Source organism: Cupressus sempervirens, chromosome 7, assembly GCF_028749045.1.
Source record: "Cupressus sempervirens isolate cs-2001-9-10 chromosome 7, ASM2874904v1, whole genome shotgun sequence".
Classification (NCBI taxonomy): Eukaryota; Viridiplantae; Streptophyta; class Pinopsida; order Cupressales; family Cupressaceae; genus Cupressus; species Cupressus sempervirens.
In genome coordinates, this window is record NC_143124.1 from 434921673 (window position 1) to 435065851 (window position 144179).

At 33.3% G+C, this 144179-nt stretch overlaps 1 pseudogene; it reads right to left on the bottom strand.

Annotated features, from left to right (window-relative positions):
• Positions 1-18779: 18779 nt before the first annotated feature.
• Positions 18780-83446, bottom strand: LOC149547421 (polyadenylate-binding protein 2-like; annotated as a pseudogene).
• Positions 83447-144179: the final 60733 nt, after the last annotated feature.

The window sequence follows — 144179 nt, forward strand, 5'->3', positions numbered from 1 at the left end:
ATTGTTAACCCTGAGACCCAGTAAAAAAAGGTATTCACTATATCATGGCCCTAACTGTGATTAACTATTAATCCATTGAGACTTTGTGATCCAAAGGATAATTGAAACATCTTCACTTTCATATTAGCATGATAAAGATCCAACATTTCACATTGGTGATAGATTTAGATTTTCAAACTTGGTGAATAGAAGCCATGTAGTTTCCAGGAACCCCATCAAGAGTCATGGATCATGCACTCAATGCTGGTCTAAAGATTTGAAATGTAGATATGACGGTGCCAAGATTATTATATGGGTGAGATAGATCAGTTGATAATATGAGAAGTATATGACCGAGTTGGAACCCGCATAGTAACGGAGTATGATCTTAGCCCAATAAAGACTCGAAAGGTATGGAAACTTAATGAATGTAAATAATTGTTGGTGATTATGTTTATAAGATAAAGAAAATGTGGTCAACATTTGAAATGATATATGGAAATGTTTAATGATCACAAGCCATGGGTTGGCAAAGGTGATACCAAAGTTGGTATTGTTATTATCAGGCAACGAGTATGTTTTCAAAATTATAGTCAAGTGGTGAACATCTATTTTAGATGGTATTGAGATTAATCAAGATTAAATTGTGCTAGATAATAGTCAATATTACAATGTAAGGGCGTGTATTATTATTAGGCTGATGGTGGGTATGACAACCCGAGAGAAATGCCAATTAGATTGAAGAATCAGTTGTGAAACTTATTTAAGTTTGAATATTGAAGCACCAAATAGACATTTAGGCAGTCTGTTCAATCAACATGGGGTAGAAGCATTTTTCTATTTACATCAGATTGGTATCAGAGCTAGCGAATGGTCTAGTGAAATTGCAGTGGGAAGAAGCATAAATGGTTGCATTAATCCATCAAGCTGTAGGAAGAATAAAGAGAGTTCTTAGGAAGGTCTCAGGTGAAGATCTCGGTATTGTCTCCATGAGGATGAAGCTGGGTAGAAGGTGCAAGAAGCAACCACTAAGGGAGAGTGGGAAGAATCTTCTAGAATCTTCGATGGGTACGATGACCGTATAGTAGTAGTATGAAGAATGGTGGATAGCAATGACAATGCAAAGACATCATCAGAGTGACATAGAAAAAGCTAAGGAGCAACAAACCATGACAAAGAAGCTAGTGCATTTCCTTGGGACAAGGAAATTTTTCAGTCTGGGAGTTTGATGGGAGACCCCTTGAACATGGCCAATCATGGCAAGAGTTCACAATATTAGAGAAATTTCAAATCTAGGAACCATGGGGTAGGCATGGTTTAGAAAATTGAAGTATATGTTTTAATGGTTATGTATATCATTAAGATTTATTTTAAAAGCATTTCCATTAGAATAGGAAAGCGATCTCCATGAGGAGACAATGTGGGAAACATAGGGCTTAAAAAGTGGAAATATGGTTTTAATAACCAACCTTGTATAACCACCGGCAACTCTTTAAAAAAGAAAGAGTGGGAACCAAATGGGACAGTTGGAGCTAAGAGAGGGAGAGCATTATGAGATTGAGAGGAAGAAAAGAATTGTGAGAAAGAGAGGAGAAAGATTGACAAAGAGCCGGCTCTCTGGCCTTTAGCCAGAGAGCCATATATGTTATATAGCAATAACTACTTTTATCTTATATCTTAGTTGTGATTGTATTTGCAGTCTAGTATCATCTTTTCTTCCTTGCATTCGGCCTTGTATGTTGCTATGTTTTCAGTTTTCATGTTTAAATACATTTTAAAGATTGTATTAAAAGAGTATAGTTGTGGAGGTAGCCATATATGTAGGCGATGACATTGAAATGGGGTACATGAAGTGTAAATAAAGTTCACTTTATCATTTTGGTGAAAAGTTGGTGGCTTTCATGAATCATCTCAATGAGAGAAGGGTGTCACTGCAAGTGGAAAATGAAGAAGCCGATACTTAGAAAGAAAGGAGATCCGCATGCAGCATGATTAGCATGATAAAGATCTAGCATTTCACATTGGTGATAGATTTAGATTTTCAAACTTGGTGAATAGAAGCCATGTAGTTTCCAAGAACCCCATCAAGAGTCACGGATCATGCACTCAGTGCTGGTCTAAAGATTTGAAATGTAGATATGAAGGTGCCAAGATTATTATATGGGTGAGATAGCTCAGCTGATAATATGAGAAGTATATGACCGAGTTGGAACCCACATAGTAATGGAGTATGATCTCAGCCCAATAAAGACTCGAAAGGTATGGAAACTTAATGAATCTAAATCATTGTTGTTGATTACGTTTATAAGATAAAGAAAATGTGGTCAACATTTGAAATGAGATATGGAAATGTTTAATGATCACAAGTCGTGGGTTGGAAAAGGTGATACCAAAATTGGTATTGTTATTATCAGGCAACGAGTACGTTTTCAAAATTATAGTCAAGTGGTGAACATCTATTTTAGACGGTATTGAGATGAATCAAGATTAAATTGTGCTAGATAATAGTCAATATTACAATGTAAGGGTGTGCATTATTATTAGGCTGATGGTGGGTATGACAACCCGAGAGCAATGCCAATTAGATTGAAGAATCAGTTATGAAACTGATTTAAGTCTAAAGATTGAAGCACCGAACAAACATTTAGGCGGTCTGTTCAATCAACACAAGGTAGAAGAATTTTTCTATTTACATCAAACTATAAGGATAAAGGTAAGAAATCTTATTACATTGCTAAAAATTTGTATAGTGGTGAAGAAGATGAAATGATTTACATTGTTGTAAAAGATTAGTCAAATGATGAGAATGATAAGATGGCCCTCATATCTCATGTTAGTAAGAATTATACATGGATTATTGATAGGGGTTGTTCTCACCACATGACTGGTGATAAAAATAAATTTGAGCACTTGGAACACTATGATGGTGGGAGTGTCAGATTTGGAAATGATGAACCTTGTTATGTGAAAGGAAAAGATTATATTGCACTAACCAATGATCTAAGATGTGACAATGCTTATTGGGCTAAAAGATTGAAACATGATCTTCTTAGTGTGGCATAATTGAATAACATTGGAATCAAGGTAGAATTCATGAGTAGGAAGACCAAGTTGTTGGATGGAAAATAAAATCTAGTTGGGACTAACAATCAAATAAGAGGTAATCTATTCTACCTAGATCTAACTAAAAATTCATGTTTCATAGCTCAAGTAGAAGAAAGTTGGTTATGGCATAAAAGGTTGTGTCATGTGAATTTTGATAACTTGTTCAACATAAGAAAGAATAAAAGGGTTAGTGACATTCAAAGCCTAAAGAAACCTAATATGGGCATGTGCAAGAATTGTTAAATTGGAAAGATGGGAAAGGCAAGTTTTAAAAGAAAGAATTGCCATTCTGAAGAAGTCTTGGAGCTAGTTCATACAGACCTTTGTGGACCTATTGGGATAAAAATATGCTCTAGAGATAAGTATTTTATTTTGTTTTTGATGATCATTCTAGGATGATGACAATTATGTATTTAAAGGATAGACCAAAAAAATTTCAAAAGTTCAAATAGTATCTAGCTAGAGTTGATAAAGAAACAAGAAAGAAACTATAGTGTCTAAGATCAGAAGTAGGGGGTGAATTCATCTCAAATGAATTCAGTGAATTCTACAATGAAAGAGGAATCAAAAGGAATGTATCTATGCCTAGTACACATCATTAGAATGAGATAGCAGAGATAAGAAATAGATCAATCGTGGATTGTGCAAGGAAATAGATGATAGAAAAGAATGTTTCTATCAAATACTAGGAGGAAGCGATCAACACTGTAGTTCATACCTTGAACTAAGTTTAGTTGAAGGACTCAGATCAAACTCCTTATGAACTATGGTATGGCTATAAACATAGTGTTTATTATTTCAAACTATTTGGAAGAAAATGTTATATCTTGAAGGGTTCAAGAAAAAGAAACTTTGATGTGAAAAGTGATCAAGACATATTCTTGGGATACTCCAATAAAATAAAAGCATATAAATGTTTGAATTTAACTATTCACAAAATTATAGAAAGTACACATGTAAAGATTGATGAATTTTTAGAAGAGTGCAAAGAACAAAGCAAGAAAGAACCTGAAAAGAACAAAAAAATTGTTGACTATGAGCCTGATACTGTACCTAAATTTCAAGAAACTTAGCAGTCTTCACCACTTGAGTCCCCAAAATCCCTAGTTCAGCCTGAATTGCAGCTAGTGCAACCTGAGTCATGGTCTAAAGCACTCGATTCATAGTTAGAAGGACCTACATTTCAACCAATACAAACCAAGTCATCTGATGCACCCAAGTTACAAATAGTAAGACTTAAGCATGATTCAAAAGAACATGGTGAACCAAGTGAATTTAGAAAGAAGGAGCCTAGACTTGTTGGATATGTTAGAAGGCATCATGCACCCAATAAAATCATTGGAGATCAATTAGAAGGTACACTAAAAAGGAAAAAATTAAAAGGTACATGTTTTCTTATTGAGTTTGAACCTAGATATGTTAAAGATGCATTACAAAAAGAATGTTGGATTAAGGGAAGGAATGAAGAGATTGATCAAATTGAAAGGAAAAAAACTTGGACTCTTGTTCCTAGACCCAAGGAAAAGAATGTATTTGGCACAAAATGGGTATTCAAAAATTAGATGAATGAGAATGGAGAAGTTTCAAGAAACAAAGCAAGGTTAGTTTGCAAGGGTTATTCTCAAGAAGAAAGTATTGATTATGGAGAGACTTTTGCTCCTGCTCCTAGATTAGAAGGTGCTAGAATACTAGCATATGCAACACACAAAGAATTCAAAGTATATCAAATGGATGTGAAATTAGAATTCTTGAATGGAATCTTAGAAGAGGAAGTTTAGATTGAGCAACTAGAAGGTTTCATCGATCCTAGAAAAAGGGGCATGGTTTGTAGATTACACAAAGCCTCGTATGGCCTCAAACAAGCCCCTAGAGCCTGGTATGAAATATTACATAATTATCTCATAAAATTTTCTTTTCAAAGAACTAATGATAACAACAACCTATACATCAAAGGACTAGATAAGGAGATTGTATTGGAAGAAATCTTTGTGGATGATACATTATTTACTAGAAATGATGACTTGTGTAAATATTTTTCTTTGGGGATGAGTAAGGAATTTGAAATGTCAATGTTTGGAGAGATTAAATTCTTTGTTGGCTTGTAAATTCAACAGATGAAAGATGGTATCTACATTACTCAATCAAAGTACATCAAGGAGATATTGAAAAAATTTGGAATGGAGGATTCTAGACCAGTTGGAACACCTATGTCTACTACACATAAGCTTTCCAAAAATGATGATTCCAAGGAGGTAGACCAGACTACATACAAATCACTAATTGGAAAACTTAAGTATGTAGTGCACAGAAGACCTAGAATTTCATTAGTAGTAGGTATGGTGGCTACATTCTCTACTAATCCTAATGAAAAGCATTTGATGAAAATAAAAATAATCATGAGATATGTGAAAGGTACTAAAGATTATGGTTTGTGGGGTATAAGAGAGGAGACAACTTTGAATTGAAAGAATTCACTTATGCTAATTGGGCAGGAAGTATTGATGATAGGAAGAACACTAGTGGTGGAGAATTCTTTCTTGGAAAGAGGCTAGTATCTTGGAAAAGAAAGAAGTAGAATTGTATCTCTCAGTCTATAGCACAAGCATAATATATTGCAGCACCATCCAATTATTCCAACATTGTGTGGTTCAAACAATTTTTGTTAGGTATGAAGGAGGAAATCAAGGACCTAGTTGTTATCTTCTTTGATAATACCAATGTAATCAACACACCCAAGATTATAGTGATGCATAGAAAGACCAAGCATGTTGCAATAAAATATCATTTCTTAAGAGAATTAGTGCAAGGCGAGGAGGTGATATTGGAATATGTGAATACAAAAGAACAAATTGTAGACATACTCACCAAGCTATTACCTAAGGATGCATTTTTGTATGTAATAGGTGAGCTAGGGGCCATTCCCCTATCTGAAGCTCACTAATCAAATTTTAGTGATGCATCAACCAAACATGTTGAAGATCAGTCAAATTGATGCTACAATGTTAGAGCATATTGCATATGAATCTATACATCAAGTACATGGAAACTACATTGATTATTGTCTTTGGCATAAAATGTCAAAGAGGGAGAGTCTTTTGTCATATATTAGAGAAATTTTTTTGTGAATTTTTGAGATGTCAAAGTGGGAAAATTTGTAGTCAAAAAGGAGACATTACAGTCATTGCAATCAAATATTGTTGATAGAGGGAGTTCACACTGATAGAGAGAGTTCTCATGGATGAGAATTAGAATGAAGCTAAGGATATTATCCTTACTTATACATTTCTCGAACATTTATATGTATCATGACATGCTGTGTTTCCATAAATGCCAAAGCGGGAGATTGTTGAATATAATTATTCAATTGTATGTTGTCTTTGATGTTACAAAAATTTCAAGTATATACTAAGCAATCAGTGTATGACAAGCTCACTTGGGAGTCAAAGGAAGTTCCAGTTTATGATGAGAATTTAAATGATAACCAAGTTTAGAGTCAATGTCTACTGAGCTCACTTAGTCACCTAAGGAAAGTCTTTATGGAACTAGTGTTAACCAAGCTCACTCGGTTACCAAAGAAAGTTTGCAAGAAGACAGTGTCAACCAAGTTCACTTGGTTACCAAAGAAAAGTTCACAAGGAATGAGTATTAACCAAGCTCATTTGGTTACCAAAGGAATTATGAAGGAAATTATTTTTTTAGTGTTGACTAAGTTGGGTTGGCTAACAAAGGATTTTCCTGTATCAATATATTTGATCTGATAGTTTTATTGGTTAGTCCTAGCGAACACATGTGATGAATTTCATTTGATTGAAAGTATATGTAATTCAACTTGATAATGTAAATCATATAAGGTCAAGTTGAGGATTGAATCACAAGAAGAAGCATGGTATTGAAAATATAAATCAAGGAAGTGAATTGGAAGGATATCAAAGTATTCTTAGTTGACTGAGCTGCAAAGAATATTATGACCAAGGAGGATCAATTATTCAAGCCAAAAAAGAGTTCTAAAATAAGAAAAGACAGTTGCATCAAAAATCAAGTCAAGTCATTGTTACTCTCTAATATTTGTATTAGTGAATAAAAATTTCCTAACACAGTTAGCCTATCAACTATTTGCTAAATCCTCTAACGAGGTGGAATTTCTAGATTGAAGTGTCTAAAAACCTCTAATAAGGCCACTCCTAATAGGGTGAACTAAATCCATTAATAGGGTCATACCTAATAGTGTAATTTGTAATCTCTAATAGGGTTGGCTCCTAATAGGGCTCACTTCAAAAGAGTGAAAAACAATAACTAGTTGCAATTGGTTGTTCTCACAAATTGGGTTTACATATTAAATCTTGGTTTCCCTTGTGTTCATGTTATTTGTTTTATGATTTTGAAACTAAGTTAATTAAGGTTAAACACACTTAACATCTTAAAATGTGATTATTTCAGTGTTTTTTGAGTAACTTTAATTCTTAGTGTTAACCGAGTGTTCCTATGCTAATTGAGTTACAACAACATTTTAGTTTCAGCAGAGTATTGGTTTTTTATTATATTGACATCTTAAGGGATCTTGGATTTATTTTTACGGTAACTAATTCATGCCTCCCCTCTCAGTTACTCCTCTTATATTTCTAACACAATCAACTACATTTCTAATAATAACAACCACTAAACATGATGTTTGCAATTTAAAGAATTATGACCAGATTTCACTCTTCCATAAATGCATTAGGGCATTCCACACATGTGTCATGTTATAGACACCTCACATTCTTATCACTCTTTGATTTAATATTCGGCATCATCTTTTGATAAACTAACAATTGATTTGAAAACCATATGATTAATTTGTAGTTGTTGATTCACTGAGTAATCAAGTCATTTTCTAGCACATTCACCAATGCATTATATATGATTTTTAACTAGATGGGAAAAATTACCTAATCCAATATCTATATATATATATATATAATAAATAAGAAAAATCACCTTATACAATATATATATAGATATATATATTCTATCCCAAGGGACAAAATCACCTCAATTTCAAGAAAATTTTAAATGCTTTGAGAAAAATCACATCTAAAATTAAAATTTTCCTAATGTAAAAAAAATCGTCAATAGAAATTAATTTTTTTGCCTGAAACTAATGTTAAATTTGCCAAAAAAATTTTTTTTTTTGGGGGAAGGGATGTCATAAAGTTATCTCTATCCTAGGACTCTTAGGGATAAATTTTGTTATGACATGTGTCAAAAGGGGCCATAGGTTATCTTATAACCCATATGATCAATTATAATATGTTCATAGGGGTCCCAAGGCCCCTAGGGACACATGTTGTCATGAAATGTATTGAAAGGGGTCTTAGGTTATCATATGACCCCTTTTGACCCATATGATCAATTATAAAATGTCCCTAGGGGTCCCAAGACCCCTAGGGACATATGTTGTTAGGAAATGTGTCGAAAGGGGTCATTCATTATTCTATGACACCTTTCAACCAATATGATCAATTATAATATTTCCCAAAGGGTTTGAGGATAATAGGAACATATATTGTCATGAAATATGTTGAAAGAGGTCATACGATAACCTATGACCCCTTTTGACCCATATGATGAATTATAATATGTTCCAATGGATCTCAAGACCCCTAGGCACATATGTTGTCATGAAATATGTTGAAAGAGGTCGTAGTCTAATCTATGAGCCCTTTTGACCCATATTATCAATTATAATATGTCCCTAGGAGTCCTAAGACCCCTACAAACATATTTTGTCATGAAATGTATTGAAAAGGGTTATAGGTTATCCTATGACCCCTTCTGACCCATATGATCAATTATAATATGTCTATAGGGGTTTGAGGACCCCTAGGGACATATGTTGTTATGAAATGTGTTGAAAGGGGTCATAGGTTATCTTATGACCCCTAGGGACATACATTGTCATGAAATGTGTTGATACCCTATGACCCCTTTCGACCCATATGATCAATTGTAATATGTCCCTAGGGGTTCAAGGATCCCTAGAAACATATGTTCTAATGCAATGTGTCAAAAGGGGTCATAAGTTATTCTATGACCCCTTTTGGCTTATATGATCAATTATAATATGTCTCTAGGGATACAAGGACCCTTAAGGACATATGTTGTCATGAAATGTGTCACAAGAGGTCAAAGGTTATTCAGTGACCCCTTTTAACCCATATGATCAACTATACTATTTTTGTAGGGGTCTCTAGACCCCTAGGGACACATGATGTTATGAAATGTGTCAAAAGTGGTCATAGGTTTCCCAATGACCCCTTTGAACCCACATGATTAATTATAATATGTCCCTAGAGGTCCCAGGACCCCTAGGGACATATGTTGTCATGAAATGTGTCAAAAGGGGTCATAGGTTATTCTATGACCACTTTCAACCCATATGATCAATTATAATAATTCCCTATGGGAGTGATAACTTTAAGAAACCCCTCCCTAAAAAATATATAAATTTATGATGAATCCAACATTAGTTTCAAGGGGGGAAAATAATTTTTATTAGCAAATATGTTTTTCGACATCAAGAAAAGTTTAATTTTGAATGTGATTTTTCTTCAATCATTAAACATTTCATAAAATCAAGGTGATTTTTTTTGTTTATTGGAAAAATATATATTGTTTAAGGAAATTTTTTTTTTTTAATTAAAAAATATTTATATATTGTATAAGGCAATTTTTCCTGTTTATTGGACAAAGATATATATTGTATTAGGTGATTATTCTCATCTATTGAAAAAAACATATATAATGTGTTTGTGAATGTGCTAGAAAATGACATGATTACTCAATGAATCATTAACTATAAATTAATCCTATGTTTTTCAAATCAGTTATCAAATTATCAAAAGATTACTCTCCATATAAAATCAAAGAGTGATAAGAAAGTGAGGTATCTATAGGATAACACGTATGTGGAATATCCTATTGCATTTATGGTAGAGTGAAATTTGGTTAAATAAATATTCTTGAAATTGCAAACATCTTGGTTAGTGGTTTCCATTATCAAAAATGTAATTGATTACCAAAAATGACACTGCTTGTGGAAAAGGGATCGTTGAATGAAAATCTAAGCCTTGTTATCAACCCGGATTTGACTATGGAGGATGTTGAGGAACAAAGTCATCTTACTACTAGGCTTATTTTAGCTTCATAGGTTCTCTTTAGTAATCCCAAGGACACCATCAAAGAGCTGGAAAAGGAGCATAAAAATGTAGACCTTTGAGAAATGTTTATTGAAATGGGTCTCAACCCTACTAATTTTGAAGAACAAACTACAATTGTGGTGGAACAAAAAATTGGAACTTCAACAGTTTTGTGATTTTTTTGAAAGATAAAAGAAGTGTTACATGAAGAGTCATTAGTTTAGTTAGGGTATGTTTTGCAAAATATATTATCAAAAAGTGTATGAATTTGAAATTTAATAGTTTGAAACTTGTTGCTCCTCTTTTTGAGGGAAACCACAACCACTTTTGGTACTATATATGTGTGTGTGTGTGTGTGTGTGTGTGTGTGTGTGTGTGTATGTATGTATATACACATATACATATATATACATACATGCATACATATATATATGTATATACACACACACACACACATATATATCTCTATATATGTATATATATTATATATATCTATATAAATAGATATATTTATATGAATGAAATGTAAAAGCAGATAAAGAGAATATAATGCAAAGTATACCACTTTTTGTTGATATTTGATATTTTTGTGGCATGGTGTTTTCTTTTGGGCTCTAGTTATTGTATATCAATCAGTTGACATATTTAATTATTACTGTCCAAATTTGGGTGAGTTATTATTTCATTTTCTATGAAGTATTTATTGATTACTAGTAGTACACAGTACACATGTAAGTGAGATTTATGTCTAAAGTGATGGATTTTTGGGAAATGTTTAAAATAATATGTTATATCTCTAATTTACGTGCATAACCACTAACATCTATCTATAGTCTACCATCTACTAATAATATATCAATATTTGAAGGTTTAATTTTGGCCACATATCTCAAATAAAGTGTCAACCTTGTTCAAGTCTCTGGAATGGTAACACATCTTCTTCCACACTATACCTCTTGTAGTGGACATTAAATAGTCTTGTCACTATCAGTGACATTCCCTCTTCCATCATCTATGTATGCATTACAACTTTTTTGGCACAAACTTGCATTTAAAACATGCATCTAATATGTTGTCAATTATTATATGTAATTGTATCATCTTAAAATAAAAGAACTTTGGTGTTAAGAGTGTTTAGCTCTCTAAGTAAGTGGTCTAGGGTCATGTCAAGTGCCTTGAATAGGTCTTTACATGGATCTATCTATTTTCCCCCTATTTCTAACAAATTTCTTTGTGAAAATAAGGATTTTGACTTTCTAGGTCAAGGATGACCTTTTAGGTCAAGGTCAACCTTGAACCTAACCTAGGTCAAGGATTACCTTAACCTTGACCTAGGGCAAGGTCAGACTTGTCCCTAACCTCTGGTCCAATTTTCAATTTCTAGGAGTTTCATGATATTGAGCTTCAGAAAGTTTATTTTTCCCTCTTTTGGGCTAGTTGTCTCAGGTTTCAAAATGGTAGAATCTTAAATTTAATTTAATCTAGGTTCATTTCTAAGGGTTAAGGTTAATTTGGATTTAACGCTTCCATGTCAGACTTCTCTAGAAGTTTGTGCCCCAGATCTCTATATAAGGAAGCTTCCTCCTCTCATTTTTCTCTAAGATGCATGGTGAAATCGAAGAAACTATTACCTTTCTACATCCATTATTCTATTAAGTGAAGATCTATTAAGAATTTGAGTGTTCAATCATTCAAGATCCAATTCATCAAGGAGGACCATTGTTAGCTATTGAAGGAGTTAATATCTATAGACCCTCTTGTTAAAGATTTCTCCATCTACATTCATTCAAGACTTTTCTTATGCAAAAATCCATTCAAAATTGGTGTTGAAGATCCAATACCATTGATTTGAGACATCCTACACACATTTCTATATTCATTTGGAGCATTTTTACTTGAAGATTTAAGGATTCACATCCTCCACAAGGATTTTTATATAAGCAAGGTGAATAGTTACATTTACTTTGTTTATTTATATCACAATTTCAATTACATTTCAAGGTTGATTCCAAACTGAGGTTTGACCAAGGAATACCCCCATTAAAAAAAAAATGTACATTTTTCTTCCAGATATAGATGTGGAACAATGAATTGAAGAGAATATTTGGATACCCTTTTTGTCAAACTTGCAAGATCTATGAACGAAAATTTTGTTAGAGTTTTGCAAGTCAAGGTCAACTTTTTATGGTATAATTGTGCCTTGGGGTAAGATTGTGCCCCTCTATCTGGGTCAAGGTTGGCCTCCCTTCAAAAGGACACAAATTTTCTAGGTTTTCTCCATCTCGACATTTTCAGCCTAGAACAGGTTACAGAATTCTCTAGAATTGTACATAGACATCAAAAATCAGCATTTTCTAGATTTATCCTACTTAAAGGTTAGTGTTTATCTTTTATTCATTTCAATATTTAAGCACATACATCCCAAATAGAAAGACCATAGGATCTCCTTTCTCCCTATTCTCTATTGCATGATCCATTTGTGCATTGATCACTTCTTTGTGGTTAATCAATTTAGATCATTCCTTTTGGGAATTTAGATTAAGGATAGGTCCTATTTTCTTCCTATTTAGTAACCTAGCACAAAAAAAACATAGTAGCCTTACAAAGGGAAAATTCAAGAAAAGTATTATAAAGTTTTTGTTATGAAACTCTAAATAGTTCTCCTAAAAATATTACCTTATTCAACCATAATCCACTACTTCCAAAACCTAAAAGATTTGTTACACAAATGAAGGAAATAGGTGTGCACCATTAACTATTAATATAGGAATGTATTGAAAAGATAATGCTACCACCTAACTACTAGCTCATTAAAATAGGAGATTTATTTCCTTTTCTTTTTTCTCACATGAGATGATGAAACCATCAAGTTTCTAGTGAAACCTAAGTGTGGTATATCATAGACACTAAAAAATCAGTAGATAACACTTATTTAAATTAGGATGGAGTGCATGTAAATCAAAACTATGAAGAAAAGCCATTTACAAAGATACTATAATTTATGAATTGTCATTACAATGCTAACAATTAAAATTGAAAGAAAATTTAACCATATACATGTTTCTAACGATGAACTATTGCAATAACTAAGTTCAAGGACTAACAAAATTATCAGTTAAGTACGTATTAGTATAAAACATTATCCAAATATTTCAGGATACACAATAAAATCTACCAAAAAATGAGTGTTTGATCTGAACATGTTATTGCATACTTAAAAATACCATCATATAAGATGAAAAAAAAAAACCTTTTCTACCCAAGGATTGATGTACTCTACAATGTAAGGATGCTTGACTTTGGAGATAAGATCCATTTGAAGAGCCAATCATGCAGACCATAAATTAGAATGGAAAAAAACCAAGTGCAAATCAATTCAAGCCTTGAATTGCCAAATTCACACCATTTAAAGATCACAAAAACACCACAAAATTTCATAAAGTGTCATTATTGAAGGCTACTATCACATCCCTTCATAATCAATAATATTTTTGCTTCACTTGTAGCCCTGTTTACTTTCAAAGAACATACTATGGCATAAAACTAGATATGATCAAAGCCCACAAGCACCCACACAAGATAAAATTGTCTTATTTAATTTTAAAAGGATGTAGTAGGCTTGGAAAGAGTATGTCCAACATGAAACTTATAAGAACCTAATATGTTGATTTTTCATCTTTTAGAGTATAAACATAAGAACAAAAAACGTTATATCATTAGTGTCTTGACCACCTACATCCATGTATTTGGTGAGAAAGAGGAATTTTATTCAATAAGGAGCCCACAACAACTAAAAAAAAATCCCTTTGTAGCCATACATGTCATAAACAGTGTATCATCCTTTATATTTCCTTGAAACAATAAAATACATGACAATGTTCTTCCAAATTCAAACTAATTTCCTTGGTTTATAGGAGAATCTTTTTCTTACAAAACTATTTTCCCTAACTTACACATATCTTTTCAAATTTGTGTAGTTTTAAATTAATAAAGAAATGACTAATTGAATCATCTATGTACTAGGGATGTTATTCTTCTCACATCTACTTAATATTTGATTATTAATCCATCAGAGTATGCACATGCAAAACAAAGAAACTAAGTTAGTCTAAACACTTGCAAATGATTTGAATATAATGTTGGTCTGTGAGAAATTATTTGGCACATATAGCACCCTATGGGATATTTTAAAAAGAATTCAAGGTCACATAAAATATTAAGAAGATATACTAAAAATAAATGTGATGCAATAATGTACATTTTATTTTCTCTTAAAATGGGCAAACTTGTCTTTGAAGACCTTTTAACATTGTTTCCATATTGTTTTTCTCAGACCATGGATGTACCTAGGTTCGATGTCATCTTTTCTTATCTTGTTCCATTTTCTCCCATATTTATTCTGGTAACTGCATGTTCTTTCTCTAGCACTTTTGACTTGATCTTTGGGACTAGGTTGACTTAAATTGACCTATTATGGACTAGGTCAACTTAAGTCAACCTATTATGGACTAGATCAAGCCCAAGTCAACCTAGTCCCTAGTGAGTTCAAGGCTCCAGACCCAAAAAGCCAAGGGGCCTCAATAAGTTTTATTGCACTCTCAAGTAGGCTTATGTTATTTTCCTATCTAAAAAATCATATGCAAGGAGGATCAAAGACTTCATTTTTATAATCAAGATATCTAAATATCAATTTCATGCTCTCAAGTGAAGATTTTGGTCTTTTTCCTTCAAGGAGTTCAAGCATTTTCAAATATTCAAGCTCATTGTTGGCCATCAATTAAGGAGATATAGCTTATTGTCAGTCATCCATAAAGGAGATCTAAATTGTAGTACTCATTATCTTAGAGGGTTTGGATTTTCATTTCCTCTCCAAGATCTATCTTGTTGTTCACCATCAATGAAGGAGATCTAAATTGTAGCATTCACTATCTTCTATATTTATGGACATTTACATCCATGGCACCATGATGGGATTAAGGTAGATATCTTACAAATTGTGGAGATGCCCTACATGCCTAATTAAAGGTCTATAACACAATTTAAAAAAAGTACTTATTGACAAGGGTTATAAGCAAGGTGAATACTAACATTTATCTAGTTTTTATGTCATTTACATTGACATTCCTCATTTACAATTAATTCCTTAATGTAGGGCTTGACCAAGGCAAGCCCTCATCTAGTCCAACAATACAAACCCTTCATTTTTGTGCAAATGGGAAGGATAGAAATATTTTCCATGTGAATCTTGAAATAACTTTACGAAATCTTTCTAGAGAAATTCATTATAGTATCATTAGACTATGTCAACTTCATCGAAGTATGTCAACTTCATGGAAAGACGTCCTTCCTCTAGGTTGATCGAGTACGTTCTTCCTTCTTGCTGAATGATTTCTAGGTTTTGTTCATTTCATTTAGGAATGCATATTGAATATTTAGAAATAGACTTAGATTCACAACTTTCAAATAAAAAATATATCTTCCTTTGCATATCTCAAGGTGAGCCTTTTATGTTTTATTTCCTTTCATATCTTTATCTTAGATCTATATCTTAACTGGGCTGATTTTATACACATAGAATTTAGATCTAAATTATTTAAGAAATTGGTTCAATTTTATATACATATTATCCTATAAGGGCTAAAGAATTTATTTCCTTGCATTTCATTCCCCTTTTATAATTCAAATTTGGTATTGGTACCCTTCTTCCTTTGGGTCCTAGCTAATTTAAATTGGATTTTAAGAAGATTCATATTTAGAGATTTCCTTCTTTCCCTTAAGCACATATTTGAATGAATTAGTGGCTTGGATAAGTGGAGACCTACAACCTTATTAAAATTTATCTCTTTTCCCCATAAACATTTTGGTGAACCCAACTTGTGCCTCTTTTATTTTTGTAGTTAGATTGTTTGTTCTAGGTATTTACCTTTCTTTTGGTAAACCCAACCTTCTTACAATTTCTCTCCAAGTCATGTTTCCAATTATTGTAGACACTTAATCATTTCTAATACATATTTGATCAATCATCACTATCACTGAGCCATCCTACTATGTCTAAGAAATGGTTTTGACTTGTGTAAATATCATGTATGGAATGAGTAGTAGTTACTGCCAAGTAACTTAGTGGAGGCTAAGTAATATAAAGTATACTAAGATAAGTATGATAGATGAGTGATATGTATATGCCAAGGATAATGTATGTCAAGAAGTTAGCTTAGGCCGAGTAGAGTTAGTGTCGAGTGACAACACATGGACAATATTTACAACTGAGCATTAGAGTGTTTAAGTGTTGAGCAAGCCAAAAATTTTATGTGTGTTTTGAATGACACAAAAACTTAGGTAAACCATTTGAGACAACTTATATGTGTGATCTAATGATCCTAGAGATATTTAATGAGATGATTACATATTTTGTTTTTAATCATTAATCACTATGCAAGCTATGCAACCAATCAGAAAAAGGGAATTTATTAAAAAAAAAGAGAGATGAACCTAGATGATTGATCTTGATCCAGAAGCTTCATTAGTTGTCTATTTAAGGAGGATCTAAAATCTAAGTCAGATGTGTGAGAGAGAGGGACAGAGTGAGAGAAGAGAGTGTGAGAGAGAGGTTATGTTTGGATGTTAGAAGCAAAGACTAGGCATAGTGGCCGAGAAGAGTAGTGGAAGGTATAAAAGAGTTATATCATATTTGAGATTAGATCACAATTGGAAAGAGGATATATGTTATCAATATTTGAAGTAAAAACCAAACGATTATGTACTAATACATTCTCACGGGTGAATCACTAGTACAAAAACAATAATATATGACTAAAAAAACCACTAAATTTTGTACACATGTGACTAATAGTAATTAATATCTAGTCATTTATAATGCTACTAAATTTACTACTAAACAATTTTAATCACTAATTTGATCACTAATTTTGATCCTCAATTTAGTCAAATATTTAGTGGTATATTTAGTAGTATAGTTAATCACATATTTAGTCATATATTTGATAGTTTATTTAGTCAAATATTTAATGGTATATTTAGTAGCATATTTAATCACATATTTAGTATATTTACTCACATATTTTGTAGTTTATTTAGTAACATATTTAATAGTATATTTGGTCACATATTTAGTAACATATTCAATAGCATATTTAGTCACATATTTAGGAGCATATTCAATAGCATATTTAGTCACATATTTGGTAGTGTACTTGGTCATAATAGGGCACGATGGAATTGAACAACCATCATCCTAGTTGTAAAGCAAGTGCTCTCCCATTGAGCTAATACCCTTTAAAGAATACATAATAAGTTATTATTTTTTTCATTTCATTCTCAATATAGCATCCAAAAAGGTTATGGAAATGTATTTATATAAATCTAATTAACAAGGAAACATCCAATCAAGCTGATAGTTTAAAGGCTCCTTTTATTTCAAAAAAAAATCCTAGTTTGTCAAACTTAAATAAGCCAGAGGAAAAAGGAACTGTGGTAATGGATTTTAAATTTAAAAATGGTGTCCAACTTGTTACTAACAATGTGAAAGTGCATGTAGTGACTAGAAGATTGCTTCAAGTGTGTCATCCAAAAATAGACAATCTGTACTAGATATAGTGTCATTGCCTTAATGATACTTTGTACTAGCCATTGGCATGATGCTCCACTAATAGATGAAAAGCCACTAGTCATAAATAGATAAGCTAGAAAAAAGACATTAAAATCTTCATAATCTATATCATCCATGTACCTATCAATACAAGAATTTTTGCTTGTGCCTCATTTTTGCGGTTACACACCTCTAACAATTTGTACAAACTTGGATGTTAACACTACTAATAAAATGAGAATATTTACACCATAGTAAATAATCCAATTGAATAATATTCTCAGTGCACTCAAATAAAGATTTCTAAAAACTTAAATGTAACACTAAAATACAGTGAGAGTATTTCTACAACACTAAATAATGCAAAACAATGATGTTCTCAATGCACCAGCTTCTTCAAAATTAGCTAAGATCATTCACAAAATAAAGTACCAAGCTCTATAAAGTGTGCAAAAACAAATAATCTTGAGCTGAACAAGGATAAAAATCTCAAACTATGTCATTTAATCCCAAAAGTAGAGTTCTTGTAAAATATCATCCAAAAATTTGAGTTGATGAGTGTTTACTAAAAAATATGCAAATAAATCCCAATAAAACATAAAATAAGAATTAAAATCACAAATCCAGCCAAGAAATGATTTAGAAGTGTCACGAAGAAATTTCCATGTTGATGATGGGCTCAAGATCTATTGGCCTTGCTTTAGAAGATGGTGAATCTACAATAGTGTAGGCTACACTAGTAAAGTTTGGATGGCAGTGAGTTTTGACAAAGTTTGGTTTCTCAGGTAAAGCTTCTAAGTCTTGAGAGTATTCTAAGTTGTCCATGTTTCATTGCTCACATGATTAGAAAACAAAGTAGGATGAATTATTAATAGTTGATCAAGTCTGGGAAACACAAATGTACCAAGTACCTATTGCTGACTTTTTTGTGCACCACCCCTTCTTCCATGCATTCTTTTTCCTTGTTGGTTCTACCTCTATAATTGAAATAGTAGCATATAAATTTTCATCTATGTTAGTCCAAGTTGAATGCCAGGTAGAAACTATTGTTGATAACCAAAATCTATAGGCTGCAAGGAATTACAAGAATCAGGGAATTTTAGCCAAAGTAACTCCCCATGAATCAAAATTAAATTACTACCCATTCCATTTACTAAGTTGTGGAGGAGTTAGACCATGATGACCTTGACTATAGAATAGTTGTGGCATGAGCCTTGCAGCACCAGGATGATATAGTGATAAACTAATTAGTATTGTAAAAGTAACCCCAATAGGAGCTCTCCTTAGAAAACAAGAACTCGACATACCTACATTCTCACCCTTCCCTCTAGTTTTCATTGAGCCAATGCAACATAAAAAGGTTTTCTTCCAGCCATCTTTTCACTCATCTCAAAAACCTACAATTCATGACAAATACATCACATTCAAAACTATGCCATTTTCCAATGGATAGAAAACAAGAAAATTTGGTTAGATACTATGAATTCAAACAAAATATCTAACATGATAATAAATAAAATATTATAGTACGCATGGCTTCTTCTAGAGAAGGAAAAGCCACAAACTTGAATCCCCTACTCTGACCTTGGGGGTCCCTTATAACCTAAAAATAGTGGCATGATGTTAAGAAATTAAATACACAAATAAGTAGAATGTTTTGCCATGAGAAGCTATAGGAGTTGAATTTGACCACAATATAATCCATAAGAAAATAATAAAATGAGTAGAACCTTAACAACATCATGTTCATGAGAAGACATATCTTGCAAGATGTTACAGTACCAAATTTTGAAAATGGTTCTCTTAGATTTTTATCATCAATGGAATCATCTAGATTTTTCAGATACTAGTTAGCACCCTAAAAAATTTCCATTCTTGCCTTCCTTCTTGTTCAAACTTGGTTTTCAATTTTGCCTCCCTTTTAACCTTTTTTTGTGCCCTTCAAACATACCATTCCTTATCATCATTAAAAAAATTCCATTTAAACCATTAATAGCAGTAGCTGCATCATTTGTGTTTTCAAAATTAACAAATAAAAGCCTCTAGATTTTCCATCCACATTCCTCATAACAACTGCACTAGTGATGGGGCCAAATTTACCAAAAATAGTTTGCAAGTTGTGTTAGAAAATTTTTCACAAAAGACATTGCTAAACGTGGAAGTACCCATTAATCGCTCTCTTTCTTGTTGTCTCACAAACAAGCCAACATAGACCTTCTTTCCATTAAGAAAAAACCCATTCAATTTTTCAATGGCACTATGTGCTACCTCTTCTTGCTCATACCAGACAAAACCATAAAATTTAGATTGGACATTCTTGTCTATAGCCACTTTTCAAGAAATAATGGTCCCAAAAGTAATGAATGTATTATAGAATCTTCTATTATCTATAATTTCATCAACATTTTGCAAACAAATAACTTTAAGATTAACACACAAATCTTCAACTATTATGTCATAGCAAGAAAAATAAACAAGAATTTGTAGTCTAGGTTAAAATTTTGATGTAACATATTCACCTTGATGAAGATGTTTATAGAGCTACTCTTTTGAATTGTTGGATCATGATGGGAAAAAAATATTCTCATTGGCCTACCATTACCACAAGTATGATTCAGAATCTCTAGAGCACAACTAGCTACAAATGCAAAAATACCCAATTTTATTTAACATATCATAAATCACAATTGAACTACAAATATTAGTGCATTTAAGTGTTCTCAAGAAAAGGAACTTGATTACCAATTTTGGGAAATCAATAACATGAAAAAACAAGTGACTAAAAATGCTATGGAAATTGTGTTGTCAATTACATTAATAAACATTTGGTAATAGATACATAAATAAGCTTTGGTTAAGGATCTATAAAATAGAATTTGGGCCCTTCATAGAAAAGATGACAATTTAAACCTTAAGAGACATGTCATATATTCAAATTAGGTAAATTACCACATTCATTCCTATGATGCAACACACCTTGATGGAGGATATCAAGATGCAACTCTTAGGAAATTTAATACATATGATACATTTGGGCTTGGTATTATGCCTCAAAGTAACTCTTGAAAGGTACCAAATCCTATAGATATTTTATGACTATTGAATACAAACTCAAATTTTCAATGATGGGCACATGTCAACAAAACCCTTTGTTGAAGTTTTAGGTAATTTCCATTTCTAAATGATGGAAAAGTTAAAACAAGTATTAAAACTCTCCTAGTAATCTAATTGTGAAGTCACTTTGTTAAGGTTGACGTGAGTAAAGAATAACCTTCTAAGATCAAAGAGAAAATTTGCAGATGTCCCTGAGAGTGCTTTGAATAGTATTATAATATAATAATGAAATAGAATTGGACTATGTGAATATGTTGCAAAACTAAGTCTATGCTTTGTCACATATAAATTAGAGTAAAACTATCACATATGGATAGAAGCAGAGTCTGTGCTCTTTATATAATTCAAGCTAATCTTATTTTTAGGGATTAGAATTAGAGTGCATGAGTATATATCAATGATATTTTTTAGCATGAGACCTGTTCACCAATGCCCTATTTAGGATGTCGATGTTGTATGTAATTGATATCCTTCCAAGCTGATTTATGGCTTCAAGATAGAAGCACTAGCCAAAAGAGCACTTGGTTTAATGGTCAAGTCCATGCAGTAGGGCATCTAGAAGGTTCTGAGGTCTTTTTTCTTCACTACAAAAAATATAGAAGCATGGGTTTTCTTTTCCTAAGAGCTAGTCAAAGATAATACTTTGGATTTTCAAGCCTGTAGATAATTGGTAGTTTGTAACATGTGACAGAATTTGTGAATTTGTGAATTTTTTAATTTTTGAGCCTCCAAATATCAACACTATCAGCTATGCATCTAGTCTAATTGAAATGAAGTAGGTGATTATCATACTGCACAAATAACAATATTCATTATTAACCTATATACAACTTCCAATTTATTCAACTTAAAAGAAACAATCTTCATCAATAACAGATTGCATACAATGCTTCTTTGACCAGGCACAAGTTCTTCCTACTCCCTTTGATAACCCATTCATCTTAACCCCTTAACTCATACCTAATTAATAAAATCAATGCTATTCTCAATACATGGAAAAATCCTAAATAACTCCTTGAACATGAAAAATGACTTTCAAACTCTATTGTTGGATTGATTGGTTCAAACTGTCCAAAATTCAGTCCTTCTCAGATAGTTTTTGGAAATCATATTTTTTGAACCCTTAAAATTTTTGTTTTTGGAAAGAACAATATTTTTAGGTAACATTAAGACCTACCATGCTACAAAATTACAAGTTCATATGAGTTTGTTTGATCCCTCAACTAGCCATTGTTTTAGACTGTTAATTTTGGAAACATTCATTATCCTACTATGATAGCCAACCATGTCTTATAAGACAGTCACTAAAAACATGTAAAGCCCCTATTACCTTGCCACCAATACACTTGGAGCCCATCAATGCACATTTATATACATTTATAATCTATTAATTCCCTTACAAACATTCCTAAGTTCAGATATGCAATCTAAACTAACATATCTCTGTCTGGTCTAAGACAACATTTCATACCTTCCCTTCATTAGAAACACATGAAATCCAATGCATGGAGACCTTAAACCCTTATAGGATGAGATATGTGTTATTACTCACCATATATCTAGGCCCAAAAATAGGTTTAATAGTGAGGAATAACACATATCTCATCCTATAAGGCTTGAAGGTCTCCATGCATTGGATTTCATGTGTTTCTAATGAAGGGAAGGTATGAAATGTTGTCTTAGACCAGACAGAGATATGTTAGTTTAGATTGCAGATCTAAACTTAGGAATGTTTGTAATGGAATTAATAGATTATAAATGTATATAAATGTATATTAGTGACTGTCTTATAAGACATGGTTGGCTGTCACAGTAGGATAATGAATGTTTCCAGAATTAATAGTCTAAAACAATGGCTAGTTGAGGGATCAAACAAACTCATATGACCTTGTAATTTTGTAGGATGGTAGGTCTTGATGTTACCTAAAAAAAAATTTCTTTCTAGAAAAATTTTTTTTGCTGAACTCTCAACTTTCTAGAAAAGATATTACATTTATCAACTCTCAAGTTTCCTTATGAGGGTTTTTATAGCCCTTCGCCAAAATTGGGATATCTTGCTCAATACTTCATGGAATCAAGTGATTCAAAATTCAAATTAAAGTAGACTCACACCTTCATCAAATAAAATAGGTTTTAGAACCACGGAACAAGTATATGATACAAAAGAATGTCTATAATCAAAATACTATTATGTAGAAAAAAACAAACATAATTATGCAGAACCCACTTTTATTAATCTCCACTTCTTACAACCACTAATGCTGCTCATTTTTGGTCATTAAAAACATTTTATAGACCCTTTATTTCCAAGGAAACTTAAGAAACAACCTTTGGAACTACCGTCCCAACCACCCTTTGGCTGGTTAGTCACTTAGACATATTACAAATCATGATTGCCAACAATAATTAGTACATAAACTCATGTATTTCTCAAATAAAATTGGTTAATTACTACAATGAATATATATTTTAGATCATACTACATGATTCATCATCAACATGGAGGGGAACAAAGGAAAAAAAAATCCATTCATGTTACGGCTTCTATAAAATATCTATAGCCTATACTTGCTTGGTGATTTTCAAATGAGATCTCCCATGTATAGAAAAAAATGTAATAGTTCTGCTAATGCATTTATATTATTTGAAATAAGATTAGTGTGCAAGTGGAAAACAATATTAGCAATTTAGCTGAGACTCTATTACTATAAAACCCATATGAAGATATAAAAATATGAGAAATTGATTTAAAACAAAGAAAATTGTTGCTAGTTTAGAGATTGATACACCTTGAATGCATATGTACTTTTAGATTTTTCCATTTGTGATCTTTTGAACTAAACTCAAGCCAACCTATAAAATAGCAATTGTGTACATTATTAGCACAAAATATAAAAAATATGCTTCTAAATCATTTGAGTTTTGCACTCAAAGCTTCTAAACTTTCCTATTTGTGATAAGCCATGACAAGGAAAGATAAACCATGAGATGAGATGACTTCTACAGTGTTCTAGCATAGATTTTGTTGTGTATCTTCTAAATTATTTTAAAATTCTCTCTATGGGTTTGCCATTTTAAACTGAGAACCCCTATTTAATTAATTGATTGAAATACCACAATTATATATTATATATATTCCACATAATACACTTTATTGTGTTATAAATTTAATACTAGTTTGTTTGAAGTAGGCTCCATTAAAAACTAGTCGAAACCATGTACCTAATAAATATCACAAAACAATTTTCTAACTCACAAAGGTAACATTGAGAAAGCACTAAAATTTGGTTCATTTTTTGTAAAAATAATCTTAGTGAGAAACCTATTAGCTAGAATAATTAGATCAGACATAGTTGGTGCAAATTTTGCTTCTGATACTTGGTAATTGGAATCCATAAAGTTACCAAAGTGAAACAATACCCATGTTATTGATTGAGCTCTGATTAGGATTACAAGAGTTCAAAAACAACTTGGCTTGGATCTGGGTGTAGAAATATGGCCTATGTTGAAAGATAACCTCCAAAAAAATTGAAGAGGGAAGATAAGCACATCAAAGTGCAGCTCACTAGTTCAAGATATCTATCTTAGCCTCTATAATTTGGCATGGTAGTGTTGTTTTAAATTTTTAATCTTTGTGCCAATAGGTAAAGTGGGGTAGCCTAATAGAAAGCAACCTAGATTTGTAACTCATCATGTAGGATTTCTTGCCATAAAATTAAGGTCAAATATAAATATTTTGTCAACCAAACATTTTTTGATAGTACATTCCAAATTTTTTTTTGAAATCTGTCAAATTAAATAGGCATGTCAAAATGCATCATTAAAAAATTCCCTCATATTCATGAGAAATGCCAACAGTTGAAAGCTTGTAAGACAAATCCTTTTGTAACCATGTTTAAGTAGCACTTAATAAGAATACAATCTACATATGTACATCGTGCAAAGTAAAACATCAAATAAAACTCCTAGATACAACCTCAATTTTGCACTATTCATGAAAGTATCTAACACAAAGGATGGACAAATGTGCCAATACATCTTCCATAGTGAATGGATGAACACCAAAAAATGATAAGCTAGTATTGGCTAACCAACAGGAAAATTGTTCTTCATACTAACATTCAAGTTCATTCTCATCATTCTACCAATACCTTCACTGGTCTTTCACATTATAGCAATAAATTTATTATAATCTATGTGCCCATCCTTTATAAAACATGGTGGTGTGAGTATACTAAAATAATCCCAGAACTCCATAGGAATAGATTGTTAAATCAAGCTTATATACTTGGCTCAATCATAAATATAAACTTATTTTAGCTCAATCATATACTTTTCTTATAGTAGAGTTTCTTAATTAAATATTTATCATGAAATTTATATTAATGTATGTTTAAAAGATTATGAATTATTTAATTAACACAATGAATCACAAATACTTCCAATTTAGGCATAGTGCCATGGTAAAGTCATTTCATTGGAAAATAACCACCAAAGTTCAAACACATGCTAGTTTGTTGAGCTCATAGGCCTTGTGCCTTTGTTGGATTGATAAGATCATGGGATTAAACAAGTTAAATATGTGGTTAATTAAACAAGAGCTGTAGGGCAACCAAGTTCCTGCCAAAGATGGTAGAAGTTTCAGATTTCAATGTAAAGCTTCTAGTTCCAGATTTAGAAGGATCGAAATGATTGCTAGAAGCTTCCAGGTTTAGAAGGATGGAAATGAATGCTAGAGATCTTTCCAAAGGTTCAAGCATCTAACATTTCCATTGATCACAATTTCATTTCAAGTAGAATGGTCAATCAGGTACAATTAATGGAACATACACCAAATCAAATGTGAATATACCCATTTTCCAAGAGAAGCATTTCCATTGATCAAAATTTTGTCCCAAAAACAATGTTTAGTTCAAATGAATCAATGCATAGGCATAAGCTTTTATTTTACATATCACTTTTCTATAGCTCCTTGTTCCAATTCTACACTCTCGAACAAATTCATTGTTCTAATTCTACACTCCCAAACATATTCATTGATCATTTTGTTTCCATTTGAGTCCTGCAAATAATAGTCATTTCAAAATAGAAACGCATACACCTAAATGCAATTTTTATTCTCTTTACAATCTAGAAGATCTAAAAACTTAAGAAATGGAAGATAAAACTGAGATACATGGCTACTACTACCAAGTTCACTTTAACCAAAAAGTATGTAAAATGTGACTACTTTATTTAAGTCAGACTCAATCTACTCACTAGGCACTAGTGTAGTATAATAGGGCAAGAATGCATAATATCATAAAATCTTTTAAATACCAATGGCTTAACTTTTTTGGCAAGCAGCATAAGAAATTGAAAGACTATGGCAGCCAATTTTCAAAGCTTTTTACATTTTTGCATGGGCTAGAATGTGTATAAGAGTCACATCCAAATAGGGGAGAGGAAAAAATTAAAGATTGGGATAATTTTCATTGAAATAGTTCAAAATAGGAGGTTGGAGACTCTCTGAAGTCCTCTTTATATCACTTCTTCTTTACTTAATAAGAGGGGATTTCATAAGAACTTTTTATTAGACAATTTGAGTTAGTTGTTCCAACCATAGTTCTCAAAGTCATACAATATTCCCTTGGCCAAGTAAATCAACCACAAAGTGGAAACTCACCATTTTTGAGCTTCCACATGTCCAAGGTACATTGTACTTCACCTTTCATTCCAACCATACTATAGAAAACTCTAACCTTTGTTAGGCATGTCTTAGCAACAATTGTTTAAGCTCTCTAGTCAAAGAGACTATATGAGAAATAAATCAATAGTTCATATCATAGTCATTAATATTGTAGACAAATTATAATAAATGAAACCCATAATTATCATGTGTCCATATATTCAATGATGCAGTAAAATTTTTTGTTTTGGTTTTTTTACATATTAAAACTAATAGAGATTTGATGAAAAATCAATTAAGGCATTTGTAGAGATAGGTTTTATTGAATACCTCCTAAACACATCTAGTTTTTTCCAAGAATGACAAAAATCCTTCAAAATTGCTTCAAAGTTTACATCAGTACAGTCAATTCAACAATTGAGGAAGGTCCATACTCTACATGCAAGGGCTTTAACATATAAATTTTGATAGATAGAAACATTTTGCAAGAGTTTAACCCCGAAAAGTCTCTGGCCCATCTAAACCTCCATTTTTATTTTTTACCAATAAAATGAGATATGATTTATGCTATTAAATCCTTGTTGTATTTCAATTTTGAACCTGCATTTCATGGTAAAAGAGAACAAGTGATTGGAAATGATCAAATTGCTAGAGTTCATTCCAATACTTGAAAACGCATAAAATATGACATATGGGAAAAAACATAGGTTTCATTATCTAGCCCATCAATAGCTCAAACCTTTTGATCTATAGGATTCACTCACATTTTTCAATAGGGAATGACAATAACTTTTGACTATTCCCTTATAATTATTGTTAAAATACAAACAACAAATTAAAAAGTAGATATTCAAAAATAATCCACACAAATTCTATAATCCACTCTTCAAACAAAGCAATAATCTTATTAATCCTTAATCAAAAGACATAACTCTCCACACTATTACAATGCACTAGTAAAATCCTTTAATAAATGAACATTAATTAGAATATGAACAACCAAGAGGTTTGGAGGGAAAACTTTGACTCTTGGGTTTCATATTTTTACATTATTGAGCCAATTAGTTTCTCTAATTTAGAATTTAGATAAATGAGAGAAGTAACAAAAAATTCTTGGCTCGAATATTCCAAATAGATTTATTATTAAGATTAAAAAAAAAAGAAATTAACCATTGCAAAACCTTCAATATTTGTTCTTTCTATGCATATAATAGATAGTAAAATAAAGGATATTTATTTATTCATGCTTCTACAGGTATGGTACCATGGTTTGAAAAGTACAGAATAATTTATAATTGGTCGGCATTTCAGCAATTGGTAAAATGGTATCTCCTAAAGCAAGAAATTTCCCCAACAAAACACAATAGATAACAAATGCTTCACGGATATTGACTCATAATAGTTGAAATAACATCAAAATTGCACTATTTTGATCAGTTTGAACTCAGATCACACAAAAATTGAAATGCAGCTAGAGCTTATCATGCAAGGCATGATAACAAATAGAATGGGCTTTAATATGAACATACTCTCAGTATTATAACAAATAGATGAAATTAGTAGTGGTAGAAACCAAGGAGAGCCTCACAAGTGCAGTCAAAGGTTTGCCATGAAAGTCCATTCCATGCACCAAGGCAGCTCCCTAAGACTACATATGCTAGTTGACCTAACATCACTATCCACCAAGACAAATCTTGAGTGTTTGCTGGCCCAACTAAACCCCATCCTCATTTCAAGAAAAAAAACCAGATTAGGAAAATGTTGAAGACTAGGGCTAATGTATAAATCCAAAGGCCATTGTCATGACCTTGCTCATTTTGTTGAGAAATCTATGTCTATAATCTTGTCGATAGTATGTCTAGATTAGCAAGAAAATCATGAATATATTATATATAAATTTATTAGAAAATTTTCATAATTTTTCCTTTATCAGATGAGAAGAGTGAGAAATCCATCAAACCATTGGAAATAAAATTTATTGAAATATATGTTTGTAATCTCACCATGAATTAGATAAAGCTAAAAAACAAAGAATCCATAGATCCAGAAGAACAAGATAGCCACATGTCTTGAAAATTATATTTCTATAATCATAGTGTTATCAAACCACCTATGAAATCTAAGAGATTTTATTTGCAGTGCTATGGAAAATCTCCTCTCTTTCAACTTATAGAACCTTCCATGACTTCTATAGAAATCTAAAAAAATAGTTGCAACAAATTTGAAAAATGAATTGATTCCATCAATTTTGGGCTAAAAGACTAAATAGAGAGAGATTGGGGCAACAAAAGTGAGAAATATAGATGGAATCCATACAGCATATTGGGTTTTTGATAATGGTTTGATTTAATTGTATTATAGAAACCTAGATCAACATGCAAGTAACACGGAAATCTTAAGAACCAAGTGTGATATGCATGTTGCAGCCTCCCAAATTCATACTATGAGATTTGTGTTGTCTACACCAGACTTTGTTGGAAACCATGTAGACTTTTGCAAGCCACCAAATCCTCTAAAAAATTTCTAGATTTTTATGCCTTCTCTAGCTTAGGGAAAGCTGAAATCTCCTGCAAACTTATGTAGCTGTTAATTTGAAGCAATTATCAGCTGCCACACATTCCATTTCTTAACAATTGAGCACATTAATATTTGTTAGATAGAGTATAAAATAAATTCTCAAAAACTTGAATGTTGATTCATCATTGTAAAGAAGTTTAATCACGTTTTAATAAAGGCGCTCAACAATAGTTCTTTCCATGCAATGGTAAGAACTAATAAGGATAGAGGCCCCTTAAAATGGCATCATAAATTAAAATTGGAAGAGATCCTTTGTAAGTGGTCTCTCTGGGCTCAAACCTAGTTACATCTCCAAATTTCCACATTAAAAAATGTGCCAAGTGTCCAACAGAAAGAACTTCATCATATTCTATCTAGAGTTATTGAATTTTCTAAGAGATGAGAGGGATAATGAAAAGAATATTTTTCAATGTGGCTTAGTACATAGATATAGCCAATAGAGTACTGCAGCTAAGAAGTCATGATACAGAAATATAAAACTCTCACAATATGACTCTACTACTCATACACAAATCCTAGAAAGAGAAAACTATAGCTTCTCATACACATCATAGAATAGGCATGATAGAATAGCTTCTCATAAGCCAAATCCACAAATACTATTATGTGATAAAGTTGGTTAGCATATTGCAAATCTAGTTACAATGTGCATCAATTCAAATCTTACCAATTGGAAACACTCATAAAGATTTTAGGAACAAGAACTATATGATGATTATGCATTGGAGTAATCTCAAATTGAAAATATTTTACAAAACAATGACTTGCCTATTCTCACTCAAGGTCATCTTCAATTTGGGTGACTAAAGAAGCAATGAATGCCCCTGCAGAAGAGATAGTAGAGGCAATGGAACTTGTGTTTCCAGAGATAGTCTTGAGGTAGCTGAAAATAACACAAAATGAAGTAGGGAAGAAGCTTCTCTTCCTATTGGTCTTGCTTCTAACCCAAACTTCATTCCACATTCCCTCCAATTCTCATTCAATTAACACATATATTTGTAGCTATAGCCTAATACATAGAATTTCACATTCAATTGCATGTATGTTTGCTTTCATCATCTATTCTATGAAACTTTTTATTCAAAAATGCATATTTGCATCTACTTGCACACATAAACTAATATATAAAAATTTGAAGCCACACAAATATATTCATAACCTAATATTTTAATTTTTTAATTCAATTAAACACATATACAATCATGGCCAAGACATTTATATTGAATTGCACATACATTTGTACTACTCACTTTGTAAATAGAGTCTTTAGACTTTAATTCAATTATAGATAGAATTTCAGTCACAAAATACTATACAAAATTTCTAGGTTGGTAATTAGTTTCATAAGATGGAGATAGGTCTAAAAAGGCTTGAGAAGCTCATCATGGGAAGAGAGTTTGTTGTACTAAGTTCAATATCAATAGAAGTTTTATATTTCTTGCATTTCATATGTGTTTTGATAGTTAATACCATTATTTTCACCATTTAATTCATGAGTTCTATGTTGTTATTTTTAACATCTATTTATTATAGACAATAAGGAATTGAATCTAGAGAATTTTGTCTTTTGTAATAGTTGGTTTCATCAAATATTCAAGAAGATATTCTAATTTGTGTAAATGTGATTGAAACCCTCACTGGTATACAATAGTATAAAATGTAGCTCTTGCAATATACTAACATGAAAATAGACCCCAAGGTTAGTGAGAAAATGGGGTGTAACATGGAATTGCACATAAGTGTCTATATTAAGGTCGTTAAGTGCCATGTTGGTAGTCTTATTTGGGAGATTATTAGCCTTAGTAAGTGAAAGGACATCATTTCTAGAATAATTAAGAATGAAGCATGAATCTTAGAGGAGAATTTTCTTTTTTTTAACTCCATACATTGATAGAGTTTTAGCCATAGATTTTGCATCTCCCACAAATCTATTAATCCTGCTAGGGTCTATAATGCATTTACTATTTAGAATTTAAATTCAAACATTTGTGAAAGAGTTGTCCATAGCCATTTGCCAATAAGCATGGTAAATTCACTGAATTAGTATATTTGTGCAAATTTAAGCATATCAATGGCACTGAAATCATGAATCCACCTAAACTGAGTTATCTGATTTGCTGACATATTGAAATATTGTATGATATTCATAAGGTCTCACCTAATCTATACTGTTACACAACTACCTCAATTTTATGAGTCTTTGACATAATAATTTTGAGTGTGCTAATATTTTGTGTAGAACATTTGATAAAAGATGGTTTCATATTTTTTTTATAGGATAACTAAGTGCGACAGCACATTAGTTTTATAGTTTGGCAAATTTTAAGTATGTTTCCTTTGTACAAGATTTGTTTCTACATATTGTTGGAATTATGATATATTTTTCATTAGTGCAAACACTTATTCTATCCTGAATTCTTATCTTGATTATCAGTTAGTCTCAAGTATATACCGAGCATTCAGTGGTTACCTTATGAGTTCAACAGGCAAACAGTTCTCACCGAGCATTCCAGAAGATACTGACTGAATGAGAAGTTCAATAGGTAAACAGTTCTCACCGAGCATTCTAGAAGATACCGAGTGAAAAAGGTAAAGGAAGTTTAGCAGTGTTTATCGAGTGACAAAGTTAATCAAAGATCAGTAGTTTTTATCGAGTGAAAAAAGTAATAAAAGATCAGCAGAGTTTACTAAGTGAAAAAGGTAAACAACGGATTCAGTGTTTACTAAGCTAAGCAAGGTAAACGAAGAAGATTGTTTCTACCGAGTAACACTACATCTACTAAGTCACCAATGGCTACCGAGTTCCAAGAAACATTCTGTGACTAGTATGAACTGAGTCACTACTTCTACTGAGTGCATGATGATGCTGAGTAACGTAGTGGATGCTGAGTATCAGAAGGTCACTAAGTCAGTTCAATGAACCCGAGTTTACTAATGGGCTGACTCAATAATGTTTTGTTCACTTGTGTTTTGGCTGACCTCGTAACTATAAAATATTGGAATGGTATATATGTAATGTATGATATCATTTTTGATATATGAATAGGAATATGAACATATTGGCATGAAATAAGAAAGTATTGTTCGCATGTAAAGAAGGTATTGCTATCAGCAACAGAGCAAAAGGAATATAACAAGGTCAGCATAAGGAGCAAAAAAGTTATATCTATCACATCAGGTGATCAATGCAAAAGGATCTTATCAAAAAACAAGTTGTAAGTAGATCCACTATTTCATCCTAACAGGTGAATTGGTTTTTAAATCCTTTAACAAGGTAGACTTAACAGTCTTTTGTAAATCTCCTAACAGATTGCATACTTCACTGTATATTTGTAAATCCTCTAACAAGGTGGATCTAGCAATCCTACTTGCTCCTAATAAGGTAGATCACCAGAAGTGATCATTGTAATCCTTAACCAACCAACTTCATACTACAGTAATGAAGTTTTTTGGGCATCATCCCCACCCCAATTTTACTTTCTAATTGGAAGGTTTCTAGGTCACCAAATCATTGTGTTCATGTGTTATGAATGATTGATCTTTCATTTATGCAATAGATTAGATGAATAAATGATGAATGGTTAAAATGCATAAAATTTTATATGTTACTGATTCACCCCTCCCCTCTCAATAACACTTTTCATCCTAAATATTTCCAACACATGTTTATGCTAATGTTTACACCTTATAGAAATTCATCTAGCACTGAAAAAATTGATTGGTCAAACATTTGTTTCCTCCTACAATAAAATTGAGCATTTCAATCCTAATAAAAAGATGATTATTAAAAAATTACTCATTTATGGAGATGATTATAGAAATGAGGTTCTTTCAACAATTGGTTTGTTTAAACTGAAAAAATGGCAATGACCACCAAAATAACATAGTATTTTTTTTTTGGGATATCTTGCAGCATTACTTGGTTTTTAAAAATAGAAATACATAGCAACCAAGCTCAAAAACAAGTTATTCATGGATCATTTTGTTTATCTTTTTGGTTTTTAGCTCAAATAAAGCTTTCTCACTACAAACTGCAAGCTGCAAGCCAAGCCTATGATATATCAACATTACCATTTTGGCATTCTTTATTAGAGGACCAAATATTTCAAGTTGATATTTTATACAAACTTTCATTATGCTAGATTAGATGAAGCACAAAGATCAACCTCAAGCTATAAAATTTAAATTTTTTCTTTGCCTCAAGAGTTGTTTTGTGTAAATCCAAGATTTGGTCTACTATAGCTTTATCTTCCACTACATAAGATAATGTAACTGTCAATGCTAGTTTTGAAGAAGTATGGCTATTCCGAGTTTTGAGTGATTTTTAACCTTTTTAGATTATAGTGACTCCTCTCTTTGTTCACAATCAAGTAGTTGAACTTAGTGAAGATCCTATTTTATCATGCTCACACCAATAATATGGAGGATTATCATCTCCATCATCACTACATTGAGGGATTGGCTCCTAATCTAATGATTAAACCTCTTTGTGCTATCGACTTTATCATTTTTAGGACAAAATTGGAGTTGGCCCTAGTTTAGTCATAAAGGGGAGTATTAGATATGATGTAGTGTTGCACACAATAATAGAATATACTTGTGCATATAGGTATTTATTTGTTATCTTAATTTACCTCTTCAATAGCAATAAGAACCCATATATACATTGAAGTGTGCATCATTCCATTTTGTCAATCTCCATACATCCATTCTTCCAACAAGATACAAAATATACACTAGTCATTCTTGTTTTTTAATTTCTAGTGGTTAGAGAAGAAATTTGTTTAATTGGTCTTGGTTTTGTTCTTGCTTTTGGGGCATTAACCAATTTAGTCTGTAACACTTCCATTGCATATAAATAAGCTAAAATATATGTTTAAAGAATTTTTTTTCTTAAACCTCTACAAGGTTTTTCCTTCCAAAAATTTAGACTCTTTTGTTGCATTGCAGGACTTTTGCATCAAGATTTTACAGAACACCATTCTAGGTACTCACGAATTCTCACTTGTTCTACTTATTGTTTCTCACCTTAATATAATACCTTATTCTATCAATAAACAATTCCTAAGTTACCAATTTGCCCTCCTGGAGGCTGGATGTAGAAGACAATATAGATAAATGCCACTCACAGGCACCCAAATGTGGACAAATGTCTATTTTAGGCATCCAGATGCATCTAGGTGCCTGTGAGTGGTATCTAGATGGCACCCACAGGGCACCCAAGAGCATCTATAGGCTTCCTCGCCTAGATAAGAAAGACACATTTTTAAATATATTTTTAACATGTGGTGTGGTTCCATTAGGCTCAAATCATGAGTAAAATGAGTGAAATAATTAAACAAATATAATGAAAGATAAGAGTGATATGATAGATTTGAACAACAATGAGACATTGATGCCTTGGAAAAACTCTTTGTGGGGTTAAAATTCAACCAAGTAATACTATATGTTGAATATGTTAGGAATGATAAGTTGTTGTAATAGAGTACATTGGAATGAATATGAATTCAAAGACATCGAATCTTGTAGAGGGAAACAATGATGGTGAAAGATGTAACCAAATTAAGTCTGGTCAATATTTAGAATGTGGTAAGAGATTTGATTTGTTAAGAGTGAAGGGTTGGAGTTGTGTGTGAAGGATAGCAAGGTCAAGATACTTGAGGCCTTACCTTGGAAGCTAGGTCATTTGTGTAAGAGATCAAATTGCAATTTGATTGTAAAGGACTCAATGATTATGGGAATTAATCAAAGAACTTGCATCTCCTTGAAAGAATTGAAGATTTCTCCTTAATGAACAATACTTGTGATTAGGCTTATTATGCTCTTCATCAAGTAGCTCTTTGACTATGCATTTTTAAGGGAACTTGTAAAAATAAACCAACAAAAACTAATAAATTTGGTTGTGTATTAAATGTATCTTACTATTGCTTATGGTAGCAAAGGATTGGTTGTAGACACAATTGCTCCTACATCAGTGTTGTTCAAGGGGGCTCAAAACTAGCATATTTTGTTTGTGTAGAAGCTCTAGATTATGTAAATGCCCTCAATGGAGATGCAAAAAAACACGAAAAGAGTAACTAAAGAAGTAATTTATTAATAAAGAGGAAATTTCACCTCCTATTTAAAACCTTTAGAAACATAGGAAGGCTACTAACTGGGCTAAACAATAGATGAGAAAAACTATAGAAGCATAGAGAGGAAATTTTAGAGCCATTTTAATTAGATCAAAACATAGGTAGGCAGATAGTCAACCTAAAATATAGGTGAGTGAAGAAAAACAAATAGAATTTGACTAACAACGAACTACATACCTTTATTTTTTCTTTGGCCTATGCTGGTATCTTATCCCTAATGAGAAACCAATGCAAAAAATGTAAATCTAGTGGGGAAATTCCAACTCAAATGAATCCAAATGGATTTAAAAACATAAATAAAAGTTTTAAGATTTGAGAGTAATTAAAGAAGAAATTTTTTTATATAGTGATATTTCTATTAGGGTTTAACTGTGTAGTTTTTAAATATATTTTTTCTTTACTTTTTAGGCTTGAAATGTCTAAGGATATTTATGGGATAAAATTGATTGTCTATAGAAGTAGACTAATGATAATTTTTCTTCTGTAGTGAGTCAGAGGTAATGAATTATTGATGAAATAGGAATGACATGAGATAAAATTCTTGAACACAAAATAAAGACTCTAACATGTTCATAATGAACAATTAAGGATTTGTTTCATAATATCCTTATTTCTATTACCAACATGATTTAACAGGAAGCTTGATCTATTCCTGACATTGGCATCATGATTTATCTTCTCTTTCATTCCCAAATTACCTCAAAAGGAGTCACCACTCTATTATCATCCCACTTAACATATTGAAATTTCTAAAAAAGGCAAGTAATTTAACAAATCAACTGAGTTTGGGGAAAGCAAGATGGTTAAAATATAAGAATTCGTTTATATGCTCATATTTGAGAGATTATGAAGACAAGATCATAGGTACATTCAATGATTCTTTTGACTTAAAAAGCTTGAAGATTGTTCTATTTCAACTTATGAATTTTCTTCTTTGTAGACAATTTATGTCTTGATAAATCCCTATAGTGGGATAATGAAAATGAGTAGGATAAAGAACCATGACCCTATAATGAATAATCTACTAGATTAGCTATTATGGTAGCTATTACAGAAGTCATAATCTCAAAAACTTTGGCTAGATAACTATAAAGGAAATAGATAAAAGAGGTCATAATCTAGATACATAATTATCAATTTGAGCTCTAAGATTTTCTAGGAACCTTTTCATTATCTTCTTTGGTCACTTTCTTTCCAATGGTTTTAATTTCTAACATCTACTTCCTTTTGAATCTGGGTCCTTCTTGCTACCATAACGTCAACATTACCATTTTGGGTATCACTCTAAAACATGATGTTGGTCCTTAGTCTATTATATGTAGGTAACCTATCAAAAAATAGTATACTTCTAGAAGAAAATGATCTTAAAGAGGTAGAGATGCTAAAGTTATGGGATTATATGAAAAATTATACTACATTTAATGAGAAGTGTTCTATTATATGGAAGCTTTCAGATGCGAAAGAGAAATGTAAGAATCCAATGATTTCATATTGATCTAACCCTTAATATTCATATAGAAATGTTCATTGTGATGGAAGCTAGAATCTTTTGGTAAACATATGTTCATTGTGAGTAAAGATTCATTTAAGCACATGGAGGTTTGAGTTGCTAGACAAGGAGATTTTGAGGAGCATGGAATGTGATATTAAAATTTCATTGTTATCAGATTTTTATCATGAGAAACATAACAATGGTTGCTCATTTATTGAAATAGGTTCTATCTTGCATGGTTTCCTCTAGTATTAAGAGCGTTGACCTCCACAAGAAAGATTTGAGCCTGATTTTCTATTGGAACTATCTTGTTACTAATAATACATTGTATTTGGTGCTTTGAATGTTGATTTCTCCCTAAAAGGGTTTTCCTAGGGTATGTTGGTTTATTTATTTTAATCTTACTTAATTTGATTTTTTATTTAATTCTTTTATTTACTATCTATTCAAATTGCTGCTCAAATTTGCATAGGTTAGATGATTATTGAGTTTGCATATCTTTTGGTGTAGGACTAATTGTGGACATCATTTCATATTTCACGTAATTTGTTACTCAGAGCTTAATTTTGAGTTTTGACATTAGTCAAGGTAGAGGAACTTCCTTTTCCATCATCCTTTATAGGAAATATATTATTTTGAAGCTCATCAGGTTAGTGAATTCTAGCATCTGCCAAAAGATTTCTAACCACTTCATCAAGCTTATTCAGCTATTCTTAATGCACTGGGCAAAATATAAGAGTTAAATATGAAAAATAAATTTAAAATTCATGTATATGAATTAGAACATTGTGCAGCAAGAAACATATCATGTTATGCACATATGGAGATTAATGTGTATGGTAATGTGTTTCATGATTTTTTAATACTAATATTAGGATTTCTTTAGTTTCACTATTGGATAATAATTACCATATATGATGTCCTTTATTTTTGGTTCTATTTGAGATCCATGACATTGGTTTTAAGAAAAAGATGTAGATGACTAATTTTTCTGGCATCTCAGAGTTGTTTGGTAAGGTCTATAATGGAGTTCTTTTTATAGAAGTTATGTCTCGATAATAGATAAAAGTGTCATTTAGCTATTGGCTAATTTTAAGATATTGTTCAACTTATATAATATTTTCTTTGAAAATTTGTAGATTATTTTCCATAAGAGAGCTCATGGTACATCAAAAGAGATAACACAAGCACTTCAGATGTAGATGACAGCAAAGGAGATGATGTTATTTTCTGATGAACAACATAGCGATCCCTTTCACTTGGATTACTAAAATTAGATAAGAAGAATCTCCTATGAATTGAAAGATGGACAAATATGTACTACTATAGACATGGGAAAGAAAGGGAGATAACATCAATATGTAATTTTGATTAGTAAAATCTGCTTGTGGGAATCTTTCAACTTAGATGCCACAACTAAGGTGTGTATATTTGATCAAATTAATATAAAATTTACACCTGGGATTCTTCATTGGGAATATGCAAAAACAAAGTTGGATGTAGTGATTAACCTAATAGAAGATCAGAAATTATCCCATTTGAACGTGGATCACATCTCCTATATTTGTTTTTGTTACTCTGATGGCAATAGAGGGCTTCCCATTTAAGGTTCCCTGTGATCTTCTCAACCATAAATATATAATAATGAAAAAAAGAGGTAAAATCCAAACTTTAACTATGCAACAAGAAAACCATGGAAACAATTAAAAAAGAGACATATCTATAAAATTCTAAGAAAATAATGAAGCTAAAGAACTTGATATGATTTGGGTCCTTGCAAGGGTTTAACCCCATTTTCCCTCTTCACTATATGTGATCTTCATCCTCCCTATGTGTGCTATTCCTTTTTCCTCCTCCTCCTTCTTTGACCTCCTTATTTGACCCATTTCTCATTCTATAATGACTATGTTTGATTCTCTTTAGAAAAATTTAGAATAATATGTTTGGTTTTCAAACCCCACTCTCCCAAATGTCAAAAATACTGCCATGGCTAATGCATAGAAGTTTTTATTTTCCCATTAATTCTATCCTTTTACATAGGAAGTTAAAATATTGATTTTTTTAATTGCCAAACCATGCAAAATGTGCCTTTCACAATTTATTATTGGTGATCATAATTTGTATTGATACTGTTATTATTTTATTAAATTGTTATTGAGATTTATTTTATTTTAACTTTGACTAATTAATTAATTAATTAGTAATTACATTATATTTATTTATTTATTTTAATTACAAAAATAATTAAAATAGTTTGGTTGTAAGTTGGATTCAAAGTTGAATATTTGGTTTGCCAACATTATAAGGATAGAATTAATTTAAGGGTACTCATAAGATTGATAATATTCATTTATTTATTATTAATCTATCTAGTTATTGATAGATACCTCTTAGAGAAAAACTCAATCAGTTTATAATATTAATCGAATTGAGCCTAAAATGGTGAATAAAATCTCTCAAGTCAATTAACAAAGTGTTGTATATTCACGAAGATGAAAAGTAAAACCACAATTATTATGCAATAGAGAAGCTCCATGGGCCATAAATGAGTTATGAAAAATAAAATTAACCTAATACATTAATGAATAAACCTTAGAGAAAGTACAAATCACTAATTATTAGTGACTAATTATCTAGTCACTTATTCCTAGTCATTTATTTGATAGCTTATTTAGTTACTCATATTTAGGTGACTAATTATCCAATCACTTGTATAGTCATTTCTATTTGGTTGATCTTGTGATTATAATTGGTCACTAAATTAGTCACTTATTTAGTCACATGTACTTATAAATTGCAAAGAAATAGTGAAATGTGACTAGTTTTAGTCAGGTGACTAAAAGTTTTAGTGGTGTGACTAAAAGTTTTAATCACATAGTCACATATTTGCCAAAATGTACTAGTGAATCAAGGTAAATCTCTTAATAGAGTGGTCCTAACAGACCTTTGTAAATATCCTAACAAAGTACTTACTTTATTGTAAGTTTAAATCCTTTAATGAAGGTATACTAAATAAGTTTATAAGCTCTTCACAAGGCAGACCCTTCATAGAGTAGATTATCATACTTGATCAAACTAGTAGCCCTAACAAGTAAATTTTATTGCTATAGAAGTGAATATTTGTGGGTGTCATCCCCACCCTAGTTTTTCCTTCACCATGGAGGGTTTTTAGGTAATCAAATCTTTTGTGCTATGTGTTGATCATTTTACTTTCATGTTTATGGCTATGGTTGGTAGATTATATGTGATATATCATTGTAGTACATATTAATGTGATTCATGATATTGATGTGAGATGGATTAGTGGTGATTACATTCAATTTGATATTTGTTTTAAGGGATTAAAAAAAATTATAGATCCTAATTTACTCTCCCCTCTCAGTATCTTTCTTTCACAATAGACTTCCAATAATTGGTATTAGAGATTTGTACTCTTAGTAGGAGTCTAATCACTTGAGAGTTAAGATCTTGGAGATGGAGGCTTGTAAGTTGGGAAAGATCATTGAAAATTAGAATCTTGATATGAAACTTGCACTATAGTAGCTTGAAGAAACAAGAGAGGAATTGGAAAAATCCTTAAAGAGAATGAAATAATTGGCAATTTAGTAAAATGATACACAATATTAGGAAGACACTAAAGGTCTACTTAATGATGGAAATTCTAATGAAAGGGATTAAATAATAGAAGATATGTTGGAGAAGAAAAATACATTGAATCAAGAGATAAGAGGACTAATGAGAGAGCATGAAATCCAATCAACAAGACTATGTGAAGTGACTAAACAAAAAAAAGAAAACTTAGGAAGCTAAGACAATGGATAATGAAGATAAGAGGCAAATGACCACAAGACTTGATGAAAGGAACACTAATGCAAAGAATCTCACAAACAATATATTGGATATGGTCAATCAACTACTACTTGTAAATCAAGAACTGAATAGGAAAGACATGGAAATCACAAATCTAGGGTCATAGAATGATTAGATGGAGAATGATATAAGATCACATTGAAAGGTTAAAAAAGACTAAAGAAATTGTGAGATACTATGAAGAGTTGATGAGATCACATAAAAGCCCCCATGACACATTTGGACTAGGCTATGCAAAGAACCTATCATCTATCAAGGAAGGATGATCATCAAAGATTGAAGAATAGAAGAATGAAAATTCAAAGGAAAATAAACATACATGTTATCATTGTGGGGAAGTAGGTCACACAGTAAATGTTTGTAGAAGCAAGACTAGTAAGCAAAAACCTAAGCCCAAATTTAATGGATAATTTTTTAACTATAAGAATTAGGGACATCAAGAAAATGAGTGTGGATCAAAAGATAGCAATAAATTAGTTGCACTATTGTCAGAAGTATGGATATAGAGCACAAGATTGCATATCCAATGCAAATCTAATTGGACATCCAAGAAGAAAGGAAATGCACCTAAGAAAGATAACACAATAAATTGGGATTATAATACATGGTATCATTTTCATTTTTGTGGTGAATATGGTCATGTTGAAGAAAATTGTATAAGGACACACTTTAGAGGTGAATCCAAGATTTGGATGAATGGAAGTATAGTTTGTTATAGTTGTCACAAGATCAGAGATGTAAGCAAAAATTGCAAGACTTGAGCACTAGAACCAAGAAATGAACAAAACAAAGAAAAAGGCATAGTTGATATGGAACATACAAGAAATGAGATGAATCAAACATAGAATAAGAATAAAAAAATAGTATAAATAGTGAAGGTGAGATCACCCAATCTAATGGATTAGCTGATCAAACTACCTCAAACTAAGCAATGAAGGTATGTAAGGAACTATATACTTAAAATGCTATATCTAACATGAGTTCTAAACATATGATGTTTTAAAGTCCATATCTACATAATATAAGATGCATTAGGAAATATCTAAAGTGTGATTTGAGAAAATAAATGCTAAATTGAGATGTTGACTACTTGGTGCCAAGCATCGATAGCACTATTGAGAAATGACCAAATGGTAGTATAGATTGGGCTGATATAATGACTAAATCAAGTATGAAGTGTTAGTAATGATCAAGTTGTGGCTTTGATTGAGTGATTAAATGAAGTGAATGTGTTAACCAAGCTATTATGTAATGATAGAGTCAATTGTATTACACTCACTAGTGTATGAAGCATTTATTGAAGACCTGATTTGACTATTTGAACCTATATAGAGAATTGTATCACTTATTTTCATTTCACCCAATGATTAGATAATTTATAGAGCAATTTTAAGGCAATTGAATGAGTGATTTGTGCAAAATTTGCAAAGATTCAATTGCATGTTGTTAGCAAGTATTGTGAAGTATTGAAAAAGGTTTCTAGTTATCGAGTTACATAGAATACTTTTTTTTTCAAGCCCTAACTTGAAGAAATGGTGGCAAGTTCAACTGTATAAGTGAAGATGCAAGACAAGGAGGTAAGAAACATTCAATTAGTTAAAAATGATACTCTTTCATCTCCAAATTTTTGAGTCATGCCAAAGATTGTAATGAAGGGAGATCCCTTGGGTTCCCTGACATCAATCTTTCCAAGGGTTTAAATGATTCATGATGTTAGGTTGTGTTATATGTACAAAGTGAGTGAGATTGGAGATTATGAGATGAGGGAGGCATATAAAAATTGTGTGAGGATGGAGCATTGAAGAACAAGAGTAAACATATTGCTAACAAAGGGTTAATGTGTACCCTAGACTTCCCTCATAACTTTAAGATTGAATATATAAAGGTGGTTTTAAGAAAAATGCATGACATACACATGTGGCTGAGAATGGGTTGGTAAAGATAACAAAGTAGATCATTCATTGAGTCACTAGATACCCCACTTTCAATAAATAGAGGACTATGTGATGTTAGGGTAAGGGAGTGATAGAGGCTAATATAATGGCCATGTGGAATAAAAGAGGTATGATAACTTCTACCATCAAACACCCTAAAATAAAGATTGGAGTGAGAGTGATATAACATATATTTAATTAGTCAAGAAGGTTGGATAATGTCCCCTATATTGTAGTTGATCATGCATGGAAGATTTTTAATTAGGATCATACATATGATCTTATCGAGCTACAATTGACACAATTGGCAAATAATCTATCATGAACTAGGAAGGCCAAAAACACAATGTGTAAGTTTGGATCCCTAATTGTTTGCATATTTTCCTATGTTCAAAATACTTTTCCTATAATTGGAGATTTTTTTGAAGTCAAGGTTGACTAGTTACACAAAAAATGAATGATTTTATTAATAAATTGGGAGAGAATTTTAATAAAATAATAGATAGTTACTTTGATGAATTTAAGAAAAAAATGAGGAAGATGAGTAGAATTATTGTATCTTTAGTTGAAAGGTTTTATGGTGATGTTTTTGTCCTTGTTGTTACTGATTTTACCTATGTTCAACTTTTCATTCCAAGGGTAGCATGGTTGAGGTCATTACCCTATGAGGTAAATATTAATAAAATATCTGTAGAAATTATGGTATTATTGGCTAAGCAAGTTGAAAAAAATGTGATGACATTTGGGAAGTATGAGGAAGCTAAAACCAAAATAGCTATTGGTTTGATGACTAATATCCTAGACAGGAAAACAAAGAAGATGGTGAAAAATCTTGAAAAAACATTGATCCAAGGGGGAGATTAGAATGTGCCACTAAAAATAATACAAGGTCAGGGTCAGGACTTGTAATGCCCTGGCTGGAGATCCTTGGAACAAGGATTCAATACAAGCCAAATTTTTTTTCCTAGTATGAATGCACGTGACAACATCATACAGGGATCACAAATATCACAACGAAAGACTTCACCACAATCTCAGCAACCAATGAATCTCTTAATGCCACTACCAAATTGACACACACAAACAAAGCACACAACGACCATGCACATGATGAGGGCTCAAAGAAATAACCACTCATCAACAAAACACCAAACTAGGGTAAAATGCAAAATCCTAAAATTTGGTGAAGTTTGAAATCCTAAAGCCCTGAAATTTGGCTAAGTCTAAATTTCTAAAGCCCTAAAATTTCCTAGAATCTTTATCTTATCTTGGAGAGGTTTGAAACCTATCTCAAAATATTTCAAATCTCAAATCCACTAAGGTGTCCAAAACCAACTTTCAAACCTTCCTCGGCCAAGCCTAACTGCCCCCTATTTCTTGCATGATAAAATGCACTGGTCTTAAGTTTCATGCAAGACCTTGTATCACTACACATGAGAAAGTGCATGGCTTCACATGACGATTTGTTGCATACCGTGCAAGGGTTTGCATCTGCACAAGGAAATAAATTTGTGTACAATGAAGTACATTCTTGCATGAGGAAGTACATTCTCACATGAGGAACTACCTTTCCACATGAGAAAACATATCAAAGCAACAAAAGAACATAAATAAAAAGTATCAAAACATGAAAACCTCCACACCGAGGAGTACCAGATCCATGTAAATTGAGGAATGAACACTCAAGTTCATAAACAACAACAAAAGAGGAACATCCATCCATATAGACCATAATAGTAAAGAACATACTGAATGTAACATCATAGTGAATAGAAGTAACATCGCAATGTATAGAAATAACCTCACAATAACTAAACAACCAAAGTACCTAGTTCCTCCCAACCATCTATAGCATCATAAGACCATCATGAATCCTAGCCATCCCCCATGCATAACATTCCAAGTCACCGATCAGATCATCGGTACTATTGTAATAGGGATGTCACTACTAAAACATGCTACAATATAAGCATGAGGAAATATAACATGCCAATAGTAAAGCATAAGATAATCCTACAAGTAGATAACATCACCTATCACATGTTGATCATCATAATAAGGAAATCTAACATGCTAAAGCAATAAACAATAGTTAATCCAATACACCAATTCACATAATCTAGTCATATGCTAAACATCATAATACATGAATGTATCAAATAAACTAACATCATCTAAACATGATATCCAAGCATTCTAATGAAAACATAAATCACAAGAAAGCATACTCTAAAAATTGAAGTATCAAGTGAAAACATCCAGCAATGGTCACACTAGGATAAAAGATCATTTTTGTACAATGATCCCTAGTAGTGGTGAAGGTAGCTATGCCTCCCAACCACATGGCACCTATAGGTCCACACCCATCATGCTGATGGAGATAATGATCTAACCACAAACACACAAAAACAACATCCATGGCTAACACTCACACTAGATAATATGATGGCTGAAACCAAGAACCTAAGATAATGTAAGAAGTATAGATCCTGGTTAGACACTCAATAGGCCACTAAGTAGGGGCTCAAATTATGGAGAGTCACTTGGCATTGACAATCCCAAGCTTGGATCATGTGTCCTCAAAAATAAATGAGTGCTCACACATTGTGTCCTTGAACTTAATCAAGTGCTCACACATTTTATTATCTCAAGTTGTATTACCATTCACACATTTTATTTAGTTATCACTTATATAAAGCTTCCTCTGCCAACCCATGGTGCCATGATCACTGGGCTACAAGATAGGATCCCCCTCCATATGCTACCCTACCCTACCCAACTCATCCTACAACAACTACCCATGGGCATGCATACTCTCATCCCAATCCCAATGATCATAACCTCCAACCAGTCTATAGAAGGGAAAGCCTCGTAGGTCACCCGATAGATATGTACGTGTACATACTCATGTGTGGTGCACCACCCTCATGAAGATCAAAGCATAAGGACTGGATGAGAACATAAAGAAAAATATAACACCTAACTAAAAGCAACTCAAGAGGATGAATTCTACATGACTCCCAAGAATCAATAAAATCATACATCATGAAATCACTCAATCGACCTCAATTTTGGAGTATGGATTCTATACAAATCCCAATGATGCAACAAGACCAAACATCATGGACTCACTCAACCAATCTCAATCTAGGAGCATGGATTCTACATGAAACCTAGTGTCCATGAAACAAAAGAAAAGTTCCAAAAGAAACCATAACACCAAGTATAAAATTACTCAACTGAACATAAAGTCAAGAGTACGAGTGTGATACATATCCCAATTCAACATAAAAGTGCAATAGTGATCTAACTAATATCCCAATGGATCATCTAGGTCCACGACCCACATTGTGCCAAGAAAACCTGAGAAAACATGGTGGCATGCAAAATGAGGTAAAAATTCCAAATTTTGGAAAACTTCAAAATTAAAACCCAGTTGGCCTTTGGGTACAAAAACCTGAAAAATCCAAAAATAATCAAGTTCAAACACCATGTACAAAAAAGGCCAGCATAATAGTGTAAAATCCCAAACCCTAATCCCAAAAATAGGGAAATATTCATACCCGCCCAACTAAGTAGAACTAACATATAGAAATGGAGGGCAATCCAAGGTTTCCCCAAGCTAGATCCAACGAGCTCAACCTCACAACGATCCCACGCTTGTAGCTCCCACAACGAACAAAATAGGAAATCCTCATGAAGAGGATTTTGGGTTTTACTCTCAAACTTTATAATTCAAAACTGAGAAGTGAGGAATTAAATTCCTTTTTGGATATTTATTCATTTTTTGAGTGAATAATCGATTAGGGCAATTAACTAGCCAATTTAGTTAAACCTTAAATCGACCCAAACGAAAATAGGCTATTCTTAGAAATAGGAATTCATCTATGGAAAAGCTACCAAAAATTAAAATAAATCAATTAAAAAGCCCAAAAACCTAAAAACACATCAATTTCCTTAATAACTTTCATGACGATGTGAACCACGAAATGCACAGACATGCTCACTGGTCAAATCACATAATGCAAATGAGTTTAGATTTAATAATCACTGAAAGGTTTGATTTAAACATTTAATTAAGGATACATCAACCATATAGGGATGACATTGGTAAAATATGAATGGTTGAATCACTAACTCCATGTACCACTGCTAGGGATATAAATCTTGCACACCAAACAACACGATCAAGTGCAATTGCATATAATAACATAGCTGAAGCAATAAATGCATTAAATCACCTAATTTAACCATTTATTTCATTATATTAAAATAATCTATTTACATCACTCACATTTGCATAAAGCATAACAATGTAGGAATGAAGTAAATAACCATAGCATTAAATCCATCACATAACATAATTAGAGATATGTCTAAATACCAAAAAACTAGATATCATATTAAAACACACTGTCATCTCAAAATGGCATTATCATGCAAAATGATTAACTGAACAACATAGTAATCTAACATCTATGATACTGAAATCAAGGTATAACATCTGACCCTCAGGTCCTCTCAAATGTAAAATGTAACATAAGTAATACATATCTCTCAAATCAAAACATAACAAAGTAAATATCCGAAGCACATAACTAATGAATCCAACATGGAAAATCCATTTCCAATTAGTTAAGCATTTAATAATGATATTTTAAATAACAAGAAAAGGCACTTAAAAGATATAAGTGAACCCAGTCATAAGCATGACTAACCATTGCTATAGGAACCTAGTCCAATGTAGCATGGTAAAATTAAACAGTGCAATCTCTACACACATCTCAAGGTAATCACAGAAAAACCTCATGATACCACATCGATCCTAGTAAGCATTGGCACAAACCTTAGTGAACCATAAATCACATCATAATCTCATAAATCAGTCAAAGCATAATCAAAGCAACTAATACAGAAACATAAATCAAATCACCTCAATGGTGTAGACCACTCATGGTCACAATCATGATCCCATCTCAACAAAATATCAACAAGGTTGCATCCATAAGAATGACTTACAAAATTCAAATGGGAGAGGCACTACATCATCCCCCCCAAAGACTAGGCTTACTCCTGGAAGCCTACAATCTAAGAATAGAAACCAAAACATAGAAGAACTAAAAATCAAAATTGAGCAAAAAGGAATGACTCAAAAAACTCTCCACAAGTCAAACCAAATCACTCCAACATTCTCAAACCATCACGTCAACCCCCAAATAGGTCAACAATAAGAGAAAGGTGTCACACTAACACAAGGTTAACCAACAAGGAGCCTTCAATGTGCTAGGAAAAACCCATCTAGCCATAAATTAACCAATAGAAGGTAAGGAAAAAGTCACTCTACCTCATCCACAGGTGCCCAAACTAAACGTGCACCTCCCACATGACCACAAAACTAGGTCAACACATTATGCACTTCCAACAAGAGTTGGAATCATGGGGAATAACCATCCCAAAATTTCCAAGAAGACTATCATGTCACACATGAGAATCCTCAAAACCATGTAAACTGACCCTTTGAACAAAGAGGATGACATTTTACTAACAAAATTACACACTCCAAAAGACTAGTCACCACCTAGCATAGGAGCAGAATGCCTCTCCAAGGTACAAAAGCTCAACTACCACTTGGAACTAGGGTTACACAACCCAACTAGACAAGATATCACCTTTCCACAAGGTTTAAAGACTTTTGTCAGTGGACACAATCATGCAATGTTTGCATGCCAACTCATAAGATGGTAACATGTGTCTAATGATACCATGTCCTGTAAGGAAACTTGGCAACAAAGAATATAACAGTTTCCACATAACCCATAATAGATCTGAAATAAACACGAAATTAAAATCCACATGCAAGAGAATAGACAACATACCCACAAAATTGTGACACAAGATATACCCTGGGAAACCCTCATTGAGGGAAAAACCCAACCTCCAAAAGCATCCATCATCATGTATTATTCAGCAAAAATACCATTGCCATACAACCATGGAAGCCTTCATGGCCATAGCCACAACCGAGCAAACAATGTGAACAAGCATGAATCCACACATCCCATGCCATGCTTTCAACCTTCACAAATGCTCTCCTTGGCTAACCTGTCAAGCCTTGTCCCGCTCGACTCTTGCCTTTTGTCTTCTCCTTGTCACTCTTTCTTCTACAACAACTACCCTTGTGGCTGCTTATATAGTACCAAGTCCCACAAAACCACTAAGTGGTATTACATAAACCATGTGCTACCTAACCCACTGACCCCCCACTTAATATTGGGAATTTAATTCTTTTCCCCAATATTAAATAATTACATAAAATATTATCACAATGTTACAATACAAGTTATCAAGAATATTCCATCGGAATCTTTACATGTTGCACATCCATCTAGGTACAACATTACATAATAAAAATAAAATAATAATATTATGCAATGTGTGCAACACCCATTATCTCAACAATCTCCCACTTGTTGTATACATTGCATAGGGTCAATCCGTAGCCACATAAATGAACAAGGGAACAATCCCTCCCAGCACATCCACCATCATGGATCAAAAGACACCAAGTGCTCCATCATGGTACCCGCAACAAAATCAAAGTATCTAGCATCTCAAACATGAATGATCTCACCTCCTATTATGCCACTGCCACTAGACATACATAGAAGCCATCCAAAGAGAAAGCCACCCAACCTGTCACATTAGAAGATCATAAAATCCTGTACCAACTGAAATTCCAAGCACAAAAAACCTAATCCAAAGGTAATCATATGTATCCGTAGTTGTCAAAATATCCATAGCTGAAATAGCACCCATAGCAAAGTGCCAAACCCATCCAACTATCCATACCTCAAAGGTATAACAAGTGAATCTCATATCACAGACATATCCAATCTGCAACCTATAATCACAAGCCTCAAGAGCAATACCTGCCACATATATACCAAGAAGCTCCCATTGCAAAAGATAATGTCAAATCTATAACCAATCCACTCAACACATCTCAAAGAAGTGAATCCATGTAGTATCAAGGACATCCACAATACATAAACTAATATCCTGCAAGAACAACTCTCATAACAAGTCTCCAATGCTCTCCCAAGTTCATCACAACCAACAGAGGAAAGAGATAAAGGAATAACCATGTCATCTCTCACATGACATGCATGAGCACAAACCAATGATCAAAATCTATAACCAATCTCAAATCCAATGTAGGCAAAACTAAACATCTAGGAAGATAACCAAGATCAGAGAAACCATGCAAATGATAACCTGTATCATGTCCTTCTACACACACCTCTAGATGTAAACTGTGCAAGTATGATCTCCTCCATAAAACCCCAACAAGAAGCCTCAACAACACCCAAACCATACCATATAGCTCATCATGGATGTAAGCCTCTCACAAGAATATCAAACTCAATAAAACCATTCCTAAACCAAGGAATATGCCCAATATAAAACCATCTCCCAAACTCAACCAGAATAACAACATATGCACATGGAGATAACCAATGCTAAACCATCTCTCAAATGAACCCTCCAGAACTAACTCATGTACCATAGCTCAAGATTCATATCCATGAAAGACAAGCATAAATATAATGCAACTGAGAGAAAACAATGGGCTATACCTCTCAAGTAGCAAATCATAGAGTAGACCAAGAGTGGGGAATGAGAATGCTCATCAAGATACCCAAGTCTCCAACCAAGACTCATCTAAGAACAATCTCCTCTCAAGTCCATATTAGGTGACTGCCCCTTGGACTTCCTGTTGAAACCATCAACCATCCCAACAAATACTTCTGTAATCAAAGAGAAATCAACGTCACCACCATCTCTAAGTATCTGTGAGCACCTATAACCAATCAATCCATGCCAACTCCAAATGCAACATAGCAATAACATGAAGTATCCAGCTTATGATTAGTGTACTCAATACCAAGAAACTAAATCAAGATCAATGTCAAAAGTTCCAACCATGGCCTCAGGAACATAAACATGACAACATGATCTTACCATCTCAACTAAAGAGATAACATGCTCCACATGAACACACCATAACATGTCACAACTCTAAACGTGTATCAAAAGTATACCATGACATAATAATGAAACCATCCTCATACCAAGAATAACATGCCAAATAAAAACATAAACCACACCTTTGCCAAGAACCCTATGAGTCCTCAAGATGCAACCATCTCCATACACCATGAAGAAAACCATCTCCACATACTAGGAAGAACCATCTCCACATACCATGAAGATAACTAAGAACTCCATGAGTCCTCAAGATCTAACCATCTTCACACACGATGAAGATAACAAGTGCACCATGCAAATGTCAAAGACACTTCTGCAGCAACAGGATCTAAGACAAACCTCCAACATCTGCAAACACTCAATAAATATATCAATGCCAAAAAAATCCCACTCAACTATGGTACCAAGTCACCAATGGCATCATAAAATCCATCTCCTATATGAAGATCCAAACTAAACCAAGAACTAAACCTGCACTGTCACCCCATCACTATCACAAGCTCCCACTAAACCATGTATCCAAGCTATCCATGACATCATGATGAAAAACCCATCCTCTAACCATGAGAATCAACCAAATCATCAAACCATCAAAGAACTCAAAGTGCACATCATGAGCTCCTCAAAAGAAACCAAATAACCATGATCCTCAACCTAGAAGATATACCACCATAACTATAATATAAATCCAAGCTAATGAACATCAAGGATGTACCTGTATAACCAATCATGTCATGCCAAAATCCATGACACCGTGATCACATCCATGAACCGAGCATCTATCTCTCAAAGTGTCCAACCTGTTAGCATAAAATAGTCAACCGCAATCCTCCACCATGAGCGTACCTGGTAACAACATCTCATCCCTTCTACATGAAGAAAATAGTAAATCATGTGACTTAGGGCATAGACAACCCAAATCCAAGCCACCAATTTGAATATGCATCAATAATGAAAGATCAATGGGCAAAGACAACCCATAACCAAGCCATAAATGCAACTTGTAAGTATAGACTGCTTACAATACTGCACAACTTGTAGACCCAACAAGTCATCATGCATATCCAAACCAAACACTGATAACCATATCATCATGAGACCAATCTAAAATATGAACTGAGTATACAATGACATCAAATCTTAAATCTCCAATGCCATAAACTCACAATGTTACCATAGTCAAAATATATCTATAAACTATTTAGATCAATATATCAACAAACAAATCATGCCAAACTTGCACCAAATCTGAACCAATTTGTAGAGCTCTCCAAGAGCTTTCTATTGACTACTTGAAGTCCAAAATCTGACTCTGTATGCCCAAGTTATGCCCTAATCCGTGCTCAAAATAAATAACATCTAACTTTAGGGCTCTTAAAACCTAACAAAATTTTAAAATCACAGAACCAAACCTACACCATGTTGTAGTGCTCTGAATTAGCTTTCCAATGCCTATAAGAACTCTGAAATCCAATATTCTGAGAGAAAGTTATGGCCATTTTACTAAGACAGTCTTTTTACCATTTTCAGTACGATTTTTCATTTTTTATTTTTTCAGTGACGAAAATTCTGACAGGATTAAATTTGACGGCCATCATGGGCTGAAACCAAAAAACTCTTTCATTTTCTCTGAACATGGCCAAACTAGGGCATATTATATATCAAAATTTATGGAAATGTCGATCTGAATCCAATGGTGAGGTCTGTTTGTACCCAAGAGGTCATTTTTGCAAGCTACCCCCCAAAACCCTCATTTAAATGAAGCATCCAAAAACCTCTTTTGTCCAACAATTTCACATGCCCAAATATTTTACTGTCCCATCATAATAGCAAATCCAAAACCCTCAGATCTGCAATAAAACATTCATATATCTTGCCCTTTCTTTTTATCCTCTCATGCATTCCCATGGATTCAATCTAGGGTTACAAATAATAAAATCGTAGCTCTGATACCACTTGTAAGGAAACTTGGCAACAAAGAATATAACCATTTCCACATAACCCATAATAGATTTGAAATAAACACAGAATTAAAATCCACATGCAAGAGAATAGACAACATACCCACAAAATTGTGACACAAGATATACCCTGGGAAACCCTCATTGAGGGAAAAACCCAGCCTCCAAAAGCATCCATCATCATGTATTATTCAGCAAAAATACCATTGCCATACAACCATGGAAGCCTTCATGGCCATAGCCACAACCGACCAAACTATGTGAACAAGCATAAATCCACACATCCCATGCCATGCTTTCAACCTTCACAAATGCTCTCCTTAGCTAATCTGTCAAGCCTTGTCCTGCTTGACTCTTGTCTTTTGTCTTCTCCTTGTCACTCTTTCTTCTACAACAACTACCCTTGTGGCTGCTTATATAGTAGCAAGTCCCACAGAACCACTAAGTAGTATTACATAAACCATGTGCTAAAATCATGTGCTACCTAACCCACTGACCCCCCACTTAATATTGGGCATTTAATTCTTTTCCCCAATATTAAATAATTACATAAAATATTATCACAATGTTACAATACAACTTATCAAAAATATTCTATGGGAATCTTTACATGTTGCACATCCATCTAGGTACAACATTACATAATAAAAATAAAATAATAATATTATGCAATGTGTGCAACACCCATTATCTCAACATGTCCCTCTAGCACCATGTTGGGGATACCACACCCAACCAACCACTAAACTCAATCTCCAACCTCAAGCTAACTATCAAAGAGCAACTTGATTGAAAAAATATTCTAAAAGATACAAGGTTAGGGAGAAAGAAAGTATAGAGTATAGGGCTGAGAGGGAGTCTCACTCAACCTGTACACTAAATCAGCCCAAGAGACATTAGGGAATCTCATAATTCCACCAACCATCCAAATACTCATCCAACACTAACTAAGCTAGTGGAATAACCATGCTAGCCTACTCTCTCAAGAGAGAAAAGAATGTGGGGACACACCAAACTCAATATCCAAAAGAAGAATCTAGACTCATCAAAGAACTGAGTCACTCCCAAATGACAAGACAACATCAACCTCAAGAAAGGAACACTCAAAAACCACACTTCACCTCACAAGGGTGGGTCAGTGCTATAGGAAACACACAAACCCAAGCACAAATCCCAACAAGTACCTAGTAGATTATGAAGACTAGACAACTCTTCCATTAAGAATAACATGAAGAGTTAAACTTCTCCAATGGCCATAATTATGATATGTCATGATTGAATTGGCCTCTACTCCATAATGGGTACTCAGAACATCAATCTGCAACTCTAGAAGTGCGAACAAGATGCTCTTTTTTCCCCAGGCAAAAAATTTTCATTAGCACAATTTCACATGAAGTTTCTCAACAAACCAGGCAAGAAAGTTCAATGAACCAAGAAAGAAAGTGCATGATCACTAGTTTCTTGCACGAAATTAAAAAACAACAGTCTCAATTACCAAGACAAGTGATGGACAAAATGTCCAAAACCATTCAAGAACACACATGCCCAAAAAAATCATAAGACATGGAATGAAAGGTAGTTCACACACTAAAACCCATCATTACTTACCTTTCATAATTTCACTACTTAAACATAACATGAGCACTAATGCACAATGAAATTGAAAGGTTTTTCAAGCAAGGGTTCAAGAGTCACCATAAAACAAGTACATATTTTTCAATTTCTTTCAAGAATAACATTAGGTTTACTCATCTTTTAAGCCATCCATTTACATTAACAACTTTAAGTCTATCAAAGACACACTAACATGTTCTTCATGATATTATCCCTTATACATACTATCAGAGGTTCAAGATGAACATGGTAGAGTCACAACACACAACTAAGCAACAGTTAGAACATATTAAGAATAGTCATCATGAAGCAAAACAAAAGGCCCAAATGGGGAATTGTCAATTCCAATAGTAAATCTAAAAAAATCTCATTTCAACAATAATCCAAGTGTGACAATAGCCACGAAAGAGAGTGATAGATAAAATTTGATGACTATTCCAAGAGAGGAAAAATACTAAAAACCAAAGCTAGCCCAACAACATGAGGAAAGTACCTTCAGCCAAATAGAATAAAGCATCAATTAAACCACATTGCATGTGATGACTGAGAATAGTCACATAAGAGGGATAGATCACCACACAATGCTAAGGATTACATCATCCTAGCAATGCCAGAGAACACACTCACACACATCAAGCAATATACCATCAGTAATCTCATGCATATGTAGCCAACAATAATTTCCTTAATTATTTTTCCATGCAATGCAATATTTAAATATTCATCAATTTAATGCAATTTTCCATAAGCTTAAGAAGTAATTAGGTTGGGGACTTAAGTCATTAACCCAAGAATATAATGCAAACCTACTCCTTTGCAATGACTCACAATAAACAATCATTTCTCAATGAAAGGAACCATTTCATTACTATAATGATATAATATAGAATCACAAATAAGATTGATTTATTTACTTACAATTAGGAGAAAATAGAGACAAAATGCACCTTACTCCACAAGAACAAAAGAGGCACTCAAAGCCAACACATGGACACTAATTAGTGGTTCCATCCAAAAAGGTCACACACAAAACCAACCAAAAAAAAGCACATTGATTCCATCTACAAAAAAGGGAAGACTCGCTTCCTTCTCCACACACTAATGTAGTTGCATCTACTGGACAAGTAAGTCCATCACAAGTAGATACCAAAGCAACAAAGATAACGAGTTCTCACCATGATACTCACAATCAACCAATGTAGCAACAACCATATGGGAAACATATATGTAGAGATCCCAATGTTTGAACATGGGCTCTAATACTAGATGTAATGCCTTGCTTGAAGATATTTGGAACAAGGATTAAATACAAGCCAAGACATTTTTTCTCCTAATATGAATGCACATGAAAACATCATACAGGGACCACAAGGATTGCAATGGAAGACTTCACCACAATCTTGGCAACCAACAAATCTCTGAATGCCACTACCAAACTAACACATGCAAACAAAAGCCAACAACGACCATGCACATGATGAGGGCTCAAAGAAATGACCACTCATCAACAAAACACCAAACTGGGGTAAAATGCAGAATGCTAAAATTTGGCTAAGTCTGAAATCCTAAAGCCCTAAAATTTGGCTAAGTTGGAATTTTTGAAGCCCTGAAATTTCCTAGAATCTTTATCTTATCTCAAAGAGGTCTAAACCCTATCTCAAAACATTCATTTCATATATTAAAATATATCTTAAGTATAAGGAATATATATTTTAAACCCCTTAGATAGACTGTTTTGAATTGGAAAGGTGTGAAATCCACTAATGTGTCCAAAACCATCTTTCAAACCTTCCTCAACCAAGCCTAACTACCCCCTATTTCTCGTGCGAGAAAGTGAAATAGTCTCGGGTTTCATGTGAGACTTTGCATCACTACGCATGAGAAAGTGCATGGCTTTTCATAAGGATTCACTACACACTGCATGAGGATTTCCATTCCTGCATGAGGAAATACATTCTTTCATGAGGAAGTACATTCTTGCGTGAGGAATTGTCATTCCACACAAGAAAACATTTCAGTGTGACAAAAGAACATAAATAAGAAGCATCAAAACATGAAAACCTCCAACTAGGGAGTACTAGATCTACGTATATTGAGGAATGAACACTCAAGTGCATAAACAATAAGGAAAGAGGAACACCCATCCATCTAAACCATAGCAGTCAAGAACATACTGAATGCAACATCACAATGAATAGAAGTAACATTGTAATGTACAGAAATAACCTCACAATAATTGAACAACCAAACTAAGTATGGGGTTCCTCTCAACTATCAATAGCATCATAAGACCATCATGGATCCTAGCCATCCCCTGTGCATAACATCCCAAGTTATTGATCAGATCATCGATACTATTGTAATAGGGATGTCACTACTAAAACATGCTACAATATAAGTATAAATAAATCTAACATACTAGTAGTAAAGCATAAGACAATCCTACAAGTAGATAACATCACCTATCACATTTTGATCATCATGATAAAGAAATCTAACATGCTAAACCAATAAGCAATAGTTAATCCAATACAGCAATTCACATCATCTAGTCATATATTGAACATCATAATACAAGAATGCATAAAATTAACTAACATCATCTAAACATGATATCGAAGCATTCCAATGAAAGGATAAATCACAAGAAAGCATACTCTAAAACCTAAAGTATCAAGTGAAAACATCTAGCAACAATTGCACTAGGATAAAATATCATCTATGTACACCGATCCCTAGCAGTGGTGAAGGTAGCTACACCTCCCAACCATGTGGCACCTATAGGTCCACACCCATCATGTTGATGAATATAATGATCCAACCACAAACACACAAAAACAAGATCCATGGCTAACACTCATGCCAAATAGTATGATGGTTAAAACCAAGAACCTAAGACAATGCAAGAAGTATAGGTTCTGGTTAGACACTCAATAGGCTACTAAGTAGGGGTTGACATCATGGAGAGTTGCTTGGCATTAACAAGGCCAAGCTCGGATTGTGTGTCCTCAAACTTAAATGAGTGCTCACACATTGTGTCCTCGAACTTAATTGGGTTCTTACACATTTTATTATCTTAAATTTTATTACTATTCACACATTTTATTTAGTTATCACTTATATAAAACTTCATTTGCCAACCCATGGTGCCATGATTGTTAGGCTGCAAGATAGAAGCCCCCTCCATATGCTACCCTACCCTACCTAACTCATCGTACAAAAATTTCCTGTGGGAATGCATACTCCCATCCCAACCCCAATGATCATAACTTCAAGCAAGTCCAAGAAAGGACATATCCCATAGGTCACCCGACAGATATGTACATGTATATACTCGTGTGTGTCACACCACCATCATGAAGATCAAAGCACATGGATTGGATGAGAACACAATGCAAAAATATAACACCCAACCGAAAGCATCTTGGGAGGATAGATTCTACAATAATCTAAAGAACCAATAAAATCATACATCATGAAATCACTCAACCGACCTCAATCTAGAAGTATGGATTCTACATAAATCCCAATGATGTAACAAGACCAAATATCATGAACTCACTCAACCAGTCTCAATCCAGGAGCAAAGATTCTACACAAGTCCTAGTGTCCAGAAAAGAAAAGCAAAGGTCCAAAAGAAACCATAACACAAGGTATAAAATTACTCAACCGAACACAAAGTCAGGAGTACAAGTGCGACATGCATCCCAATGCAACATAGAAGTGCAATAGTGGTCTAACAAATATCCCAATGGATCATCTAGGCCCATGACCCACATTGTGTCAAGAAAACCCCAAAAAACATGGTGGCATGCAAAATGAGGTAAAAAGCCCAAATTTTGAAAAACTTCAAAATTAAAACCCAGTTGACCTTTGGGTACAAAAATCCAAAAAATCCAAAAATAATCAAGTTTGGACACCGTATGCAAAAATAGATAGCATAATGGCATAAAACCCCAAACCCTCATCCCAAAAATAGGGAAATGTTCATACCCACCCAACCAGGTAGAACTAACATACAAAAATGGAAGGTAACACTAGTTCTCAGCCTCCAAACAAATGGCTACCAAAAATGGAAGTAGAAATGGAGCCAAATAAAATAGGAAAGCCCTTCCTCACAGCCAAAAGGGCAAAATGAAAATCTGAACCATAAAATAAATAAATAATCTGAACCATAAAATAAATAGCTCGTAGAAGTAGCTAAAAATTGTGGCAATCCAAAGTTTCCCTAAGTTGGATCCAATGAGCTCAACCTTGCGATGATCCCATGCTCGTAGCTCCCACAACGAACAAAACGTAAATCCTCATGAAGAGGATTTTGAGTTTTACTCTCAAACTTTCTAATTCAAAACTGAGAAGTGAGGAATTAAATTTCTTTTTGGATATTTATTCACTTTTTGAGTGAATAATCGATTAGGGCAATTAACTAGTCAATTTAGTTAAACCCTGAATTGACCCAAATGAAAATAGGATATTCCTAGAAATAGGAATTCATCTATGGAAAAGTTGCTAGAAATTAAAATAAATCAATTAAAAAGCCCAAAAACCTAAAAACACAAAAATTTCCTTAATAACTTTCCCGACGATGGGAACCTCTAAATGCACAGACACACTCATTGGTCAAATCACATAATGCAAATGAGTCTAGATTTAATAATCACCGAAAGGTTTGATTTAAAAATTTAATTAAGGATATGTCAACCATACAAGGATGGCATTGGTAAAATATGAATGGTTGAATCACTAACTCCATGTGTCATTGCCAAGGATATAAATCATGTACACTAAACAACACGATCAAGTGCAATTGCATATAATAACATAGCTTAAGCAATAACTGCATTAAATCACCTAATTTAACCATTTATTTAATTATATTAAAATAATCTATTTACATCACTCACCTTCGCATAAATCATAACAACATAGGAATGAAGTAAATAACCATAACAATAAATCCATTACATAACATAATTAGAGATATGTCCAAATATCAGATAACTAGATATCATCATAAAACACACTGTCATCTCAAAATGGCATTATCATGTAAAATTATTAACTAAACAGCATAGTACTCTAACATCTATGATACTAAAATCAAGGTATAAGATATGACCCTTAGGTCCTCTCAAATGTAAAACATAACATAAGTAACAAATATCTCTAAGATCAAAACATAACAAAGTAAATATCTAAAGCACATAACCAATGAATCCAACATGGACAATCTATTTCTAATTACTTGAGAATTTAATAATGATAGTTTAAACAATAAGAAAAGGCACTTAAAAGATATAAGTGAACCTAGTCATAAACATGACTAACCACTACTATAGGATCCCAGTCCAATGTAGCATGGTAAAAGTACACAGTGCAATCTTTGCACACATCTCAAGGTAATCACAAAACAACATCAGGATACAACATTGATCCTAGTAAGCATTGGTACAAACCTTAGAGAACCATAAATCACATCATAATCTCATAGATCAGTCAAAGCATAATCAAAGCAGCTAATATAGAAACATAAATCAAATCACCTCAATGGTGTAGACCACTCATGGTCACAATCATGATGCCATCTCAATGAAAGATCAACAAGGTTACATCCATTAGGATGACTTACAAAAATCAAATGGGAGAAGCACTACAAGATAAATCCAATGATGAAGAAGATATCAAGGAAGAAGAAGATAATGCAAAAAATAAGGGCAAGGAGATAGTTGGTACTAAACCAAAGCCCAAGAAAGAGAAGAAAATCATCATTGATGAGCCCACTATGACCGAGAGTCTAAAGAAACCTACACCTTTAAATACAAATAGACAAAGAAAAGGGCATCAACCACTATAGCATTGGTCAAGCACCAGAAGAAGACCATGGAGGAGAAAATAGAGAAAGGAAAAGGGGTGAGCTTTGGTAAGAGAAAAAAATGCTAGCTAAGATAGAGCCAAGCCACCATAGAAAGAATCCAACAAGGAAATTGTTACTACAAAAAGAACATGAAGATGAAGAGAAAGTAGATTCTGATGATGTCAGTCTGTTTAAAATGGTAGTTCAAAAACATCTAACAAACATTGATGAAATATGTCAAAACATTATAGGTAGTGTAGGTTTTTCTAGATTCAATTTTATTAACTTTTAAAAATTGAGTAAAAATGATAAGGTTAAGATAGAAGAAGCACAATTGATGCCTAAATTGAAGAAATACCAAAAGAATAAATTCATGGAGCAGTATAGAAGTAGACTTGTTCCTAAATATAGAGAATGCTCTATATTTAAAAATAAAGTTGAAGATGTGGTACAACAAAGAAAATTTCTCTGGAAAATGATTTTTGTTATGATTGTTGATAAGGAGAAGAAGAATGAAGGTACCTCTAAGAAAATTGAGTTGTACAATAAAGAAGACTTTGATGAACCATATAATCTAGAAGAAGCAATAAGGAAAATGGTAGAGGAGAGTGAGAAGGAGGATATTCTTACAATTGAGGATGCCTAAGGATCCATCATTGAATGCCAATTATTTGACTGAGGAAGATCTTAGGACTGCAACTATTATAAAAACAACATAAAATAAACCTTTACCATGCACCAATCTAATCTTGATTCAAGTTCAAGATTATCCAAAGGTAGAGAGTGCACCAAATAAGGTTACAACACTTGATAGTGTTACGAATTCTACAATCACATTTTAGTTGAAGGAGACTAAAGGAGTTGCATAAGGTGAGAGTGATGCTGAAAAAGGTAAGATAGCAATCACTATTTTACATCCACCTTGTGAGGTGAACCTTGTAATTGATAAAGAGAGAGGAGATGAGATCATATAAGCTCAAATATATTAGTATGCAATAATTTCCTCAAGAACTCATGGAGAGGGAAAAAAGGAGGTTGTGCCAACATAGACCAAGGAAACTTAGGAGGCAAAGGAGATAGAAGCTATTCAAGCCTTAGTTCAGTTACCAAGTATAGAACCCCCTACAAAATCTAAAACTAAGAGAAACAACACACTTGAACAATGGGTGACCACAACTTAGGATGATTTTGTTTTAGTTAGTTTTTACATTAGTAAAGTGAAAAGAGTGCAAAGACCAACTGTAGATGTGGCACCCTTACAACTAACCTTTCCAAGAAGAAACACACCAAAGGAAAAAATATTGAAGAAGAAGATAAGTCACCTGGGAAGCCAGTGATTCTTGATTAGCTCATCCTAATTCTAAACTTTGATCTTTAAAATGTGACCCTTGATCATATGTAAATCTTACAAAAAAATTTGGTAAGGAAGACCAAGCAAGAAGAATTAATAAGAGAATATCAAAAAGAGCAAGTATTATATGACATACAAGATAACCTTATTGATGCATTTGATATTCAATGTATTAATATGAAGACACCCATTATAGATTAGTTAGTTCAATTTGTTGAAAAGGTTAACAATGATGATATAGAGGAAAATGTGAAATTGATGAAGTGATCTGAAAATAAGTTTGAGACTAAAGTTTTGGAGAAAGTTTCAATAGGGATTGCTATAAGGAAGGTTAATCTTTTTAATCTTGTAAATAATTTAGAGGGAGTTGTACAAAATGTTCATTCTTTTTATAAAAATATTTGTGATGTAGAATTATTTACAAAGGATTACCAACATATTATTGTGAATACAAAGTTAGATTTAAAGTCAACAAGACACTCTTAGAGCATGGATATAAGTTCAAGCTTGATTCATTTTAATAGGTTAACTATTTCCCAAGGGAGATTAGTTGAGCTAATGGCTAATGATGAAAAAATAAGGGCTAAATTGACCTATATTCAGAAAATATTGATACCTCATTTGGAGGTCATATAAAGAGAGGTGACAACAACAAAATTATTTAGTAGAGAGAGATCCTCATCTCTTTATAGCTACTAGTTTGGTTGATCTAGCTACCAACCTAGAAATTAAGACTCAATTTTTGGAATCTATTAGATCCAATTGGGAAAATTCTTCAAAAGTGATTCTATAGATTCATAAACCATTTTTGGATATCTACAATTTGATCCCAACACCCCAACAGATATAACTGACAAAAAAGGGGGAATCATAATGGTCACAAAGGGGTAAAGCATGGTAATCTATAACTATGAATCCACTTAAGGCATGCAATGAATAATGTAATGTTTGTCAATTGAGAATGTAATGTATACTCATTTTGAAGTCAAAATATGTTAGATTTCATGTATATATGATGTTACATAGTGAAGTCTATATGAAGACTGAGTCATAGTATAAGGGAGAGTATCATTTTCAGTTTCAAATGTATTGAAAGGTTATGACAAAGTGTTTTTGCTACTAATATAAAAGGGGGAGATTTTTGATCTCCAAGTCATGTTGCCAATTAGTGTTAAATGCTTAAGTAATTTCTAAGAAAAAGTTGGTCAATCATCACTATAATCAAGCCATCCTACTAAGGTCGAGCAATGTGTTTAATATGTGTAAATGTCATATATGGACCAAGCAGTGGTTATTGCCAAGAAAGTTAGTGGTTACCGAGTACTCAAAAGTGTACTGAGCTAAGTATGATATATGAGTGAGATGTATATGTCAAGGACAGTGTATATCAAGAAGTCAAGTTATGCCAAGCAGAGTTAGTGTCAAGTGGTAGCACATAGATAATAGTTACAACCAAGCATTAGAATGTTGAAGTGTTGAGCAAGCCAGCTTTGTTATATGTGTTTGGAATGGCACAAACACTTAGGTAAACCATTTGAGCCAACTTCTATGCATGGCCTAATAATGGTAGAGACATTTAAGGAGATGATTACACTTCTTTTTTAAATCATTAATCCCTGTGCAATCCATCAAACTAATTAGAAAAAGGGAATACATAAATGACAAAAGAGATGAATCTAGATCCTTGATCTTGATCTAGAAGCTTCATCAGTTATTTATTTAAAGAAGATCCAATCCCTAAAATAAATGTGTGTTAGAGAGAGTGAGAGAAGTGTTTTTATGAGAGAGATGATGTTTGGATGTTAGAAGAAAAGACTAGGAAAAGTGACCAAGAAGAGAGGTTGATCATCATTACAATCAAGCCATCCTACCAAGGTTGAGCAATGTGTTTGACTTGTGTAAATGTCACATATGGACCAAGTATTAGTTACTACCAATAAATTCAGTAGTTACGAAGTACTCAAAATTGTACTAATGTGAGGCCTGACCCCGACCCATCCTAGCATTGATGATAAATTACTATTTTGATTCTCTTGACTCGATATGTCAAAACATTATTTGATTTACTGAACACTATTATGCTATTTTACAATGTGTGATGCTTTACTTCAGTTATTTGATTCCATCATTTAATGTTTTATGAACATGTATAATGATGAAATGTATGCAAAACTAACACTTGGATTATGCAATTCTAATGGTTAGAAATATGAGTAAAATTAAATTAACAGTTGATTATTAGAAAATGGATGCTTTAATTTATATGATTGTTTTCTGATATGTAATTTATAAAATGCATGAGATTTCTTGATCTACTGATGTGTTCAATGAGTTTACAGGAAATTTAGCCGATGAGACTCAATGGAAAGGCGAAACTAAACCACTTGTTAATTTTGTGCTATCTTGTATTGTAAATTCTTTAAAGGTTTTTATTTGGTCATACTATTTTTTTCCTAGCTTTTATTTGCTCCTATTAAGTCCTTAAGGCTTAAAAACATCAAATTTAAACACCCTAGGGGTAAGGGTATGGGTGGGGAGTACTTTCCAACCCTTTAGCCTCCTTGGTTGACTTTTAGGGTCACTCAAAAACCCTATTTTTGGTTGATTGCGAAAATGGATTGTCTCTTTACTTGAGTTGGTGAACAAAAACTCCATCTTGAGTTTACTTGAAGTCTAGTTGAGTTAAGGACCATACTTAGAGGCATTTTGGGAGTAGTTTTGGTTTTTGTCACCCAATCCTCTAGTTTTGGAGGAAGTTTGAAGATTGAAGGAAGAAAGGGAAGCTCTTCTCAAACAACCATTTCCATAACTCTTTTATGAAGGTAGGAGTTCTTTACTACTTGAAATTGTTTCTTCATGTGTTCATATTTGAATCTTGCTTGAATCATGCACAAGGCATTGTGTAGTCTTGTATTTCTTGTTTGTGTATGTGGGTGGGGTTGTTTTGGAGGGGATCTCAATTTGTCTTCTTTTGATGTTATTCCCATGCTTGCTTGATGTTTTGTGTTTTTGTGAGGCTTACATGGAGGTTGTTTTGGCATCACTCACCTTTGGATAGGGAAGAAGTGACCATATTTGGGGAAAGGGCCTTAGTTGGACCTCAATAGTGTAGAGTCTCCTCTCATGGTGAGAAGAGGGAAAAAGGGTAGGGTGTATGGGCCCCTACTTCTCATCCTATACCTTGTGGTTATTGAGAATTCTTGAATATGGAAAGGAATGAAAATCCTTGTGGAAATAGCCTTGAAAGGGCCTTGTAAAAGAATGGAAGTTCTTGAAGTTTTAGCCCTGAAAGGGCTATGTGATGGTATGGTGATTGACTTCTCCTATTGAGAAAATCCACCTTTCCCCTATATTGGTTCATTGTTGGACCTATTGTGCAACCGAGTTGGGAATCCATGCTTGAATTGCTCATCTCATTATGTTGTTTACCTCTATGTTGGTTCTTGTCACTTCCATGGTTTCCTTGATGCATTGAAGACATTTTTTTAAAAGTTCTCTTGTGAAAGCCTTGAAGAAAATTCATTGAATTGTAATATTATGTAAATGGTAATTGAATTTTGATGTACTGGCAAAGACATCGAGTTTTCTTACTGGTTCTTTCCCGATGGAGCCTTGAACTAGGATGAATAATAGATAAAAGAAAAGAGATTATGAAATCTTCCTTGTGTTGCTCTCATGTGATTTCAAATTTTGCATATGTTGTGAGAAATAGATTGATAGATAATGTCATTGAATTATAAACTTTCAAGTTTCCAATTATGTTAATGAAATGCAATTAGATATGTTGAAGTTCCAATCATATGGTTAAAGTATTCAGATGAATTAGAAATCCTACATTGTGATCGAAGTTATGATTCTCTCATTGTTAAGTTTCATCTTTGACACAATCAAATTTGACTAAAAGTTATGCATCACTTGAATCCTAGATCAATGGAACATACACCTTGTTGTGATGATTGTTAGAACATGAATTGTAGGATGAAAGATAAAGAAAATACAACATTATGCACTTCCTTGTATTAGAATGCTGTTAATGGAAATCTATGTTGTCATTAGACTAGAATGCACTCTTAGATAAAGATAAATTTATGGCAAAGAAAATTGTACCAACACCTAGTGAGAATTGGTTTCCAAATAATAAAAATGTGCATCTCCAGGTCTAAAAACCCTCTCTAGAAAATGTATGGAGAAGTTTTTATTTCCCTCATGTCACAGAGAATATTCCATGAGGTATTCTTCTTTGAATTGCAATTAAAAATCATTGCTAATTCATTAAACAATATAACTTAAATAAATATGAATATAAAATATCTAAATATATATATGTTAAAGCTTTTTAAATTCTACATCTCAACTATAAAACTTTTAGGCATTAAACTCAATTTTGCTTAGAGATATGGGCATGGTACAGGTCGAATCATGTAATAAGTTTTCAAAGTCCAAGCTCCCAACCACCTGCCAGCAAGTACAGGGGTTGAATCATGATTGGGGAAGGGAAAGAAAATGTTTAAAACATTTATATAAACTAAAACCTTTCATGTTATCCTCTCATGACCCTGCGTTGACTTGGAAGGCAAGTAAAAGTTTATAAAAAAACTTGCATAGACTAAGTAATGCCTTCACAGGCCCTTGTGTGATCATTCTCACCCACACAAGCAGGTCAGGATAGGCCTACCTGCGTAGTCCTTGGGCCACGCGTGACAGGCCTATGGAAGGGGTAGGGGGTCTAGGGATCAGGGGTTAGAAATAGGATAGTGGGAGGTGGAAAATTTAATGTTTAGTATATTTTTTTTTTTTTGTTAATTAGTAAGAGTTAGTAATTGTTAGTTAGTTTTAAATGTATGTAATTTAAATTAGGATTAGTTGTTATCATTTATTTTGATTGGTAGTATTTATATTGCATTAGAAAGTATCTATTTTTCTTTGTTAGTATATTAGATGTTTTATAGGTTTAAGTATTATATTGTAATTAAAATTGTAAGAAGATTTAAATCAAGTTCTTTGAAAATTTAGTTGGCAATTATGTGTTGCATAAGTTTGGTATCTTAGTATGAAGTCTAGATAGGTAAGGGTGTTTAGCTAAGTTAAATATTGTTACATTCAAATTTATAATGGCATTAATCCATAAAACTAGATTAGTAACTTTGATGATTTTTAGGAGGTAATGTGTTATTTTCTTTGTGTTAAGTAATGATGTTAATATAAATAGTGATTTAGACATTAGAATATTAAAATTTATTTCTATGTAAAAAAAGATTTTGCATGAAATTGAATATTGTAAATTTAAAACAATTTTAATGTTTCATTAATTAGTTTCATTCTATTATGAGCTTTATAGATTGATTTTTAATGTGGACTTAAAGCTACGATAATTCAAATAAAGCTTAGATTAAAATATAGGTTTATTGAATTTGTAATAGTCACCAACTATAATAGTGATCATTAAATTAATTAAATAGACTGTTATAAGTATTGTAGAGAAAATTTTAAGAGTAGTTTAGATTTTGGATTGTAATTTTAAAATTTAGAATAGAATGAAGATGAAAGAAGCTAATTAACAACATTAAGCCTAAGGTAAATGACTAAAGTTGTAATGACATTTAAGTTATCAAGCAATAGGAGGGACTAGTCAATTTGATCATCTTTAGGGTTAGTAGTATTTTCCTCCTTGTAATTAAATTGTATCATTAAGAACAATTTGATGAATTATGACTTTAGTTAAATATATTAGTCATCAAATTTCATTAGTGGAATTAATTAGAGACCATCAATTCACCCAAATAATCACTTTTGTGAAATGATCAAACTAATTCGTAAACCTATTACTCATCTATGGTGACCTTGCTTTTAGCTTCTCAGAATCCCTTGTCTACCTGTATCTTAAACCCTGTCGACTGCATTATCTTATTGAATCATAGTCAAAAAAAAAAAAAAAAATTTGTGTGTTTTTGCCCCTTATATTTTGGGCATGACAACTAAGCTAAGTATGATAGATGATTGAGATGTATATGTCAAGGACAATGTCTATCAAGAAGTCAAGTTATGTCGAGCAGAGTTAGTGTCGAGTGGTAGCACATAGATAATAGTTGTCAAGTATTGACTTGAATTATAAGACCTCCCTTACCATTATAAGTCTCAAGATGAGGTACCTCAACATGTTATGGTATAATAGCATGAATGATACCTAAGAAAAGGGGATTAGCAACATCACATGTAGGAATGTTGTACTTAGATTGAGTTAAATAAGCTAGTTCTTGTTATTATACAATGATGGTTTGGCCCAAGGTACTAATGGTAGGATCAGAGGATGTGTTATTAGGAATATGTATTCTAGATGGGTTTGGAAATTTATAATAAGTGGAAGCAATGTGTAAGGATTTTAGTAGATGATTATAAGGAGCAAGTAAAGGGTTCGAATAAGTAAAATGATTTGCATTATATAAAGGTAGTGAAGAAGGAATGGAAGTTGAAGGAGTGGATATTTGAATAAAAATAGTCATAAGAGGTAGAACATATGTTGGTGTACTAGATAGAGTGGTGTAAATTGAAAGAGAAGGTTCAATGCTTGTGGAAGGATGAGGATATCCTAACTCTTGAGCACAATCTCTCAAAGACATATTATGAGTATTAGTAAGGTGAGATATACCACGCAAGATAAAAAATTTATTATCCTCATTATTAACAAGATTCTTAAGATCTTCAATAGCAGCAACACTATCAAGATTCTAATTTTCTTGCACAAGCCAAGTTTCCAATTTATCAAATTCATGAGAAAGTTTATCAACTTGTGAAGGAGGAACTCTTAAAGCTTCATCTTCGCCATGGAATGAGTGAGACAAGAAATGATCCTTTATCGGATTATAGTCACAAGAAAAGTTGTTAGTATCATCATGAGTCTTAGGAAGAAAACAAAAATTATGATCAAAGGAACCCATGAGTCTATGGAAAATATAATGAGATCTAACCATGTAAATGGAATAAAGAGCATAAAAGAGAGATCTAACCATACACAAGAAAGACAAATCTAACTCTTCGATCAAAGGGGAGAAAAGGGATTTACAAAAGAAGGTATATCTCACCTTGCATGGTATATCTCACCTTATTAATACTCATACTATGTCTTTGAGGGATTGTGCTCAAGAATTAGGATATCCTTATCCTTCCACAAGCATTGAGCCTTCTATTTCAATTTACACCACTCTATCTGGCATACCAACATATGGTCTTCCTCTTATGAATACTTTTAGTCAAGTATCCACTCCTTCTACTTCCATTCCTTCTTAACTACCTTCATATAATGTAGTTCATTTTACTTATTCAAACCCTTTACCTACTCCTTATAATCATCTACTGACATCCTTACACATTCCTTCCACTTATTATAAATTTCCTAATCCATCTAGAATACATATTCCTAATAAGACATCCTCTGATCCTACCATTAGTACCTTGGGCCAAACCATCATTGTATTAAAACAACAACTAGCTAATTTAACTCAATCTAAGTTCAACATTCCTACATGTGATATGGCTAATCCCCTTTCCTTAGGTATCATTCATGCTATTATATCATAACATGTTGGGTGCCTCATCTTGAGAATTATAATAGTAAGGGAGGTCCTATAATTCAAGTCAAAACTTGGCAACTATTATCTATGTGCTATCAATTGACACTAACTATAGTGTCTCTCCCATTTGACTTTTGTAAGTCATCCTAATGGATGCAACCTTGCTGATCTTTTGTTGTGATGGATCATGATTGTGACCATGAGCGGTCTACACTGTTGAGGTGTTTGGATTTATGTTTCTATATCAGTTGCTTTGATTATGCTTTTAACTGATTTATGAGATTATGATATGATTTATGGTTCACTGAGGTTTGTGCCAGTGCTTACCAGGATCGATGTGGTATCATGATGTTGTTTTGTGATTACCCTGAGATGTGTGTAGAGATTGCACTGTGTACTATTACCATGCTACACTGGACTAGGTTCCTATAGTAGTGGTCAGTCATGTTTATAACTGTGTTCTCTTATATCTTTTAAGTGCCTTTAAGTGTTGTTTAAACAATCATTATTAAATGCTTAAGTAATTAGAAATAGATTGTTCATGTTGGATTATTTGGTTATCTGCTATGGATATTTACCTTGTTATATTTTGGTTTGAGAGATATCTATTACTTATGTGATGTTTTATATTTGAGAGGACCTGAGGGTCAGATGTTATACTTTGCTTTTAGTATCATAGATTTTAGACTACTATGTTGTTTAGTTGATCATATTGCATGACAATGCTATTTTGAGATGACAGTGTATTTTATGATAATATCTGGTTATTTGGTATTTGGACATACCTCTGATTATGTTAGGTGATGGATTTAATGCTATGGTTATTTACTTCATTCCTACATTGTTATGCTTTATGTGAACATGAGTGATATATATATATGGAGTTAGTGATTCATCCATTCATATTTTACCAATGTTGTCCTTGTATGGTCGATGTATCCTTATTTTAAATGTTTAAATTAAACTTTTCAGTGATTATTAAATCCAAACTCATTTGCATTATGTGATTAGACCAGTAAGCATGTTTGTGCATTTAGAAGTTTGCATTATCGCAAAAGTTGTTAAGGAGATTTATGTGTTTTTTGGTTTTCGAGCTTTTTAAATTGATTTATTTTAATTTCTGGCAGCTTTACCATAGATGAATTCCTATTTCTAAGAATAGTCTAATTTCATTTGGGTTGATTTAGGGTTTAACTAGGTTGGCTAGTTATTTGCCTTAATCGATTATTTACTCAAAAAGTGAATAAATATCCAAAAAGGAATTTAATTCCTCACTTCTCACTTTTGAATTTAAAAGTTGGAGAGTAAAACCCAAAAATCCTCTTCATGAGGATTTACTATTTTTTTCATTGTGGGAGCTATGATCATGGGATCATCATGAGGTTGAGCTCATTGGATTCAGCTCGGGGAAACTTTGGATTGTCGCAATTTTCAGCTACTTCTGCGAGCTATTTATTTTATGCTTTAGATTCCCATTTTGCCCTTTTGGCTGTGAGGTAGAGCTTTCTTGTTTTACTGTTTCTACTTCATTTTTGTTTCTATTTTTGGTAGCCATTTTTTTGGAGGCTAAGAACTAGTGCTCCCCTCTGTTTCTGTATGCTAGTTCTACCCGATTGGGTGGGTATGAATATTTCCCTATTTTTCAGGATGAGGGTTTCGAGTTTTATGCCATTATGCTAGCTATTTTTGTAAATAGTGTCTAAACTTGATTATTTTTGGATTTTTGGGATTTTTGTGCCCAAAGGCCAAATGGGTTTTAATTTTGAAATTTTCCAAAATTTTGGGATTTTTACCTCATTTTGCATGTCGCCCTATTTTTTGGGGTTTTTTTGGCACAATGTGGTTCGTGGACCTTGATGATCCATTTGGATATTAGTTAGACCACTATTTCACTTTTATGTTGCATTGGGGTTTGTGTTACATCCATACTCCCAATGTTGTGTTTGGTTGAGTAATTTTTATACCTGGTGTTATGGTTTTCTTTTGGACCTTTGCTATTGTTTTGTGGACATTAGGATTCATGTAGAATCCATACTCTCAGATTGAGGTCAGTTGAGTGAGTTCATGATGTTTGATATTTGTTGCATCATTGGGATTCATGTAGAATTCATACTCTTAGATTGAGGCCAATTGAGTGATTTCATGATGTATGGTTTTATTGGCTTTGGGATTCATGTAGAATATGTCCTTCCCATGTTACTTTTAGTTGGGTGTTATCTTTTGCATTGTGTTCTCATCCTATCCTTGTGTTTTGATCTTCATTATGGTGGTGTACCACACATAAGTATGTGCATGTACATTTGTTGGGTGACTTGCGAGGCTCGATCTTTCGTCGTACTTCCAAAAGTTATGATCACTGGGGTTTGGATGGGAGTATGCATGCACATAGGCACTTGTCATAGTATGAGGATGGGTAGGGTAGGGTAGCATATGGAGGGGGCTTCTATCTCATAGCCTAGTGACCTTAGTCCCATAGGGTTGGCAGAGGAAGTTTTAATCAAGTGATAATTAAAGAAAATGTGTGACTAGTAATCAAACTTAAGATAATAAAATGTATGTGCCAAGCCTTTCCATTAAGGGATGTTGTATCTGCATGATCCAAGCTTGGGCTTGTCGATGCCAAGAAACTCTCCATGATGTCAGCCCCTACTTAGTAGCCTATTGAGTTTCTGACCAGGACCCATACTCCTTACATTTTCTTAGGTTCTTGGTTATAGCCATCATACAGTCTGGCATGAGTGTTATCCATGGATGATTTTTTTGTGTGTGTTTGTGGTTGGATCTCCATCTCCATCAGCATAGCGGGGACCTATGGGTTCCACATGGTTGGGAGGCATAGCTACCTTCACTACTGATAGGGACCGATGTACATAGATGGTCTCTTATCCTAGTGCGACTGTTGCTGGATGTTTTCACTTGATGCTTCAGGTTTTGGAGTATGCTTTCTTGTGATTTATGCTTTCATTGGAATGCTTGGATATCATGTCTAGCTGATGTTAGTTTATTTGATGCATTCTCATATTATGATGTTTAGCATATGACTAGATGATGTGAATTTTTGTATTGGATTATCTATTGCTTATTGGTTTGCATGTTTGATTTTCTTATTATGTTGATTAGCATGTGATAGGTGATGTTATCTACTTGTAGGTTTATCTTCTATTGTACTACTAGCATGTTAGATTTCTTTATGTTTTTGGTTATTAGCATATTTAGTAGTGACATCCCTATTATGACAATACAGATGATTTGATTGGTGGCTTGGGATGTTATGCGTGGGGGATGGCTAGGATCCATGATGCTCTTATGATGCTATTGACGGTCGAGAGGAACCGCGTACTTAGTTTTGTTGTTATTTCTATACATTGTGATGTTGTTTATGTTCACTATGATGTTGAATTTAGTATGTTCTATTATTTCTATGAGTTAGATGGATAGATGTTCCTCTTTCTTGTTCCTTGGCATATTGTTCATTATGCACTTGAGTGTTCTATGTGGATCTAGTACTCCCCGGTGTGGAGGTTCTGATCTCTATTTTTCTCTATTTTTCCCCTTTTGTGTTTTTTGTTTCTATGAGCGACATTTTATCAGCATGGTTTGACACAAAAATGTATCACACGCCCATTGAAACTCTGTCGTGTGTCCCCTGATTCTATCATACGCCTCTTGGAAAAATATTGCACGATACTGGAAAGTATCGCACCTCCTTGTGAGAAATGTTGTATGACACCTTGAAAGTGTCACACAACTTTGGGAGAAGTATCGCCTAGTCCCTTAAAGTGTCACCCTCCTTCTTTAGAAATGTCATGTGATACTTTTCTATGTTGTATTAAAGTATCGCCTAGTTTTTGTATAAGCCTACGCTGGTGAGCAGTAGGCACTTTTCAGTTTGGTTTGAACTTTTTGAGGGTTGATTTGGATACCCTCTTCGATGTTCTTCAACCCTATGGTGTTGTTTTTTTATTTCTATTGTGTGTGTTTCTATAGTCTATCTTTTGGGGTTTAACATATATCATTTAAGTATAAGGATATACTTAAGATATATTTTAATATATGTGACAAATCTTTTGAGATAGGTTTCAGACTTCTCAGAGATGAGATAAAGATTCTAGGAAATTTTAGGGCTTCAAAAATCTAGACTTAGCCAAATTTTAGGATTCTGCATTCTACCCTAGCTTCGTGTTTTGTTGATGTGTGGTTGTTTCTTCGAGCCCTCATCTTGTGCATGGTTGTTGTTGTCTTTTCTTTGCGTGTGTTAGTTTGGTAGTGGCATTCAAAGATCTGTTGGTTGTCAAGATTGTGGAGAATTCTTTCATTGCGATCTTTGTGATCCCTATATGATGTTGTGTTGTGCATTCATACTTGAAAAAGAAAAAATCTGGCTTGTATTTCATCCTTGTTTCCAAGGATCTCCAGGTGGGGCATTACGCTAACTCTATTTAGCATAACTTGACTTCGCGGCATACACTATCCTTGACATATACATCTCACTCATCTATCATACTTAGCTTAGTAAAATTTTTAGTACTCGATAACCACTAACTTTCTTGCCAGTAACTACAACTTGGTTCATATGTGACATTTACATAAGTCAAACACATTACTTGACCTTTGTAGGATGGCTTGATTAGAGTGATGATCAACCAACTTTTCCTTAGAAATGACAATGGGAGTCTTACCAAACTTGGTAAGACTCTTAGTGAAAAAAGACATTAAAACATGACTAAGTTTAGTTGGGAAGCTTTTTCAATTAATGATGGTAGCTCATTGCTGAGTCGATAGGAAGGGAGATGTCATAGAGGACATTTTGTTGACAATAAGTCAAGTTTGTTATTAGTGACAACACTTATTCAAATTTTATATGGCTACCAAGCTTATTGAATAGTCTCCAAGTGTTTGCCATGTATTTTAGTAGTCACTAAGCACTATAGTTCAACCTGAGCATTCTAATGGTTACCAAGTGAATATAGTCAATATGAAGTCTAACAGTTCAACTTGAGCATTCTAGTAGTTACCGAGCTTTGTAGTTTCTACTGAGCTAGTAGCTCATGTAAAGTGAAGCCAGTGTTAACTGAGCTATATGGAGATTAGTATTTACTGAGTGTAGTCATGGTAAACAAGTAATTTAGTTTTTACTCAGTTACATAGTATCTACCAAGTCACCAATGTAGATCAAGTTCAAGACTACATTGAAGTGATTAGTATGGACCAAGGTTCTATTTCTATCGAGTGCATGATAATACTAAGTAATGACAATGGATGCCAAGTGTCAAAACTTCACCAAGTTAGTCTTTAGAACCTAAGTATCTGCATGTGGGCTGACTTTGTAATATTGGTGTTAACTTGTATGATGGACAATATATAAATTGGATTGATATATATGTAATGTATTGTATCATATCCAAGTGTGACAATAATGTGAAAAAGAAGCATGCAAATGTAAATCAGCAGCAGAAAAAGTGTATTATAAGGCCATATTAGTAAAGAAGAAGCAAAAGACAAATCCATCACATAAAGGTGATTAGTACTTCAAAGAATCTCTATCAGAAATTTAGTTGTAAGTCAAAGATCTATTGCTTCATCCTAACAGGTGAAACTAGTTCAAATCCTTCAACAAGGTAGACTTAATAGTCTTTTCTCAAATCTCTTACCGAGTGCATACTCCATTGTGTGTTTGTAAAACCTCTAACAAGGTGGACTTAGCATTCCTAATTGCTCCTAATAGGGAAAATCATCAGAAGTGATCAATGTAAGTCTTAACCAACCAACTTTATGTTGTAGTATTGAAGTTTTGTGGGAATCATCCCTACCCCAATTTAACTTTCTATTTAAAGGTTTCTAGGTCACCAAATCATTGTTTTCAAGTGTTATGAATTTTTAATGTTTCTCATGCATGCAAGTAGATCAGATTTGATGAACTAAATGGTAATTGGATTATTACAATTAAGATATAAATCTAATAAATTTTTTGAGGTTATTGATTCACCCCTCACCTCTCAGTAACCTAGCTAGTCTTGAATGTTTCCAACAAGTGGTATCAGAGCTTTGTGGTTCTCAGGAGAAAGTTCAATAGCTTGAGCAAAGATCAATAATATGGAGATATTCAAACTTGATAAGTTAATTGACAATGAAAAGTTTGATCTAGAAATGGCCATTGCACAACTCAAGAAAGCTAAGGAGAAACTTTCCTAATCCCTAAAAAGAAGGAAGGAAATTGATAATCAAATGAATGATCATCAATACATTGAAGAAAGAATTGAAGACTTTTTCCCTTCAAGCAGTTTAGATGAAGAAAATGATGCAATCAAAGAACTCTTAGAGAAGAATGGTTCCCTGCAAGAAGAAGTAAGAAAGCTTAAAAGAGAACAAGAAATTTAGTTAGTAAGGTTATGTGAAATCTTGGAACAAAGGAACAAGATGAAAGAAGAAATGGATGGAAGAAACAATGAGATCCATAACCAATCCCTTCAATATGCAAATCTTATGGATCTAGTCTCCAATGCAAATGAGGAAATCATGAGCCAAAGATGAATTAATGAAAGATTAAGAAATGATCTAAATTTTGAAAGGCAAATCAATGAAAGAACAAGAAATGAGCTGAGATCTGAAAAGTAAATTAGTGAAAGATTGAAAATTGACCTGAACATTGAAAAGAAAATCAATGAAAGAATGATGAAATCCCAAGTAGACATGAATCAATTAAGTGAACTGAATGAGTAGAATCTCTACAAACAAAAAGGTAAAATAGGAATTGGATATAAAGAAGAAGTTGAATCCTTTGAACAAGGTGCTCAAAAGAATTAAAGACCTACCTGCAATCACTATGGTAAGATAGGTCATACATCAAAAAAATGTTGGAGTAATGGTAAATAAATTCAATGGTAAATGCTAAAATTGCAATCAGCATGGTCATAGGGCTAATGAATGAAAAGAGAAATTAAAATTTGAGGGCAAGCATCACAAATGCAAGAAACAAGGTCACAAGGCATCTAAATATAGATCTAAGTCATTTAATCTAGCAGAACAAATTATGAAAGCAATATTTGGTTGGGACTACAAAATTTGGTGTAGATGTCATTATTGTGGAGAATATGGACACATTGACATGAACTGTGTCAAACATCACACAAGGAAGAGAGATACCACCATAAGATGTTTCACTTGTACTAAACTTGGTCATCTAGCCAAGAATTGCATGAATATAGGTAGAGTTGAAGATGAGAAGAAAGCAAAAGAAAATAACGTTCAAAAGAAGATGAGGTAGCAATGGATTCCTAAATCTGTTGAGCATGCTAGTTCAAGCAATGATGGTCATGTCACTCAAGAAGTGGGTGATTCCACCATTTCCAACTAAGTTCTTAAGGAAGAATTGGAACTGCATTGTCAAGATTACATCTAAATAGTTCCAATTGAAACTAAGCAAAGATCTAAATCAGTATTCAAGATACAAAAGGATCATCAAGTGAGATCAGTATTAGTTATCATCGAGTTGACTTCTCTACCAAGCAAAGTCAAGAGTAACAAGAACATGTTTGATTACCGAGTTATGAAGCCTTCACCAAGTAATCAATAGAGTAGTGGATGATAGGCTATTGAGGATAATGTCAAGCACAATGTCATCATAGCTACCTCTATACTGAGAATTAATGGTGAAATTTTAACAAAAATTAAGAAATTGAATTCATTTTCACCAAGAAATCTAAGTGTTATTGCGAAGAAGTGAATTGTAGAGTGACCAAGTGACTTTGAGCAGAATTTACAGCTTAGTTCTTCAAGCTTTTCATAGCTTACCGAGTAGCCATGGCACCAAGTAGTAGTAGAAAAGCAAGGAAAGGATCAGAGATGTTGGTCTAGTGAGTAGAATGGAAAGCACTTGATTTCAAACTTGTGATGGCGATCGCTAAAACCCTCAACCTAAACGAAGTGCAATCATAGATTCCTCCAAAGATACTTCTCATTAATGACATCCGAACTCATTTTAAGTGTGCAATTCAAAAAATTGGAACCCTAGAAATGGATGATGCCCTAGGTGAATTGTGTGTGAATGGGATTCTTAAACTTGAGCATAAACATTTAAAAGAAAAGGGTTTAACCCACATTCCTCACCTACCCCAAAGCTTTCAAATAAAATGGATTAGATATATCTTTAGTCGAGTTCACAATGGTCAGTTATGGCTTGAGCAACCAGTTGTGATCACCAAGAAGATGATTCATCATATTACTGGTCTTCCCATGCTCACCAAGGCCAAAGTAACTAAAACCCTAGGTTGGGTGGAGTTGGAAAAGATAACCCTAGCCAAGTGGGATGGTAGAGGCATGAAGATTAGTAGTGTGATTGATGTAGAACTAAAATTTGGTATACATGTGATAGCCCACAAGATTTACAGTTCAAGCCATCTCAATAGTGTGTCATGTGAAGCTATTGACTTGGCATACAACGTTGGGAAGAAAAATTTGTGATATGACCTTGCAGATCTATTATTGAAGAAATTCAACAAAAACATGGAAAGTATTAGAACTTCCAAGAACAATCCTTGCAAGTTTGGTTCTTTGTTAACTTAACTATTTTCTATGTTCAATTTTTTTTCCTTTAAAAGGCATTGTAGTATGGAGAAAAGATGTGCTAGTATTATATCAGATTAATGAATATATTTATGAAATGGTCGAGAATTTTGTTAGCATTATGGATAACTATATTGATGTCTTCAAGGAGAAAATGAATAATAGATTCAGGATACCCAAGAAATTGGTAGAAGATTACAAAAATGATGTTTGTTTCATGGTAAATAGTGATAGAGTCTATATTCAGGCAGTGAGACCAAGAGTTGTATGGCAAAACCTCTTCCTTATGAGGTAAACATTGATGAAACCAAGGATATTATTGAAGCCCTCATGAATGAGCCTTTTGATCCTAAGGTACCATACTTTGGAACATATGATGAGGCCAAGGCAAGAATAGAGCTTGAAATTAAGCTTCGACAGGCGGTTAACAAAGGTAAGAGGAGGATAGCCAAACTCAAAACAAGTACACCTCTTATGTTAACTGAGGGTAAAGGAGAAGATGTTGAAGAGGCAGAGGATGAGTCTAAAAAGGAAGAAGAAAGTCAAGATGATCATCACCAATCCACCAAGCCATCCACTACAATTTTTACAAGGAGGTCTAAGAAGAAACGTAGTGAAATTATCTTTAGCGAACCTCCTCCACCTTCCACAAAAAATTGAAACAATTGGAAGAAGGTGTAGGTATAACAAACTTCAAATCCTTGAAGTATGAAAAAAGATCAAAGGTAGAAAAGAAATAGGTTGAAGAACTGGTGTTAACCAAAATGGGAAAATGGAAGTATTCACCAGATCAGATAGCCTCTCAAATTTCTAATGAATTATTAGAGAAAATTAATCCAAGACTTTGCAATGCAAATAGTAAAAGATATTTATGCACAAACCCTGAGGTAGTTTCTACCTAGCATGAAAAATATTGAGGTAAAAGAGTCCTTAAAGAAAAATGAAAATAAGATGACTCTTAGATTTAATACTTGTTTAATTTTGATCAAGGATATAGAGCATGTGGTTAAGAATGCCACAAGCATGTGGAAGAATGTTTATCACTTGCATAAACAAAGTGACTTCCTATTAGAAGTTAAGGATGATGAAAATGATGATGAGGTAAAAGAAACTTACACTAAACCCACACATTTTGACAATGAGGAAGTTGAAGAAGATAAAGAGGAAGAAGCTATAGAGGAAGACAAAGAAGATGATGAAGAGACTTACCCTACGAAGATAGCAGCTATAATTATTGCCTCACTTCCTCTCTCTCCAAGCAAACCAAGTCCTACATCAAGCTCAGAGATAGCTTCAACAAGTTATATTTGACAACTATAGGTACTTCAAATGTCCAACCACTCTTTACCCCCACATAGCTTAGCACATCAATGATAGAAGTGATTACCACTTTATCTACTGAGTTGTAGCCTCCCTCTTCTTTAGCTCCTAAGTTGCATTCATCAGTAATGAGTACAGTGGCTTCAACAATTTTGAGCTCTTCAGTGGTAAGTACTTCAGTTTTGAATACTACAATTTTGTCTACCTCAATTTTGACTTCTTCAATTTTGGATTTAGTAAGCATACCAGTTAGTATTCCATCTTTTGGCACTGTACAAATTTTCACTACTAGTCCTACTATCTCTACTATTGTTTCCATACTAGATTCAAAGGCATTAAAAACAAGGACAATTGAACCTAAGGCTCAACTAAGTACAAGATTTTTGAGGAAAGGAAAGGAGATAGAGGAGGATATAGACCTAATTGAGGAGATTGAAATCTATAAATGGGACATTTTCAATCACTACAGATCAAATGCACATAGTTGGTGAAATCTTCCAAAAGAAAGCAAAACAGTAGAAACTTAGAAAGGAGAGAGACAAAGAGTACAAAATTGTAAGAAAACTTGGCAACAAAGAATATAACTATTTCCACATAACCCATAATAGATCTAAAATAAACACATAATTAAAATCCACATGCAAGAGAATAGATGACATACCCACAAGATTGTGACACAAGATATACCCTGGGAAACCCTCATAGAGGGAAAAACCCAGCCTCCAAAAGCATCCATCACCATGTATTATTCAACAAAAATACCATTGCCATACAACCATGGAAGCCTTCATGGCCATAGCCACAACTGAGCAAACCATGTGAACAAGCATGAATCCACACATCCCATGCCATGGTTTCAACATTCATAAATGCTCCCTTGGCTAACCTGTCAAGCCTTGTCCCGCTCGACTCTTGCCTTTTGTCTTCTCCTTGTCACTCTCTACAACAACTACCCTTGTGGTTGCTTATATAGTAGCAAGTCCCACAAAACCACTAAGTGGTATTACATAAACCATGTGCTAAAACCATGTGCTACCTAACCCATTGACCCCACATTTAATATTGGGCATTTAATTCTTTTCCCCAATATTAAATAATTACATAAAATATTTTCACAATGTCACAATACAACTCATCAAGAATATTCCATTTGAATCTTTACATGTTGCACGTCCATCTAGGAACAACATTACATAATAAAATAAAATAATAAAATAACAATATTATGTAATGTGTGCAACACCCATTAGCTCAACAATCTCCCACTTGTTGTATACATTGCATAGGTTCAATTCGTAGCCACACAAATGAACAAGGGAACAATCCCTCCCAGCACATCCACCATCATGGATAAAAATACACCAAGTGCTCCATCCTGGTACCTGCAACAAAATCAAAGTCTCCAGCATCTCAAACATGAATGATCTCACCTCCTATTATGCCACTCCCACTGGACATACATAGAAGCCATCCAAAGAGAAAACCACCCAACCTATCGCATTAGAAGATCATAAAATCCTATACCAACTAAAATTCCAAGCACAAAAAACCTGATCCAAAGGTAATCACATGTATCCTTAGTTGTCAAAATATCCATAGCTGAAATAACACCCACAGCAAGTGCCAAACCCATCCAACTATCCATACCTCAAAGGTATAACAAGTGAATCTTATATCATCGACATATCCAATCTGCAACCTGCAATCACAAGCCTCAAGAGCAATACCTGCCACATATATACCAAGAAACTCCCACTGCAAAAGATAATGTCAAATCTATAACCAATCCACTCACAACATCTCAAAGAAGTGAATCCATGTAGTATCAAGGACATCCACAATATGTAAACTAATATCCTGCAAGAACAACTCTCATAACAAGTCTCCAATGCTCTCCGAAGTTCACCACAACCAACAGAGGAAAGAGATAAAGGAATAACCATGTCATCTCTCGCATGACATACATGAGCACAAACCAGTGATCACAATCTCTAACCAATCTCAAATCCAATGTAAGCAAAATTGAACATCTAGGAAGATAACCAAGACCAAAGAAACCATGCAAATCATAACCTGTATCATGTCCTTGTACACACACCTCTAGATGTAAACTATGCAAGTATGATCTCCTCCATAAAACTCCAACAAGAAGCCTCAACAACACCCAAACCATATGTAATGACTACCCCTGCAAAATAAATGCCACATCAGTAATCTCCATAATATGCAAAAAAATCAACGAGAGTCAAAGTCTTTTGAATATTGACTAGTCAGCATTAATCGGTTAACTATCATTAACTTTACATATATGCTCAAATTTAAAAGAAACTGTAAATTCATTACCAAATTACTAATACTAGATACCAGATACCAGGAAGTATAACCATGGCGACCAAGTTGAAAAGAGCTCCAGAACCATTCTAAGAACACAAGGGCGAGAATATTGTAGGAGTTCTTTACCGCCCTACTATGAAGCTGTTAAACTTCCCCAAAATCTTTTCTGACATGAAAGATACCCAGCTCAGCAACGAGATAGTCTAATCAAGTAAAACCAAGAGAAGTAATGGAATTGTGCTACACAAATAGTGTCAAGAACATTAATCGGTCAACAAGATAACCAAACAACATTTTCTTAGTTGTCACTTCAGTACAATTATTTATAATAAGTAGAACATAACAAGGTTTATCCATCATTGAGTACCATAATTCCATCCACATACAAGGATAAAATCATAAAGTTCTTTAATCATGGATCAATCAATTACAGCATTTTAGTTCATCTCTAGCAAGAATTTTAATCCAACTTCCATGTATTACCACCAATTCTCTTTTGACGCATGTTATACATACACATAGGTTAAGCCAATCACATAGCTATCAATGAAAACCTTCATAGATAAATTAGTAACCATAGTATGTTATCCTACCTTAAATTTCCTCTCATAAAACATCAAGACACAACAAGCACGACACCATTACTTTCCACTATGCACTATCAACATATAGGTATACAAGTACAACAACAATGCTAAGAAATGTGTACCCTTGATGCTTACATTTAGTCTAAGCCATTACGCATGGTGTTCAATATTTGAGTAGTCATCAAAATTTAAAACACATTTTATATCCTGGAAAAAGTGTACTTCATTTTACACAAATATACCCCTCTTTTCCTCCATCTTGAGTGTAACAAGATCAATAGTGGTTTGATTTCTGTGATCTAGTAATGAATTTTAATTCTAAAAATTAAAAGTATTATTAATACAGAACACAACTTAGCTATTTACTTTATGTTGTAAGGATATTTCCATAACCTTTGATGAATAGTTATGAGCCTCGAATCCCAAAGCAGCTCTATAGACACATTGTGGTTTAGGTAAATGTTAAATCTCGCAGTTACATCTTATAAAATCTACAATGACCTATTAATATTTCACCATCACAAGGAGCCTTACTGAACACAATGCATACCTAAATGCATTGTGCAGTCCTGCCCGAATGCAAAATACGTTTGAAATAATTAAAAGGAACCCTGTTGACCAACATGGGGTAAAGTCTAGCAAAATAAGGAGGATGGTTAACTATGATCTATAACTCCCAATCTTCACAACTCTTAGCAAATCCAAGAAGATAAACTGATAGAATGCTACCCACCTAGTTTTCTATTGAAGTATTATCAAGACATGTCTTTCTGTAGTTAAAGTCTACTTAGTATAAAAAGTTAAATCTTTTAAATGACCAACACAAAATTTGAATCTATGCCCTTAATAGAGAAAAGTACTTTAAAATATGTTTTCCTCATTAAAAAAACCATAAGGGGTCCATTCTACTGACTTTATCCTGATAATTCAAGATTTTTCAGACAAGCATGCACATAGATGGATGGTTTATCTAGCAATTGTAGACCAAAATGAGCATCATAGAGCTTAAAAAAATATCGATCATTTGGATTAAATCAAATAAAGAAACCTGTGAATTGAAGCTTGTTTTGTGTCTTGCCTTCCATGTGTCCCTCTTGTCCTTCCAAGCCTCTCCTCTGCATCCATGGTGATCTCAGTAACATCCAACAACCAACTTCTCCAACTGCAAAGCTGAACATACTGATGAGCCCAAAACCAACAAATAAGTAGTCTCTTAATCCACAACACACTCCCTCAAATGTTTCTTCGCCCATCCCATGCACTGCCTTCCAGATGCACAATCATATTTCTCCATTGATACCTTGTTCTTTCTGATTTCAGATCATAAAACCTAAAGGTTTGGGAATAATCCTTCTGTAGAGACAATCTATAAAGATAAAGAAACGAATCAAAGAGAACAGCAAAATGGGTCCAATACTCTTCAATTTTTGCACAATTCCTTCCATGCCATTACAATCCTCCTACTTTTTGTTGTATGTGACCATTCTTTCACTCATTTTAAATGAGGTGACCCCGTATGGAATAAAGTCGTAAGGATTTTGGATTCTCGTCTCTGTTACATCTGTCCACCATAGCCTTAATGTCGACATGCCTAGGATTACACATCTTATAAGCTTTTGTAATAACATCAACCACAACGGGATAGACTCTTTAACATACATAGTTTTATGTCGCTTCCACACTAACTATAGCCCCCCCTTCATATAGCAAGTCAAGAACACATTTATTAAAAAGAAGATTGGAAGGATTCCCCCCCCCCCCCTAGGTTTTTCCTCGATGCTCCTCAAGAAGAGTCCCATACGCAATGATAAGTAGGCAGTTACAAAATTTCTAATTCATAATAAAAAAATTGTTAAGGTGAGACGAGGTAAGTTATTTTTCATTTATCTAAAAGAAAACGGTTTCCAGAATTGGTATCCCTGATCCACGTGGCAATAAGAGCCAATTTATTCGGGTAAGGGGAGAGTGGGTTGTGACATCATCCTACCCTTAGGAAATGCATCGTCCTTGATGCTGATATGCATAAATCACAATCATACCCAAATATATATCTACAAGGAAATGAATGTACAAGATCAAGATCTAACTTCCATTATAAAAATGCACACATCATTATTCAATTCTATCAACAAAACTATCTTTCATTCACTCAAATAAAGTCAAAATTTTGTTTCCTTAAATGATAGCTACGTTTCATTAATATATTAACACATTAACTCTCATGGAGCTATCTTTTGAAAGATCTATTATCATATAATTGAAGTAATAAATTAAGAGAAGATAACACAAATGTTATGTAAGCATATGCATAAGTAATCATTTCAAGCAAAATTTCTATGTGTGAGTGTGTGAATTCCATTACCATCTTATAGTTTTACAAGGTTAGGCTACCTCTCTCCAACAATATTCCCCCTTTCTGATAATGTGTCCTTCCCTCTGTTGCATTACAGGAACAACACCCAATGTTAGTCCATCACTTTCCAATGAAATATAAAATCATATACTTCCTTATCTCAAGAAGTCTCAAAATTTGTAACATTATTGACTTAAAATTACATGATTTCACACACATACCTATGCACTTACCATACCTTGGCATCACCTGTGGATTTTTTTTTCCTTGCTAGTAGGTACTTCTTATCCACATCCTGCCATACTAATTAGTATCTCAAAAAGATCAACTCAAATATTAGTAGTCAAAATTTTTGTTCAACTTTATGACTTCTTAACTCATCTAATAATCACAAGCCATATGTACCATACATACCATCTAACATGTGCTCGCTAAGTGAGTAATTGTCCACATATATAGATCAGTGTCCATGAAACATAATCAAGTAATGGAATCTCATTACATCTAAGTCATCCTCATTAGATCACCAGGAAAAATAATGACATGCACATATAAAATCATTAATGTAATCATTAACATTTAATCATCATTATGCATCTAAATGCTTGCATAGTTGACATCCATATGTATTTACATCTTAATGTGTCATATAGCTCCAATTAACAACATATATTTAACCAATATCATCGATAGATCAAGGATTGAAAGTCACACAATCAAATGTGTCAAGAAACATTAACCCAAGTTCTACATCAATAGATACTTCAATGAAATTTAAAAGACACATGTCGACCAAAGGGTCTAAGTTAGGTGCATAATAGCTAAGTCTATGTCGAACACCATATCGACTAGGAGTCAAATAGATAACTCAAGATTATCAAATTGTTGATTGTCATTCATTGACTAAATAAAATAATTCAGAAACTTTCTATAAGTAGAATTCACATGCATGGTGGATCATCACATATACCAATGCAAAAATTATTATTAAAATAGATAAAAGATGGATCTATACATACCCAGCTGCATCCTCATAGGAAGACCATATTTTCATACACTTTCCACATAGGCCCAAAAAGTCAAATTAGGTTAGTCAAAAGTCATCTAAGTAGATACAATATCTTCCAATTAAGTTGCAACTTCATTCTACTTCCCGACTTACATGTCAAAATGATAGGTGCAAATAAAGTTATGTTTCATAACCAATTATTGACCAAGTTGTTGAACACAACATCTCATCACATGACTATGCCATAAATGAAAATATTAGAAGAAGTTGACCATGTCTTGTTAAGTATACATTATCATTTGCAAGGTTCACATAAATAAGTAAACTATAGCTTGATGAGTTAACACTTGATTCACTACCATAATCAAGGATTAACAATAATTATCCATTTACAAATGTAACACATGACATTATCCAAGGAATCCATCCATCAAAAGCATGATTTACTAAATATACGAAGTATAATGTAAAGCATCATACCTCAACAGGCATCATAGAAAATGTCGACCTACACGTCGAACATGGAACAATAAGCACATCATGAAGGCGCAATGTCATCTATCATATGTTTAGCACCATTAATTATATCATCTAGGTATAATCGCCAATCACCTGCAAGAATTAGTAATCCAATTTTTATCAAGTGAGTGACCTTAGGCCCTCACGCCCATTTTGTCACCATAGTGCACTTAACCAACATATAAGCACATGTTGTGATGTATGACCTTTACACCATTAAATCATCACATAATGATGTAATTAAGTACATCTCAAATGATGAGCAAGACAATCAAACTAAGATGACATTTCCATTGTGGTCTTCAATCTCCAAAGCTGTAGGACGTCTCCCACTTGCTTCTTGAGACAGAAGTATGGCCTAGGCACTTTAACCTTTCCAACCACAGAGTGGATACTTTCCTCGATATTCTTCCTAACTTGAAGAATACCTGACCCTAACACGAGAAGCCTAGCTTCCCAGAACAAGATGGATCGGATGGATCTGGTGCGACCGTGTAACATTTCTACATTGCAACCATGTGCCTAGTAGTCTAAACACAGAATGTAGCTGGGAAATAAATAACTACATATCTACACATATGTAGTAAAAGAAAAATAATTCCAAATAGGTATAACCATGTGTCACATATACAGTATTTGGAAAAATTAAAATGGCTTGGCCAAGCACTTTCAAAATCCAGAATTACCTATAGAAGAAACAAAAATAGACATGTATCCATTCTACAAAATTGGCAAATAGGGAAACTAAACATGAAGATATCCACCTATTTGTCCATAATTTCTACATTACACCCTTCCATGAAGAAAAATACACAACATCTAACCTTCCCTGTTTGTCCACATTCGGTAAACACACTAGAAAGTAAGCTTTCCAAAATAATAAAAATAACATAACATAAATGGAAAAGGAAGAATGGCATGTTCTTCACAATCTAATCCCTTATATATCTTATCAATGTGCCATAATGAACACCATAGATGACATCACTTCCAAATCATAGGACTAGCATCATCAAAATACGCACACACACCCTAGCCACCTAAAAATCAAAGAAATCTTAAAACAAGATTCATAATTCTTAAGTAAAAGTCCAAAAAGGAGACACAACCAAAATAAAAGTGAACAAGAGTCCAGTAAATAGCTCACATAAGAAATTGGTGGCTTGGTGGTCACAAAAAATAAAAATAAATTTCAAGCTAGTCCTTGATCACATCCAACTCATGAAAACTGAACATAATAATGAAAACCAAATTCACTTAAAGCATAATGACTCTCACTAGTCACCAAGAGGGAGTCGATGTTTAACAACACCTTGCATCCAAGGGTCACTAAGAACATAACCAAACTTCTCATGCATCACATGAAATTTATCTTGTTAGTCACATATTTCTAAATGCATAATGGAACATGCAATAGTTTGCAAATAAAATCCATGTTCTTCCTTCTTAGCATATTAGGTTACTCAATCAACCTCATGAATCTGGCATAAAAGAGAAAATAAATTCTTGCACCACATTTGCATCCCATATCATTTACATAAATAAAAGACATTTAGGCTATCATAACCTAGTGCAAACAAAGCAACCATCCTTGAAAACCTCAATAGTTAATTTTAATACGCAATGCACATATTATACCATCATGAGCTATGCAATTTACCAGTCATTCCATATAACTTTCCATAACAATCATAATGGAGAGACGCAACATGAAACCCATCTCATCAACTCATATAACATAGAGTAAACAAGTTTGACTTACAGTTCTATGTCTAGCATAGTGAACTCAAGGCCCAAGTGTGGAACCAAGAGCTCTGATACCATATGTAATGACTGCCCCTGCAAAACAAATGCCACATCAGCAATTTTCGTAATATGCAGAAAAATCAACGAGAGTCAAAGTCTTTTGAATTTTGACTAGTCAACATTAGTTGGTTAACTATCATTAACTTTACATATATGCTCAAATTTAAAAGAAACTGTAAATTCGTTACCAAATTACTAATACCAGATACCAAATACCAGGAAGTATAACCATGGCGACCAAGTTGAAAAGAGCTCCAGAACCTATCTAAGAACACAAGGGCGAGAATATTGTAGGAATGCTTTACCACCCTACCATGAAGCTGTTAAACTTCCCCAGAATCTTTCCTGACATGAAAGATACCCAGCCCAACAAGGAGATAGTCTAATCAAGTAAAACCAAGAGAAGTAATGGAATTGTGCTACACAAATAGTGTCAAGAACATTAATTGGTCAACAAGATAACCAAAAAACATTTTCTTAGTTGTCACTTCAGTACCATTATTTATAATAAGTAGAACATAACAAGGTTTATCCATCATTGAGTACCATACTTCCATCCACATGCAAGGATAAAATCATAAAGTTCTTTAATCATGGATCAATCAATTACAGCATTTTAGTGCATCTCTAGCAAGAATTTTAATCCAACTTCCATGTTTTACCACCAATTCTCTTTTGACGCATGTTATACATACACATAGGTTAAGACAATCACACAACTATCAATGAAAACCTTCATAGATCAATTAGTAACCATAGTATGTTATCCTACCTTAAATTTCCTCTCATAAAACATGAAGACACAAAAAGCATGACACCATTACTTTCCACTATGCACTATCAACATATAGGTATACAAGTATAACAACAATGCTAAGAAATGTGTACCCTTGATGCTTACATTCAGTCTAAGCCATTACGCATGGTGTTCAATCTTTGAGTAGTCATCAAAATTTAAAACACATTTTATATCCTAGAAAAAGTGTACTTCATTTTACACGAATATACCCCTCTTTTCCTCCATCTTGAGTGTAACAAGATCAATAGTGGTTTGATTTCTATGATCTAGTAATGAATTTTAATTCTAAAAATTAAAAGTATTATTAATACAAAACACAACTTAGCTGTTTACTTTATGTTGTAAGGATATTTCCATAATCTTTGATGAATTGTTATGAGCCTTGAATCCCAAAGCAGCTCTACAGATACATTGTGGTTTAGGTAAATGTTAAATCTCGCAGTTACATCTTATAAAATCTACAATGACCTATTAATATTTCACCATCACAAGGAGCCTTACTGAACACAATGCATACCTAAATGCATTGTGCAGTCTTGCCCGAATGCAAAATATGTTTGAAATAATTAGAAGGAACCCTGTTGACCAACATGGGGTAAAGTCTAGAAAAATAAGGAGGATGGTTAACTATGATCTATAACTCCCAATCTTCACAACTCTTAGCGAATCCAAGAAGATAAACTGATAGAATGCTACCCACCCAATTTTCTATTGAAGTATTATCAAGACATGTCTTTCCGTACTTAAAGTCTACTGAGTATAAAAAGTTAAATCTTTTAAATGATCGACATAAAATTTGAATCTACACCCTTAATAGAAAATAGTACTTTAAAAGATGTTTCCCTCATTAGAAAAACCATAAGGGGTCCATTCTACTGACTTTATCCTGATAGTCCAAGATTTTTTAGACAAGCATGCACATAGATGGATGGTTTATCTAGCAATTGTAGACCAAAATGAACTTCATAGAGCTTAAAAAAATATTGATCATTTGGATTAAATAAAATAAAGAAACTTGTGAATTGAAGCTTGTTTGGTGTCTTGCCTTCCATGTGTCCCTCTCGTCCTTCCAAGCCTCTCCTCTGCATCCATGGTGATCTCAGTAACATCCAACAACCAACTTCTCCAACTATGAAGCTGAACATACTGATGAGCCCAAAACCAACAGATAAGTAGTCTCTTAATACACAACACACTCCCTCAGATGTTTCTTCACCCATCCCATGCACTGTGTTCCAGATGCACAATCATATTTCTCCATTGATACCTTGTTCTTTCTGATTTCAGATCATAAAACCTAAAGGTTTGGGAATAATCCTTCTGCAGAGACAATCTATAAAGATAAAGAAACAAATCAAGGAGAATAGCAAAATGGGTCCAATACTCTTCAATTTTTGCACAATTCCTTCCATGCCATTACAGTTCTCCTACTTTCTATTGTAGGTGACCATTATTTCGCTCATTTTAAATGAGGTGACCCCGTATGGAATAAAGTCGTAAGGATTTTGGATTCTTGTCTTTGTTACATCTGTCCACCATAGCCTCAATGTCAACATGCCTAGGATTACACATCTTATAAGCTTTTGTAATAACATCAACCACAACAGGATAGACTCTTTAACATAGATAGTTTTGTCACTCCCACACTAACTGTAGCCCCCCCTTCATATAGCAGGTCAAGAACACATTTATTAAAAAGTAGATTGGAAGGATTTTCCCCCCAAGTTTTTCCTCAATGCTCCTCAAGAAGAGTCCCATAAGCAATGATAAGTAAGCGATTACAAAATTTCTAATTCATAATTAAAAAAACTGTTAAGGTGAGACAAGGTAAGTTATTTTTCATTTATCTAAAAGAAAATGGTTTCTAGAACTGGTATCCTTGATCGACATGGCAATGAGAGCCAATTTATTCAGGTAAGGGGAGAGTGGGTTGTGACACCATACCATATAACTAATCATGGATGTAAGCCTCTCACAAGAAGATCAAACTCAATAAACCATTCCTAAATCAAGGAATATGCCCAATATAAAACCATCTCCCAAACTCAACCAGCATAACAACATATGCACATGTAGATAACAATAGCTTAACCATCTCTCAAATGAACCCTCCAGAACTAACTCATGTACCATAGCTCAAGATCCATATCCATGAAAGACAAGCATAAATATAATGCAACTAAGAGAAAGTAATGGGCTATACCTCTCAAGTAGCAAACCACCGAGTAGACCAAGAGTGGGGAATGAGAATGCTCATCAAGATACCCAAGTCTCCAACCAAGACTCATCTAAGAAAAATCTCCTCTCAAGTCCATATCAGGTGACTGCCCCTCAGACTCCCTGCTGAAACCATCAACTGTCCCAAAAAATACTTCTCTAATCCAAGAGAAATCAACATCACCATCGTCTCTAAGTATCCATGAGCACCTGTAACCAATCAATCCATGCCAACTCCAAATGCAACATAGCAATATCATGAAGTATTCATCTTATGATTAGTGTACTGAATACCAAGAAACTAAACCAAGATCAATGTCAAAGTTCCAACCATGGCCTCGGGAACATAAACATGACAACATGATCTTACCATCTCAACTAAAGAGATAACATGCTCCACATGAACACACCATAACGTGTCACAACTCTAAACGCGTATCAAGAGTATACCATGACATAATAATGAAACCATCCTCATACCAAGGAGAACATGCCAAATAAAAGTATAAATCACACCTTTTCAAAGAACCATGTGAGTCCTCAAGATGCAACCATCTCCACACACCATGAAGAAAACCATCTCCACATACCATGAAGAACCATCTCCACACACCATGAAGATAACCAAGAACTCCATGAGTCCTCAAGATCAAACCATCTTCAAACACCATGAAGATAACAAGTGCACCATGCAAATGTTAAAGATGCTTCTGCAGCAACAGGATCTAAGACAAACCTCCAACATCTGCAAACACTCAATAAATATATCAATGCCAACAACTCCCACTCAACTGTGGTACCAAGTCACCTATGGCATCATAAAATCCATCCTCTCCAAACCAAGAAGATATAAACCAAACCAGGAACTAATCCTGCACTGTCACCTCATCATTGTCACAAGCTCTCACTAAACCATGTATCCAAGCTATCCATGACATCATGATGAAAAACCATCCTCTAACCATGAGAATCAACCAAGGCATCAAACCATCAAAGAACTCAAAAATGCACGTCATGAGCTCCTCAAAAGAAACCAAATAACCATGATTCTCAACCAAGAAGATATACCACCATAACTGAATCAAAAAATCCAAGCTAATGAACATCAAGGATGTACCTGTATATCCAATCATGTCATGCCAAAATCCATGACACCATGATCACATCCATGAACCAAGAATCTAGCTCTCAAAGTATCCAACCTGTCAGCATAAAATAGTCAACCACAATCCTCCACCATGACTGTACCTAGTAACAACATCTCATCCCTTCTACATGAAGAAAATAGTAAATCATGTGACTTAGGGCATAGACAACCCAAATCCAAGCCACCAATTTGAATATGCATCAATAATGAAAGATCAATGGTCAAAGACAACCCATAACCAAGCTATAAATGCAACCTGTAAGTATAGACCACTTACAACACTGCACAACTTGTAGACCCAACAAGTCATCATGCATATCCAAACCAAATACTGATAACCATATCATCATGAGACCAATCTGAAATATGAACTGAGTATACAATGACATCAAATCTTAAATTTCCAATGCCATAAACTCACAATGTTACCATAGTCAAAATATACCTATAAACTATTCAGATCAATATATCAACAAATAAATCATGCCAAACCTGCACCAAATCTGAACCAATGTGTAGAGCTCTCCAAGAGCTTTCTGTTGACTACTCGAAGTCCAAAATCTGACTCTGTATGCCAAAGTTATGCTCTAATCCATGCTTAAAATAAATAACATATGACTTTAGGGCTCTTAAAACCTAACAAAATCTCAAAATCACAGAACCAAACCTACACCATGTTGTAGTGCTCTAAATTAGCTTTTCAATGCCTATAAGAACTCTGAAATCTGATATTCTGAGAGAAAGTTATGGTCGTTTTACTAAGACAGTCCTTTTACCATTTTCAGTACGATTTTTCATTTTTTATTTTTTCAGTGACAAAAATTTCGACGGGATTAAATTTGACAGTCATCATGGGCTGAAACTAAAAAACTCTTTCATTTCCTCTGAACATGGCCAAACTAGGGCATATTATATATCAAATTTTATGGAAATGTCAACCCGGATCCAATGGTGAGGTTTTTTTTTACCCAGGAGGTCATTTCTGCATGCTACCCCCCAAAACCCTCATTTAAATGAAACATTCGAAAAATCCTTTTGTCCAAAAAAATTTCACATGCCCAAATCTTTTAACATCCCATCATAACAACAAATTCAAAACCCTCAGATCTTCAATAAATCATTCATATATCTTGCCCTTTTCTTTTATCCTCTCATGCATTCCCATGGATTCAATCTAGGGTTACAAATAATAAAACCATAGCTCTGATACCACTTGTAAGGAAACTTGGCAACAAAGAATATAACCATTTCCACATAACCCATAATAGATCTAAAATAAACGCAAAATTAAAATCCACATGCAAGAGAATAGATGAAATACCCACAAGATTGTGACACAAGATATACCCTAGGAAACCCTCATTGAGGGAAAAACCTAGCCTCCAAAAGCATCCATCACCATGTATTATTCAACAAAAATACCATTGCCATACAACCATGGAAGTCTTCATGGCCATAGCCACAACTGAGCAAACCATGTGAACAAGCATGAATCCACACATCCCATGCCATGCTTTCAACTTTCACAAATGCTCCCTTGGCTAACCTATCAAGCCTTGTCCCACTCAACTCTTGCCTTTTGTCTTCTCCTTGTCACTCTCTACAAAAACTACCCTTATGGCTGCTTATATAGTAGCAAGTCCCACAAAACCACTAAGTGGTATTACATAAACCATGTGCTAAAACCATGTGCTACCTAACCCACTAACCCCACATTTAATATTGGGCATTTAATTCTTTTCCCCAATATTAAATAATTACATTAAATATTTTCATAATGTTACAATACAACTCATCAAGAATATTCTATGGGAATCTTTACATGTTGCACGTCCATCTAGGAACAATATTACATAAAATATTATGCAATATGTGCAACACCCATTATCTCAACAAAAATCATAGATGATGCCAAGAATATTTTGGCTGAGGCTATAGGTGTTGAAGTTGATACTTCTCAACACATTTTGTTGCAATTAGAAGAGGAAATCTAGAAGTTTAATGAGGACACTAGTGGTCAAGATAAGTTGATTGAGAAAGTAAAAAGAAATTTGATAATAAAGTGCTTGAGCACATTTCTCAACAAATAGCTATCCAACAAGTGGAGCTTCCTCAATTTTGACCAATCTTGTAACCTCTTACACAAATGTAATATCACTTTTTGGAAATTTGTGTGATGTTACCAAGTTCACAAAGGAGATAAAGAGAAAACTAACAAAGATTGATGAAGATCTGAAGGCTAGTGCATAGAAATTACAACTTGACTCTAGTTCAAGATCTGCACATCATATGAAAATCACATTCTTGTTAGATATGTAGGAAGAGTTATTGAGAGAAGAAGCAAGGATCTGGTCTACACTGATAGATATTTAGAATATGGTCCTTCCCATCATGGATACAATGTAAAAGCATATTGTTTATTCAAAAACATTGATCCATGACAACAACTTCTCCATTGCAGATCACATGATACAACTATCTATTGAAGTGCAAGTTGCTCTACATAAGTGCAAAGTTTTGCAAGAGAACTGGGATAAGACCTTATCACTCATTCTTAAGGTACATTCTGATTTTCTTTCTCATTTTTGTGTCTCCGTGTAAATAAGTGTAAATAAATCTTTGTCATTATTATCAAAAATGGAGAGAGACACTTAATATGCTATAGAAGGGGAGAGATACTTGTTATGCTATGTATATTGTATGGGGGAGAATCATGCAAAGGGAGAAAGTGTATATAGCAGAGAATTTGTAGATACAGTATACTATATATACTTACAAAGACAAATATTGAAAAATCTCAAAAATAGTATACCATACCGAGCTAGTATCACATTAAGATGTATATAAGTTTTGACTACTAAGTGTTTTTGTCACTAATGCCAAAGGGGAAGATTGTTGACATTCAGCCAAGTTTTTAATTAGTGACAACACTTATTCAAATTTTGTATGGCTACTAAGCTTATTGAATAGTCTACAAGTGTTTGCCATGTATTTTAGTAGCCACTGAGCACTACAGTTCAACCTAAGCATTCCAGTGGTTACCGAGCTTTGCAATTTCTACTGAGCTAGAAATTCATGTAAAGTGAAGCTAGTGTTAACCGACCTATATGGAGATTAGTGTTTATCAAGTGTAGTCATAGTAAACAAGTAATTCAGTTTTTACTTAGTTACACAATATCTACCGAGTCACCAATGCAAACTGAGTTCAAGACTACATTGAAGTGATTATTATAGACTAAGCTTCTACTTCTACTAAGTGCATGATGATGCCAAGTAATGAAAGTGGACACCGAGTATCAAAACTTCACCAAAAACATCACCAAGTTAGTCTTTAGAACTCGAGTATCTACATATGGGCTAACTTTGTAATATTGGTGTTAACTTGTATGATGGCCAACTTTTTAATCATGTAAATTAGATTGATATATATGTAATGTATTGTATCATATCCCAGTGTGACAATAATGTGAAAAAGAAGCATGCAAATGTGAATCAGCAGTAGACAAAGTGTATTATAAGGCCATATTAGTAAAGGAGCAGCAAAAGAAAAATCCATCACATAGAGGTGATCAATACTTCAAGGAATCTCTATCAGCAATTCAATTGTAAGTCAAAGATCTACTGCTTCATCCTAATAGGTGAAACTAGTTCAAATCCTTTAACAAGGTAGACTTAACAATCTTTTCTCAAATCTCTTTATCGAGTGCATACTTCATTATGTATTTGTAAAACCTTTAACAAGGTGGACCTAGCAGTCCTAATTGCTCCTAATAGTGCAGATCATTAGAAGTTATCAATGCAAGCCTTAATTGGCCAACTTTATGCTACAGTATTGAAGTTTTGTGGGTACCATCCCCACCCTAGTTTTACTTTCTATTTGAAAGGTTTTTGGATCACCAAATCATTGTGTTCAAGTGTTATGAATTTTTATGTTTCTCATGCATGCAAGTAGATCAGATTTGATGAACTAAATGGTAATTGGATTATTACAATTAAGATCTAAATTTGATAAAGTTTTTGAGGTTATTGATTCACCCCTACCCTCTCAATAACCTAGCTAGTCTTGAATATTTCCAACACATATGGCAAGGCATGAAGAAAGGGGTATGTGTGATAATCATCTCACATTTTTTGAAAGGGAGACAATATTAAAGAATGATACGAGTGTATTTTTAATAATTTTCTTATGCATTTTCTCATACTTAGTGTTGATTAAAAGTTCAAATTTTAAAAGGTTTGGGTGTATTGGGAATGATGGAAAAATTTAGAATTGGGGCAATGGAAAGTGACACATGACAACTCAACATAGATGTGCTGCAACTATTCATAACAATAAAGGCCCTTATAAATACTTAAAGCTACCCTTTTTTTTCCAAAGTGTGACTGCATTGTTAGTAATTGGCTCTAGTTTTTGAAAATAAAGAGAATTTTGGTGGAATTTGCTAGTATGGGTGGTGATCTTCTTCACATTGAACCTTTGATGGTAGAGGACAACACCTATAAACCATTGGTTTGGTATATACTCAAAGAGGTAGGGTTTATCCCATTTATGGAGGTGTTGAATGGTTATGATGAAATTTGTTCTCTATAATTTGTTAACTCATGAGAGGATATAAAGGTTACTAAAAATGGTATTTCATTCCATATTTCTATGGAAGTTATCTTTGTGGTTGCACACCTTGCAATGAAGGGGAGAAAGTCACAAAAGGTGACTAGGATAGTTGATGAGGTGAGCCTAAATCATTTTTTTCTAGAAGTTGAAGAACTCATTCATCATAGGGGAGGGTTTATGAGGGAAAAGCTCCTGGAGCCTTGGAACAAAGTTTGTTTGGTGTTGATGAAGCATTTAATGCTTGAAAGAAGGTATGGTGTCTAGTATTACTATCATTTTCCTCTTCTTAACCATTTATGTCACTGTGATCACATTTCTATCCCATTTTTTGTTACATGATTTGATTGATATAGTTGTCAATATTAAGGAGAAAATGAGGAAAGGGGTTAACTATTCCATTCTCCATCAAGGGTTAATCTTCCACCTTTATCAATTTTACCTTGTTTTGCTACCCCTAAGAATTGTTGAGGTGGATATCCCTGCTCTCCCTAATCCCCATCCCCACCAAATCCTTCTCATAATTACTGGGCCCAGAACCCCCACCTCCCAACCTTCCCATAGTGGGTCCCTAGTGGAGAGGAAGAAGAAAGGTAAGGAGAACGAGTTGGAGGACTCTAAGGACAAGGGGAGAAGTGGTAGGAGAAGGTTTGGGAGAATTACTAAGTCCAATGCAAAAAGGAAGTTGAGTTTTGGGGCCTTGTAGGAGGAGGATTCTGATTCAGAGGAGACAACCCACCCTAAGCAAAGAGTTAAATAGAAGACCTCAAACTTTTTTGGGGGGAATATGGAGGGGGAGGAGGTGGAGGTCTCAAAATCCTCAATGTGACTTGGTTTTGTAGGTGTGACTAGAGGTGGGAAAGTGATGACTCATGTGTCAGATTCCATTGTGTTGGGGTGCATGGACCTCATGAGGGACTAGTTCCCTGATACAATGGAAAGTGATCCCTCCCCCATGACAATGTCCTCATTGGTTAAGGTTACAACCAAAGATAATGTTTTTCCTAACCCACTAATCTTGCAGGAAATTGCTAAGGATCAGGTGGAAGGTAACCAAAGTGGTATGCAGGAGACCCCCATGGAGGCCTAGAAACTATCTAATAAAGAGCTAAGGGAGAGAGTTTATGCCCTAGATGAAAGAGTGAGACTTCTGGCCAAGTTCACTATCAAGGTCACTCATGATGTGGGTACCACCTTGCACTTGTTGAAGAACAACTACGAAGGTGATCTGACCAATGAGGATTCTAGAATATTATTTGACTTCCTAGCTGAGGACTGGGCTAACATCCTCCTCAAGGGAGGATGACAAGAAGCCCAATTAGGGTTATTTCCTCTTTTTCCTTATGTTTATCATCTACTGGGTTATGACCTTTGATAATTTTAAGGTGGTTGTGCCTTTGTTTAAAAACTTTTATAGTTTATGTTATTATGGTACAAACAATAGTAGTTTAATGCCTACTAAAACTCTTATTTTCATCTATTCGATTAATGATTTTGTGATTGTAAGAATTAGGGGTAATTTTGTCTAGTGGTTATTTATTGGCTATTGACCAATTTGACTATTTTAAGGGCTAGCCCCCTTGTTTGGTTGATTTTTAATTCAAAACCATCCTATAAAATAGCTATTTGAGCTTTTCAAGAGAATTTTACAAAGAAGTGTGATTCTCATTGAAGATATAATCGGCAATATGATATTAAAATACATGTAACTAATTTTAGATAAGAAATTCAAAGTCAACCATTTTCCCTTTTAGATAAAAAGAAGTTTTTTTGTTTTTTTTTTGTCTCTCTGACATGCTATGCAAAAAGCTCTATTAGGATGCTATGTCATGGAAAGAACTTTAGATCTTATTATGTTTTGGGAAATTAGACAATTGCAACTACAGGAACAAATTTGATCTTTTTTATAAAACATGGATTCAAGGTAACCATATATAAGCTTAAAGCTTGCTAAGAAATTTCTTGTTACATTACAATTTGCTTGAAGTCAATATGAAAATTTTGAAAATAGAATAGTTTGGTAATATAAAAGATAAAGTTTTGTAGAAAAAGTAATGCAATATATTTTCTATATTTTATTTTTTTGGTAATCAAATATTTTATTTATCTAGTTGAAATAATACTAATGGTAAACTAATAGGAAAAGGAGATCAAACAAGAAGTAATCAGTTTTACCTTGATATGGATGATGTTTCTTGTTTTATTGCAAAACTTGATGATGAATGGTTGTGGCATAGAAGATTATGTCATGTCAACTTTAACAATCTGGTCAAGATCAGTAAAATGAAGAAAGTCAGAGGTTTACCAAAATTTAAGAAGCCTAATAATATCATGTGCAAACAATGTCAGCTAGGAAAGATGATAAAGTCAAGTTTCAAAAGCAAAAACTATACATCCAAAGAAGTACTTAAGCTACTTCATACTGACTTATGTGGTCCAATAGAAGTACAAAGCTATAGAGGAGATAAATACACAATGTTGTTTGTTGATGACTATTCCAGGATGATGACTGTTATGTTCTTAAAACAAAAATCTGATGCTTTTCAAATGTTTAAGTGGTATGTGGCTAGAGTTGAAAAGGAAACAGGAAAAAGCTTGAAATGCCTAAGATCAGACAGAGGTGGTGAATTCACATCAAATGAATTCAAGATATTTTGTAATGATAAAGGAATCAAAAGACAAATGTCAACTCCTAGAACTCCCCCGCAGAATGGAATTGCTGAAAGAAGAAATAGATCTATGATTGACTATGCCAGAACATTAATGATGGAAAAGATTGTTGCTCTAAAATATTGGAGAGAAGCTGTAAGTGTAGTTGTTCATACACTGAACCAAGTACAAGTCAAGAAAGGTACAAATACAACACCTTTTGAATTATGGTATTGTCACTCACCCAATGTAAAACATTTCAAAGTATTTGGTTGCAAATATTTTATCCTTAAAGATGCTAAAAATGGAAAATTTGATGCAAAAAGTGATGAAGGCATATTCCTTGGTTATTCCACTAGAATTAAGGCATACAAGTGTTTGAATACTAACACTAATAAAATTGTGGAAAGTGCAAATGTAAACTTTGATGAACATATAGAAGTCCAAGCTAAAGAACCAAAAAGAATTGATAAATACAAAACCTTTTTGTATTCTTATGAAGGAATGACTGATGAGGATGATGTCAATCAAATTGAAACTCAACAACAAGTTTTAGTTTCAGCCGACTCACAACCAGTGACTACCAAGCTGCATTCAAAAGTCGAGTTGCAGAATGAAGAAAATGCACAATCTGATTCTAAAGTTAGTACATATGAAAGATATGTAGAACAACTTGAAAACTCAGTACATAGTGACCCTGAATCAGAAATATCAAACATGGAAACAAGGACAGAACCAAGATTATCCAAATATGTAAAAAGACATCACCCTGCTGAACAAATAATTGGTGACAAAGATGCAAGACCAATGACAAGGAACAGACTAAGACATGAATCATGTCTAATCAAAAAATTTGAACCTAAGACAGTATATGGTGCATTACAAGATGATGACTGGTACAAAGCTATGGAAGAAGAGATTGATCAAATAAAGAAGAACAAAACCTGGAGTCTGGTTCCCAGACTAGTTGACAAGAATGTGATTGGCACCAAGTGGGTATTCAGAAACAAGCTAGATGAGAATGGTGAGATTACCAGAAACAAAGCTAGACTAGTATGCAAGGGTTATGCTCAAGAAGAAGTAATAGACTATGGGGAAACATTTGCCCCTATTGCTAGAATGGAAGGAATAAGAACTTTACTTGCATATGCTGCATATAAAGATTTTAAAGTCTATCAGATGGATGTAAAATTTGCTTTTTTAAATGGCATACTAGAAGAAGAAGTCTACATTGAACAACTAGAAAGATTTGTTGATGAAAACAACAGGGATGTGGTTTGTAAGCTACATAAAGCACTCTATGGTTTGAAACAAGCACCTAGAGCATGGTATGAAAGACTTCACAAGTATCTAATACAAATAGGATTTGAAAGAACTGATGATAACAGCAACATGTACATCAAAGTAGAAGAAGGTAAAGACATTATTGTATCTAAAATCTTTGTGGATGATATAGTGTTTGGTGGAAAGAAAATGCTTTGCAAAGGCTTTGTTGACAAAATGAAACATGAATTTCAGATGTCTATGTTTGGAGAAATCAAATTCTTTGTTGGATTGCAAGTACATCAACTTAAACATGGTATATTTGTGACACAATCAAAGTACATCAAAGAAATTCTTAAAACATTTGGATTAGAGGAGTCCAAACTAATCAGCACACCAATGGCAATAGGAAATAAGCTATCCAAAAATGATGAATCAGCTGAAGTCAATCAAATAATGTACAGATCCATGATTGGAAAATTACAATATGGTGTACATAGTAGACCAGACATAGCATTAGCAGTTGGAATAGTGGCTAGATTCTCTACTAATCCTAAAGAAAATCATCTCATAGTAGTAAAAAGGATAATGAGATATCTTAAAGGAACTGATAAATTTGGTCTATGCTACAAAAAGAATGGAAAATTTGAGCTCAATGCATATACAGATGCAAATTGGGGAGGCAACATTGATGATAGAAAAAACACAAGTGGAGGTGCATTATTTCTAGGCAAAAAGCTAGTTACCTGGACTAGCAAGAAACAAACATGCACATCTTTGTCCAATGCAGAGTCAAAATATGTGGCAGCAGCAGTCAATTGTATAAACATTGTGTGGCTCACACATCTATTGGAAGGAATGAAAGAAGAAGTAATAAAACCTATGACATTGTATTGTGATAACACAAGTGCTATAAACATATCAAAAAATCCAATAATGCATGCAAAAACCAGGCACATCACAATCAAGTATCATTATGTTAGAGAACTAGTAGAAGACAAACAAGTGAAGTTGGAATACATTCACGCAAAGGAACAAACTGCAGATATCTTCACCAAACCATTGCCAAAGGATGCTTATGAATATCTTAGAGGCAAGTTGGGGGTGATACCCCTAACTCAAGTAGTTTAAAGCAACAAGGAAGCTGCCTTGCATCACCAGCAATGAATCATTGAAATATCAAAAGAATGATGCAGAGGATAATAGCAGGAGCAGAAACTCCAAATCAGTCACAAGCATGGTGATAGAGTGAGAAAACAACAAGAATCCAAAGCTCATACTTTGCATAATAAAGATGCTAAATCTTTGGCATTTATGTCAAAGAGGGAGAAATGTGAAACCTGATCAATACAAAGCAAGAGGGAAATATATATGAAAGAGGGAGATATATGAGATCAGCTAGTAAAGATGAAGCGAGAAAAAGAAAAGTAGCAGATAACGTATACAATCTTGGTGGTAACTAAGTTGATCAATTGATCAGTTTGGTTTGCCATCAATGCCAAAGAGTGAGATTGTTGGAAATGATTGAAAAGATCATGAGGAAAGTTGTTGGAATGATATATGGAAATGGTAAAGAATGTTCTCAATAATTTTTTTGTCATTGATGTCAAACTTGCTACTTGCAGGAATGACAATTTCTTTAGTGATCCAAATACTATCAATTAATTGATTGACAAGGAGGAGACAATCAATAAGATGTAACTAGTACACCAAGAGAAAGGTTGAAGTTATGATGTTGTAATGAAGTACAAGGATCAGTCAAGCCATTGATGAAATAAGTGTGTTGATGACATATTATAAGACATAGAGAATGGGCACACAGAAACATATCAAAAATGTAAGGTTTTAGCTAAGACATCTGTAAAACCTAATTAAAGTTCATTAGAGAGAAGGAGCCAAGCAAGCTAGTTGAAGCCAAACAAGATCAATATCAAGTGCCGAGTAAACTTCATATGCCGAGTGATATCAAGTACCGAGTAAACTTCAAATGCCAAATGATATCAAGTGCCGAGTAAACTTCAGATGATGAGTGATATCAAATGCCGAGTAAACTTCAAGTGTCAAGTGATATCAAGTGCTGAGTAAACTTCAAGTGCCGAGTGATACAAGTGCCAAGCAGATATAGGTGCCGAGTAACACAGAGATACCGAGCACTAGTAAAACCAATAGTATCGAGTAACACAGAGATGTCGAGCACCAGTAAAACCAATAATGTCAAGTAACACAGAGATGCCGAGCACCAGTAAAAATAATAATGCCGAGTTGCTACATTATTTTGAGAATCAAAGATTTGCCAGATCTAAGCCAACAAGGTTGTTATCTAGAAGTTTGTGAATTAAATGGAAGATAAGAATGATGAGCTGGTGGCACAGAACACCAAGTAAAAAAAATTTAAGGATACAACTGACAAATTTTCTAGATGAGAACAAGATATGAGGTAGATACATTGTATCCTACCTAATCTATTGTGAAACCCTAAAATTGGAGAAGAAGAATTGAGCAGCAAAGGCAAAATCAGATTTCTATTTAAGGAGACATAAGTTCATAAAGAAGATATAGAGAGAGAGGCAGTCAAGCATGAAAGCATAAAATGTTGAAGGAGGTGCTAAGGAGAAGAGAGAGCATAGTTACTCTGTTACAATAAGAAGACCTCAGATATGGATGCATTGGCATGATGAGTAAGAATACTCAAGGAGACAGAGCTTGATAAGAAGACAAGCAATCAGAGCTGAAGTGATTGAAGCCAAGCATAAGGATTGAACTAAAAGTGTGATCTCAAATCTACAAAGTATGTTGTAAGTTATATCAGATCAAAAGGCCATTATCATTACTTTCTAGCAATTGTAATAGTTAGTTTAAATCTTATGGACTTAGGTTGGTTTGATAGCCATGAGATAAATCCTTTAACAGGGTGACATTCCAAGTGAATGTTCTAAAGTCCTTTAATCAGGCCCATTCCTAACAGTTTGGTGAAATCCTCTAACAAGGTCACATTTAATAGTGTGTTGTAAGCCTTTAATAGGGTAGGCTTTTAACAGGGCATCACTTTAGAAGAGTGAGAATCAAGTAGCATGTTATTGGTGGTTTTTCCCAAATTGGGTTTCTAGGTAAATCATTGTGTCATGTGTTGATCTTGAATGCTTTATTTTTGCATATTGATTTACTGTAACTTACTAATATGGTTTATTTAAGTTTGGATGAATGAAAAGTGTATGGATTTATTAAAAGTGCAGAAAAAATATTATTAGGGCATTTGGACTTTGAATAACTGATTCACCCCCCCCCCCCACTCTCAGTTATTCTAAAGAATTCTAACAATAATTATCCAAGATAGGTCCACAATAAGAAGCCAAGCTTGCAAAATTTGGAATAGGAAATCAAGTGATCATCGACTCAAATTGTCAGATAGGAACTAGAAAATAGAAAACAAAAAACTTTTTGGATGATGCAAGATTACCAATAGCCAAGGATGCCCTTCATCAAACACCCAAGGTGACAAAAAGATGTTCCATAAGGATATATGAACATCTTAAAGGATTCAATACATAAATCCCATGCTCATTCTTAACCCACAAATTCTCTTCATCAATCATCACAAAAGTTTCTCCAAACTTATTACTACAACCAACTGCTTCATCAGATACCTCATATTTTATGCTACTACCATGCTCAATTGAATCATACCTATTTGTAAACCTTCTTATAATTAGATGTCTTCTTTCTTTTTCCTTTTTTCTTAGCTATAGGACTAGATAAATTTCTCAAATTAGATTTTCGTCTATCAATAGTAACTTGAATCTCACATTCTACTATATTCAAGCTAAAGGATCTAAAAATACTCAGGTTCTTTTATTTTCCTCCTTCCTCACCCTTCAAAGGAATCAAAATACTTTTTTGCTATCCTTATCAACTGTAGCAATATTCTTGTTGTAATTATGACTAGCTCCTTTGTGAAATTTCCAAGGTCCAATACTGAAATCAACCCAACACTATTCTCTAACTTTGACCTAATGATCATCTTGAAACTAGCTGATATCATAAGGTGTAGGATGTTTCAATCTCTATAATCCAAGCTTCCTAAACATCTCCTCTAATACAAAATTATTAGTACTACCGTACAAATACATATAATAACCTTACAATATTTACCTCCAGATTTGCAAATACATATGAACATTTTTCTTCTTTGCATTGTTTCCTCATCGTGCTTAGCCAACATGATTTTTCTCATTAAAAGATATTCTTTGACTTTAGGTGAAGCCAAATCAACGTAAAATTCCTTATTCTGATCATCATGTACTATAGAGTTTTGTTTGTCAATATTTTGACTTGGAATTTCAAATACTTGGTGTCCCCCTTTACCTTGAAACAACTACCTCTGAACATAAAGATCTTATAAAAAATTATTTGTTTACCATTCTTTCTTCCTAACTTATCAAGTCTACCTTCAATGCATATTGATAAGCATCTTCAGTAGAACCAAATTTCAACATAATCAACTTATCCTGAATATTAAATTTCAAACCATTAATATACCTTATAACTTTTTGCTTGGATAATTCATGATTCCAGATCTAATATGTACCTTGTAAAATTCTCTATTATATTCTTTCACAGACATATCTTTGTGTCTCAAGTTTTATAACTTCTTAAATAATTCACATTTATTATCTTTAGGAATGAACTTAGTAGTCAATCTAGAAATTATGGGTCCTCATCTACTAATCTTAGGTTCATCAATGTCTTCTCTATTATTGTAATTATTTTCACCACAAGGCAATATGACCTCTAAATTTAGTCTATGAAATTCTAAGCCTATGTGGATATAAAATATTCTCAAGCTCAAAATAATCTTCAAGCTCACTAATACAATCTATCAATTCCTTAGGATCTAATGAACTAGAATAATTTGATACCTCCATTCTATGACTCTTACCAATATGTGCCATAGCTCTCAACAATCTTTCCTTTTCTACAAGGATCTCTACTTTAGGTACTTCAAGATTTTCAGCAACTTGTACATATCCATCCTTTATCTCAAGATTTCTTCTAAATTTATTCAGGATATTATGGACCTTATTTTTCATTTTTCCTTAAATTATTTAAACATATATTCCAACCTCCTAGCATTCATACTTCTAAGCAACATTTTGAATCAAAATAAGGTGCAATTGCCTCAATCTTTGGTAATCTTTTCACTAATAGGTCAATATATTTGTAACATATTTCCACTAACTTCTACAAGTCCTCTATACTTAAAAACTAGAACCATGATCTTCCACCTCACAACCAAAAAGTTTAGGTCTTGAAAAGTACAACAAAATCAACCACAATCAACCATGCTTTGATACCATTTGATGTAGTATAAGGTTAGTGTATCCCCAAAGGAGATTACCAAAACCCATAGGGAAGACAAAAAATTAGAAATATAGAAAGATTCAATTAACAACCTCTTTTATTAGCAAAAAATCTTGAATTGCATCAAATTAAAACTATACATGTCGAGTTGTAAGGCCTTATCAGTTATAGCTAGTACATTCTAGATTATAGACCAAACTCATATCCCTTAAGGTATAACCTCTCTTTACTAACCATGATTAACCATACTTCCCTTCAAGATACATCTGCATTACATATATAGCCATTAGGACACACAAGTTCGCTTTTAGTTCATATTTTCCTAAAATAGGAAACATGTTGTAGAATATAGGATAGACCCATAAGATTAAATTACTAAATACATCATAATAAATATGTGGCCTTAGATATAGGTGTTGACATTGTAGTAAATTTTTTTTATTAGTGACACACACACACACACACACGCAATTATTCAAATAGATAGTATCTACTAAGCTTATTGTACAGTTAATAGTGTTAACTAAGTAATTTAGGCTTTATCGAGTTCTAAAGTTGCTACCAAGGCCAAGGAATAGTATTCAATTTGTGTCAGGCAATTTCAACCAAGTTGATGATTATCAGTGTAAATTGAGCTTCTTAGTATTTATTGAGTTCCTCATTGCAAACTGAGTGATGCATTGCTTACCGAGTTTGTATATTCAATGATGTGAATCTAGTTTTGACCAAGCCACACAGTGTCAACCAAGTGATTAGGTTTATACCTAGCTCATAGTGATATTATTGACCAAGATATGCAATGTGAATCAAGTGATTTAGTTTATATGCCAAGTTTCACAATATTCATTGAATCACTAGTGCATACCGATCTAAGACTACTTGCAAATGATCAATATGGACTAAGCTTCTATGTCTATCAAGTGCATGATGATGTCAAGCATTAATAGTGGATGTTGAGTATTAGAACCTCTCCAAGTTTGTCTTCAGAACTCGAGTTCTTGTAGTTGGGCCAAGCTCTTATAGTTGGGCCAACTTTGTGTATTTTGTGTAAACTTGTATTGTAGCAACTTTGTTGAATTATAATTTGGATTGGTATATATTGTTGAGATCAGATTGAAAAGATCATTGTTGAGGGAGATTTTCTAAACTAGATTGAAAGAGAGAGATTGTTGAAGAAGACTATGTCTTTCAATCATCATTTTCTCATTGATGTTGAACCTGCTATTTTTTGGTAAGAAAAATGCTTATAAGATTTAAGTACTATCACTTATTTGATTGATGAAGAGGATTTGATCAAAAGATGTAACAATAGCATCTAGAGGAAAGGTTGAGTTATGATTATGCAATGAAGTACAAGAATTAGTTAAGATAGTAATGACATGATGTATTAATAATCTACTTAATGTTAAAAAGGTTGGTTACACTAAGAAAGTTTAGAAGAACAAGTTACACAAAGTTTTTCTGCCAAGCTTGACCAAGTGGATAGTAGGTGTCGAGAAAAGACTGAGCAAGTTGAGCAAAAAATTAGATGGAGCCGAGTAAAATTTCATTCTAGTGTATACTGATAAGAACAATGGATGTCAAGTAAAGTTTCATTGATGCTGAGCACTGGTAAACTTTAGTTTGTGTTGAGTGATTTCATAGCAGATGTCATGCAACATAGTTTGTGTCAAGCACTAGAAGACTGATAATGTTGAGCTACTACATTATTTAAAAGATCATAAATTCAATGGATCGAAGCCAACAAGTTTGTTTTCTTGGATTATGTGAACTAGGTGGAAGATAAGGTTGATGAGTTGGTGGCATAGACTTCGAGGTAACGTATATTTAGGTGAATTTAGAGTGGATTCTAGAAGAAGTTTCTAGAAGAGATATAAGATATGGGGTAGATACATTATATCCTACCTAATCCATCCAAACCCTAAATTGGACAATGGAGAATGAGTGGAAAAAGATCTTAATTTCTTATTTATAGGAATGGTTGGTCATGAAACAAGGTTTTCATGTGTGAGAACCTAGGAAGACAAGAAGTCAAGGGTTTTTCTTCCTCGAGTGACCTAAGAAAGGAGTCTACAATGGCATGTTAAGAAAGAAGGCTTAAGGATATGAATACATGAAGGGTGAACAAGTTATTAGAGCTGAAAAGTATGAAGGCCAAGAAAAATTGAGGATTAAACAAAGATCTATAATCTACAAATGAAGTTGTATGTTGTATCAAATCAAAGCCTTACTATTACTCTCTAACAATTGTACCAGTCTAGGATAAATCCTTTCGATTAAGGTTGAACTAATAGTTATTTATAAATCCTTTAATTGGGTGACATTTCAAGTGAATGGTCTAAAGTCCTCTAACAAGGTTAACTCCTAACAAGGTGATTGAAATCCTTTAATAGAGTTAGATTTAACAGTGTGTATTATAACCTTTAACAAGGTTGGCCTTTCACAAGGAATCACTTGAGAAGAGTGAAAAGAGTAGCATGTTACTAGTGGTTTTTCCCAAATTGGGTTTCACGCAAATCATTGTGTCAAGTGTGCTGATGAATCTATTATGTTTCATGTTTACATTTTTGCAAGTTGATTTGACAGTAACCTACAAGTTTTTAAGTGATTACATAATCTTATGGATGCATGCATGATGAATAATGTTTTATGCATTCACTGAGCTATGAAAAGTTTTATTTATACATTTGGACCTTGGATAATTGATTCACCCCACCCCCACAATTTTTCTAAAGTATTCCAATAATCGGTATCAAAGCCATTTGCTTAAGAGGACTAGTTTGAAGGTACTAAAAGCACAAAGATCAAGGTGTCAAAAAGAGAAATACCCAAGCTAAATAGAGACAACTTTCCTATATGGAAAAGTTTGATAAAGAAACACCTTGGAGGACTTGGAGATCATGCACAATTGACCATTTTTGTGGAGCATGTTGATCCTGTTGAGGATATGAAGAAGAATAAAGAACACAACTAGGAAATGTTAGAGATTGCCTCTTCCCTAAGTTATGCCAAATTTGATGATATCAAAGGTCTTGATACTACAAAGAAAATGTGGGATGCCCTAACCACTATCTATGGAGGAGATGAAAATGTTCTAAGAGCCAAAGCTGAAAGTTTCAGAGGTAAGTTTGACAATATGAGAATGGAAGAAGGTGAAGATATTGCTCAATATGTTGAAAGGATAAAAAAGTTGTTAATGCAATAAGAGGAGCTACTGGTAATATAGATGATGATATTTTACTAAGGAAAGTTTTAAGGACGTTATTGGCTATATATACTATTAGAGTTTCTATAATTCAAGAATTGAGATGTATTCCAATGAATAAACTATCATTTGAAGGTCTTGTAGGTAGACTCACTACTTTTGAGCTATCTAAATTTCATAATTACAAACCTAAAAAGATTGATTTGGCTTTCAAAGCTAAGGTGTTATTAAAGGAACTTGATGAGAAGAGGAAGAAGTATGTGTCTAGTGACAGTGATACAAATGAGGAGGATGTTGAACAACTTGAAGCACTAGTGGAAAGAAGATTCCACAAATGTAAAGGAAAGTTCAAAGGTAAGTTACCCATCATTTATTTCAATTGTAATGAGGTTGGTCATATTGCTGCTATATGTCTAGAGAAGAAGAACTATAGAGGTGGTGACAAGTAAAAGAGTAGAAGAGATGAAGACAACAAGGATTACAAAGACAAAGATAAGAAGTCTTGCTACATTGTTGAAGAGGAAACAAAAGAAGAATCTAATGAACATGATGATGAAGATGAGGCAACTGCACTTGTGACTTGTGTGAACAAGAATGATAGATGGATCATTGATAGTGGGTGTTCGCATCACATGACTAGAGACCAAAGTAAGTTTATTAACTTGAATTATTATGATGGAAATAGTGTAATATTTGATAATGATGCACCATGTTTGATAAAAGAAAAAGGTTCCATCAAACTCAAAGATAAGATTTTATGTGGCAATGCTTACTATGTTGAAGGACTTAACTATAATTTGTTGAGTGTGTTACAACTAAATAATTTGGGATGCAAGGTTGAGTTTAAAAATAAGATTGCTAAGATATATGACACAAATGGAAAATTGATTGGAAAGGCCGATCAAATTAGAAGTAATATATTCTATCTTGATATAGAGGATGCTACTTGTCTTGTTGTAAAATTTGATGATGTATGGCTATGGCACAAAAGGTTATGTCATGTTAACTTTGATAACTTAGTAACAGTAACATGAATAAAGTTAGAGGTTTCTCTAAGTTGAAGAAGCCTAATAATATAATGTGCAAACAATGTCAGTTAAGCAAAATGACTAAGTCAAGTTTTAAGAGTAAAACTTATACCTCTAAAGGAATACTAGAGATTGTTCATACTGACTTATGTGGACCAATTGATGTGCAAAGCTACAAAAGAGATAAATAAATTATGTTTCTTCTTGATGATTATTCTATGATGATGACAGTTATGTTTCTAAACAGAAATTTGATGATTTCCAAATGTTTAAGTGGTACTTAGCAAGAGTAAAAAAGGAAATCGCTAAAAGTCTGAAGTGTTTGAGATCTAATAGAGGAGGAGAATTCACATCAAATGAGTTTTAAATGTGTTATAATGACAAAGGAATCAAAAGACATACATCTGCCCCTAGAACACCTCCACAAAATGAAATAGCTAAAAGGAGAAATAGATCTATAATGTATTGTTCTAGAACACTCATGATGGAGAAGAATGTTGCTTTGAAATACTAGAGAGAACTTGTAAATACAGCTGTCTATACCTTGAACAATGTGCAAATTTAAAAAGGTACTCATTCAACACCTTTTAAACTATGGTATGGATACTCATCCAATGTAAAATATTTTAAGGTATTTGGAAGTAAATGTTACATTCTTAAAGATTTGAGGAATGGTAAACTTGAAGCAAAAAGTGAAGAAGGTATATTCTTAAAATATTCCACAAGAAGTAAATCTTATAAGTGTTTAAATACTAACACAAACAAAATTGTGGAAAGTGAAAATGTAAATTTTGATGAATATACAGAGGTATATGAAGCTAAGCTTATGAAAGAACTAGAAGAATACAAATAATTTGTATACTTTTATGAAGGTATACCTACTAAAGAAGATGTTCTAAATCAAGCTACAAATAAATAGCAAGTTTTAGTGACTGTTGAGCCACACCCTGTGAATTTTGAGTTGCATTCAGGAACCAAGCTACATACAAATGTTGAATTACAGAATGAAGTGGATGCACATTTTGATTCTGAGATTGGTGTACATGAAAGAGATGTTGAACTACCTGACAGAGATGTGCATAATGACTCTAAAGTTGAAAGACAAAATGGAGAAACAAGAGTTGAGCTAAGATTGTCTAAATATGTCAAGAGACATCATCCTACTGCACAAATCATTAGAGATAAAGATGCTAGACCAATGACAAGAAATATATTAAGAAATGATACATTTTTTTCAAGCATGAAGGAACTCAAATTAGTGAGAGATGCTTTAGAAGATGTTGACTATAGTAAAGCCATGGAAGAAGAGATTGAACAAATTGAGAAAAATAAAACATGGATTATTGTTTCTAGACTAGAAGACAAAAATGTGATTGATACCAAGTGGGTATTTAGAAACAAGCTAGATGAAAATGGCGAAATCAAAAGGAATAAAGCAAGATTAGTTTGCAATGGATATACACAAGAAGAAGGAATTGATTGTGGAGAGACATTTGCTATTGTTGCTAGGTTGGAAGGAGTAAGAACTTTACTTGCTTATTTTTCATACAAAAGTTTCAAAGTTTATCAGATGGATGTTAAATCTACATTTCTAAATGGTGTATTAGAGGAAGAAGTTTAGATAGAATAGCTAGAAGGGTTTTTTGATATTAAAAATAAGAACATGGTATGTAGACTACACAAGACTCTATATGGTTTGAAACAAGCACCAAGAGCATGGTATGAGAGACTTTATAATTATCTTGTAAAGATTAGATTTGAAAGGACTGATGATAATAGCAATCTATACATAAAGACAATGAAAGGAAAAGGTATTTTGTTATCTAAAATATTTGTTGATGATATCATATTTGGACATCAAGATGCTTTATGTAAGGATTTCGCAAATCAGATGAAGCAAGAATTTGAGATGTCTATATTTGGAGAGATCAAATTGTTTGTTGGTTTGCAAGTATATTAGATGAAATATGGTATACACATCACTTAGTCAAAGTAGGTCAGGGAAATATTGAAAATTTTTGGATTATAAGATTCCAAACTAGTAAGTAGACCTATGGTGACATGACACAAGTTGTCAAAGAATGATGATTCAGTTGAGGTGAATCAAACATTGTATAGGTCTATGATTAGAAAATTACAATATCTAGTACATAGCAGACCTCACATTGCATTATCTATAGGGATAGTTGCAAGAATCTCTGCTAATCTTAGGGAGAATAATTTGATGGCTATGAAGAAATAGAAAAGTTTGGTCTATACTATAAGAAGAATGAAAATTTTGAATTGAGAGCCTACACTGATGCTAATTGGGCTAGAAATATTGATGACAAAAAGAGCACCAGTGGAGGAGCATTTTTCTTAGGCAAGGGGTTGGTTACATGGACTAGCAAGAAACAAAATTACACTTCACAATCTATTGTTGAAGCTAAATATTTTATTGCTGCTATAAATTGTACAAACATTATATGGATCAAATAGATACTCAAAGGTATGGAGGAAGAGATCACAGAACTAGTGATACTTTATTGTGATAATACAAGTGCTATCAATATATCAAAGAATCCTATAATGCACACAAAGGCTAAGCACATTGCAATCAAGTATCATTACTTGAGAGAGTTAATTCAAGATAAAGAGGTGAAGGTGGAATATATCAACACAAAGAAACAAACTATTGATATCTTCACAAAAGCATTACCTAAGGATGATCATGAGTATCTAAGAGGTAAAATAGGGGTGATACCCCTATCTAAGGCTATCTAAGTAACAAGAGGAGTGCCTTGCATCAAACAAGTTGATGTTCATATGTTACACATTGATGTAGAGGATCTTACCTTAGGAGAAGCCTAAAGAAATTAAAGAGATAAAACTTTAAATCAGACACAAACAAGGTGACAAGAGGGAGAAATTGAAGAAATTGAAAAAGTTTATACATATCATGTTAAATATGAAAAGTCTTTGATATTGTTGTCAAAGAGGGAGAGTTTACTTATCCAAGAGGAAGAGATTATATGAAGAGATTATTGTCAAAGAGGGAGAGTTTATTGCTCCTAGGAAAGGAAAATCCTAATCTACCTAGCAAGAGGATGGTACAAGAAGAAACTTAGGAGGAGTTATAAGAAATAATTTTGTAACCTATTCAGAAGATGAAAGTTGCTGATAAAGGGAGATATTTCAATACAAGTTTTATTTATGGTATTGTCTTACTATTTTAACCTAGTCAGCTTGGTTTTCCATCAATGCCAAAGAGAGATATTGTTGAGATCAAATTGAAAAGATCATTGTTGAGGGAGATTGTTGAAACTAGACTAAAAGAGGGACATTGTTGAAGAAAAACTATGTTTTTCAATCATTGTTTTGTCACTGATGTCAAACCTACTATTTTCTGTTAGGACAACTACTTATAAGATTTAAGTACTATCACTTATCTGATTGATAAAGAGGATTTGATCAAAAGACATAACAATAGCACCTAGAAGAAAGGTTGAGTATTGATTATGTAATGAAGTACAAGAATTGGTTAAGACAATGATGACATGATGTATTGATAATCTACTCAAGGTTACAAAGGTTGGTTATACTAAGAAATTTTAGAAGAACAAGTTACATAAAGTTTGTCTACCAAGCTTGACCGAGTGGATAGAAATGCCAAGCAAAGACAGAGAAAGCTGACTAGAAAATTAGTTGGAGCTGAGTAAAAGTTCATTCTAGTGTATGTTGAGCAGAATAGTGGATTTTGAGTAAAGTTTAGTTGATGTTGACCACTAGTAAACTTTAGTTTGTGCTAAGTGATTTCACAGTGGATGTCATGCAACACAATTTGTGTTGAGCATCAAAAGCTTGATAATGTTGAGTTTATTCATTATCTAAAAGATCATGAATTCGATGGATCTAAGCCAACAAGTTTATTTTTTTGGATTATGTGAACTAGGTGGAAGATAAGGTTGATGAGTTGGTGGCAAAAACTTCAAGTTAAACCATTTTTAGGTGAATTCAAAGTGGATTCTAGGAGAAGTTTTTAGAAGAGATATGAGATATGGGGTAGATACATTATATCCTACCTAATCCATCCAAACCCTAAATTGGACAATGGAGAATGAATAGAAAAAAATGTTAATTTACTATTTATAGGAATGGTTGGTCATTAGGAAGATAAGGAGTCAAAGGTTTTGCTTCATTAGGTGACCTAAGAGAGGAGTCTACAATGACATGTTAAGAAAGAAGGCTTAAGGAGATGAATGCTTGAAGGGTGAACAAGCTATCAGAGCTACAAATTATGAAGGCCAAGAAGAATTGATGACTAAATAGAGATCTATAACAACAAATGAAGTTGTAAGTTTTATTAGATCAAAGCTTTATTGTTACTATCTAACAATTGTATCAATCTAAGGTAAATCCTTTGGATTAAGGTTGACGTAATAGTCATTTGCAAATCCTTTAACTGGTTTGCATTCCAAGTGAATGGTTTAAAGTCATCTAACAAGGCTCACTCCTAAAGGGTGATTGAAATCCTTTAATAGGGTCACATTTAAAAGTGTGTATGGTAACCTTTAACAGGCTTGGCCTTTCATAGGGCATCACTTTAGAAGAGTGAAAAGTGTAGCATGTTACTAGTGGTTTTTCCCAAATTGGGTTTCTATAGAAATCATTGTGTCAAGTGTGTTGATGAATCTACTATGTTTCATGTTTACATTTTTGCAAGTTGATTTGGCAGTAACCTACAAGTTTTAAGTCATTGCATAATCTTATGGATGCATGCATGATGAATAATGATTTATGGGTTCACTAAGCTATGAAAAGTTTTATTTATACATATAGACCTTGGATAACTAATTAACCCCACCCCACCCCCCTTCTTGGTTATTCTAAAGTATTCCAAAATATATGTAATGTATTGTATCACATCCAAAGATATAAATTTTAAAAATAAGAGAAGAAGTGTGAAGTAAAAGACTACACTGATATAAGGAGTGGCAAGTATTTATCTATCATAGCAAGGTGATCATTACACTGAAAGGTATCTCCTTCAATAAATCATAGTTTTAGATCAGAGATCAACCACTAGTTCATCCTAACAAGTGGAACAGTTAAATCCTTTCACAAGGTAGACTTAATAGTCTTTAGTTAATCTCTTTACTGAGTGCATACTTCATTGTATGTTTGTAAATCCTTTTGCAAGGTGAACCTGGTAGTCCTCATTGCTCCTAATAGGGAAGATCATCAGAAGTGATCATTGTAAGCCTTAATAGGCCAAATTTATACTATAGTACTAAAGCTTGTGGGTATCATCCCCACCCTAGTTTTACTTTCGATTTGGAAGGTTTCTAGGTCACCATATTGTGTGTCAAAGTTTTGTGAATATTTTAATGCTTTTAGTTTTTTATGCATGCAATTAGATCAGGATACACATGAAGGATTAATTAGTAAATAAAGATTAAGTTTTATAAGTTACTGATTCACCCATCCCCTCTCGGTAACTTTTCTTTCATATATTTTCAACAATTGGTATCAGAGCTTTGTGGTTCCTAGAGGAAATTTTTAATAGCTTGAGCAAAGATCAAGAGGCTATGGAGGTATTCAAACTTGATAAGATTATTGACAATGAAAAGCTAGATTTGGAATTGGCTATTGGAAAACTTAAGAAAGAAAAGGAGCAACTCTCTCAATCCTTGAAAAGAAGGAAAGATCTTGCAATCTAGAAGAATGACAAACTCTGCATTGAAGAAAGAATTGAAGACATCCATTCAGAAAGAAATTTAGATGAAGCTAATGAAGCAATCAAAGAACTATTAGAAGAGAATGGTACACTTCAAGAAGAAGTTAGAAATTTTAAAAGAGAAAAATTAATTCAGTAAATAAGATTATATGAAATCATGGAAGAAAAAAACAAGACAAAAGAAGAGTTAGAAGGAAAGAGAAATGAAATTCAGCATCTAACCCTTTAGCAGGTAGATTTCATTGATCAGCTTACTAATGCAAATGAAGAAATCATGAATCTAAGATTAGAGAATGAAAGATTGTAGAATGATCTAAACATTAAAAGGAAAATCAATGAAAGGAATATGAAATCTCAAGAAAACATGAATCAAAAAAATGAGAAAATCCAATACAAACAAAAAAGCAAAGCACAAATTGGATATACAGAAGAAGGTGAATCATCCAAGCAAGGATCTCAAAAGAATCAAATACCTACTTGCAGTCACTATGGTAAGATAGGTCATACATCAAACAAATGTTGGAATAATGGAAAATTTAAATTCAATGGAAAATGCTACAATTGTAATCAGCGTGGTCATAGAGCTAATGAATGCAAAGAAAAATCTAAATTCAAATGCAAATGTCACAAGTGCAAGAAGCATGGGCACAAATCTTTTGAATGCAAAACTAAGATATTGAATCCAACAAAATAGATTGTAAAAGCTATACTTGGTTGGGACTACAACACTTGGTGCAGATGTCATTACTATGGAGAATTTAGACACATTGGAATAAATTATGTAAAACATCACATGAGAATAAGAGACACCACTAGAAGATGTTTCATTTGTACCAATCTTCGTCATCTTGCCAAGAACTGTATAAACACTAGAAGAATTAAAGATGAAAAGAAAGCCAAAGTTGAGAACATCAAAAAGCATATGAGACAGTAATGGATTCTAAAATCTTTCGAGAATGCAAGTTCAAGCATTGAAGCAAATGTCACTCAAGAATTGAGTGACTCAAGAATTTCCACTTGATGTCCCACAAGGAGAACTAAAACTAGGATTCTAAAATAGACATCTTACATCAATTTCAATCAGCAAAATGGAAAGATCCATATCAGCATTCAAGATGTAAAGGGATCACCGAGTATCACAAAAAATGCTAGTCATTAGCAAGCAAGATATGGTTGCAAGACCCTATCGAGCAAGGTCAGGAGTTACTAAATTGTTATGTGGACACCAAGTCATGGATGACTCTACTAAAAAATTAATGCAAACTAAGTGTAAGACAATCTGTCATTGAGCAAGAAATCATACTAGGAATTTATGGTGATTGAAAGGAAAAATTTGTTAAAAAAGGTGAAATTGTATTCATTTGTCACTGTGAATTTTCAAGAGCTATTTGTGAAGAGAAATTTGAATGCATCCAAGTGATCAGTGTGATTTATTGTTGAATTTTTCCATTTTTTTGAAGCCCTACCAAGTGATGGCATCCTCTAGTAGAAAGGCAAAGAAAGGGTCAGAAATGTTGGTTTGAGGCATCGAATGGAAGGTGCCTAATTTCAAGCTTAGTCCAGCCATTGCAGATACTCTATATCCAACTAGAGCACAATCTCACATCCCAACTAAGGTACTATTGATTAATGATTTTTTTTTACATTTTTTATGTTCTATTCGAGACATAAGAACTCTAGAAATGGATGATTCATTGGAAAAATTGTGTGTGAATGGCATGTTAAAATTTGAGCATCAACACCTGGAAGCGAAGGGTTTCACCCACATTCCCCACGTGCTCCAAGATTTTTAGATAAAGTGGATGAGATTTATCCTTAGTCGTATGCATAATGGGCAGTTATGGTTGGAGCAACCTATTTTGATAACAAAGAAAATGATCCATTGGATCATAGGATTTCCAATGTTGGAAAAGGCTAAAACCACCAAAACCTTAATTCAGGTGGAGCTAGAGAAGAAAAATCTTGTTGAATGGGCTGGAAGGGGTATGAAGATCAGTTGTGTTATTGATATGGAGCTAAAGTTTGGAATACATGTTATTGCACATAAGATATATAGCTCCAATCGTCTAAAAAAAATATCATGTGAAGCTATGGATCTTGTATTTAAAGTGGTCAAGAACAACATGTCTTTTGACCTTGTCAAGTTGATGTTGAGTCAATTCAACAAAAATATGGAAAGGATAAAAACTTTGAAGAATAACTCTTGTAATTTCAGTTCACTCTTAACTTGTCTATTTTTCTTTGTGCAAAAGATTTTCCCATCAAAAGGTACGATTGTATGGAGGAAAGATGTACATGTTCTCTATCAAATCAATGAGTATATAGTAGAACTGGGAGAAAACTATGTTAGTATCATGGACAACTATTATTGATGCATTTAAGGATAAGATGAACAACAGATTCAAGATACCTAGAAAACTTGTTGAAGACTAGAAAGATGATATTTGTTTTATGGTTGCTTGTGATAAAGTGTATATACAAGCAGTCAAACCAAGAATTGTATGGGTAAAACCTCTAGGTTATGAGGTTAATATTGATGAAACAAAGGAAATCATTGAAGCTTTTTTAAATGAACCTATTGATCTAAAGGCTACTTACTTTGGCACTTATGATGAAGCTAAAGCGAGAATTGAATTAGAGATAAAAACTCCCTTAGGTAGTCAACAAAGGGATGAAAAGAATATCAAAATTGAAACAAACCAGCTCTATCTCCTATTGATAGAAGAAAAAGGAGATGACATAATGAAGCTAAAGACAATAATGTAGAAGATGAAGAAAAGTTAGAAGAAGAAGAAGAGCTAGTAAAGAGGAAAGGTAAGGTTATTATAACCAAACCTACAAAGACCTCTACTACAATGTTTACTAGGAGGACATCTAGAAAGAAACTAAAGTTGGGTGGAGAAGCAAAGGATGTGATTTTCAAGAAGCCCTCACCCACCTTTTACAAAATATTAAAAGAAATTAATTCAAGATTTGGCATAACAAACTTTAAATAATTGAGGTATGAAATCAAAACTATAGAGGAGAAGCAACAAGTCGAAGACATTATCATGTCAAAGCTAGGTAAATGGAAATACTCTCCAAGTCAACTTGCACAATAGATTCCCAATGAACTAATGAAGAAAATTAAGCCAAGATGGGAGCATGCAAAGCAAGCTACAAAAGATATTTATGAGCAAGCCCTGAGGCAAATCATGTCAAGCTTAAATGATAAATAAGTAATCTCCTATTGATAGAAGGAAAAGGAGATGACATAGAAGAAGATGATGCAAAAGATGAAAAAAGGTCAGAAGAAGAAGAATAGCTAGTAAAGAAGAAAGGTAAGGTTATTATAACCAAAACTACAAAGACATCTACTGTAGTGTTTACTAGGAGGACATCCAAAAAGAAACTAAAGTTGGGTAAAGAAGTAGAGGATGTGATTTTCAAGAAGCCCCTAACCACCTTTTAGGAAAGATTGAAATAAATTTATTCATGAGTTGGCATAAAAAACTTCACATTATTTAGGTATGAAATTAGAACTATAGAGGAGAAGTAGCTAGTTGAAGACATGATCATGTCAAAGCTAGGTAAATGGAAATACTCTCCAGATCAACTTGCATAGAAAATTCCCAATGAACTAATGGAAAAAATTAAGCCAAGATGGGAGCATGCAAAGCAAACTAAAAAAGATATTTATGAGCAAGCCCTAAGGCAACTCAAGTTGAGCTTAAATAACAAAGAAGTAAAAGATTCCATCAAGAAGAATGAAGAAAAATTTACTTTGAGATTTAACACTTGTATGTTATTTATCAATGACATTGAACATGTGGTAATGAATACAACCAACACATAGAAGAACATCTATAATCTTCATAAGAAAAGAGATTTTTTTGTTAATATCAGTGAGAAGGATGATGGGGAAGATGACAAGGAAGGGGAAATTGATGATGAAGAGGTAACCAATTATGAAAATATAGATGATGAGGAACAAGAAAAAGAAACAATTGAGGAGAATCTCCTTGAGATTCAAAACATAGAGGAGACCTACCTTGAAAAGATTGCAGTAGTGGTGATAGCCTCACTTCCTCATTCTCAGAACAAAACATTGAAGAAATCTAGCTTAGAGAAAGCTACTATCAATTTGGTTGTGTCAAACATTGCAAGTTCAAGCACTCAACCAATCTTTACACCTATTGAGATTAGTATTTCATTTGTAGAAGTGATAAGAACTTCATCTGCCGAGCAGTTAGTACTTCCTTCTTCATCATTTTTGGTTACTCAACATCAAGGTATTCCTTTAATAAGTGTTATATCTACATTTACTACCAATCCTTCAATTGCCACCATTTTTTCTATTTAAAGCGTGCAAATAATAAGTACGAAGATAGTTGAGACTAAGCCTCAACCGAGTACAAAAATTTTGAGTGAAGGCAAAGACAAGGAAGAAGAAATTGGTCTTGATGAGGATATAGTTATCCCAAATTAGGATATCTCTAATCTAAGTCCTGATCAAATGCATATAGTAGGAGAGCTATTGTAGAAGAAAGCAAAGAAGTAGAGGCTTACAAAGTAAAGAAACAAAGAATTTCAAGTGCGTAAAGATGCAAAGAACATTCTTGTAGAGGCACTTAGCACTGAGGTTGATACTTCTCAACCAATTTTGGATCAGTTACCAAAAGTGGTCCAAAAATTAAATGAAGATTTGAATTGACAAGAGGAACTGTTGCAGAGAAATGAGAAGAAATTTGAAAATAAAATATTAGAGCTAGTAGCACAAAAGATTGCAATACATCAAGTAGACTTGTCTACTACTCTAGGCTCATTGGAAACCTCTTGTAATAATGTAACTTCTTTATTTGGTAAACTCTGTGACACATCCATTTTCACCAAGGAAATTAAAGATAAACTATCAAAAATTGATGAAGATATGAAGGCAAGTGCACACCAGTTGTCACTTGACCTGAGATAAAGTTATGCTCACTACACAAAGATCATATTTTTAACTGACATGCGGCAAGAATTTCTAAGGGAAGAAGCTAGGATAAGAGCTACACTGGTAGATATACAAGGCATGAATTTCCTAAACATGGATGCATTGCAGAAACATATTATACATGCTAAAACCCTCATCCATGACAACAACTTCTCCATTGTTGACCACATGATAGAATTATCAATAGAAGTTCATATTGCATTGCATACATGTAAGGTGTTGCAAGAAAATTGGGACAAGACAATGGCATTGATTCTAAAGGTACATTCTGATTTCTTGTCACATTATGGTACTATCATATAGAATACACCTTTGGCATTTATGGAAAAAAGGGGGAGAAGATGTATATAACATATGTTAAGGGGGAGAAGATGTAAATGTATATAGCATATAAAGCATATTGTAAAAGGAGAAAAGATGTGATGTATAACAGGGAGAAGATGAGAAGATGTATATAATATTAAATATCTATGTATGGAGGAGCATCATCATATTATAGACATGTGTAGATATTCAGACAAACATCTCTTACAAAAGCAATTTTGAAAAATCTCAAAAATAGAATACTTTACCGAGTTAAAAATACATAATGGAGAATAAAGTTTTTTTTGAACTTTTTAAGAATTTAGTTTTGATTGATAAGTGTTTTTGTCACTAATGCTAAAGGGGGAGATTTTTGACATTGCAATCAAGTTTATTTATTAGTCACACACACACACACACTTATTCAGATAGATAGTATCTACCAAGGTTATTGTATAGTTAAAAGTGTTAACCAAGTAATTTAGCCTTTACTAAGTTCTACAGTTGCTACCAAGTTCAAGGAATAGTATTCAGTTTGTGTTGAGTAATTTCTACCAAGTTGGTGATTATCAGTATAAACCAAGCTTCTTAGTGTTTACTGATTTCCTTAGTGCAAGCTGAGTTGTGCAATTCTTATTGAGTTTGTATCTTCAATGATGTGGATCTAGTGTTTACCGAGCCACACAGTGTCAACCAAGTGATTCAGTTTATATCGAGCTTGTAGTGATAGCATTGAATAAGCTATGTAATGTGAATCAAGTGATTCAATTTATATGTCAAGTTCTATAGTATTCACCGAGTCACCAATGTAGACCAAGTTTAGACTAATTGGGAGTCATTAGTATGGATCGATCTTCTACATCTACTAAGTGCATGATGATGCCAAGCACTGATAGTGGATGTCAAGTATCAGAACCTCACCAAGTTTATCTTCAGAACCTGAGTTCCTACAGTTGTGCTAACTTTATGTATTTTGTGTAAACTTATATAGTAGCTAACTTTTTTGAATTGTAATTTGGATTGGTATATATGTAATGTATTGTACCAAATCCAATGATATATTAAAAAAAAGAATATAACAAGCAGAGAAGAGAAGAAGTGCAAAGCAAAAGACTACACTAGTATAAGGAGTAGCAAAGATTTATCTATCATAGCAAGTGATCATTGCACTCAAAAGATCTCATTCAAAAAATCATAGTTGTGGATCAGAGATTAGCCACTGTTTCATCCTAGCAAATGGAATAGTTAAATCCTTTCATAAGGTAGACTTAACAAACTTTTGTAAATTTCTTTATTGAGTGCATACTTCATTGTATGTTTGTAAATCCTTTTGCAAGGTGGACCTAGAAGTTGTTATTGCTCCTAATAGGGCATATCATTAGAAGTGATCACTGTAAGCCATAAAAAGCCAACTTGATAATATAGTACTAAAGCTTGTAAGTATCATCCCCACCTGAGTTTTACTTTCTATTTGGAAGGTTTCTAGGTCACCATATTGTATGTCAAAGTGTTATGAATTTTTTAATGCTTTTTATTTTTCATGCATGCAATTAGATCAAAATACACATGGAGGATTAATTAGTAAATAAAGATTAAGTTTTATAAGTTACTGATTCACCCCTCCCCTCTTAGTAACTTAGCATATCATATATTTCCAATAATAGGTCCCCACATGAACCAATAAACTGTTTGTAAACACACAAAATATCACAAAAAGAGATGAACCTCACACAAGAAAAACACTGTGCATCATTCTAATAACCAATAGGAAATTAGAGCTTGAGAAATTGAAACATAACATCACACATATGTAACATTAAATTATGCAAACATAAAATAATGATCCAACATAGGTCCACAATAATAAGCCAAGCTCACAGAATCTAGAATGATAAATCAAGTGATTGCCAACTGAAGCTCTCAAACAGGAATTGGAAAACAAAAGACAAAGAAAACATCTTTTGAGGTGATGCAAGATTTCCAATAGCCCAAGGATTTTCCTACATCACTTAGAAATAACATTAGAAACTTTTCCCAAACTATCGATGCTAGTTTTCCCTTCCTTAACATTGGCCTTAGCTAGAGGAACATCCAACTTTTCTTATCTACATTCTTTTTGAAAAGCTTCACCATATTGCACCTACAACTTGGGAGAAACCCCTATGAATGTTAACCTTCTTCTCAACTATTAAATGTTGGTGAGAAGTATTCTTCCATCACAATTCTTCCTTGGTCCACTTTTTTTTCCACATTCTACAACTCTATGCCTATTTTTGAAACATGTTCTATATCTCAAAGGGATAACTTCATAATCAAAAGATTGAGTCCAACTTCTTTTGGAAGTTTTGATCAAAATATTTATTAGAAGACCTTGAGTAAGATCAATATATACCAAAATGTGAGCAAATGTAGAATGGAAGAGATTTACAGGATCCTTGTCTACCATAAGAAAATCACCTAAAGAGCCCCCAATAAATTCCAACAAAGAGTCAAAGCATAGATGTTAGTGAAGGTTGTGAAGCCTTACCTACAAAGAAATCTAATCAAATATTTCATTATCTAGGAAGAATTTATGGTGTTATGGTTTCAACATCAATGAAAACTTCTTCTCCTAGCTAAAAAAAATTCTCAGAAAAAATGTTGTTTATATCACCAGGAAATTCAAAAACAACAATAGAAACCCCTTTTTCTATTGCATATACTTGAGAAAATCCATCCATGACAGGGCCCCAATCAATTGTAATCCAATAATGGAGATCATGCATACTCATCCAAAGGCCCCTAAATATCTCTAGAATGCCCAATTCTGAAAAGATGAAAATATTACAAGAAATCTCTTCCTTAGCCTCAATATTGACCTCCACTATAACCTTTTTTCTATGATGGGTTTGAGGAATCCCTATCATTATCCAAAAATCTAGTCTAAAATCTAAACAATTGTTAAGATGACTCGAAGCCCTATCTATGATGCACATATAGGTCTCCATTCCCCATCAACCATATACCTCTATGTGTTGTGTGTCTTTGAGGACCAACTCTTCCATTACTACCATCCATGGCATTTGTAAACACCTTTGATCTTCACATTGTCTTATTCAAGCCACCACAAGTCTTTTGTAATTTTTCACAGACCCCTCCATCATATATAGTTATATAGGTCTACCACTTAGGGACCTCCAAAGTTCTTCTTCTACAAATGAGCCACCAGGCTCTCATTATCACTTTTAGTCTCCAAACTTGTTTTCAACACCATACATATTCTGATATCATGATCCAAGCTACCAATACTAGAGAAATACACCTTCGTGTCTTTATAGGAGGTCAAAAAACTAGGTCATTTTTAAATAGAAGGAAATGACATCCATATCTAAGATTTAAGCTGTATCTAAAGTTGTATATGCTGGACTTGTAGCTTCCTCTAATGTTTGGCTTTTCTCTGACTTCCCTTTAAAGATTTCTTAACAATAAAGTGAAATAAAGTTCATAGTAAAATTATATTGTCTATTTTATTATATGGCCAATAATTATTAATTTCACTTAACTATTTTTTATTAAAAGAAATATCTTTCAACTACAAAACCATTAAATGACTTAGTTAGAAAAAGAGCCCATTTTTTATAGAAGATATGTATCCAAAGTTTAGCTAGTCCCTTTATAGAACTATATTATTTTTAATAAGCAATAATTCATAGGTAAAATCATTTTATTAGTATTAAAAACCTATACAACTTTTTTCACTAGGGGCATCAGCAGGAAAGAAGATAGGCTAAGAACATCTAAGGTCTTACTCCAGAAGTTATAACAAATAATCTTGTGGCTACAACCTATTATCTTTTGTTGTTTGATCTTGGCCTAGAAAAAAAATTAAAATAAAGATTTAAGATGCAATCTTTTTAGGGGACATATTGTTGGATACAATTGATTAACTATGCATTGTCCTTGATGTTACACAAATGTCATAATCATTATCAGTCAGTATATGTTGAGCTCACTCAAGTAGTGATGATAGTTTTTGGTGTCTACCAAGAGTTCCTGTGTTTTCCTAGCTCAGAAGGTAGTATCTACTAAGTTCACTTGGGCATGAAAGAAATTATGTAGAAAGTGAGTGTTAATCAAGCTCACTCAGTTAATGAAGGAAAGTTGGATGGAACCAATGCTAACCAAGATCACTTGTTTTCCAAAGGATTTTTGTGAGTTTACAGTGTTAACCAAGCTTATGTTGGTTAGCAAAGGAAATTGTTTCTGAGTTAGTTTCTACCGAGCTAGGTAGGCTAACGAAGGATTTTCTTATTTTTGCATATTAAGCTTTATTGATTTATCTATTGATTCCAGCCGACTAAGGTGATGAATATTAATTATTCTAAGTTGTATTTGAGTCAACGTGACAAAGTGTGAGATATAAGTATAAGGTCAAGTTGTGATTTCAAAGTGTGCAAGTATGAAGATGTTATTGGAGATTTGATGATGAGAAGAGGAAGAAAATTTGAAGGATAAGAAGAATATCCTTGTGGAGCAAAAAATTTATATTCAATCAAGAAGGATCAAGTACAAGCTAGAAAAAAGATCTATAATCAGCAAATTAGTTGCATTCAAATCAAGTCATCTCATTGTTACTCTCTAACCATTGTAGCAGTGACCTAAATCTCTTAATAGAGTTGGTTTAATAACTATTTATAAATCCTCTAACAAGGTGGTAGTTCTATTAAATTGCCTAAAGACCTCTAACAAGGCCACTCCTAACAGCGTGATTAAATCCTCTAACAGGGTCACACCTAGTAGTGTGTTTTGTAACCTTTAACAAGATTGGCTCCTAACAAGGGTCACTTCAAAAGAGTGAAAATAATAACTAGTTGCAATTGATGGTTTTTTCCAAATTGGGTTTCCACATTAAATCTTGCTGTCAAATGTGTTCATGCTATTTTCTTTTATGTTTTTGCAACTAAGTTAAAGTTATAGTAATCATAGATAACATCTAAAGGTTTATATGTTAATCATTTACCAAGCTAATAAGTTATTACTGAGATACAACATTTTATGTGTGTTTGTCGAGCATCAGTAGTATTTAGTTTTTAGTTTGCATTTTAGTACTGACACCTAAGGAATCTGGGATTTATTTTTGTAGTAACTAATTCACCCCTTCCCTCTCAGTTACTCCTCTTATATTAAAAATAATTGGTATGAGAGCATTTGGTGCTTGCAGAGAAGGTTTCAAGGACCTATGCTAAAGATCAGGATGTCTTACAAGACAAAAATCCCCAAGCTAAATAGAGATAATTTTTCATCGTGGCAAGGACTTATGAGGTTACATCTGGCTACTATCAGTGACTCAGGGTGCAAATATCTTGATGCTGAATACAAGACTCCCATTGAAACATTATCTATTGAAGATATTTATAAAAATAAGAATCATAATATCATGATGATTGATATTGCATCTACTCTTAGTTATGCTAAAGTTGATAAGGTAAAGGATTGCAAAACTGCTCATGCAATGTGGACCAAACTGAAAGATATCTACGGAGGAGATGGCAATGTAAGAAGAGCCAAAGTAGAAATCCTTAGAGGTCAATTTGATCAGATGAAACTGAGAGAAGATGAGAACATTAAAAAATGTGGAAAGGATCAAAGCAATTGTAAGTGCAATCAAAGCATCTAGAGAAGACATTGAAGAGAAAATAGTTGTAAGCAAGGTACTTAGAAGTCTTCTTCCTATTTGTGCAATTAGAGGATTTTCTATTCAAGAAATGAGATGTAATCCAAATAATAAAATATCTTTGGATGCTCTAGTTGGAAGATTGATAGCTTTTGAGTTAGATAACTTTGATATCTATGTTCTTAGTTCAAAGGTTATTGAATATGCTTTCAAAGTTAAACTCTTACTCAAAGAAAAGGTAAAGAAATAAAAATCCAGTCAAGTAGGAAGTGAAGAAGAAGGAAAATTAGAAGAAAGTTCATATAGTGATCTTGAATTTTTTGAAGCCCTACTTGCAAGGAAGTATTCCAAAGGTAGAGGAAAGTACAAAGGTAAAGTTCCTTTGATCTTATTTTCTTGTGAAGGAGTTGGTCATATTTCTACTAGGTGTCCAAACAAGGACATCAAGGATGACAATAAAAGAAATAAGCATAAAGGAAAGAAGGATTCCAAGAACAACAAGAACTACAAGGACAAAGGTAAGAAATCTTGTTTTATAGCTAAAGATTCTAATAACAGTGAAGATGAAATGGTATATATTGTTTTGAAAGATGAATTTGATGATGAAGGAGATAAGATGGCACTTATCTCTCATTTTAGCAAAAATGATATATGGATTATTGACAGTGGCTGCTCACATCATATGACTGGAGACAAAACAAAGTTTGAGCACATGGAATCTTATGATGAAGGTAGTGTGAGATTTGGAAACAATGACCTTGTAACATAAAAGGAAAAGGATGCATTTTATTAACAAAAGAACTTGTATATGGCAATGCTTATTGGGTTGAAGGACTAAAGCATAATCTACTGAGTGTGGCACAATTGAATAACATTGGATTCAATGTAGAATTCATGAATGGACAAGCCAAACTACTAGATGGAAAGGGAAATCTGGTTGGATCTGGCAAGCAAACAAAAGGTAATCTATTTCATCTTGATCTCAATGATTGGTCATGTTTTATTGCTCAAATAGAAGAAAGTTGGTTATGGCACAAAAGACTATGTCATGTAAACTTTGATAATCTGGTTAAGATAAGCAAACATAGAAGAGTAAGAGGTATTCCTAGTTTGAAGAAGTTTGATATGGGTCTATGCAAAAATTACCAAATTGGTAAGATGGGAAAGACTAGTTTCAAAAGCAAAAACTATCAGTCAGAAGAAATCTTGGAAATTGTTCATACAGATTTATGTGGATGTATTGGAATAGAAAGCTATAATGGAGAAAAAAATTCATTCTCTTTTTTGATGATTATTCTAGAATGATGGTAGTAATGTATCTATAAAAAAAATTAGAAACCTTTCAAAAATTCAAGTGGTATTTGGCAAGAGTAGAAAAGGAAACTGGAAAAGAGGTTGAAATGCTTAAGATCAGATAGAGGTGGTGAATTCATCTCTAATGAATTCAATAATTTTTGCATTGAAAGAGGAATCAAAAGACAAGTATCAACCCCTAGTACACCATAGTTGAATGGTACAGCTGAAAGAAGAAATAGATCCATCATGTATTGTGCAAGAACCCTAATGATTGGAAAGAAGGTTGCTCTTAAATATTGGAAGGAAGCTATTAGCACTACAATTCATACCTTGGACAAAGTATAGTTGAAGAAAGACTCAAGCAAACCTCCTTATCAACTATGGTATGGCTACAAACCTAATGTAAGTTACTTGAAAGTATTTGCAGCAAATGTTATATATTGAAAGAATCTAGAAAAGGAAAATTTGATGTAAAAGGTGATGAAGGCATATTTAGGATACTCTTATAGAAGTAAAACATACAGATGTTTGAATTTGTCTACTTACAAAATTATAGAGAGTGCACATGTTAGAATCGATGAGTTTGTAAAAAAGACTGAAGAAGAAATCAACAACAAACTAAAAGATTATAGGAGATTGTTTACTATGAACCTAATACCCTACCAAATCTATTTGAAAGAAAAAAAACTTCATCTCCCAAGTCCCTAGAATCCCCAATAGTTACTGAGTTGCAGATAGTACAACACGAGTTATAATCTAAAGGACTTGAGTCACAATCAAAGGTTACCAAGCTAGTTCAAACCAAACCTGATGGACCTAAGTCATAGATAGAAGGACCCAAGCTAGAAACTAAAATTCAAGATGAAGATGGTAGAACTCATTCAAAGAATAAAGAGCCTGTGTTAGCAAGATATGTTAGAAGGCATCATGTACCTAATCACATCATTAGAGACAAATCAAATGGAACAATGACGAGAGGAAAATTAAAAGGTACATGTTTACTTGTTGAATTTGAACCTAGAAGTGTTAAGGATTCTCTAGAAAATGGAAGTTGGATTGAAGCAATGAATGAAGAAATAGAATAGATATAAAAGAACAAAACTTGGACTCTTGTTCCTAGACCCAAGGATAAAAATATAATTGGTACAAAGTGGGTATTCAGAAATAAGTTGAATGAAGATGGAAAAGTTTCAAGAAACAAAGCAAGATTGGTGTGCAAAGGCTATTCTCAAGAAGAATGTGTTGACTATGATGATTGCTCCTGTAGCAAGACTAAAAGGTGTTAGAACTTTACTAGCGTATGCAGCACATAGAGGATTTAAAGTCTATCAAATGGATGTTAAATATGCATTCTTGAATGGAATTCTTGATGAGGAAGTCTACATTGAACAACTAGAAGGTTTTGTAGATCCTAACAAAAGGGATATGGTTTGCAAGTTACACAAAGCATTATATGGTCTCAAGCAAGCTCCCAAAGCTTGGTATGAAAGACTTCATAATTACTTGGTACAAATTGGTTTTCAAAGGATAAATGATAACAGTATTCAGTATATCAAGGAAGGACCAGACAAGAGGATTATGTTGGCAGAAACATTTGTTGATGATACTCTATTTACAGGAAATGATGACTTATGCAAAGTATTTTTAGAAGAAATTAGCAAAGAATTTGAGATGTCTATGTTTTGTGAGATCAAATTCTTTGTTGGTTTGCTAATACAACAGAACAAAAATGGTATCTACATCACTCAATCTAAGTATACCAAGGAGATACTAAAGAAATTTGGAATGAAAGATTCAAGGCCAAATGGAACCCCTGTGTCTACTAGACATAAGCTCTCCAAAAATGATGATTCCAAAGAAGTAAATTAGACCACATACAGATCAATAATTGGAAAATTGTAGTATGTAATACACACAAGGCCTAATATTGCTCTAGTAGTTGGAATGGTGGCAAGATTCTCAGTAAATCCTAAGGAAAATCACATATGAAAATCATGAGAATCATGAGATATTTGAAAGGTACTAAAGAGTATGTTTTATGGTATAAACTTGGAGGCAATATGGACTTGAAAGTATTTATTGATGTTAATTGGGCAGGAAGTATTGATGACAAAAAAAGTAGTAGTAGTAGAGTATTCTTTTTTGGCAAAAGACTAGTGTCCTGGACAAGCAAGAAGCAAATTGTATATCTCAATCCATAACTGAGGTAGAATATGTAGCAGCAGCAGTTAATTTTTCTAACATTGTTTGGTTCAAATAATTATTGGAAGGAATGAATTTAGAGATCAAGGATCCAATAGTAATATATTGTGATAACACCAATGCAATCAACATATCAAAGAATCCAGTGATGCATACAAAAAAAAAGCATATTGCTATAAAATATCACTTCTTAAGAGAGTTGGTACAAGAGAAAGAAGTCAGATTAGAATATGTTAATACAAAGGAATAGATTACAAACATATTCAGAAAGCCATTACCTAAGGATTCATTTATGTACCTAAGAGGTAAGCTAGGGGTCATTCTCGTATCTAAAGTTCACTAAATAAAGTTTAGTGATGCATCAACCAGAACCTTTTGAACATCAATTAGTTGGTGCAGAATTGGTAAGGGCATATTGCAAATGAATCAATACTTAAGGTACATTGGTATTTATAGAATTATTATCTTTGGCATGTGTTGTCAAAGAGGGAGAAGTTTTCCAAGAAGATTTTTTTTTAAGAGGGAGAAAGTTCTCAATGAACTTGGTAGTAGTTGTAGCAGACAGAGAAAGAATCAAATGAAAGGAAGAGCTCATACTGATAGAGGGAGTTCTCAATGAACCAATCCAAAATTTCATTGTGTTATGACATGTTGTGTTGCCATCAATGCTAAAGAGGGAGATTGTTGGATACAATTGATTAATTGTGTATTTTCCTTGATGTTACACAAATGTCATAATCATTGTCAGTCAGTATATGTCAAGCTCACTTAGGCAGTGAAGAAAAATTTATGTGTCTACCGAGCTTTCATGTATTTGCCTAGTTCAAAAAGCAGTATCTACCAAGTTCACTTGGGTGTCAAAGGAATAATGTAGAAAGTGAGTGTTAACCGAGCTCACTCGGTTAATGAAGGAAGGTTGGATGGAAACAGTGCTAACCAAGCTCACTCGCTTGCCAAAGGATTTTCATGAGTTTGCAGTGTTAACTGAGCTTCTATCGGTTAAAGGAAATCATTTATGAGTTAGTTTCTACCGAGATCGGTCAGCTAATAAAGGATTTTCTTATTTTGGCATATTAAGCTTAATTGACTTATTTATTGATTTCAACTAACTAAGGTGATGAATATTAATTATTCTATGTTGTATTTGAGCTGACATGAGAAACTGTAAGATATAAGTATAAGGTCAAGTTGTGATTTCAAAGTGTGCAAGTATGAAGATGGTATTGAAGATTTAATGATGAGAAGAGGAAGCGAATTTGAAGGATAAATAGAATATCCTTATGGAGAAGCAAAGCTATATTCAATCAAGAAGGATCAAGTACAAGCCAGAACAAAGATTTGTAATCAGCAATTAGTTACATTCAAATCAAGTCATCTCATTGTTACTCTCTAACCATTGTAGCAATGATCTCTCTTAATAGAGTTAGCTTAACAATTATTTGCAAATCCTCTAACAAGGTGACAATTCTATTGAATTTTCTAAAGACCTATAAAAAGGCCACTCCTAATAGGGTGATTAAATCCTCTAACAGGGTCACACCTAACAGTGTGTTTTGTAACCTTTAACAGGGTTGGCTCCTAATAAGGCTCACTTCAAAAGAGTGAAAATAGTAACTAGTTACAATTAATGGTTTTTTCCAAATTGGGTTTCCATGTTAAATCCTAGTGTCAAATGTGTTCATGCTATTTTCTTTTATGTGTTTGCAACTAAGTTAAAGTAATGGTAATCACAAATAACATCTAAAGGTTTATAGGTTAATCATTTACCAAGCTAATCAGTTATTACCAAGTTATAGCATTTTATGTGTGTTTGTTGAGCATCAGCAGTATTTAGTTTTCAGTTTGCATTTCAATACTAACATCTAAGGGATCTAGGATTTATTTTTTGTAGCAACTGATTTTCCCCTTCCCTCTCAATTACTCCTCTTATATTTTCAACACATGTGTATATACATAACAAGTGAAATATGAAAAACAATTGTATCTGACCTTCAGATGATCCCTCTTCAATATCCATTGTCTCATCTTCAATTTCCTCATGTCCAAAATTTTCATCATCTACTATTGCATGTGCAATATATAACAAATCAAATCAAGCAATTTTGTAAGGGGAAATGTTTGTAAAATTAAAAATTAAATATATAAAGTTTTCCTAGACCTAGAAATCTAGAGAGAGATTACATACTTGTGAGAGATGCACATGTACCTATTTTAACTTGGGATGAACCTTCTCCAACCTCAGTAGGTTGTCTTGGTTGACTACATCCTAAATAAATTCAGTATTTAAAAGACCATATAATTAAAATGAACCCTATTTCTAAATATTCATAATTTAGTAAACCATAATATAATAAACCCTAATCCTAAATATTCACAATTTAAATTTAATCATAATTTAATAAAACTTAATCCTAAATATTTATAATTCAACAAACCCTTAATATTAAGTTTTACATTGAATTCAATATGTAGGATGTAGGATATCTCCATAATTGCAATAGATCTTCCATAACCATGTCATGTAGCCATGCATGTAAATGTGCATCAATGAAGAAGACAATGAATGTCTCAATGTAGATATCCTCCCTTGATAGCCAACAATATGCTACATCTTGCAGAGTAGATGCTCAAACTGAATCCTCCAATACTTGTTGGAAATTCATTTTCTTGAATGTTTGAGCTCTTGAATGCCTTGATCTCTTGAAATCTTGGTTTCTCATGCATGTATAGATTCTTGTGATTGTTTTAGTCACAAAATCAAGTCGCCAAACCTCCTTATATACTATCTTTCGAGTAGGAAAACAATACAAGTTGACTGGAAATTGGGAATTTAATATTTTAAACCCAAAAGCATTTTGGGCCTTGTGCTTCATAATCACTAGGAAATAGGTCAACCTAGTTGACCTCTCCCAAAATAATTCAACCTAAGGTGACAATAGGTCAACCTGAGGTCAACTTATTCCTAGAGGAGGGAAGAGGAAGGGCATCTAGAAGCCTCCAAGGGAGTGAGGAAAGATTTAGAAAAGGTAGAAGAAAATAGGAGGAAGAAACATTGATCACAAATCCATCCATGGTCTGGGAAGTCACTATGGGACGAGTTCTAATAGGTCTTAAAAGATGGGTGCTTCCATGTTAACAAGATACATTTTTTAGTGTAAAGCTCTATAATCTTATCTGCCTACTCCATTTTTTATACATTCATCAATTTTGAGCACTAATTTCATCTCATAAGAAGGTGGAAAAGAACCTCGATTAAACTTTATTAAATTATTTATTGAGTTTAAATCTTGATAACAAAAATTTCCTATTGTTTCATATATTTTTCATCAATTTTAGCTACTAAATCATTTCATAAGTAGACAAGAGAGAACCCCAATAAAAACTTTATAATATTATTTTATAAATTGAAGACTTGATCATAACTTCCTATTCTTTTATGTAATATTTTATAGCAATTTTAAACCATTATAATTAATGTACAAAATTAATAGAAAAAGTCTCAAAAAATCCTAGTAATTTATTTCTAAAAGTTTCAACATCTAATTAAAAATATATGGTCAAAATACTTCAAAAGCCTTCATTTACTAAATTAAGATTTAGAAAAAGTCAACACACATAGTTTGGAACATGGTATTTTAAAAAATTAAAAAAGTAAATGGGTCTTAGTTTACTTGTGAAGTTGAAAGGTTCTTATAAAATCCACTGAAAACCAAGTTTTATTGAATACAAGACTCTAATAATAATATTATTTATATAATTATTTGGTAGGCTTCCCTTGCAAGATTTTTCATGTCAATATGCCAAAACCCATCTCAAGCCCTAAAACCAACAACCGTTCAAATTTCCTAAAGAGGAAGTTGGCAATGAGAAAAAGTTAAATGATGGTCGCATAGATCTTTTTCTCATAAAGTAATGTCTATGATGTTAGCCAACAGAGGCTAAAAGTTATTTTTCTAGATTTGTGCCAATTTTATTTATGATTAATTTTTTGGGGGTCATGAGTGTGCATTTACTTCTCAACCACAATGAGTCTAGCTACATTATTTGTTAGATAACTGAAGTGGAGGGGGGTGAACCAGTTATGCTGAATTATCCTATAGACCTTCCAAACACTTTAGTACCAATTCAAACTTCATAAACTTTAATAGCAATAACTTGGTGAACTCATTCAACTTCACAATACAATCTTGTAATCAATTTACTTCAAATTGTTATCTCATTGTTTCTATTATTATAGAGTATCAAAAATATAACTTAGCTTTTATCTAAATTTTACCGAGTTTTAGTATTAAGTAAATACCATGAAAAATAAAATTGCAACACTAAATAAATTAAACATTTGACACTGTGATTTAACATGGAAACCCTGCAAAGGGAAAAAAACCACCTGGGACCAACAACCCAAAAAAATCACTTTTATGAAGTGACCTTTGTTAGGAGCCCACCTTGTTAAAGCTTACATGCACATTTTTAGTCTGACATGGTTAGAGGGTTTTAACATAAAGATCATATAGACCTTATCACTCCTAGATCCTATCTAAAGAGTGCATTTCTTTAAAGAACTTACAACATCACTAATTTGTCATGCCCAAAAGTAAGGGGCAAAAACACACACAATTTTTTTTGACTAATAAAGATAATGGGGTCGACAAAAGTCCTTGTGATTAACTAAGATTAAGCAAGACAACATGGTTGAAAAAATTTTAGGGTTTAACTATAATGGAACTAATCGTGATCAATTGTTACGACCTTAAGGATGTTCTAATTAACTAGGCCCTTACTACTAAATGAATAACGTGATCGTTGTTATATCTTTAATCAATTGCTCCAGGCTTAATGTCATAAATTAATTTCTTACATCTTCATTCCAATTACGTTTTAAAATTTTAAACTAGAATCCAACTGACCTAAAATGTACATACCATAGAGATGACAACATTATCAATTTTTCTTACTACGTTTTGAATTTTTTTTTTTTTAATTTATCACCTTCATTCTTATAACGATCCAATTAATTAATTTAACGTTCGCTATTAAAGTTGTTGACTATAACAAATTCAAGAATCTATATTTTTAATCTAAACTTTTTCCAAATTATCGTACCTTTAAGTCCACATTAAAATTAATTCCATGAAGCTCGTAATAAAATAAAACTAATTAATGAGACAACAAATTTGTTTGAATTACTATATTCAATTTTACGTAAAAACTTTCTAATTAGAAATCGATTTAATATTCTAACGTCTAACCACTATCTATATCAACACCATTACCAACCTACAAGAATTATAACATTACTTCCTAAACTAACAACTATAATCTAAATGTAAGTTTTAAAATAACCCTTAATATAACAATCTAACTTTATTAACAAAACTAAACTATCTTAACTTTAAAGTTTTCTATGACACTAAGCTAATCAACAAACTATAATATACTAATTATATACTACATACTAAATCATCCTAAATTAACCAAGCTTAATATGGAAGAAAGACCATTTACATGAAGTCTAATTAATATCTTAGAATCTCATCTAATTCATAAAGTGATTAAAATCTAATTAATAAATTAAAAGAATCTAATCATAAAAATTTACCCACAAACAATAACACTAACTACTAAATATTACCTATACATACCCCCCCCCCCCCCCCCCCCCCCATCCTAAACCAAGTGGGCTAGCTACCCACGTTTCCCCCACATCCTAATGGGCAATGCGCTGCCCTAGGTCTGTAGTATGTAGACCTATCCCCCCCTTCATAAACCTTGCGTGAGTGGGGACAATGGAGATACGTTTGGGAGAAGAAGTGAAGGCATTATTGCCTTTTGCATTAAAATTTTGTTTTTTTTTTTAATTTACCTTGTTCCAAGGCTCCTCAAGCCTATCCCATGCTTCCCCAAGGTACTGACACGCTGACATAGGTATGTCAGTGCAGTACCATCCTTGATTGCATGGGTAATGATTCCTATAACCAGCGCAGGTGGGGGATGTGGTGTTTGGGAGGAGGAATAAAGGTGGGGTTTAAAATTTAAGACTATGCAACATCCTTCCTTCCTCAAATCGATGTGACTACCGTACCTTGCTGCAGGGTTAAAGAAATTCGCCCATGCCTAATCTATAATGGGATGGTGATAAAAGAAAGTACAAAACAGGTGGAAGGAAACTTTTTTTTTTTGGAAAACTTTACCAAGTTTAAAAATTTCGCTTCTCCATCCCTGACATGTCATAAGCATGAGATCTGAGGTAGGCTTAGGAGTAAATTCAAATTTCTTGTCAATCTTAAATTTTGGCTTGCCAATGTTGACTCCAGCCCATGTGCTAACTCAGATTTCGGGTGGTGCGAATGGGTTATGTTTGTTTGTCAAGACAAGCCTTTAATGCTTAAAGTTTTGTTGTTGAGGGCTACAACAAGATGTGCATTTAGATGTTAAAATTTGAAATTTATTTAACTTATATTCCTCTTAAGAATTTAGCAATGATTTAGTGTGAAGTTAAAAAGGGAATAATTCAAAGAATATTCTCTATGACAAAGGGGAATTAAAATTTCTTCCATACATTTTCCAGAGAGGTTATTTTTGACCTGGAGGTGCACATTCTAGTTGGAAGCCAATTTTTTGGCTAAGTGTTAGCATAATTTCTTGCTGTATATTTTTTGTTTAATAGTTCATCTTACATCAAAGGTATATGAGCCTCTTATTTTGAATCAAAGTAGATGCATAATTCATTAATCACATTGGTTTTGTCAATTGTAGAATTTAACAAGGTGTGAGTTAAATTTGTTGCCTACATTGTAGTATTGTGCATGTCCTCACAATACCTAAAACATCGAATTAGAGCTTCGGTATATCTAATTTGCATCTCATTAACATAATTGGAACTTGATAGTTTATAATTCAATGACATTATATATATATATATATATATATATATATATATATATATATATATATCAATCCATCTCTCACAACATAAGAAAAATTTGGAACCCTTGAGAACATTGCAAGTATAATTTTCATAATCTTCTTTATTTCCTCTATTATTCATCCTGGTTCAAGGCTCCATCGGGAAAGAACCAGTAAGAAAACCTGATGTCTTTGCCACTACATCATAAATCAATTACAACTTACAAAATATTACAATTCAATGAGATTTCTTCAAGGATTCCACAATAGAACTTTTATCAAATGTCTATCTTGCATCAAGGAGAAGCATGAAAGAGACAAGAACAACATGGAGATAACAACACAAGGAGACAAGCAAAAAGGACATACATCCCCACCCGGTTGCACAATAGGTCCAACAATGAACCAATATAGGGGAAAGGTGGATTTTCGCAATAGGAGAAGTCAATTACCATACCTTCACTTAGCCCTTTTGGGGCTTAAAACTTCAAGAATTTCCATTCTTTCTCAAGGCCCTTTCGGGGCTATATCCACAAGGATTTTCATTTTTTTTTCCACATTCAAGAATTCTCAATAACAACAAGGTATGGGATGACAAGTAGGGGCCCATACACCCTACCCTTTCTCCCTCCTCTCTCCATGAGAGGAGACTCTACACTATTGAGGTCCAACTAATGCCCTTTCCCCAAGCATGGCCACTTCTTCCCTATCCAAGGGTGAGTGTTGCCAAATACATCCCCATGAAAATCTCTCAAAAACAATCAACACACCAAGAAGGCATATGAATAACATCAAGGAAAACAAGATAAAATCCCTCCCAATCCACCCCAACACACAACAAGAATGCAACATTATATGATGTCTCCAACATGATTCAAGCAAGATTCAAAACATGAACACACACAAAGAACCATTCATGGAGTGAAGATCTCCTACCTTCATAAAAGAGTTATGGCAATGGTGGTTTGAGAAGAGCTTCCCTTCTTCTTCCTTAAATCTTCAAGACTTCCTCCAAAACTAGAGGATTGGGTGACATAAACTAAAACTCCCCCCAAAAGGGCCTCTAAGTATGGTCCTTAACTCCACTAAGATTCAAGTAACTCAAGATGGAGGTTGGTTTTACTAACCCAAGTAAGGAACAACCCATTTTCGAAATCAGCCTATAATAGGGTTTTTAAGAGACCCTAAGAGTCAACCTAGGAGGCTAAAGGGTTGGAAAGTACCCCCACCCATACCCTTACCCATAGGGGTACTTAAATTTAATGTCTCTAAGCCTTTAAAGGATTGTTAGGAACAATTAAAAGTTAAAAGAATAGTAAGATCAAATTACAACCTTTAAAGAATTACAATATAAGATTAGCACAAAATTAACAAGGAATTTAACTCTGTTTCTTCCATTGAGTTATCTTGGCTGATTTTCTTGCACACTCATTGCACACATCAGTAGGTTCAAAAATCATGTGCATAATGTGAATTACATGCTAGAGGAATTATATATAATTTAAAGAATCCATTTCTTAATAAATAGTTGTTTATCTAATTCTACTCATATTTCTAACCTTTCAACTTGCATAACCAAATGTGTTAGCGTTGCATACATTTTCTTTCATCATTATACATATTTATAAGCATTAAACGGCAAAATCAAATAACTGAAGTAAGCATCACACATCGCAAAATAGCATAACAATGTTCAATGTATCCAATAATGTTCTGAAATGTCAGCAGAGTATCAAAATAACAATGTATCATAGGTGCTAGGATGGGTCGGGGTGAGGCCTCACATAATTGATGTTACCATATAGGATTTCACATACTTGTTAGATCTACTTTGTTAAGAGACTTTTCTACTACAATGGTAAGAAAGTAACGTTCAAATGATTTGTTAGGCTTAGCACTACCTTGGTTATTCAAATCTTAGCTCTACTATGTCATCTTCCTTCTCTAATCTCCTTTTAGATTATTCACTTCTTCACACTTTCACTTTTCACTAGCTATGTTTGATCCTTATACTCTTCTTGATTCACCTTGATTCTTTCCTTCTCAATTGTTTGGTATCAAACAACTAAAATCAGTGATCAATCAACAACCAAAAAATTGCTTAATCACCTCCTTAAATATTAAACTCTCTACTTCCAAATTCTTCCAGGTTTTTCTGCTTAATCACATTTGCATTCATTGAACTTTATGCTCATCCTTATCTTAGAAAATAGAATTTTGTTTATCATTTAGAAAATAGAACTTTCATTTAATTTTGTGCTCATCCTTATCTTTCTTAAATCTCCTTCATCGGATCTTCATTACATTTTTCTAGCCATAGATCTTCTAACTAACTTTGAACTTTCTCTCCAAACTTCTCGATCGTTCTTTATTTTCACTATAAGTTGATCTCAGATCTTGTCTTTCTTAACTTGTTCTTCCATCTCATACTCAGTGAACATTACATTTCACATGGGTAATACATCACTTGGTTAAAATATGAATTGCTTGGTTAATACTAAACTTTAACGTCTCTTTTCCAAACACTTTGTGACAACTGTAGTTCACTTAGTAAACACTATATTCCTTCTTTCACCTTTTTACTTAGTGTACCTTGTATAGCTAGGTGAATACATAGACTTCATTATTAAATTACATTATTACATGATTGTGAAACAATAAAACCAACATTATATTATCATATTTCACCTCATTCAAGTGCCCATTGAATACCATACTTATCAATACTTTGACTCATCAATAGACATTATTCAAATCCTCATCATCAATCAAATCCTCTTCATCAATCAAATGATATGGTTTTCTACTGAATTAGCATAATGTCTATCCAATTAAAACTTTGACATCAATAACAACATAACAACTGATATGACTATTTTACATACATTATCAATATTCTCAGTTGCATTATCAGTTGGTACTAACAATTTCCCCCTTTGGCATTTATGGGAACACATAAACATATGATCTTACATTACAAAATATTACATAAGATAATCAAATGTACACATTGACAACAGTACAACTATTTAGGTTCTCTACAATAGATTTCATCATTGGATATACTTAGTCTTGTTAGAAACAATTCTTTAAATTGAAAATTTTCATTGATATTACAAAAATATCAGTATTAACCAAGAAATTTTAGTATTAACCAAGAATAGTAGTGTTAACCAAGTTGTCGGGCATTAAAGGAATCATAGTGTTCACCGAGTGGTTAATCCCAATATTAACTGTGTATTAGTAGATTACACTATTTAATTAATTGACTAATTAAGGCTGACTAGTTGGATTTTTAATGATTAATTGAAGAGGTATTGAAGCCAACTTGGTAAATTCTATGATATATAAGAAAGGTTGAGAAGTGTAATGAAGTGTGCAAGTGAAACAAGATGGATATGTGGTCGAAGAAAAAGGAAGAGTAGGAAAGTGTGGAAGATGCATAGAAAAGAATATTCTAATTATCAAGGATCCAGAGGTCAAGCCAAATAGAGATCTAAATCTGCAAAAGAAGTTGCATCATAAATAAAGTCAAATTATTGTTACCCTCTAACCATTTTAGTAGTGAAGAAATCAACTCATAGAGCTGACTTAACAGCCAAATTGCAAATCCTCTAACATGGTGATAATTCAAAATTGAAGTGTTTGAAGACCTCTAACTAGGCCACTCATAATAGGGTGAACTAAATCCTTTAACAAGTTCATACTTAATAGTATGTATTGTAACATTTAACAAGGTTGGCTCATAATATTGCTCATTTCAGAAGAGTGAAAATATTGTAACTAGTTGCATGGTGGTTTTCCCAAATTGGGTTTCTATGTTAAATCTTGGGGTCATCTGTGTTCATGTTATTTTATTTATGTTTCATATTTTTGCAACTAAGTTACTAAAGGTTAAAACATATTAATAGTCATAATACTACTTTGTTAACTGAGTTACATCAAGAACTTAGTTTTAATTGAGATGGATAAAGAATTACATTATCATTGAAAATTTTGATTTGACATCTAGTGACAAGGAATATTTTTGTGGTAAATGATTCACTCCTCCCCTCTTAGTTACTCTCTTCATTTCCAACAATTAGTATCAAAGCATTTGGTGCTTGCAAGAAAGGTTTCAAAGATCAAGATGTCATATAGAAGAGAGATTCATAAGCATAAAAGAGAAAAAAAAAATTAGTATAGCATGAGTTGATGAAGCTACACCTATCAAGCATTGGAGATACTAGTCTATTCTACTCGAAAAACAAATATGTGACACCACCTAAACCTATGACTATGGAACAAATGAAGGAGGAAAAACATCACAATATAATGATGATTGATATAGATTCCTCTCTCAACTATTCTAAACTTAATGAAGTTTTAGAAGTAAAAGTTTCAATTCTGAAGAAGTTTTGGAGCTAGTTCATACAAACCTTTGTGGACCAATAAGTATAGAAAGCTACTATGGAGACATATACTTCATTCTATTTGTTGATGACTATTCTAGGATGATGACTATAATATTCCTAAAATATAAATTTGATGACTTTTAAAAGTTCAAATGGTATTTGGCTAGAGTTGAGAAGGAAAGAGGAAAGAATCTGAAATGTCTAAATCATAAAATGAATTCAATGAGTTTTTCAAGGAAAGAGGAATCAAAAGATAGGTTTCAACACCTAGAGCACTAGAGAAAATGGTACAACAAAAAGAATGAATAGTTCCATCATGGAGTGTGCAAGAATACTAATGATTGAGAAAAATGTTGCACCAAAATACTGGAGAGAAGAAATTAGCACATTGGTTCATACACTAAACTGAGTTCAACTGAAGAAAGGTAAAGCCAAAACACCTCATAAATTATGGTATGGGTATAAGCCTAATGTTTTTTATTTATTATTTGGAAGAAAATCGTATATCTTGAAAGATGTAAGGAAAGGAGAGCTTGATGCAAAAAGTGATGAAGGCATATTCCTAGGTTACTCCAGCAAGAGTAAGGCATACAAAAATTTGAATCTTGCTACTTACAAAGTTATATAAAGTGCACATGTGAAGATTGATGAGTTTGCAAAAATAAGTAAAGAATAGAGCAGCAAGGAACCTAAAGACTGAAAAAAGTTTGTTTACTATGAGGAGGAACCTAAGACTCTTCCAAACTCACATACAATTGAAGCTTAGCAATAACAAAATGAACCTACTAAAACACAGATAGTGCAACCTGAGTTTTAGCTAGTTCAAAAAGAGGAACCCAAGTCATAGATAAAGGCACGTAAGTCAATGACAGGAACCTGAGTCACAACCAAAGGAGCCCAAGACAAAGGAAGAAGATCACAAGCATGCAGAACCAACTAAACCTAGTTCATAAACAAGAAGGAAAGAGCCTAAACATGTAAAATATGTCAGAAGACATCATGCACCTAAATAAATAATTGGAGTAGAGATAGATGGCATACTGATGAGGAAGAAATTAAAAGGTAAATGTTTGCTCAGTGAATTTGAACCTAGATCTGTAAAAGATGCTTTAGAAAATGAAGATTGGATAGAGGCAATGAATGAAGAAATTGAGCAAATAGAAAAGAAAAATACCTAGTCTCTTGTACCTATACCTAAGGATAAGAATGTGATTGGTACAAGATGGATATTCAAAATAAATTAAATGAGAAATGAGAAGTACAAAAGAACAAGACAATGCTAGTATGCAAAGGATATGCACAAGAAGAAGTTATTGAATATGGAGAAATACTTGCCCCTATTGCAAGACTTGAAGGAAACTAAAGAGATATGGTATGAAAACTACACAAAGCACTATATGGACTGAAACAAGCTCCAAGAGCATGGTATGAAAGGTTGCATGGATATCTGGTAAGAATTGGCTTTGAAAGAATAAATGGTAATAGAAATTTGTATATAAAGGAAGGATCATAGAACAAGATATTGCTAGTAGGAAATATTTGTGGATGATATCATATTTGGAGGACATGAGATTTTATACAAATCATTTGCTAAAGAAATGAGGAAATAATTTGAAATGTCTATGTTTGGAGAGATAAAATTATTTGTTGGCCTGCAAGTTCATCAAATGAAGGATGGCATATACATCACTCAGTCAAAGTACATCAAGGAAGGATTGAAAGCATTAAGAATAGAATATTCTAAACCAATTGGAACACCTATGTCTACTGAAGATAAACTTTCAAAGAATGATGATTCATAGGAGGTAAATCAAACTACCTATAGATCAATGATTGGGAATCTTTAGTATGTGGTCCACAATAGACCAGATATTGCATTGGCAGTTGACATAGTTGCAAGGTTTTATGAAAATCTTGAAGAAAGTCACATGATGGTAGTAAAAATGATTTGGGGTACCTAAAAGGAACTGAAGAATATGGTTTATGGTATAAGAAAGGAGGAAACCTTGAGTTAAGAACCTTTAGTAATGCAGATTGGGTAGGAAGCACTGATGATAGAAGAGTGCCAATGGAGGAGCATTTTTTCTTAGAAAGAGATTAGTATCTTGGACAAGAAAGGAGCATAATTATATTTCTCAATCAATAGCAGAGGAAAAGTATGTTTCTATAATATTTTATTGTTCTAACATAATATGGATAAAGCAATTATTTTAGTTAGGAGATTTCCACAATCCATGAATTATGCAATTGTTTTTCTAGGTCAGATTGTGTAGAAAATTTTTAAACATCAACATTTCGGATCATACTCCATGATCCATCATTAGGATGAGAGAGTGTAAGAATGAAAAATGATCATGGAGTATGATATGAAACATTGATGTTTAAAAAATTTCTACACAATCTAACCCAGAAAAACACAAGCAATTATTGTCAGGAATGAAGTAGGAAATCAAGGAACTAGTGATTATCTATTGTGATAACACAAGTGCAATAAATATATCCAAAAACCCTCTGATGCACACAAAGACAAAACACATTGCAATCAAATATCATTTCCTAAGGGAATTGGTACAAGAAAAAGAGGTGAGATTGAAATATGTGAACATCAAGGATCAGATAGCATACATACTCACTAAGGAATTACCTAAGAAAGCATTTATGTATCTAAGAGGTAAAATAGGGGTTATTCCCCTATCTAATTCTCACTAAAGCACAAGATAGTGATGCATCAACCAAATTTCATTGAAGATCTATCATGTTAATGCAAATTATCACACTTCAGGTGTGAAATTCATAACATATTGCATATGACTCAGTATAAATGGTACATAGTAACTTAAAAGTATGTATTCTTTGGAAGTCAATGCCAAAGAGGGAGAGTTTAGTATCTCAAGAGGGAAAGTACATGGATGATG